Source organism: Schistocerca americana, chromosome 3 (assembly GCF_021461395.2).
Source record: "Schistocerca americana isolate TAMUIC-IGC-003095 chromosome 3, iqSchAmer2.1, whole genome shotgun sequence".
In the NCBI taxonomy this organism is placed as follows: Eukaryota; Metazoa; Arthropoda; class Insecta; order Orthoptera; family Acrididae; genus Schistocerca; species Schistocerca americana.
The window spans coordinates 926,125,684-926,269,862 of NC_060121.1; positions in this window are offsets into that span (position 1 = coordinate 926,125,684).

Consider the following 144,179-nt stretch of genomic DNA (forward strand, 5'->3'; position numbering starts at 1 on the left):
TCCTCTTGGGTAAAATATTCCGGAGGTAAAATAGTCCCCCATTCGGATCTCCGGGCGGGGACTATTCAGGAGGACGTCGTTATCAGGAGAAAGAAAACTGGCGTTCTACGGATCGGAGCGTGGAATGTCAGATCCCTTAATCGGGCAAGTAGGTTAGAAAATTTAAAAAGGGCAATTGATAGCTTAAAGTTAGATATAGTGGGAATTAGTGAAGTTCGGTGGCAGGAGGAACAAGACTTTTGGTCAGATGAATACAGGGTTATAAATATGAAATCAAACAGGGGTAATGCATGAGTAGGTTTAATAATGAATAAAAAAAATAGGAGTGTGGGTAAGCTACTACAAACAGCATAGTGAACGCATTATTGTGGCCAAGATAGACACTAAGCCCACGCCTACTACAGTAGTACTGAAGAAATGTATGATGAAATCAAAGAAATTATTCAGATAGTGAAGGGAGACGAAAATTTAATAGTCATGGGTGACTGGAATTCGGTAGCAGGAAAAGGGAGAGAAGGAAACTAGTAGGTGAGTAGGTGAATATGGATGGGGGCTAAGAAATGAAAGAGGAAGCCGCCTGGTAGAATTTTGCACAGAGCACAACTTAATCATAGCTAACACTTGGTTCAAGAATCATGAAAGACGGTTGTATGCATGGAAGAACCCTGGAGATACTAGAAGGTATCAGATAGATTATATTATGGTAAGACAGATTTAGGAACCAGGTTTTAAATTGTAAGACATTTCCAAGGGCAGATGTGGACTCTGACCACAATCTATTAGTTATGAACTGTAGATTCTACATCTACATCTACATCTATACTCCGCGAGCCACCTTACGGTGTGTGGCGGAGGGTACTTATTGTACCACTATCTGATCCCCCCTGAAACTGCAAAAAGGTGGGAATTTAAGGAGATGGGACCTGGATAAACTGACTAAACCAGAGGTTGTACAGAGTCTCAGGGAGAGCGTAAGGGAACAAATGGTAGGGCTGGGGGAAAGAAATACAGTACAAGAAGAATGGGTAGCTTTGAGGGATGAAGTAGTGAAGGCAGCAGAGGATCAAATACGTAAAAAGAAGAGGGCTAGTAGAAATCCTTGGGTAACAGAAGAAATATTGAATTTAATTGATGAAAGGAGAAAATATAAAAATGCAGTAAATGGAGCAGGCAAAAATGAATACAAACGTCTCAAAAATGAGATCGACAGGAAGTGCAAAATGGCTAAGCAGGGATGGCTAGAGGATAAATGTAAGGATGTAGAGGCTTATCTCACTAGGGATAAGATAGATACTGCCTACAGGAAAATTAAAGAGACCTTTGGATAAAAGAGAACCACTTGTATGAATGTCAGTAGCTCAGATGGAAACCCAGTTCTAAGCAAAGAAGGGAAAGCACAAAGGTGGAAGGAGTATTAGAGGGTCTATACAAGGGCGATGTACTTGATGACAATATTATGGAAATGTAAGAGGATGTAGATGAAGATGAAATGGGAGATATGATACTGCGTGAAGAGTTTGACAGAGCACTGAAAGACCTGAGTCGAAACAAGGCCCCGGGAATAGACAACATTCCATTAGAACTGCTGACAGCCTTGGGAGAGCCAGTCCTGACAAAACTCTACCATCTGGTGAGCGAGATGAATATAATAATTCCAATCCCAAAGAAAGCAGGTGTTGGCAGATGTGAAAATTACCGAACCATCAGTTTAATAAGTCACAGCTGCAAAATACTAACGCGAATTCTTTACAGACGAATGGAAAAACTAGTAGAAGCCGACCTCGGGGAATATCAGTTTGGATTCCGTAGAAATACTGGAACACGTGAGGCAATACTGACCCTACGACTTATCTTAGAAGCTAGATTAAGGAAAGGCAAACCTACGTTTCTAGCATTTGTAGACTTAGAGAAATCTTTTGTCAATGTTGACTGGAATACTCTTTTTCAAATTCTGAAGGTGGCAGGGGTAAAATACAGGGAACGAAAGGCTATTTACAATTTGTATAGAAACCAAATGGCAGTTATAAGAGTTGAGGGGCATGAAAGGGAAGCCGTGGTTGCGAAGGGAGGAGACAGGGTTGTAGCCTTTCCCCGATGTTATTCAATCTGTATATTGAGCAAGCAGTGAAGGAAACGAAAGAAAAATTCGGAGTAAGCATTAAAATCCATGGAGAAGAAATAAAAACTTTGAGGTTCGCCGATGACATTGTAATTCTGTCAGAAACAGCAAAGGACTTGGAAGATCAGTTGAACGGAATATATTGTGTCTTGAAGGGAGGATACAAGATGAACATCAACAAAAGCAAAACGAGGATAATGGAATGTAGTCGAATTAAGTCGGGTGATGTTGAGGGTATTAGATTAGGAAATGAGACACTTAAAATAGTGAAGGAGTTTTGCTATTTGGGGAGCAAAATAACTCATGATGGTAAAAGTAGAGAGGATATAAAATGTAGACTGGCAATGGGAAGGAAAGCGTTTCTGAAGAAGAGAAATTTTTTAACATCGAGTATAGATTTAAGTGTCAGGAAGTCCTCTCTGAAAGTATTTGTATGGACTGTAGCCATGTATGGAAGTGAAACATGGACGATAAATAGTTTAGACAAGAAGAGAATAGAAGCTTTCGAAATGTGGTGCTACAGAAGAATGCTGAAGATTAGATGGGTAGATCACATAACTAATGAGTAGGTGTTGAACAGAATTGGGGAGAAGAGGAATTTGTGGAACAACTTGACTAGAAGAAGGGAGCGATTGGTAGGACATGTTCTGAGGCATCAAGGGATCACCAATTTAGTATTGGAGGGCAGCGTGGAGGGTAAAAATCGTAGAGGGAGACCAAGAGATGAGTGCACCAAGCAGATTCAGAAGGATGTAGGTTGCAGTAGGTACTGGGAGATGAAGAAGCTTGCACAGGATAGAGTAGCATGGAGAGCTGCATCAAACCAGTCTCAGGACCGAAGACCGCAACAACAACAACAACAACATTGCGAGGATATTTCCGATAGCGTTAACACAGCAAAAAGTCATTCCTGCAGATGAATAATGGTGAGAATGCATGAAGAATATTGGGTGCTCGTAAGTTACCGAAACATTTCAGGTGGAGCTGTAGAACACGCCCACGGGACGTGCCTTTGCAGCTTTAGGGCTTTGAGAAAGGTGGAATCACTGGCATGTGAGACATGGGATCATAGTAGTGAGAGATCGCACAGACAGTTGGCTGCAGTGAAATGACAGCAGAAGGAGTGGCGCCGAGATGCACTCAGGACGATAGTGTGGTAGCAAGTGTAGGCACAGGCACTTTCAGAAGAACAGCACCATGGGAGGTAGATCGTGGGATTGTTTGACTGGGTCTGGCAAACAGAGGGACGAAAAGAGCGGTAAGTTAGAACTAAAATGTCACCACGAACCGTCGGGAAAGTATTACTAGAAGCTGGGCGGAGAGCTCGAGCTGGCACGCATAGTTTACCTCTGACTGTCGCGTCCGGCACAGGTTAACTGCACCAAATTGGACTCAGTGTGGTCCGCGTGACGCAAACAGGACGTTAATGACAATATGAATTTGGTCTGATTTTTTCTTTTGTCAGTCTTTATACGGGAGAAGAGAGAGTAAATCTCTTTGGTAGGAAGAGATTGGGTTGTGGAGTTGGTAGGAATGATTTGCTGAAATAGCAAGTTATTACTCGTTCTTTAATCAGTGTATTGTTCTAACAAACGCATTTGTTTCGTCGGGTGTCGGACCGAACCCCCTTATCAGAATGTCATTCTCTCAATAATTACTAGAAAGGATCTCACGTCAGTGCGAAACAAGAGCTTGCACGGGCACTCGGTCTGCTAACTACTGGCTACTTTATCTAACTGATCAGTTATCAGCGCTTTGAACTAATTCACTAGTGCTCAAGAGCCACTTGGCCTACGGTACAAGAGACAAGTACCAAGTAATGACTTGTCCCTGCTACTGACTGAAGTTTTCTTAACTCTTTGAGACGGAAACAGGCAGTCTCAGCTCAGCACTATTCAAATGAATAGTGTCAAATGCTACTCAGCTTGACCCTGTCTCGAAAACTGACATATGGCCGGGAGAGCGGTGTTCCGACCACATGCCCCTCCATATCCGCATCCAGTGACGCCTGTGGGCTGAGGATGACACGGCGGCCGGTCGGTACCGTTGGGCCTTCACGGCTATTTCGGGAGGAGTTTTTTCTTTTTACTTAGCTTGAACTTACTGCGTGTCACCAGTGTCTGTGACGGTCTTCTCATGGTTGATTGGTCACCTGCTTCATCAAGTGCTGCTGCGGAGCGTCACAGCCCTCTGGGTACTCGGCACTGAAACTCTACTGGCTCCCTAATCTGCTACTGGCTGACTTTTATTTCGTTCTTAATTGATTCTGGGTGCACACGGTCCTCTTCAGCAGCTATCTGGGATATTCCCTTGTAACCTTCCCTCGGCATGTGATCGTCTTAATGTTTAATTATCGTTGTAAGTTCCAATAGAGAATCTTCCACCACGCACGTCGGACGTTTCCTCTTATTTCATTGACCTCGAACCTCGGCGCCTTTGGTGAGGTGCCAATTGCACTGCTTAATGGTATATTAGCCAAGCCTCTTAGAAACAAGTAGTGTCGAGTTGTTTCGAGAAGCGTTATCTGCCGATATTCTGTTTGTCTTTCATCTGTCACGTACGTGGGTCAGCTTAATTCTTCTCGTTTTGGTCTGACGTATAATTAACATAACTAACATTTCCTAAGGCCGCGACACTCTGTAATTCATAAACAACACGGATTTGCATGATGTAGAACCAGAGTCCACTGGAACACTGTGGTATTCAGCGATGGGAGTGGCTTCTGTTTGTGGCGATCAGATCGACTCCAACGCGTCCATTAGCGACTTCGTGAAAGGTCACAAAAAGTGTCACGAGTTATTGAATATGACAGAGGACTGTGCTGGTGCTGATTGAAAGAAGGCTCAGTGTGTGCCAGTTTGTCTAACGGTGGTAAACACCGAATTCATATCCTCCATGACAAAGGCACCGAACTATATATTTAGCAGGATAACACGAGACTTTCAAAACGTCTCTGTTAGATTCGTTTCATGTTATTTAACTTGTGTTTCGTGCTTTTTACACTCAGTCATTCGTGTTCTTGAAATATTCACGAATCTCAGTAATTTTGCTTTGTTTTTGAATATTCAAGGCATTTGCGGGTGTTCCACGCCACCGTGTTTTAGCTTCACGTGGAAGACGATGCAGATAAATTTGTCAGAAAATGTTTTATAGTATTCGTATTCATAATAATTCAGTCACAGCGACAGGGATGAACCTCTGAGCCTTTAACTTATTGTGATGCCCAAGATTCTTTTATCTCTATTCTTGTGTGTGTTTGTATCGTGTACGTTTGTGTGAACTCTTTCCATGTGCGCCTAAGATTTTCTATTAATGCATCATTGCAGTATATAGCAGCACTCAAAATAATAATAGTGTGAGTTAAATAATTAAACAACAGGCAACGACAGAGCATAGTTTAAAATTAGTTTGTGAAATTTTAATATTACGTTTTCTTTAAATAAACTATGTTAAACTGTGACGAATCTTTCTCAAATAAACCTCTCCCTTTTGTATGATTATTTTTAGTACACACAACCTGGCGTTTCTGAAGCGCAAAAGCAGGCAGGCCGTACATTTCTAGATTTTTGTCTGATTATCTTATTTTCCTGTTGAGGCTTAGGCTCCTTCTTGCTCTGAATTATTTGATTTATCAGATGGTTCAAATGGCTCTGAGCACTATGGGACTTAACATCTGAGGTCATCAGTCCCCTAGACTTTCAACTACTTAAACCTAACTAACCTAAGGACATCACACACATCCATGCCTGCGGCAGGATTCGTACCTGCGATCGTACCAGCAGCGCGGTTCCGGACTGAGGTTCCTACACTACTGCCCATTACAATTGCTACACCACGAAGATGACGTGCTACAGACGCGAAATTTAACCGACAGGAAGAAGATGCTGTGATATGCAAATGATTAGCTTTTCAGAGCATTCATACAAGGTTGGAGCCGGTGGCGACACCTACAACGTGCTGACATGAGGAAAGTTTCCAACCGATTTCTCATACACAAACAGCAGTTGACCGGCGTGGCCTGGTGAAACGTTGTGATGCCTCGTGTAAGGAGGAGAAATTCGTACCATCATGTTTCCGACTTTGATAAAGGTCGGATTGTAGCCTATCGCGATTGCGGTTTATCGCATCGCGACATTGCTGCTCGTGTTGGTCGAGATCCAATCACTGTCAGCAGAATATGGAATCGGTGGGTTCAGGAGGGTAATACGGAACGGCATGGTGGATTCCAACGGCCTCGTATCACTAGCAGTCGAGATGACAGGCATCTTCTCCCCATGGCTGTAACGGATCGTGCAGCCACGTCTCGATCCCTGAGTCAACAGGTGGGGACGTTTGCAACAACCATCGGCACGAACAGTTCGACGACGACGTTTGCAGCAGCATGGACTATCAGCTCGGAGACCATGGCTGCGGTTACCCTTGACCCTGCATCACAGACAGGAGTGCCTGCGATGGTGTACTCAACGAAAACCTGGGTGCACGAATGGCAAAACGCCATTTTTTCGGATGAATCCAGGTTCTGTTAGAGCATCATGATGGTCGCATCTGTGTTTGGCGACATCGCGGCGAACGCACATTGGAAACGTGTATTCGTCATCGGCTCATCGCCATAGTGGCGTATCACCCGGCGTGATGGTATGGGGTGCCACTGGTTACACGTCTCGGTCACCTCTTGTTCGCACTGACGGCACTTTCAACAGTGGACGTTATATTTCAGATGTGTTACGACCCGTGGCTTTACCCTTCATTCGATCCCTTCGAAACCCTACATTTCAGCGGGATAATGCACGACCGCATGTTGCAGGTCCTGTACGGGCCTTTCTGGATACAGAAAATGTTCGACTGCTGCCCTGGCCAGCACATTCTTCAGATCTCTCTCCAATTGAAAACGTCTGGTCAATGGTGGCCGAGAACTGGCTCGTCACAATACGCCAGTCACTATTCTTGATGAACTGTGGTATCGTGTTGAAGCTGCATGGGCAGCTGCACGTGTACACGCCATCCAAGCTCTGTTTGACTCAATGCCCAGGCGTATCAAGGCCGTTATTACGGCCGGAGGTGGTTGTTATGGGTAGTGATTTCTCAGGACCTATGCACCCACATTGCGTGAAAATGTAATCACATGTCAGTTCAAGTGTAATATATTTGTCCAATGAATGCCCGTTTATCATCTGCATTTCTTCTTGGTGGTGCAGGTTTAATGGCCAGTAGTGTAGAACCGCTCGACCACAGCGGCCGGCATTTGATTTATCATGTGTACTTAAACTGTTCCCATATGCTCCTTCCAACTATTCACTTGGACCTGTGCATTAATATTAACGCATTAGTAGCGCTTACCAATTCAGTGATTAATTCGGTTCTTTTATCTTATATTAAAATTTTTCAATTTTAATTAAATGGGTGGCGATCCAGCAAAATTGTGTTTTACACGGACTTACAGTAGATCGCAGGGTTCCACATTAGCTAAAATCTTGCAGATTTTGTTTGCAAATCACTTTCCAGCTAACCATTCGCCCATTAATAAACATTTACTTATACGGGTACAGATACGTTGACTAATATTTCAGGAGTTTGGTGAAACACCTGTACCATTAACAGTTAGTATAACTGATTAACCGCTCACGATTGGCTTTCAGCTAAGTCTAAGCAGCATCATTATTGTTATTTAAGGTATTGGGGCGATTCTGGGTTTTTTGACGTTGGATTTTTGTGTTTGAGGTGCTCTTGGGACGTCGTGCGACGGCGAAAGACGCCTGTTTGGAGAGTTTCAATCATCGTAAGTAGTCGCTCAGAGTGTGCAGCATCGTGGGTCGCGTCATGGAGCTCCTCCCTGGCGAAGTCCCACTTTTTTTGTCAGCACAGATCTAAGAATGTAGAGCGAAAAAAGATAATCTGACGACGTAAATCTGTCAGACGAGGTGTGGTTGTGAAACAACTAAGTTGTGATCTGAATTATAACTTGAGTTTGAGTTGTAGTCTGGCCAATAAACCAGACTGCGTCTAGAGTACATTGTCTGCTCTTCTTTACAGTTAAGTAGGTATACAGGAAGAACAGCTGGCAGAAGTGGAGGTACCGTGAGGCATAAGGTAAAAGCGTACTTCAAGACGGCGGAAATCCTCACAACTTCCTACTCCAACTGACACCACAAACACCTTGGGAAATGTACATCTGCCTGAACAGCCTGCGCGATCCCTAAATTTGTCAGTCATAAACCACGTCTAGCATACGATGGGCAGACTTATACTTTCATATAAACCTCCAGGCAGTAATCGTCTTGAATCAACATAGCATGTGTTTCAGGCATGGCAAGAAATTCCTGTTTTATTGAGTGCCACAACGAATAACAGAGTGCATTACTTTCTGTCGGAATTATGTCCTATAGTAATATAGATAGTAGTCATCAGACTGCAATGGAAAGAGCGTTTAATCGTTTAATATCCGTTATGTGATAAACATCCCCGCCGGCCGCTGTGGTCGAGCGGTTCTAGACGCTCCAGTCCAGAACCACGCGGCTGCTACGGTCGCAGGTTCGAATGCTGCCTCGTGCATGGATGTGTGTGATGTCCTTAGGTTAGTTAGGTTTAAGTAGTTCTAAGTTCTAGGGGACTGATGACCTCAGATGTTAAGTCCCATAGTGCTCAGAGCCATTTGAACCATAAACATCTCCACAAAGACCGAGTGGGGTGGCGCAGTGGTTAGACACTGGACTCGCATTCGGGAGGACGACGGTTCAGTCCCGCGTCCGGCCATCCTGATTTAGGTTTTCCGTGATTTCCCTAAATGTTATTTAACAATGAATGTCCCTGAAAGAAATCTTTGAAAGTATAGTGAAATATTTATAGATAGTATCATACATGGTTCAGCAGGACTTAAGCGGGACAATTATAGACAAAATTTCGCAGCTTCTTATTGCTGCTTCTCTTTTTTCTTTTTTTAAAAAAAGGAACCAATCGTACACATTATAAATATTCCTCGCATTTGTTGTAGATTCCAAGCTAGGTTAGAATACACACTTGGTAACATAACTTCCAGCAGTTGTTAATAAACACTTTAAAGTAGTTAAACAAAAATACCATAAAAATACTTTTGCTCTTACTGATATTACCACATGGATCGATATTTGGTTAACATGGGTTGTCATAACTTAATTTTATTTTTTTGTGCAATGTCAGTACTGAAGCAAAGAAACATCATTGCACTGTTCACACTTTCGCACTGTGCAAAGGTAAGACCGCTGCAGTCTTCTAGTCGGCATTTTGACCTGTTTTTCTGAACGTGGCAGTGAAGTCTGGTAAGCACGAAATCGGCTAAACTGGGGATTGGCCGACCAAGTCGCGAAGTGGCCAATGTCGCTTTAAATTGGCCGGCCAGTGTCCGATCATCTCATAATATGGAGATTCGACCAGCCAGTTCGCGAGGTGGTTGGGACCGCTCGGTCAAACTTAGAAGAAAGAAGCAAAGCAGGTTAAATTGAACAATCTCAAACAGTATAAGTCAGGAAATGGTCAATAAAGCTGTAAATTGATCGGTCAGTGTCCGATCTTTTCTTGAGTTCGGGATCTGGCCGGCTCGCTCTCCCAATTTGAATCCCATACAGCACGTCTAGGGTGCACTAATGACACGCGCTGTATGACGTCAGCATCCACCAACACTCTGTCCGACGGTTATGAACACGAATACTAGGGCTTACGCAGGGTTTGTGTATTTCAGGCAAGGTCTTTTTATGTCTTAGAAAAGTGTTAAGTAGAGTTTCTCTATAGAAACATGGCCGGCCGTTGTGGCCGAGCGGTTGTAGGCGCTTCCGTCCGGAACCGCGCTGCTGCTACGGTCGCAGGTTCGAATCCTGCCTTGGGCATGGATGTGTGTGATGTCCTTAGGTTAGTTAGGTTTAAGTTGTTCTCAGTCTACGGAAGTGATGACCTCAGATGTCAAGTCCCATAGAGCTTAGAGACATTTGAACCATCTATAAAAACATGTTTTTATTAAAGTATTTTTAATCAATGTTTGAAAGAAATAAAAAGATTTTCAGTTTACGGGTATGTCCTAGTGTTTCTTAGTAGAGTATTTGATACATACTACAACAGATGAAGCAGACAAATTCCGTTGGAGTGAGTGAGAAATTAGGGAAGGTGGTATCGCCGCCCAATTTGTATTTACTTATTTAAAGAAATTATTTAAAAAATCGCGATCTTAGAGAGTCATTTAGCAGGTGTCAAATCAGTCTATTTAATTAAATTCGTTATAATGAACCTTATAGTAATGTAACTAACATTTTCTTGTCCGCTTTCACAGAAAAAAATGTAACACCTAAAAGACAAGCTTTAAGTTTGTGTAGTAAATATATTTTCTATCCCCCCATGAACCATGGACCTTGCCGTGGGTGGGGAGGCTTGCGTGCCTCAGTGATACAGATAGCCGTACCGTAGGCGCAACCACAACGGAGGGGTATCTGTTGAGAGGCCAGAAAAACGTCTGGTTCCTGAAGAGGAGCAGCAGCCTTTTCAGTAGTTGCAAGGGCAACAGTCTGGATGATTGACTGATCTGGCCTTGTAACACCAACCAAAACGGCTTTGCTGTGCTGGTACTGCGAACGGCTGAAAGCAAGGGGAAACTACGGCCGTAATTTTTCCCGAGGGCATGCAGCTTTACTGTATGATTAAATGATGATGGCGTCCTCTTGGGTAAATTATTCCGGAGGTAAAATAGTCCCCCATTCGGATCTCCGGGCGGGGACTATTCAGGAGGATGCCGTTATCAGGAGAAAGAAAACTGGCGTTCTACGGATCGGAGCGTGGAATGTCAGATCACTTAATCGGGCAGGTAGGATAGAAAATTTAAAAAGGGAAATGGATAGGTTAGATATAGTGGGAATTAGTGAAGTTGGATGGCAGAAGGAACAAGACTTCTGGTCAGGTGACTACAGGGTTATAAACACAAAATCAAATAGGGGTAATGCAGGAGTAGGTTTAATAATGAATAGGAAAATAGGAGTGCGGGTAAGCTACTACCAACAGCATAGTGAACGCATTATTGTGGCCAAGATAGATACGAAGCCCACACCTACTACAGCAGTACAAGTTTATATGCCAACTAGCTCTGCAGATGACGAAGAAATTGAAGAAATGTATGATGAGATAAAAGAAAGTAATCGGATAGTGAAGGGTGACGAAAATTAAATAGTCATGGGTGACTGGAATTCGGTAGTAGGAAAAGGGAGAGAAGGAAACGTAGTAGGTGAATATGGATTGAGGCTAAGAAATGAAAGAGGAAGCCGCCTGTTAGAATTTTGCAGAGAACACAACTTAATCATAGCTAACACTTGGTTCAAGAATCATGAAGGAAGGTTGTATACATGGAAGAACCTTCGAGGTACTAAAAGGTATCAGATAGATTATGACCTGTAGATTAAAACTGAAGAAACTGCAAAAAGGTGGGAATTTAAGGAGATGGGACCTGGATAAACTCAAAGAACCAGAGGTAGTACAGAGTTTCAGGGAGAGCATAAGGGAACAGTTGACAGGAATGTGGGAAAGAAATACAGTAGAAGAAGAATGGGTAGCTTTGAGGGATGAAGTAGTGAAGGCAGCAGAGGATCAAGTGGGTAAAAAGACGAGGGCTAGTAGAAATCCTTGGTTAACAGAAGAAATATTGAATTTAATTGATGAAAGGAGAAAATATGAAAATGCAGTAAATGAACCAGGCAAAAAGGAATACAAACGTCTCAAAATTGAGACCGACAGGAAGTGCAAAATGGCTAAGCAGGGATGGCTAGAGGACAAATGTAAGGATGTAGAGGCTTATCTCACTAGGCGTAAGATAGATACTGCCTACAGGAAAATTAAAGAGACCTTTGGAGATAAGAGGACCACACGTATGAACATCAAGAGCTCAGATGGAAACCCAGTTCTAAGCAAAGAAGGGAAAGCACAAAGGTGGAAGGAGTATATAGAGGGTCTATACAAGGGCGATGTACTTGAGGACAATATTATGGAAATGGAAGAGGATGTAGATGAAGATGAAATGGGAGATACAATACTGCTTGAAGAGTTTGAAAGAGCACTGAAAGACCTGAGTCGAACAAGGCTCCCTCAGTAGACAACATTCCATTGGAACTACTCACGGCCTTGGGAGAGCAAGTCCTGACAAATCTCTACCATCTGGTGAGCAAGATGTATGAGACAGGAGAAATACCCTCAGACTTCAAGAAGAATATAATAATGCCAATCCCAAAGAAAGCAGGTGTTGAAAGATGTGAAAATTACCGAACTATCAGTTTAATAAGCCACAGCTGCAAAATACTAACACAAATTCTTAACAGACGAATGGAAAAACTAGTATAAGCCGACCTCGGGGAAGATCAGTTTGGATTCCGTAGAAATACTGGAACACGTGAGGCAATACTGACCTTACGACTGATCTTAGAGCCGGCCGCGGTGGCCGAGCGGTTCTAGGCCCTTCAGTTCCGAACCGCGCGACTGCTACGGTCGCAGGTTCGAATCCTGCCTCGGGCATGGATGTGTGTGATGTCCTTAGGTTAGTTAGGTTTAAGTAGTTCTAAGTTCTAGGGTACTGATGACCTCAGATGTTAAGTCCCATAGTGCTCAGAGCCATTTGAACCATTTGAACTGATCTTAGAAGAAAGATTAAGGAAAGGCAAACCTACGTTTCTAGCATTTGTAGACTTAGAGAAAGCTTTTGACAATGTTGACTGGAATACTCTCTTTCAAATTTTAAAGGTGGCAGGGGTAAAATACAGGGAACGAAAGGCTATTTACAATTTGTACAGAAACCAGATGGCAGTTATAAGACTCGAGGGACATGAAAGGGAAGCAGTGGTTGGGAAGCTGGTAAGACAGGGCTGTAGCCTCTCCCCGATGTTCTGAGGTCAACATTGAGCAAGCAGTAAAGGAAACAAAAGAAAAATTCGGAGCAGGTATTAAAATCCATGGAGAAGAAATAAAAACTTTGAGGTTTGCCGATGACATTGTAATTCTGTCAGAGACAGCAAAGGACTTGGAAGAGCAGCTGAACAGAATGGACAGTGTCTTGAAAGGAGGATATAAGATGAACATCAACAAAAGCAAAACGAGGATTATGGAATGTAGTCGAATTAAGTCAGGTGATGCTGGGGGAATTAGATTAGGAAATGAGACACTTAAAGTAGTAAAGGAGTTTTGCAATTTGGGGAGCAAAATAACTGATGTTGGTCGAAGTAGAGAGGATATAAAATGTAGACTGGCAATGGCAAGGAAAGCGTTTCTGAGGAAGAGAAATTTGTTAACATCGAGTATAGATTTAAGTGTCAGGAAGTCGTTTCTGAAAGTATTTGTATGGAGTGTAGCCATGTATGGAAGTGAAACATGGACGATAACTAGTTTGGACAGGAAGAGAATAGCAGCTTTCGAAATGTGGTGCTACAAAAGAATGCTGAAGATTAGATGGGTAGATCACATAACTAATGAGGAGGAGTTGAATAGGATTGGGGAGAAGAGAAGTTTGTGGCACAACTTGACTAGAAGAAGGAATCGGTTGGTAGGACATGTTCTGAGGCATCAAGGGATCACCAATTTAGTATTGGAGGGCAGCGTGGAGGGTAAAAATCGTAGACGGAGACCAAGAGATGAATACACTAAGCAAATTCAGAAGGATGTTGTTGTGACTTGGCAAGACAGCCAAGCCACTAGGAGAGGAAGCCGAAAGGCACGCGTTTAAGCTCACGCAGGCTGGTGTGAGGTCTGGAACAGGTAAAGTAATTGAGACTAGCAAATAAAGTACGAAGCTGCTGGAATACTTAACTTTAATCCATAATTGGTGAACATCGGTCTGACGGTACATGCATCACAAGATAAATAGCAAATGATAATGGCGCCTTGCTAGGTCGTAGCAAATGACGTAGCTGAAGGCTATGCTAACTATCGTCTCGGCAAATGAGAGCGTAATTTGTCAGTGAACCATCGCTAGCAAAGTCGGCTGTACAACTGGGGCGAGTGCTAGGAAGTCTCTCTAGACCTGCCGTGTGGCGGCGCTCGGTCTGCAATCACTGACAGTGGCGACAGGCGAGTCCGACGTATACTAACGGACCGCGGCCGATTTAAAGGCTACCACCCAGCAAGTGTGGTGTCTGGCGGTGACACCACAGATGTAGGTTGCAGTAGGTACTGGGAGATGAAGAAGCATGCACAGGATAGCGTAGCATGGAGAGCTGCATCAAACCAGTCTCAGGACTGAAGACCACAACAACAACAACATATAAAATAGCCAGGGCAGACCTCAAGTGACGGGGGAGGGGGGGGAGGGCGGGCGATACATCACATTTCGCGAAACTTCAGAAACGGGTGAAGTGGGAGCAAATAAAAAAAAGAACGCACAAACAAAAAAGCAGTTAAGGTAATTAACCGACGTTCGCATACCACATCTGAAAGATCCATAGGTCCACAAATACCACAAACAAAAATACCAGAAAAGGTCATAGTACTCACAATTAATCCAATTTGTCAGGAAGAAAATCAAGGCGCAGAGGCAGCATCTTCTCCGAAAAGCAGCAGCTACCACGTGCACGGCACAGTCGACGCTGAAAGAGAGAGAAGTGCTGCCTGCCGCACATTCCTGCCTCATCACAGTACGCAGTGCGATTTATTCAGGGCTTTCCCAACATGTGTGCAATCACATCGCGTTTTGGCCAGAAATCTCCGACCAATTCGCCAAATGGTTGACCAAAGTCGGATACACGCCGATCCTCTCGACCAAAGTGCAAAGTCCGAAATTGCCGGTCAGTTCATTGTCTGGCCATACACACACACACACACACACACACACACACACACACACACACACACACACACACACACACACACCGATGCCCGAGGGAGGACTCGAACCTGCGACGGGGGTAGCCGCGCGAACCGTGACAAGGCCCCCTAGACTGCGCGGCTGCTACACCGCCCGGCTAACAAGTAATTGATGACGTTTGGTGTATGTGCTGCTATGAGACGAAGACATTGCCACAGAAGGAGAAATCGTCGGGAAGATAAGAATAATGGTTCAAATGGCTCTGAGAACTATGGGACTTAACATCTGAGGTCATCATTCCCCTAGAACTTAGAACTACTTAAACCTAACTAACCTAAGGACATCACACACATCCATGCCCGAGGCAGGATTCGAACCGGCGACCGTAGCGGTCGCACGGTTCCAGACTGTAGCGCCTAGAACCGCTCGGCCACTCCGGCCGGCATAAGAATAATAATAATAAACTCTAAAACTCCTGTATTATGGACACACAATTATTTTATCTCCGTTCCGATGTCGTTGAGAGAGAGAGTGCGCCTAGGTGCCTTAATGGTGTCGAGGTAATTAACCGTTAAAAATAAAAACTCAATTTTCAGGCCGTTCGAATTCTAACAGTGGTGTCGCTGTAAGAGACGTAACTCTTCGGGTGCAAGTGCTGTTCGGGAAATCACAATTTGTATGGACAGATAGAGTGACGTATGGCAGCTGGCGAGCCGCAAGTCCGCCGCGCGGGACTTGAATCGGACCGCCGCAGATGTGGCGTTTACGTGCGGCGTGCGTGGGCAGGCTTTTTGCACGTGCCGCGCCGCGCGGAAGCACTTTGTAGTTCCCGCAGGGGCGGCCGGCTGCGGACAGCCCGCCGCTATGCTCGCGATGTCGTATGACCTCATTGTGGTCTGCGCTGCCACGCCGCTGTCCTTTTCGCGCTCTCGGTCTCTCGCTGCGGCACCTTTCTTGTTCTGCCGGTCCATTCTCCATTTCTGGAAGGTGCTTGAAACAGCTGCGTGGCCTGTCCGCTGATCGCTCTGCGCTGGTCGCCGGAGTTGGCAGTGAACTATGTCCTACAGCAGCGCGTGTGACTGAGAACTGATGTTTACATTCACAATAGGCTTAAGCTTGAAGATGAACTGATCGTTTCACAGATGACGAGAATCGAGTTGGGAAATAACTAGACAAAAAGATGGGATGAACTATTAGGAAAGATCCTGAGGCATCGAGGAATTTTTAATTTGTTAACGTAAATAAGTGTGACGGATAAAAATTGTATATGGAGTGCAAGGTTTGAGTACAGAGGGTAGATTCACGTGCATTTAGAGTGCAAAAAGGAAGCTTGAAGCTAACTGCAGTCGAAGATACGACCATTAGTGACGGAGACACTCTAATATTGGGGAAAGATAGCAAATGAAACCGGCCATGTTTTTTTTTTTTTTTTCATGCAAATCAATCCTTTATTTACCTTAAGCGTGTTCGGGAAATCACGGGAGCCGTAAATCAGATAACGGTCCTCGCGAATGCCAGTTCTGTGTTTTGACTACTGCATCAACTAGCTAGGTTGTAGGATGCTGCAGTCATGCAGAGGCGAGCAGCGGTACACAAGACAGATTTCCGCGGGGAGCTCAGTCAAACCAGTCTTCGGACTAAGGATGACGGCAGTACAACGAGTTTTTGAAGCCAAAATCAGTCATCAGACAATGTTATTGTCTAACGTGCAAATCTCGAAGAAAATGAAACGATCAGACAGTAGCAATATAAGTAACAAATCCTCCAAAGGAGTGGAAAACATCTTTTGGAAATGTTAGTGATTTCGATGGAAGAACAAAGCACGAACTTTCTCCAACCACTCTCTCTCTCTCTCTCTCTCTCTCTCTCTCTCTCTCTCTCTCTCTCTTGGCATTCAAAACTTTTAAAGCTAAAAAAGAGAAAAGTTCTTAAGCGTTAAAAAATATAGATTGAAAATAAAGCAGCAACCAGACTTTCTTTAAGAAGGTGAAAGTTGTATTTTTCAAAGTATTAGAAGTAAGCCGTTCATTTCGGAGAAAGAGCGTTGTAAAATCTTAGTAATGGCTGTTACACATATTACTCCTCTTTGACTATTAACTAAATAATAAAAAGATAAACCTCACTGACAACCCGTTCTGGAAATCGAGTAAACAGGCAATTTACAGGGAAAAATGAACACATTACGATGGCTTCACAAAAAGACATGAGCAATGGAACTGCAAAATCAAAAAAGAAATACTGCAATTGAAGACAGTGAGCGACACATCTACTGTTTGTCGCCACTGCTTTTATATAAAAGAGTTCATGGACAGGAAATAGAAATGAAAGGTTGTAAGTAGGCTGTTTATGTTTTCTTATTGGCAACGTTACGTAGCAGTCTGTGGCTGCTTTGCATTGTTGTAATACTCGCCATTGTAGTATTAGGCAGCTGGATGTGAACAGCGCGTAGCGTTGCGCAGTTGGAGGTGAGCCGCCAGCAGTGGTGGATGTGGGGAGAGAGATGGCGGAGTTTTGTAATTTGTCATGAACCGCTATATATATTATGACTATTAAGGTAAATACATTTTTTGTTCTCTATTAAAATCTTTCCTTTGCTAACTATGCCTATCAGTAGTTAGTGCCTTCCGTAGTTTGAATCTTTTATTTAGCTGGCAGTAGTGGTGCTCGCTGTATTGCGGTAGTTCGAGTAACCAAGATTTTTGTGAGGTAAGTGATTTGTGAAACGTATAGGTTAATGTTAGTCAGGGCCATTCTTTTATAGGGATTTTTGAAAGTCAGATTGCGTTGCGCTAGAAATATTGTATGCCAGTTTAAGCACAGTCGTGTATAAATTGTTCAAAGGGGACGTTTCAAGGTGGACGGAGACATACGAGTGAAGCTAAGAAAAGAACTGTTAATACATAATTTTAAGGAGTGTTGGAGAATAGAATCAAGCACAAATACTTTTAAGAAGCTTTGTTTTATTACTTCACTACTGGCCATTAAAATTGCTACACCAAGAAAAAATGCAGATGATAAACGGGTATTCATTGGACAAATACATTATACTAGAACTGACATGTGATTACATTTTCACGCAATTTGGGTGCATAGATTCTGAGAAATCAGTACCCAGACCACCTCTGGCCGTAATAACGGCCTTGATACGACTGGGCATGGAGTCAAATAGAGCTTGGGTGGCATGTACAGGTACAGCTGCCCATGCAGCTACAACACGATACCACAGTTCATCAAGAGTAGTGACTGGCGTATTGTGACGAGCCAGTTGCTCGGCTACCATTGACCAGACTTTTCAATTGGTGAGAGATCTGGAGAATGTGCTGTCCAGGGCAGCAGTCCAACATCTTCCGTATCCTGAAAGGCCCGTACAGGACCTGCAACATGCGGTCGAGCATTATCCTGCTGAAATGTGGGGTTTCGCTGGGATCGAATGAAGGGTAGAGCCACGGGTCGTAACACATCTGAAATGTAACGTCCACTGTTCAAAGTGCCGTCAATGCGAACAAGAGGTGACCGAGACGTGTAACCAATGGCACCCCATACCTTCACGCCGGGTGATTCGCCAGTAAGGCGATGACAGATACGCGCTTCCAATGTGCGTTCACAGCGATGTGGCCAAACACAGATGCGACCTTCATGATGCTGTAAACAGAACCTGGATTCATCCGAATAAATGACGTTTTGCCATTCGTGCACTCAGGTTCGTCGTTGAGTACACCATCGCAGGCGCTCCTGTCTGTGATGCAGGGTCAAGGGTAACCGCAGCCACGGTCTCCGAGCTGATTGTCCATGCTGCTGCAAACGTCGTCGAACTGTTCGTGCAGATGGTGGTTGTCTTCCAAACGTCTGCATCTGTTGACTCAGGGATCGAGACGTCGCTGCACAAGCCGTTACAGCCATGCTCATAAGATGCCTGTCATCTCGACTGCTAGTGATACGAGGCCGTTGGGATCCAGCGCGGCGTTTCGTATTACCCTCCTGAACTCACCGATTCCATATTCTGCTAAAAGTCATTGGATGTCGACCAACGTGAGCAGCAGTGTCGCGATACGATAAACCGCAATCGCGATAGGCTACAATCCAACCTTTATCAAAGTCGGAAACGTGATGATCCGGATTTCTCCTCCTTACACGAGATATCACAAAAACGTTTCACCAGGCAAAGCCGATCAAGTGCTGTTTGTGTATGAGAAATCGGTTGGAAACTTTCCTCATGCAGCACGTTGTAGGTATCGCCACCGGCGCCAACCTTGTGTGAATGTTCTGAAAAGCTAATCATTTGCATATCACAGCATCTTGTTTCGGAGTATCATTCAGATCTTCAGATGACTACTCTTGTTTGTTTCACTGTAGTATCGCATTCGTCAGCTGCATGTCCGCTTCTTCTGTTAATTGGTTCTAGTCAACGGCGTTTCGTTTATTTTGTTCCTTATGCTTTTCTGCGAGGATACACAAAATGTTTAAATGTAAACAGGACACATGTATCTCGCAATCTTGTAAGGCACAAAACATTTCACAATATTGTTCATGTCAGTTGTGTCTTCACACATGTGCTTTCCTGTAAAGCTTTTGTCTATATTCATTGTAAAACTGTAATTGCTGACATGTTGGAAGGAGACAATCGCAGGGTAGACCTCGATACAAGCGGGTCGTTAAGGGAGCAATTACGATAAAAAGAAGACTTTACGTGGCAAGCAGGAAGTGCGTCCAATCAACCGTAGATTGAGAGAAATATCGGCGTGGACGTATGCAGCTACATTCTATTTGCATGTAGGAATAAGTAATGACACGAAGTACTTCATGGCAGCTTGTGGCGTATTTACATATACGTGTATACTCTGCAAGCGTTCTTACGGAGTGCGATGGAGGGTACATCCGGTACCACTATCATTTTACTTCCTCCGCTGTACCATTCGCGGATGAAGCGCGATTTGAACAGTGTAGCGGCTCTAATTCCTCTGATTATCCAGCCGTGATCACCTTTCGATATGTAGTGTAATCGTACTGTAATGGGTCTTTCCGATTACTTACACGGAACACGTTCCTCAAAGACCGGTCCGCAATTAGCTGCTAGGCAGCTTCGCTGTGTGACTAGCTTCCGTGACATTAAGTGCAGCTCGAAGAAGAAGATCAAGAGTAGGCAGCAGTGACAGTACGCTGTATTACGCACAAACTTATCCATTTGCTGCGCTCAACCCTTCCTGTAAATGGGTGAGAGTATACATTCCACTCGCAGGAGTGCTCTCATAGTTACGTAGTGTATGTCGCTGAGCGGTATGCGTGTACACGTCCGAGAGGGGATGCTGGGCTCCGGGGTCGGAGTAATAGCTGTTGTATTCACCGGGGCAGCTCTGCACCTTAACTAACCGCACTTCTGCCACTGCGCTCTACGTAGCAACGACGCGTTCAGAAACCGGCTGCTGTTGGCTCTGGTACGTGGTAGATGCCAAGCTCTTGCGAACATTCCTCTGCTGCTGGTTTGGATATTTCGAGGTGTAACTCGGAAGTAGGAGCCGATAGCCTAGGGAAGATAAAACTCTTGGGGCTCAGTTCGCGTTTGCAGTCAGAACGCACAGATCCCATGTTCGAGAGTGCACGTACTTCCTCATATTTGTAACTGCACATATATTCTCCAAGCCTCTGTGCAATGCATAGTGGAGAGTACTTACTGATTTTGTTATTCAAATCGCATATGAACGAAGGAAAAAAGATTGTGTATGTATTTACACTTGGCATAATCTTCCTCATCTGACGCTATATATATAATATATATGACGGTGGCAGTAAAGTTATCACGCAATATTCCTCGAAACATTATTCCCTAAACTATTCAACAGAATTTCGCCTTTGCTCCAGAGATTTCCATTTAAGTTCCACAATCATCTCTGTTTCACTTTTGTGTGGGCCACACCGATGTGTTAACACACTAAGAACGCGTCTGTGAATTCTTTCGATGCCTACGCTCATGAATTCTTATCAAGGACTCCAAACACTGTATCAGTACTGTAGAACTTGTCGCACTAGTAAATGCGTTTCCGTTGCAGATATACCGCACCTTTTGACAATTTTTCCAAATAAATCCAAGTCTTCCATTCATTTCCTCTTGTACTGATATTACTTGATAACCATATATAATACAGCATGTCACCACTAAAACACCTTATCTTGCAATCGGATACTATTGGTTTATCGTAGGTATTATCTAGCTTGTATCCACATTTAAGTAGAGCTGCCATTTATAGCACCAAGTGGAAATTGAGTCCAATAATTTTCTTCGCTTTCTTACGATCGTCTAGCGGCGATACATCGCACTAGACAACAACTTCGTTAAGGAACAATCTGATACTGTTACTGATCCTGTCTGCTACATTGTTTCTATATAACAACAAAATTAACAATTCTATTACACTTACTTTAGGCACACCCGATGTTGCTTTCCTCTCTATTGAATATTCGCCTATCACTGTAACATACTGGGTCAAAAATTTAACAAAAAATCACAACACTGTGTGGGTATGAAGCAAGCTGCATTTCACACGAATGGCTTTTCTTATATCGGTGCTGATTCTTCGAGACTAGTTTCGTTTCCTCCACAAACGTATGTTGGAGCTGTAGGATCCTACAAAAGAGAGACGTTAGCGGCATTTGTTTGTAATTCTGGACTTCACTTCTTTTCCCATCTTTGTGAACAGAATTGATCCGCTCTGTGTACACTCCGAGATTTGTTCATCTTATAATTGGCACTAATGGTGAACTGCAGATGTAATTTGTATTTGCATCTATCTGTTTTCAGTGTCCCCTTTACTCCTGCCGTTTCATGTAAACTTGATCCCTACATAACTGAATTCTTTGACTTTGTATAGCGCTGTGTCTTACCCACTTGTGTTTTCTAGCACGTTATTATTCTCCTTCTTGCTGTTTGAAGGTTATCATTTGTCCAGATTGTGACCGTAGTAGGTTGCCGAATACCACACAGTATACTGTATGATCTAACTTTTACTTTCGACTTGAAAAGTTATGTCACTTTTAAACCTGTTGTGAAATTACTGTCCACTTCATTCGCTGATTATTGCAATACTCCATTACTGTTTTTCACATCATTATGACCTTTATTTTACTCAGCGCGCACACACACACACACACTATATATATATATATATATATATATATATATATATATATATATATATATATATAATGTGTGTGTGCGCGCGCGCTGAGTATATATATATATATATATATATATATATATATATATATATATATATATGCGCATGATCCAACAGTATTATGACCTGGTTAACCTGATTAATAGCGTTTCGGTCCATTTTTCGAATGCAACTTTGCAGTGATTTCACGTAGAACGGATTCGAGAAGTTGTCGGCAGGTCTTCGCAGTTACACGATACCAGATGTATCCAGATGTATAGGTACGGACACACAATTCTCATAAATTACGAGCCTGTCTTTCGTGGGCTCGTGGCTGGCGCCCGGTTGCGTGCCTGGTGAATTTGTTAACCAGGACAACAACCTGTGTTGACTGTCATACTCCTCGAACAATTATAGCAAAATAGTGTTTACAGAGTCCACAGCCGTCCCAGTGCCTTCGATTTCTACCTCAGGTTCCATGGTAGCGATGGTGAATGTCCACTGTAATACAATACTGGCCCCACCGCCCTGACAGAGTTACCTCACCTTATAACTTGCGCGCAATGAAAAAGTGGCGCTCAGTCTCATGGTGGTTCATCAACCGCTTTCCATAGATGCTCACGACAGTAGCATGCGGTCAGCTGACAAGTTTCGTCGTTTATGATACAGCGTTTTGGCTCATCAGTTATGGCCTAAAACTGGACATATTTCTCATATGTAGGAATATTGCGTTATGCGCATATGGCTTAGAAAACACTTCGTTCCTGCGATATAACTCATTTATTACGTCCTTTCAAATAATATTAATCACGAGAAAACACACAGGAACACAATGAGATAGGCTGCTACGTGAAACTCTGTCTTACATGAAATATTTAAAATTCTTTGAATTAGCACTGATTCATGCATGAATCCGACGTCGCATTGAATCTCGAATGCTCTGATATGTGTCTGTAGCATGGTTTGGTTTCGCAGCCTCCCACAGAACGGGCACAAAGAGGCACTGCATATTGTCTTCTTCGCTCAAGAGCTTTCATATTATGCCACAAACAAAAACCTAGTGGTATAAGAGCGTAGGCTTTGGTGGTCGAAGTCAGTATCAGTAAAGCCTTCACACGCTGATACCTGTATTGCGTATCATGCAGCACACACCTAGAAGAATTTTACTGAAAGAAGTTGAGAGGGATCAGATCCAGAGAGCATCAAGCCCACAGAATTCGTCCACCTCTTTCTATCCATCTGTGGCACTGAATTTAAAAATCTGCAACATAACAAGCTGAAACAAAGGGGACCTTTTGAACATTTCGTGTAATGAAGTATTTCACATGTGTTTCACTTGATTAACCCGCGAAATGCCAGGGGGGAGGGGGGGTTGGTATTTTATGCACAAATTTTTAAAATATTGTAATCTAGTTATCTATTTTATATTTTAAAGTTTTGAAAAGATATTTATTGCTATTAATGATTTTCTGATACCACATTCAGTAATTGTTTTGAATTTTTCAAAGTGGCTCTGAGCACTATGGAACTTAACATCTGAGGTCATCAGTTCCCTGGACTTAGAACCACTTAAACCTAACGAACCTAAGGACATCACACACATTCATGCCCGAGGCAAGATTTAAACCTGCGACCGTAGCAGAAGCGCGGTTCCGGACTGAAGCGCATAGAACCGCTCGGCCACAACGGCCGGCTTGAATTATTCAATAAGACTTAATCAAAAGATTTAAATTTAACAAACATCATATTCTTTAAAAAGTATGTTGCCAATAACGCTCAGTGACAATTAAGGAATTCTGTATTTTTGCAATTTTTTGCAGTGGTCATAAAGTATTCTTTCTCCCTGTGTACACATTGCGAAAAATGGTATTGCTACATTGTCCTAAAACACATTTTCAGTTTCTGGACCCTACTTATACGTGTTTAAAGTGGTTATCGCTAATAAAGTTTAGCGGCAGTTAACGAAATTTGTTTCTTTTCTAGTTTCTTCGTGGTGGACATGAAGTATCTCTCCCCTTGTTCGTAGTGCGCTTTGTCGTACTGCTAGGGTTAATGTACTACGAGGAGAGTTATATAAAATCACTTATTACGTGGAAATAAAGCGTTTGCGGATTCATGTCTATATGCATATTTTCTTGTGTGTGTAATGTGAGCAATATGTTGTGAAAGGTTGCCCCAACATATTTATTACATCTTCTACATATAAACACTCTCAGTTTTTAGTGAAATGGAAGTCTGAGATAAAGTATTTCTACCAATGAAAAATTAAAAAAAAAACAACAAAACCTCGAGTTAGTTGCGACATGACCACAATGACGTTATTCACTTGCATTTCGTAGTGTTAGCGCGTCCTTTCGTAACATCTCAGTAACAAACCGACATGAACACCACTGCATATGCTACATATCAAAAGTAAACATAAATTATCTCAAAACAGCCGGCCGCTGTGGCCGAGCGGTTCTAGTCGCTTCATTCCGGAACCGCGCTTCTGCTACGGTCGCAGGTTCGAATCCTGCCTCGGTCGTGGATGTGTGTGATGTCCTTAGTTTAGTTAGGTTTACGTAGTTCTAAGTCTAGGGTACTGATGACCTCAGATGTTAGGTCCCATAGTGCTTAGAGCCATTTGAACTATTTTACCTCAAAATAATAAACGAAAATCTTTAAGCACGTCGTACTCTATTAATAAAACCGGTTAGAAGTTGGTAGAAATATATGCCTGTTTTTTAAACTCTTGTTGTGTGTAATGTTGGCGTATCTACAGACATTTTATTTTGTACTTTCGGACGAAATTCTAGTTACAGAAACAGTTCTTTTATGATCACTAACAGAATGTTCAGATCTCGTCGAAAGCAAGCATGTGATGAAGATTAAAATTGATTATCGGACTAAGAAATCATTTCGCACTTGGGTAGTGGTTAACAGCAGTGTAACAAGAATCCGATCATTTATGCCTCTTGATTTCGGCAGCAACCACCAAGCTTGGTGGCTTACCACGAACTTGCATTCGGGAGGAGTAAGGTTCAAATCGTGTCGACTACTGTTTTCCTGAGTCGCCTATAAAAGGCCACAGCAGCTGTCCACCCAATTAGTTATCAATAACGAGTTCTTTGGTAATCTCAAATGATACTTTTTCGACAGGACTTAAAACACTTTCTACTATGGACGCTGTGCGCTATCCATATCATTATATGACAACAACTTGTAGAATTAGACAGTGGGTGTGATTAACTGTCAAGTAGGTCGGAGTTCACGACCCATCCTAGAGTATTGTCCAAGTGTGTGGGACCCTTACTAAATAGGACTAGCACAGGACATTGAAAGTATACAGAGAAGGGCGGCACGAGTGGTCACAGGTTTTTTCGACCCGCGAAAGTGTGCCGCTGAGATGTTTAAATAACTGCACTGTCAGACTGTTGAAGATAGTTTCCATCTATCCTGAAAAAGTCTACTAACGAAGTTTCGATAACCGGCTTTAAATAATTTCCTTATAGTAGAGAAAGAGAGATTAGTGTGTAACGTCCCGTCGACAACGAGGTCATTAGAGACGGAGCGCAAGCTCGGGTGAGGGAAGGATGGGGAAGGAAATCGGCCGTGCCCTTTCAAAGGAACCATCCCGGCATTTGCCTGAAGCGATTTAGGGAAATCACGGAAAACCTAAATCAGGATGGCCGGAGACGGGATTGAACCGTCGTCCTCCCGAATGCGAGTCCAGTCTGCTAACCCCTGAGCCACCTCGCTCGGTCCTCATAGTAATGACTACAAAAAATAGTTCAAATGGCTCTGAGCACTATGGGACTTAACTTCTGAGGTCATCAGTCCCCTAGAACTTAGAACTACTTAAACCTAACTAACCTAAGGACTTCACACACATCCATGCCCGAGGCAGGATTTGAACCTGCGACCGTAGCGGTCGCGCGGTTCCAGACTGTAGCGCCTAGAACCGCTCGGCCACTTCGGCTGATGACTACAACCGCCTACATAGTGCACCCACTGGGATCATGAGTACAAGATTAGATTAATTACAGCACGCATAAAGGTATTTAAACAATGATTTTTCCCGTGCTCAATTCGTGAATGGAATGGAAAAAAGTCTTCATAACTGGTACAGTGGGACGTACTCTCTGCCACGCACTTTACAGTGGCTTGCAGAGTATACACGTTGATGTTGATGTTTGCGACTAACGTATTCCGTCCGGTTATCTCTGGTAGGCCTACTATCTTTGGAAGTGGCGAGCAAATTGGGCGCGGGTCGGAGGAAGCGGAGGGGGCGAAAGTTTAAGAGAGACTGCGGGAAACCCGACTAGTGCGCTAAGTCTGCGTGTGACAGATTCTGTCTTAGCACGCAACGAGAAAACGCACTAGCCGGTCATTTGATGGAAGAAGTGAACGGACCTTCACTCTTTATGCTCCAGTACATTTTACGTGCGATATGTAGAACATTTTCTCTGTTAAATAGTACATATGTGTTTTGAACTGAAAAATAGATTATATTCAGTTGTACGAAAACGTTTATCAAATCTTTGGAAGTTGCTAGTTAAATATGGGAGTACCGAAAGTCAACATTTATTTTTTTCCACATCTTTTTTTTATTAATTTTTAAGTTGCTTCGCTCTCAATGAAAATAAACATCTTGTTAACATATTAGCTCTACATCTTTGCCTCTGCAGCTTTTCTCGAAGTTCGAGCCTTTATTATGAAAAACCTACAAAATCTTTAAGATTCAAAGTATTGCTCATCGCTGGCCTTCATTTCCTACCACCTTTCGGGCAGCATGCGAATCGTGCAGCGGGAATATATGGGTGTCTTTTGAGGAGATCCATGAATCGATCCAGTTTTGCACTTGTTCATATGACCGAAAGCGCTGGTCAGCCACGCCGGGTGCCATTGATCGATAAAGACGGTAGTCAGAGGGAACAATGTCTGGAGAATATGGCGGGTTAAGTAGGACATCCCATTCCAACGTTTCCAAGTAGGTTTTGACTGGTAATGCGACATTTGGTCGAGCACTGTAATGCTGCAAAAACACCTTTTCACGTCCATCGCTGTATTGTGGTTGTTTGTCTTTCAGTGCTCGGCTCAGACGCATCAATTGCTTTCGGTAGCGATATCCTGTGATGGCTCCTGTCCGTTCCAGCAGTTTCGAAAACCTTCTCTATTTCAGCGCCATGGCGGTCTTCGACATCAAGATCACCGTTCTTGAAGCGTTGAATTCATTCTATCGACGTTCTTTCACTAATAGTTACCTCGCCATAGGTCTTACCCTGCATTTTATGAGCCTCATTCGCCGATTTTTTTCACGTTAAAGAAGAGAATTGAAACTTTCAGCGAATGACGACAACTGGGCGTGTAAGTCGTCATAGTCAATCAAGAATAACTTTATGATGCACTCGCAAATCAAGTAATATTTTGATGGCATTGTGTTTCCAAACTTCTAAGCTTATTGTACGACACTTCCGACCTACCACCTGTGCTACTACCATCTATTGCAAAACGGTGGAGGCAAAGATGTAGACCAAATAGTTTCTTAGAACCAATAAAGTTTGTATTTCATTATTGTTAACTTATTCTTTTTTATATCATGAACCATGGACCTTGGCGTTGGTGGGGAGGCTTGAGTGCCTCAACGATACACATAGCCGTACCGTAGGTGCAACCACAACGGAGGGGTATCTGTTGAGAGGCCAGACAAACGTGTGGTTCCTGAAGAGGGGCAGCAGCCTCTTCAGTAGTTGCAGGGGCAACAGTCTGGATGATTAACTGATCTGGCCCTGTAACACTAACCAATACGGCCTTGCTGTGCTGGTACTACGAACGGCTGAAAGCAAGGGGAAACTACAGCCGTAATTTTTCCGGAGGGCATGCAGCTTTACTGTATGGTTAAATGATGATGGCGTCCTCTTGGGTAAAATATTCCGGAGGTAAAATAGTCCCCCATTCGGATCACCGGGCAGGGACTACTCAGGGTGTAACACTCCGGTTTAATCCATTTACTTATCCCGCTCGATCGAGATCTGATAGCAGCCCAAAACAGGTATTAATTAATGTGACCGTGTACCTAATGGGGCTGGCAATCGGATTGGACTGCTGCGGAGTTGTTACATTCCATTTTGTCCTTTTCGAATGTTGTAATTATGAAATGACTGGTGCCAAGAAGAACAACACAGCTTCATTAATCAACGACCTATATTCATCACCAAAACACAAAAGTACGGAGACAGCCACTGCCTTCGCCGTACAGAATTAATAACGACTAACCTCAGCACAGGCCCTTTCGTTAATCATTATCGTCACACGCAATTTCACTCATTGTAATCCAACACTATAATCCAACACTGCAATCCAAATAATGCCGGCGCGGTAGACGCGTAATTACAAATATCGGCATAAAAATATCACTGAATCACACTAGTAATTATACTTTTTCACTTTCCCGTATATTTCTAACACAAAGGGGTTAAACCACGGCGATGGCCACTCCCTTTGTCGGTACGGTCTTGCATTCCAGCAACAGACCTCCACCCGGCTCGGCCCGCAGCGCGTACCACACTCCTACTGTCTCAACACTCGCTCTCGCTCTCGCCACCCGACACACACTATTGATTGTTTGTCCTGTCGACCTGTGCTGTCGCAAAACTTATAGTAAGGGCCTACGGATCCCTTACATCCCCGCCCTCGAAAACTTCTTTGAAGCCACAGGCGTAAAAGAATCGGTTAGGGAATTAGACATCACTACATATGAACAAAACACACAGTGCAAATAAGTAATGAAATTACAATCACCAAGCAAATCCTTGACTCCGGTAGTGGGCTGCCTCTACAATAATATTCTACAAAAAGTTATTACATCTCAAAAATATGGCATTGTCCAAATAACACACAACATCAATCCTACTTACTTAACATAGCATGGTAAATATTTTTTATAAACTTATCTTACCAAAAATTTCCAAAGCTTTTCACTTTCAAAGGTTTGTACGAGTCATTAACTACATATCTGTTATAACTTGCTATAGCAAAGACAAGAAAAGAAACTAGTTGAATGCCAGCTACCCCTTTGGTATGCCGTCCTTTCAGCGGGGTTCGTGCCGTCCATACTACTATCATTCTAATTTATAACTCACTTGCCCAACACTTATAAAAGTTAAGGAAGGAATTCACAACTTATTTAAATCTTTAACACAAGCAAATTGAAATTGAGACAAAATATGACATTTATACATTGAATGCCAGCTACCCCTTTGGTATGCCGTCCTTTCAGCGGGGTTCGTGCCGTCCATACTACTATCACTCTAATTTATAACTCACTTAGCCAACACACATAAAAGTTAAGGAAGAAATTCACACTTATTCATTACAGATTCCATAAATTTAAATGCTACATTGTACCGCTAAGCATGTCTTACATAATTATTTGCAACACTACAACTAATGTGGTCACCCAATGAAAAATTTTAAACTACTGATCATTTCATTTTGCCAAACATTACTGCCATATGTGAATTGTTATCAAGAAAGCTTAGATGAGAGGTACAATATCTCCTGTTATATTCACACTAATTCAAATCCACTATATGGATATTTGTCATTCATTACTCGGTGCCAGAATTCTGCTTCTAAAGCTTGACCTACGTATAACCATAATTGACTCTGATAGCTAATTGGATACATGAATTACTAATTATTCATTAGCTACACTTTGTTTTATCAGCATACTTCAGATAAACATGTATACCTACAAATAACTTGCAAACAGATGTTGCTCATGTGCTAAATGACATACTTCAATATTTCAAACATCTCATACTCCATATTCTTCATTACACATAACTTAACATCAACTTCGACTATAAATAAATATATATCTTCAACCTACATCAATTCTCCATATAATTCAATACTTCAAATATCTCATACTCAATACACATCATTGCGACATAACTCTCTCAACTTAACAGCAACTTCAACTGCATATATATCTTCAACCTACATCAACTCTCCATATTCGCTGCAATAACCACATAAAAATACTACTTCAGGCTCCTTAGCCTCTCCATTCATCATATTTCACATCATTTATTCGAACAACTATCTCCTTGTGTACTTGTTTCTTTATATGTTCATCTACTTACAAGCTGATACATTACTTCAATTTTCTTACAACAGTTTGACCTTTTCATGCCTCATAAAACAACTCTATAAGATTACCCAAATTCTTGTTTAACCAATTAGCTTACCACAACATCATGTAAACATTCGCTTTCTGATATGGTTCTCATTTTATTCCTTCTGGCATTATTAATTTTGGTTATTTACTCACACTAAACTGAGCTTTTATAAGTTATTGATTCTCTGACACCTCACACTCTACATCAGCAGCAACTACTACAAATTTACTACATGGTTCCTGACTGAATTACTTGGATGACCACTACCAATCCTAACTACTACACTAACTTTCTTAACCTAAGGATAGAGAAAGATGGTAGAGGAGTGACACTTGAAATTAGAAATAAAGTCTCACCCAGCTGGGAGTGTACCAGTCGCCACTTGGTATACCAGCAAAAGAGTTGCTAGCTCCCTACACCTAACTTTCTTCAATTCGTACCTCTTCCTCATCTGGGTTACCCCTGTTCTCGTGTGAGTAGTACCTTTTTATGTTTTCGACATGTTCCTTACCATGCACTCTCTTTGTCCGTGCATACTCCAACTCCACAGTGTTAGGATGACCAATTTTTATAATCCTGTACGGTCCCTTATTAATGTGGTTAACTTTATGTATTTCAGAGTTTATTTTCTTTGATTTTGCATGAACCTTAGTCCCTTCCTTCTTCTTGACTCCCCAAGTGAAGGCTTCACCTTCCATTCTATCTATTGCAAATTGAATCTTGCTTGAGTCTTTAAGATGTGTTGGGAAAACTCCTCCTAACCACTTCATAAATATCATTGGATGCAATCCTCCTTTCAGTCCAAATTTCTGCCTCGTATTATTTTGGACGTACCGATTATCACTGCTCATCAAGGTAACGACTTTACCTTCCCCAACGGTTAAAATGGCATTGCTAATTCGTTTATCAATTTCTTCTGTCTTGCTCCCCAATTGCTGCACTCCCTGTTGTAATTGCTTGACCTCCATTGCAACCCTCTTGTTATCCTCTTCCCGTTGCACGGCTATAGCATTTCTCTGATTGACAGCCAGTTGGTTTTGCCTATCTCCTATCCCCTTAACTGCATCATTACATTGTTTCTGCATTTGCGTCACCTCGGCGATTCGATGATTGCAATTTGTTTCCACTTCGTTGATTCTTTCTCCCAATTCGGCTTTCGTTTCTTTAATATCGTCTTCCATCTTTTTTGTTAGCTTCCCTTCTATCTTCTCCACGTCTCCCTGGATTTGTTCTATACTCTCCTGTAGCTTCCTCTCTCTCTCGTCGATGTTCATCTTCAGTTGTTCGGGTAACTCCTGCATTTCCTTCTTCAGATTACATTCCATCTTCGTGTATGATGTTTTGCTATCTTGTGAACCTTTCTTTAATGATTCTTGGAATATTTCTCTCCTTTCTCTATCTTCTTGGAAAACTTCCTTTATTGTTTTTCGTAAACTTTCTGTAAACTCTTCCTTAATGATTCGTAACTCTCATTTATCAAGTCTACCAACATCGACCACTTATCTGCATCCTCTGAAACTGACTTATTTTTCATCGTTTGTTCCAGTGTTTCGGGATAACTAGTTGAGTGTGCTAACGGGCTACCTAATGACAATCCATAATCACTGATTCCTGAATCTTCTCTGTCTTCCTGTCCTATCCCTTTCCTTTCAACTACTGCCTCACAAACCTGCTTATCTTCAGTAGACATGTTTGTTTATTTTTAATGCACAGGTAAGTAATATAGAATAACCTCTAGTGACCCAAAACACTCCTAATTACCATGAAACTAATCAAACAGTACCTGAAGTATTTTTCAATTAATCCCTAAATTGATACAATATGCAAGAGCATCGAACATAACAACTCTCAAAACCTAATCACTTCAAATATCAATTTTCACATACACAGCTTATGTAAAATGTTTTAAATAAGATAAATCATACCATTCATAAAATCTATACATATAAAATCCCCCAAAAACAATAAGCATATCTGTATAATTATCATTTAGACAGTGCAGTATGCATAAATAAGTATGCTCAATTTCAGAGTATTTTTCGCAAACTTTTCGGAAATTACTGCAATTGGGCACTTTTCCTAACACGCAATTCAGTTTACAAACGTTTATTTACCGCGAAAACTGCACATTGCAATTTAATGTTATGTCAACCAGTCGTCTCCACTCACCAACCGACGTTACCACGAGTTGCAATGATTTGACGTTTGAAGTGGGCGTGGCGCTGTACTACCGCCGGAATCGCGTGAAGTCGCGCTGCTCGCTGTGGCTGGGCATCGTAGTTCTCCGTCGGCCGCTCCGTGGCGCTGCAGGCGGGCGTAGTTTGTAGTTCGGCTGCTAGATGTCGGGACGACGCTCGGTGTAGTGCGTCTGTGCTTGAACTACTCTTTGCACAGGTAGTTGGGATGACGTGTGAAATCACCTCGCAGATTGAAGCTCTTTGGTACAACTGCTACACGTGTCCGCGTGACGTCACTCAATAATTGCGTCGCCACAATACATTGTCGTCCGCATACCAGTTTATGGGTCCGCATGAAGCTGTCTGATTTTCACTATTCAAAAGGCAATTTCAGTCAAAATATTACCACTAAACACATCTTTAAAAGCTTTCGTGATGAATTCTTAGTTCGTTTTGCTATAGTAATGTTCACACGTGCTTTTCTTTAGTGTTCACTTTTCACAGTTTTTCGTGCGGATTTACGCGTTTGCACATTACAACACAGTTTATCGACACTGTTACCCTCATCTAATATGGCAAGGAAAAACAGTTTATTCACAATCGTAAGATATTATTACTTCGTATTGTTCAAAAATGCACTGATTCTTGTCGCGATTTGAAAGTTTATGCTCTGTCCCGATTCAACATTGGAAAATATTTTCTTCGCGTTAAATAAGATAAAATTACCTATTGTTCCTTGCGATTCGTCCGAAAATTGCACTTGTCCTTTCACGGTAAGCCAAGGGTGTAACACTCTTGTTTGATCTTACTGACTTATCCCGCTCGATCGAGATCTGATAGCAGCCCAAAACAGGTATTAATTAATGTGACCGTGTACCTAATGGGGCTGGCAATCGGATTGGACTGCTACGGAGTTGTTACATTCCATTTTGTCCTTTTCGAATGTTGTAATAATGAAATGACTGGTGCCAAGAAGAACAACAACACAGCTTCATTAATCAACGACCTATATTCATCACCAAAACACAAAAGTATGGAGACAGCCACTGCCTTCGTCGTACAGAATTAATAACGACTAATCTCAGCACAGGCCCTTTCGTTAATCATTATCGTCACACGCAATTTCACTCATTGTAATCCAACATTATAATCCAACACTGCAATCCAAATAATGCCGGCGTGGTAGACGCGTAATTACAAATATCGGCATAAAAATATCACTGAATCACACTAGTAATTATACTTTTCACTTTCCCGTATATTTCTAACACAAAGGGGTTAAACCACGGCGATGGCCACTCCCTTTGTCGGTACGGTCTTGCATTCCAGCAACAGACCTCCACCCGGCTCGGCCCGCAGCGCGTACCACACTCCTACTGTCTCAACACTCGCTCTCGCTCTCGCAACCCGACACACACTATCGATTGTTTGTCCTGTCGACCTGTGCTGTCGCAAACTTATAGGAAGGGCCTACGGACCCCTTACAAGGAGGACGTCGTTATCAGGGGAAAGAAAACTGGCGTTCTACGGATCGGAGCGTGGAATGTCAGATCCCTTAATAGGGCAGGTAGGTTAGAAAATTTAAAAAGGGAAATGGATAGGTTAAAGTTAGATATAGTGGGAATTAGTGTCGTTCGGTGGCAGGAGGAACAAGACTTTTGGTCAGGCGAATACAGGATCATAAATACAAAATCAAATAGGGGTAATGCAGGAGTAGCTTTAATAATGAATAGGAAAATAGGAGTGCGGGTAAGCTACTACATACAGCATAGTGAACGCATTATTGTGGCCAAGATAGACACGAAGCCCACGCCTACTACAGTAGTACAAGTTTATATGCCAACTAGCTCTGCAGATGACGAAGAAATTGAAGAAATGTATGATGAAATCAAATAAATTATTCAGATAGTAAAGGGAGACGAAAATTTAATAGTGATGGGTGACTGGAATTCGGTAGTAGGAAAAGGGAGAGAGGGAAACGTAGTAGGTGAATGTGGATTGGGGCTAAGAAATGAAAGAGGAAGCCGCTTGGTAGAATTTTGCAGAGAGCACAGCTTAATCATCGCTAACACTTGGCTCAAGAATCATGAAAGACGGTTGTATACATGGAAGAAGCCTGGAGATACTGACGGGTTTCTGATAGATTACATAATTCTAAGACACAGATTTAGGAACCAGGTATTAAATTGTAAGACATTTCCGGGGGCAGATGTGGACTCTGACCACAATCTATTTGTTATGAACTGTAGATTAAAACTGAAGAAACTGCAAAAAGGTGGGAATTTAAAGAAAAGCGACCTGGATAAACAGAAAGAACCAGAGGTTGTACAGTGTTTCAGGGAGAGCATAACGGAACAATTGACAGGAATGGGGGAAGGAAATACAGTAGAAGAAGAATGGGTAGCTTTGAGGGATGAAGTAGTGAAGGCAGCAGAGGATCAAGTAGATATAAAGACAAGGGCTAGTAGAACTCCTTGGGTAACACAAGAAATATTGAATTTAATTGATGAAAGGAGAAAATATAAAAATGCAGCAAAAGAAGCAGGCAAAAAGGAATACAAACGTCACAAAAATGAGATCGACAGGAAGTGCAAAATGGCTAAGCAGGGATGGCTAGCGGACAAATGTAAGGATGTAGAGGCCTATCTCATGAGGGGTAAGATAGATACTGCCTACAGGAAAATTAAAGAGACCTTTGGAGAAAAGAGAACCACTTGTATGAATATCAAGAGCTCAGATGGAAACCCAGTTCTAAGCAAAGAAGGGAAAGCTGAAAGGTGGAAGGAGTATATAGAGGGTCGATACAAGGGTGATGTTCTTAAGAACAATATTATAGAAATTGAAGACATTGTAGACTAAGATGAAATGGGAGATATGATACTGTGTGAAGAGTTCGACAGAGCACTGAAAGACCTAAGTCAAAACAAGGCCCCGGGAGTAATCAACATTCCATTAGAACTACTGACAGCCTTGGGAGAGCCAGTCCTGACAAAACTCTACCATCTGGTGAGCAAGATGTATGAGACAGGCGAAATACCCTCAGACTTCAAGAAGAATATAGTAATTCCAATCCCAAAGAAAGCAGGTGCTGACAGATGTGAAAATTACCGAACAGTCAGTTTAATAAGTCACGGATGCAAATACTAACGCGAATTCTTTACAGACGAATGGAAAAACTGGTAGAAGCCAACCTCGGGGAAGATCAGTTTGGATTTCATAGAAATATTGGAACACGTGAGGCAGTACTGACCTTACGACCTATCTTAGAAAATAGATTAAGGAAAGACCATCCTACGTTTCTTACATTTGTAGACTTAGAGAAAACGTTTGATAATGTTGAGTGGAATACTCTCTTTCAAATTCTGAAGGTGGCAGAGGTAAAATACAGGGAGCGAAAGGCTATTTACAATTTGTACAGAAACCAAATGGCAGTTATAAGAGTTGAGGGACATGAAAGGGAAGGAAGTGAGACAGGGTTGTAGCCTATCCCCGATGTTATTCAATCTTTATATTGAGCAAGCAGTGAAAGAAACAAAAGAAAAATTCGGAGTAGGTATTAAAATCCATGGAGAAGAAATAAAAACTCTGAGGTTTGCCGATGGCATTGTAATTCTGTCAGAGACAGCAAAGGACTTGGAAGAGCAATTGAACGGAATGGATAGTGTCTTGAAAGGAGGATATAAGATGAACATCAACAAAAGCAAAACTAGGATAACGGAATGTAGTCGAATTAAGTCGGGTGATGCTGAGGGAATTAGATTAGGAAATGAGACACTTAAAGCAGTAAAGGAGTTTTGCTATTTGGGGAGCAAAATAACTGATGATGGTCGAAGTATAGAGGATATAAAATGTAGACTGGCAATGGCAAGGAAAGCGTTTCTGAAGAAGAGAAATTTGTTAACATCAAATATAGACTTAAGTGCCAGGAAATCATTTCTGAAAGTATTTGTATGGAGTATGGCCATGTATGGAAGTGAAACATGGACGATAACTAGTTTGGACAGGAAGAGAATAGCAGCTTTCGAAATGTGGTGCTACAAAAGAATGCTGAAGATTAGATGGGTAGATCACATAAGTAATGAGGAGGTATTGAGTAGGATTGGGGAGAGGAGAAGTTTGTGGCACAACTTGACTAGATGAAGGGATCGGTTGGTAGGACATGTTCTGAGGCATCAAGGGATCACCAAATTAGTATTGGAGGGCAGCGTGGAGGGTAAAAATTGTAGAGGGGGACCAAGAGATCCGTACACTAAGCAGATTCAAAAGGATGTAGGTTGCAGTAGGTACTGGGAGATGAAGAAGCTTGCACAGGATAGAGTAGCATGGAGAGCTGCATCAAACCAGTCTCAGGACTGAAGACCACAACAACAACAACAACAACAACAACAACATATCTATCATTGCACTATTTTTCCCACTCACAATCTTCTCGAAATATCGTCCCAATATAAAGCGAAATGCGGTTGCTTGTTACTTGGCAAATGGTTCAAATGGCTCTGAGCACTGTGCGACTTAACTTCTGAGGTCATCAGTCGTCTAGAACTTAGAACTAATTAAACCTAACTAACCTAAGGACATCACACACATCCACGCCCGACGCAGGATTCGAACCTGCGACCGTAGCGGTTGTTCTGCTCGAGACTGTAGCGCCTAGAACTGGACGGCCACTCCGGCCGGCTGCGTGTTACTTAACAGCAAGAATTTATTATAGAGAAGTAGGTGACAAACCCGACATTGCCCGGGTATTCATTTTGCCGATTTTGTATTAGAAACGAAAACAAAAAATGAACTGTGTTTGTTAGGAAGTATTGAAAAAAATTCATTTCCATGTACTCGTGAAAACATTTTTTAAATTATGAAACAGTCGTAGAAAGAAATACGCTTAATTTACAAATTATAAGTACAGTATCCAAATTAAGAAACATGATCCCGGTTAGACGTACGCAGGGAGCAGCTGCTTCGCGCTTCTAGAGTGCGATTTTGTAAACGTCTCTATGGCGTCGCCCTTCATAGCTCTAAGTAGACGACTGTCTTTTTCGCCTGCAGCCGTTTATGCTTAGCAGCTGAAAGCTTTTCTAAAACGCTGCCATGTGTCAGGGATTTCCTTAAGCTGACGCGACTATAGGAGTGTCCTAGTAGTAAAGAATAAATGCACTAAAACTTCATGGACGGTGCGGCATTTTTTCTGGGTACCTTAGTGTTTATGACGCCATGGCTCTTGAAATGTGTGTCGTGAAATGATATATGTTAGTGTAGGTACGTTCAGCGGCATATATGGATACTGTCAGCGAAATACATTGCGAACAGCGTTAGTAGCAGAAAAAACAAATTTAACCACCCTGCATGACGCTGCCGGTTTTCACGCTTCTTAGTGTTTATGACGTTGTATCTCCTGATCTATGAGTAATAAAACGATGTAATTTTGCAGGTACTTTCACAGGAATATGTGGATATTGTCTACAAAATGTGTTGCGAAGAGATTTGGTAGAAAAGAAGTAATAAATTTTAACGTTATGCACAATGCGGCAGTTTTTCACTCATCTCATTGTTTATGGTGTCATATTTCCTAAACTGTGCATGGTACCATGATACACTTTTGTAAGTGCATTTAGCGGCATATGTGTATACTGCGTGAGGAATTTATTGCGAAGACATTTAGAATGAGAAACACTAGGAACTGTAGCACGAGGAAAGACGGGTACCTAGGAGCTCACATAGTACTGCCACTTGATCTTGGTGTGATGCATATAGCCTGTTTTAGCTATGACATCAATAAAGACTGTACACGCTGCATCCATTATAGCGCTTTGCTGACAACGAATGCCAAATGATCAGGCTAACAATACAAGAGTGCAGTGAACTGCATTATCTACAGTGACCACTGCCTTCGTACTTAATAGTGAATACCGCATTATTTTGCTACTAAGCTCATATGCCTCTATTGAATAATGACCCAATTTATTTCAACCACTTCGTTTATTTTCTGCTACATTTCCTAATTTCGCATTGTATGGAAAAAGGTAACCCGCGGTTTACAATTAACGGGTTTTTACGTCTCCCTAGTATAGCTAACCGTGTCAGCATGTAGCCATAGAACTACTAATTCAAATAACGTAATTCCAATCCATAGTAGGGTACAGCAGCTAGTACTAGCCTAAACCGAGATAATACCAGTAGCTTCCGTGAAATATAAAGAAAACAAGGAAAATTGTTCTAACTATGGTTTGATTAATCACTGCGTAGTTTTACTAGGTGTGATCTTATTGAAAACTGTGCGCCCTTTCTTCTTTCTATCTGAAAAGCAGCTAACCCGGCTACTTGTAGAGGGAACTATAGTTACAATAGAGGCCATCTTGAAGGACCACGTTCATAGATTTTCAGTTAAGTTACTAAATTAACCTTGTTTTAATTCATTTGGGGTACATCATGCTATGAGATGGAATCGTTTTCAGTTACAGCAGTTACGTAGTTTAATTTATGTCGATGGTAGTGCAGTTTTCTTTGCATCGTACGGCTGGAATGGTTGGGTGGGGGGGGGGGGGGGGGGGAGATGGGAGCCGAACTGTTCTTCATGAGACGCCCGAGAGACGACATCCATGCCCGAGGTAGGATTCGATCCTGCGACCGTAGCGGTCGCGTGGTTCCAGACTAAAGCGTCTAGAACCGCTCGGCCACACGGCCGGCCCGTACACCAGGTTTGGTTGAAATCGGTCAGGTGGTTTAGGAGGAGATGTAAAACATACATATACACATACAAATACACACACTCAAATAAATATATATCTCTGTAAAATATATGCATGGATTTCTGATATGGAAGTAGAGACCTCATACTCGTGCAAACAAAAGATAGGAAAAGAGTTTAAACATTGTTCTTCTTGTCAGTATTTTTAATCCATCTGAAGCACGCACAAACGTGGAAGCTCCTGAAGAGATATGTGTGCAAAATTTATGAAGAACTTGCGACGGAAACAGAAGCCAGTAAACTCGATCCACCCGCCAAACACCCGTTCCCGAACGAGTCCGCTCCGTGATCGGCAAGGAGGACTCGGGCTCCAGAGTGAGGCGACGTGACAGGTGGGAGGAGCGCGGAAGCAGGTGGGCGGTGTGACGTCACGGGGCTGATGGATTGCCCGGCGGGCGGTGGGCGGCGGCCAGCGGCCGGCTACTGCGCTACGCAGCCCACGGTGGACGTCTGCTGCCGCCGGCGGTGCGCCGTCAGACCTTTCTGCGCTGTGTGCTTTTCTTTCAACACGACATTATTACTTCCACGTCGGCCCTTGTTCGTGTCATCCTCACCAAACATTCTTGCCTTATCAAAGATGTGTAAACATTCTTCTTCCGTGTGTTACTAACATCACTGGTTTTGTCCAAACCTCTCTTAGTCACTCTCTTCTTCTTTTCTCTTATGATTATCATTCTCCTCTTCTTCTTCGCTAATAGGCACGTCCCATTCCTCTCATGCGGCCACAGCATTTCAGTCTACACTTCTCTACGTTCCTTCAAGTAAACCTCTTTCTGTCCCACGCAAGTATGTAAGAAGGAACGTTGCATTGTACTTCCGAACAACGCAGGCACTACAATATCGTATTTATCCGCAGACACCGAATAAGCGACTTTCAATTAAAATGTTTCCAGTGTATGGGAACAATCGTAATGGGTGTACCAGTGCAGGTTGCAGATACATGATTGACGGCGTATAGAAGTTTGCGTCTGACCGTGAAGCGTGCGCTGATAGCCTAATTGTAAGGCGACTGCTCGCGATAAGAGGAAAACGCGCTTTCGAACACCAGTCTGGGACAAATTTTTATTCTCGACATTCCACTATACAGCCGATGGTTGCCCACAATCACAACTGCGAATGCATCTCGTGAATACCAGTAGTGATGGTCTAAGGAACCATATCTTTTCGTAGCAGGATCCCTTTGGTTGTCGTGCGCCCTTACAGTACAGCGGTACGTCGACGATATTCTACGCCTCCTTTTATTGCCCTTCGTGACAAGCCATTCTGGGCTTACATTTCAGCAAGGTAACGCCCGTCCGCACGCAGGAGTATCTACTGTTTATCTTCGTGCTTGCCAAACTCTACCTTCCGTTTGAGAATGCATGGAGCATTATGGATGGATCCTCCAACTGGCTCAGAATTTGACGATCTAACGCGCCAACTGGGCTGAATTTGGCACGATATTCCTCAGGGGTCCATACTAGTTATAAATAACATGAAATTCATTTTACAATCAGAAGAAGCGATGAAAGCGACAAAGAAAAAATTAGACGGGACAGTTACTCAGGGTATAACATTCTACAGGGGACAGAAATGAACAATGGCTCAGAGACACCGACTTGGACAAGGACTTATTGAATCCATGCCACGCAGATTAGCTGCTATATTTCGTTCCAAAGGTGGACTATTGAGATGGTCATGCTGCTTTGCTCACCAATGTATATCGACCCTATTATGTGCCTATCCCCCCTACGCTTTTGAAACGTGTACAATGGTGAAAAGTGTCAAAAGCAAGATGTAGGAATTACTGGAAGTGACACGGATACACCGAAGAAGAAATGAAGAAATTAGGTAGGTTGTAAAGGAAATACCTTAACAGCAGCGGATAGATTCAGCAGGGTTGAAGCAAAGATAGTGGCATGTCCCAGAGTTAAAAGAAAGCATCATGGATTGCGCCTCCTGCGCAAAAGCCCAAGACGGAAACCAAGAACAGAAGGGTGAAAGGAGTGGATGGGAGTGAAGTTACGGAGAGAACTGCAACAAGTTGGAGGCAGAGCGGTGATGGCAGGAGAAAGGAAAAAAGATCCGGCCAATGATTGGAATTAGTATCTGACGATAAACACGTCACAACGAACTTCACCACTTAGCTGGCACGAAGTAGGCGTTCGTGACAGGTGACCCGCTGCGCAGGGCTGTAGAGTGGCTTGCCGGTGAACAGGCGTTAGAGCTGCCAAGACCTTGAGGACACCATACTGCTGTAATACGAGGGCTATTCGGAAACTAAGGAACGATAGGCCGCGATATGGAAACCACAATGAAAATCAGAACTGTTTTATTTGCAACAGTTAGCTACAACTTCCAGCTACTTATCTCCATAGTCGTCGATCCTACTTAGACGTTTGTCGTTGCGTTGTGCCAACTTTCCAATACCTCGTTATAGAAGGCAGCCGCCAGTGCTTTCCGCCAATTCTCTACGCTGGCCTACAGCTCGTTGTCTGTACCAAAATTTTGTCTTCATAGCCAGCGGTTCATGTGAGCAGAGATGAAACTCAGAGGGAGACAATTACGGGCTGTATTGTGGGTAATCAAACATTTCCAATTGGAAACGATGTAGGAGCATCTTCATTGCCCCTGCAGCATGCAACTGAGAGTTGTCTTGAAGAAGAAAGGACACGACAGTTGTGTAATGTTGGCTACATAGTTTCAGGCAAAATTTCTCACCAGGCCCTCGTAGTTGGCGGTAGACACCATTGTTCTAGGTATCTTTATGTGCTCCCTGTGTGCTCAGAACTAAAAAGAACGACGTAACGCGATCGCCGGCCTACTACAGACACTGCCCAACATAACTGTGAAAAACTTCATCGGATTTTCACTGTGGTTTCCATATCGCCACCGATTGTTCCTTACTTTCCGAATAACCCTTGTACAGCCTGCTCAAAAAAGTTTTGCTCCACCGTTATAAGTCGCATAGTTTGCGCTTTTTGTCGGAAATATCTTTCTCAATACTTTCTACCACAAAAAATCATTACGTACAGTTGTGTAACGGAGGGAAAAATAAATCTACATGCTCGATGTGGTTCGTAATGTCGCGAGTCGTGAACGTCATAACGCGGCTTGTGCAGGCTGTTCAGTTTGTGAACACACCTCGACGAATCTTTACAATCTTCGTCTCTGCACGTATTGTCACTTAACTGCAAAAAGGATTCTTAGAGCCGTATGTTAGCCACCTAATTACCATACGTCACAGTGACGTCATTCGAAAATTCAATCGCTTTCATGAATATCTGCCTCCTGGCAACCCCACGCGGATCAACAGCATCTGATGGCAGCTACCTATCAATTATGATCCGCAAGGACCCGAAGGAGAATGTAACAGAATCTGTGCGCTGGCTTTTCGGAGGCAACTAAGAGGGCTGTGTCGTCGCAGGCACTACGCAATCGTCTGCACACAATCATTTTGGTCTCCAGGCACCTTTCCCCACAGCTCTGCGGTATGCAAAGAGGGAGGGCAAGGGAGCACCGAGAATGCGACCGGGATCAGGGGCCTAGGGTTCTCGTCACTCACTGCTGCGGGATTTTTCTTAAGGCTGACAATCGTCAAAAAAAAGTGTGGCGGTGACCAGCTACCAACACATATCTCAGACATACAATCCCACGGATCCGCCAGGGACATGTAAGTTACGTTTTGGACCGGTGTCATCGCTACCGAGAGAAATGTGAGAACAGTGCTTTATCGAGACAGGATTCTAGAATTTATTGTCTGGCCGTGCACGTGACACAGTTTTCATCACATTTTTATTTTGACTTCTGAAATCGACTTTCTTGAAACTTCTTCTACAGCGTATAAGTAGAAAGGAGAGGCAGTTAGTAGAATGCCAAGTCTGGGAAGCAACATACTGTGAACTGTGGCGAGGTTGAGTTTGCTACAGTGGTTCTCTTGTTTCGATATCTAGCGCTAAAATCAGGCTGTGATTACCACAGGAAGTCAAGCGAGGCTGGTTTTAAAAGGCCGAGGACGGTGGCGCTGAGGGCAGGGTGAGACCGAAGAGCGAGTACAGTTGTCTCTGGTTAGTTCGAGGCGAACGAGGCGGCGACCACCTCCAACTATTCAAAACTCGAACCATCGAAATTTATCCGGGAAAAATAAATAAAACTATGTCAGAAAAAATAAACTATGTGGATATCGCTCATTTGTTTTATCAGGCCCTGATGTCTTTTTACTTAAAGACATTCTTCATAGTATTCCTTTCAAGAAAACTGTTCCAATTTCCGTCATTTTCTTCTCCAGTCGCCAACACTGACTTCGCCGACGCCGTATTCGAGAGCAAGTTTTTTTTGCTGTTTCTCCTTACTAAGGTTGTTTCGATGCTTCTAACTTAAAATCCAAACTCATAAATTTCCTTCGTTTGTTACAGAAATCATTTTTAAGTGTACGAACAAAAACTGTCTAAAGAGAAAACGAAACGACACTGTACGGTACAGACAACGACAAACCTAAAACACCACTTTTAATAAGAGGTCTGCTTGTGTAAACGATTAAAAACAAGGAGATGAGTATGCTTGAGGCCATTTTCAAGGACACAATTGAGAGAAGTGAGTGGTTCGACAGGTGTTGTGCCATGAGCGGGTCGGGGAAACAGACCAAGGATCGTTATACTGTAAAGTAGTATTTCTTTTTATTGTTTGCGAGGCTCGGATTTATGGGAATCTTGTAACTCCAAGACTTGGAATATCGAGACACTTCTGCACTTCCGCCGCCGTGCAACTATCGGTACGCCGTGGGCGGTGCGCTGTCTCCTGTGTGGACTGGTGGTCGCATGTGCTGGTGTTGGCTTCTGCCAGGCTGAATGAAATACGCAGCGTCCCTGCATCTGCACTCGGCGCGTATTAACTTAGCTTCGCTCCAACTGTGGATCGAGCTTTCGGCGAATGCAATTGCTGTTTGTTTCCTATTGAAGGCACCTCTTCAAATATAGCTTGTGGAACAAATTGTTGCAGATAGTGTGTGGAACGCAGTCAGCTTTGCATCAGCCTCTAAGTGTTGCTAGTGTGTATGGGAATGGAATTACATCACAAGCGATGATGGACGCAGTGAAAGTTTATTATTAGTAAGCACCACCCTGCTCAAAATAAACGAGTTAAAGTAAAACTGTGTGAAATTCGCCATCCTGCTTACCAGTAATAGATTCAGTCTCCACGTAGTTACGCAACGGAAATCTCTTCCTTAAAATTAAACAGTGCGGCGCGCCAGATGATTTAGGTGCAGTTTATCGAGTTCTAAATTTGCTAGTTGATTTTACTAACTAACCCGTTGCGGGCTTTGGGATTAAATGATGTGGTGTGATGGTGCGTGGCTCTCAGCTACGTGCCCTCTGACTCAAAATTGAAATATAAAAAGGTTTTGGGTGGTTTCGCTGTCTAGGGGCTGGGATACGTAGTTGCCGCATTACAGGCCAAATACTGCTGAGTCTACAGTATAGAATATGAATATACACATGAATCGAATGGTAGAAGGCTACTTTCACTCGGCAATTGCGAATTTTGAATTTATACATGAAAGCTTGCAATTAAATTCTGCAGGTACTATTCTAACGACTTTAAATGTTGAGTACGATAGCAGAAGTATTTTTAAGAATGCCGTTTACTACTGTAAAATACTTATTGGTGTCGATGGTCCAGCAATTACATAAAATATAAGGTGAATAACAGGGAAACAATAGATTCCTACTTCACATAATTAGTTATGAACAACAACATAGCACAACTTCTAAACGCATACTACATCTTCACTGAAGAAGCCACGGAAGTCTCACAAGTGCACAAGTCGGCACTAGGAAACATTTCTAACTCCCGCGACCACACGCAAACTGCTCCACTCTCCAAGTCTTTCCCGCGACCGTGCGTCCGTCGTGCCGTACTGTCCAGGACTCTCTGTGTCCTATGCGACTGTCCCTCGGGCCGCACGGTTCAGAACTGCCCCTGCATTCACTTCGGTAGTCGCCTCCCTTAGTAACGAGCGCTGTGATTGGCGATAGCGCTCCCGTCATGTCTCCAAGCCAATCCACGCTCATAAACATATTGAAACACATACGGAATACTGGATTTACATTTAAATAACTTGAAATTAAATAAATATTCCTACAGCTGGACCATAAACACGCTCTAACACACATCATTAAATACATAAACAAATTAAACATATATCAAAGGAAGAGAACGAAAGGTAAGCCAGTAGCCTAATGTGTCTGTGCTTTCTAAAACACAGTAAATATTTAAACAATTTCTTCACGAATAGTATATATCAGATATAAACAAAGAAATAGATGAATGAATATATATTTACAAGCATGCTGCTACCGTTTTTTCGTGGAGTACTTATGGCCTGACGTGATTAATACTAATCGGCCACTTTGACCTCCAATAACTCATGTACTGTTAAAGTTACATACCTGTAATTTATACCAATTTAGGTTTACACTAACAGCCTTCTAAAGACATGTCGATCGACAAAATCGGATGAACCGTTTAGATTTTGGAAATTCGTTGCTGGGTGTTACTTGTATAATTTATCATCAGATACTAAACGTTAAACCAATAAATATATTGAAGATCTGATTACACCATCAGAATCGTGGTGCAAATAATGGTAATGTACATGTTTCTTTTTGAAGTGTTATGATTCCTCTGTCTACTATTAATTTCTATACGAACTGTGAAATGTCTGGCATTAAGGTTTCACAAAGCCTGCCATCTTCGGCACTCTCGGCATACAAGTCTCTTTCACCAACACAGCGTCACCAAGGAATTCCCAGCCACGTGGTGGGCCTGGACTCCGGCTAACGTTCGGCAGCACACGGCTGCCGACGAACCGTGGCCCGCCGAAAAGCCCCAGCGTGGCGGCGCCAACTCCGAACTTTAGAATATTTTCGGGGCCCCACAGCTCGCCTGTTACCTCACACCGTCTAGCTCCTCTTGTTAAGTAATAAACATTCGTGATAAAGTCTTCGCCTGAAATCTGCTAATTATACCACGCCCATGAGGTTTCAAGCTTAAAAATATCTTATTCACGTTATCTGATTGTTGTGTTGTAGGAGCTACTACTATGTGCTGAAGCTGTATTACTACAATTGGTGTAAGGCCAAACTGGAAGCTGCAGAGGTGGCATGTATAAGTGAAACAAGCCGAGCGCCTACTCTAGTGTAAATGCTGCCGCGCAAATAGGATTACTTTTGGAAATAAGTCGTCTGGTTTCCCCTTATTGTTAAAGAGATCGGTCAACTTGCCACTTCATTGTTCATTTTTTTTTTAAATGATTTAAATTTGTAGATAAATTTGAGATATCTTTTATTTTTTCATTTACCGTGAAGTTTAACCTGTAGGTTTCTTAAAATTTATAAAACCTTGGAAAGTTAAAAGTTTTAACATTTTATTTATTGTGAAGTTTACTTATTTGGTGTTGTCAATATAGAAACTAAAACAGCACATTTTGTACTTGTTTTGTATGTGACATAGCACTGGAGACCTAATAACCGTAATTAATTAGTGCTCAAACTATAAATTATTACTTTCTCTGAAAAAACATGGGGTAGTATAATTAACAATGGTTTATTAACAATGTAACTTTTTCCTTCCTTTAAGCCGGCTAGTATGGCCGAGCGGTTCTAGGCGCTTCAGTCTGGAAGCGCTCGACCGCTACGGTCGCAGGTTCGAATCCTGCTTCGGGCATGGATGTGTGTGATGTCCTTAGGTTAGTTAGGTTTAAGTAGTTCTAAGTTCTAGGGGACTGATGACCTCGGATATTAAGTCCCATAGTGCTCAGAGCCATTTGAACCTTCCTTTAGTTAAACTCATATTCAATCTATCACGGTTCGTAATGAAACTAACTGGACCTATTGCTTAAAGTACAAGAGATTACACCAACTGTAATTTTGAAATTAATGGTCTTTGGGTTTTAGTAAAATAAATAAGATCTTTTAAAACAATGGTTAAACATTTCGTGTCTCAGCAGCTCTCCAACACCATAAGCTTGGATCTGCTTGTTTGGCCCAAAATAATTAATATTTGTCTGTTTATAACTTTGTTACATCTTACATTTTTGACGTTGCGGTATCAGACACGCAAAAGGAAGATATACTGAAGGAAATTTCGCGAAACTGACTACAATCTTAGTCTAACCCTTTCCCTGAACAAGAGATTCAAATGCTGAAGTTCGGATTCTAGATGGTCGTTGTCAGAAACCACGTTCACTTTATGTACCATATTGCTCAAAATAGCTTATCCTGCGCACATGACGGTGAAAAGAAGAGGCTACAGAGGTTCTTAACACTGAAGACTACCACCAGAAAGTGTTACATTTATTGTAGGATTTCAGGTACTGCAATCTGTCGCGATCCGACACATGCCTTCGTCAGAAAGACAGGGAAACATTTAATGGTTCTTGTGTGTAAGTCAGCGTGATGAAGAAATTGATACCACACGTGAAATGATACATGATACCTCTTATCCCCAGTGTCAATGACCAGTTATTTGAGCGGAGGGAACGGAAGAGCGACAGCTTTAAATGCTGCACTGGCCCATCGCGCCACTTGACGTCTCTCACGGAACCCGCAGAGCGAACAAATTACACTTTCCACTCACATTAATGTGGCCACCGCCATTGCTCGAAGGCAATGTGCAGTATCCACTCTCACACAGGGTGGCAGCACTTGCGGTGTAGGTTACATATAGAGTGTCTCAGGGGTGCGGGAAACAGTGCAGTCGTTCTCGTAATGCAAAAATGGAGCGACTTATCTGACGTGCTAAGGGCATGATCATTGGCTCTCAGGTCAAGGTTGGAAGCATTTCCAAAACGGCTGAGTCTGTAAACTGGCGAGGTTCCGCCATGATTAAAGTATACCTGCGCGTCTCGCAGCGATCCGCGCTGCAGAAAGTGGGTTATTCAAGCTTTTGACAGGTGGTCACGTTAATGTGGCTGGACAGCGTTCGTAACTTCAGTGCGGTCAAGTGACACTACAGGAGTTGCAGCGACCGTCTTTAGTGGGGAGCAAGTTACGCTACTATTTCATGCCAGTTTAATAATTCGTGACTACGAGTTTAAATACATGCAAACTCTCGATAAGACTTGGCAAAGTTAAGGTCTTTGGTGGGTTCCTTAAACGACAGATTGATTTTAGCACCGTGGTAGATCTTCTAGTAACGCAAACGCTTTCAGATGTTCTGCGAGCAATAAAACTAGCAAAAGCATAAACGTACCTTTCAGACTGCTTCCCGGAAGAATACATTGCTGGTGCCAATCATTCATCATTGTATACTGTATGTAGTTCATTACGTATAACTGTTCGCTTTTGAAACATACACGTGTAGGCAACGGATAAAAAAATTATTCATTCTTCTGTCTATAGGCAAATCCTACTCTTTTTTAAGTTTTATAAAGTGATCTGATGATCTCTTTCTTTATCGTAGGTCTTTTCACAAAACTGTTAAGTTTCTTGCCTGTAGAAAAAAGAGATCAATTTTGCCCAACAGTGTGTTGTGGAGGTAGCACTTGAACTTAGGGAAGCTGGGACGTGACGACAGAACACTGCCAGCAGCCCATGGTTATCAAGAATGCGGGAGACTGTAGGGTAAAAGGACGCAAGTCTGGGGGAGATGTGGGAGACGCGAAGGCGTCATAGGTGTGTAAGGATGTGTGGCAACTTTATGAGTTTGTGCAGCATACAGAAGCTAGGCAGCATTTGGTACAGAAAGCGAGTGGGGGTGCTTGTTATTCCAGGATTTCGCGGGATCAACAAAGCTTTGGAGGAGTGGAAGTCCTTGCTTCACTGCCGTAGGTAGGAATGGGGTGGATGAATATTTTACAAACTAAGACAAAAAATGACGCACCACGAAGAAATCATCCGAATGGAACGGAAATCGGTAGATTCGATGTTCATGTACAAACAAATAATTACAATTTCAGTAATGACATAGTTGTTGTTTGTCCTCCTGAGTCATACCTTGCTAAATTCTGTCCAACTGGCGCGGTAGATCGTCAAAATCCCGAGATGGTTGCAGGATCCTACCCATAATGTTCGAAACGTTCTCAACTGCGGAGATATCCTAGACGTTGAGACGTTGCTGGTCAAAGTAGGGTTTGGCAAGCACGAAGTAGTGTAGTAGTATTAATACAAGTAGTTGCTTTAGTAGTATTAATACAAGTAGTTGCTTTTTTAGTACACAGAGAATTCGGAGACCGCTATTGTTAGTTTTATAAATAGTTCTACTGGTGTAACTGAACTTTGGTAACGTAGACACATAGTTTTTTTCAGTAACTGTAAAATTTTACCACGAGTGAGAAGTGAGGGCTCTGTCATAGGTTTGTGAGTAGTGGGTTACGGTGTGGGATTTATTCAAAGTATTTTCATTGGGGGGAATGCAGTGGGGAAGCCAGTGGGCATCATAGTGAGATCCTCTCCTGGGAATGCAGAATATGTGGTAGAAATCAGTTGATAGAGGAGCAGGAGTGAAAGATCTGTGCCCTTCAGGTGCAGTCAGAACGCGCAAAGGAGGAACTAGATAGGTCGAGGAGGGTGAAGGGTGGTGGGGAATGGCAACTGGCAGATGGCAAGGAGGCAGCTAGGATGCGTAGGTATTCAGACAGTTTTACTTTGCGTATATGAAATAAATTTGACCAACTGTCAAAGTTGAATGGAGAGGAGCCTTGTGTAACTGTAGATGTAGATGTAGGGAACATGAAGTAGTCCTCAGCAATTAGGAGGCCTAGGTTAGCTGCAAAGCCTAACAAAAAGAAGAAGATTCTACTGCTAGGTAGTTCGCACGGTAGAGGTGTGGGCCAGCAGTTACAGGAAGTGTTAGGGAGTGGGTACCAGGTCACCAGCATTGTGAAGCCTGGGTTGGCTCAAATGGTTCAAATGGCTCTGAGCACTATGGGACTTAACATCTGAGGTCATCAGTCCCCTAGAACTTAGAACTACTTAAACCTAAGTAACCTAAGGACATCACACACATCCATGCCCGAGGCAGGATTCGAACCTGCGACCATAGCGATCGCACAATTCCAGACTGAAGCGCCTAGAACCGCTCGGCCACACCGGCCGGCAGTGCAGGGTTGGCTCAGGTGACTGACAGCGTAGGGGAGTTATGTAAGAACTTTGCGAAGGAGGATCAGATTGTGATAGTGGGTGGAGGAGGGAACAGTCTTGATAGGGATGGGGAATATGACATAACTCGTGATCTGGTAAAGATAGCTACTCAAACTGGTGGCACTAATGTGCATTTCGTGCAACTGTTTCAGCGTCATGATCGGCCTCACCTTAATACGGCTGTTAGGCGCATTAACATGGGGCTGGGATGGGCGCTGATGGCACAGGGCATGGGTCATATCTCAGTGGCGCCAGTTGGGTCTGTCAGTAGATTCGGTTTCACTAGGCGTGGCCTACACCTCAATAGGTATGGGAAGGTGAGGCTAGCTAAGCTTATAGGTGACAGTGTAGTGGGTGGTGGTGGTGGTGGTATCACTCATGGAAAAATTCCTGTAGTAGCTGGTGTTAGATCTGCACCTATTTTAGATTGAAGTCAGCTGATAGGTATACCTGCTTAAAGGATGTCCCTCTGACTAAGGGCTCACCTTCTGAGGATGTAATGTTTCCAAGTAGAGAAGGAATCAGCATATTTCATCAAAATATAGAGGTATTAGAGATAAATTTAGTGAACTACTTGTAGATGTTGACTCTGAAACTATTGGTATAACAGAGCACCACTTAAATAATCTGATAACTCAGAGGCTTCCTTTTGCAGGATACAGATTAGCTGGCTGTTTTTCAAGGAGTTTCTTGCGGGAGGGGGAGTGGCTCTGCACATAAAAAACGGTATTCCATTTGAGTCCGTAGACGTATCACGGCACAGCACTGAAAAGATATTTGAATGTTGTGCAGGGCCAGTTGAATTTAGTGAAACTAAGTTTGTAATTGTTGTTGTTTATAGGTCCCCTAACTCGGACTTCAGAGCATTTCTGCTCAAGCTTGAGACGGTTCTTGATTCACTTTGTAGGAAGTACCAGAAATTAGTTATATGTGGTGACTTCAATATTAATTTTGTATATGATAGTGCAAGAAAAAGGATGTTGGTAGATCTCCTAAATTCGTATGATCTGATGCAAACTGTGTTTTTTCCAACTAGGGTGCAGGGGAACAGTAGCACAGCCATAGCCAATATTTGTATTCATTCTTCACTACTAGATGGGCAGTCTGTTAGTAAAAGCGTGAATGGCCTTGCAGACCTTGATGCACAAATTTTAACACTAAAAAGCTTTTGTACTCAAACAAATGTCATATTTAACTGTAAACTATGTAGGAAAGTTAATCCAACAGCAATAAAGAGTTTTTTAAACCTTGTCGAGGAACAAGAGTGGCAGGATGTTTATAGTGCCGGTAACATAGATGACAAATAGAATGCTTTCCTTAACACATTTCTCGTCCTCTTTGAGAGCTGCTTTCCATTAGAACGATTTAAACAGAGTACTAGCAGTAATAGGCAGCCCAGTTGGCTGATTAGTGGGATAAGGATATCTTATAAAACAAAGCGGGAATTATATCAAAATGTTAGAAGCAGTCACAATCAAGCTACAGTAGCCCATTATAAACAGTACTGAAAGGTGCTTAAAATGTTATTAGGAAGGCAAAGAGTATGTGATACGCAAATAGAATAGCTAATTTACAGGATAAAACTAAAGCCATATGGTCAGTTGTGAAGGAAGTGTCTGGTCAGCAGCAGAAGGTCGACGATATAAAGTCAGTTCACAATAAAAATATTTCTGTAACTGATAAATCAGATACATGTACAGTATTTAACAATCATTTTCTGAGCATTGCTGGTGAATTAAATAAAAATTTAGTTTCTACAGAGAATCATAACTTTCTTGGCAAATGCCTTTTCGAGATTGACGCCTGAAATACTCCTCTGTGATACAGACAAGAGGGAGATTGAGACAATAACCAAATCACTGAAGACTAAGGACTCTCATGGTTATGATGGAGTGTCTAGTAGAATATTAAAATACTGTGCTGCACATGTTAGCCCTCTATTTAGCCATATTTGTAATTTTTCCTTTAGAAATGGTCAGTTTCATGAGCGATTAAAGTACTCAGTCGTTAAGCTGCTTTATAAAAAGCGAGAAAGATATAATTCAGACAATTTTAGACCTATTTCTGTACCATCAGTGTTTGCAAAAGTTATTGAAAAGGCTGTGTATGTAAGGATAATTCATCATTTTTATATACACGATTTGCTATAAAATGGACATTTCGGCTTTATAAGTCGTTTAAGAACTGAAAATATATTCTCTTTTCTCTGTGAGGTAGTGGATGGCTTAAACAAAAGGTTACGAACGCGTGGCATATTTTTTTATTTAACTAAGTCATTTGATTGTGTTGATCACAAAATATTGCTCCAGAAGTTGGACCATTACAGAATACGGGGAGTAGCTCACAATTGGTTCACCTTTTCTTTAGCAACAGGCAGCAAAACGTCATTATTCATAATGTTGATAACGGCTGTGATGTGGGATCTGAGTGGGGTACTGTCAAGTGGGGGGTGCCCCAGGGATCAGTGATGGGGACACTCCTGTTCTTTATTTATATAAATGATATGCCCTCTAGTATTATGGGTAACTCTAAAATATTTCTGTTTGCTGATGACACTAGCTTGGTAGTAAAGGATGTTGTGTGCAACATAGGCTCGGTTTCAAATAGTGCAGTACATGACCTCAGTTCATGGCTTGAAGAAAATAAATTAACGCAAAATCACAGTAAGACTCAATTTTTACAGTTTCTAACACACAATTCAACAAAACCTGATGTTTTAATTTCACAAAACGAGCATATGATTAGTGAAACTGAAGAGTTCAAATTTCTAGGTGTTCAGATAGATAGTAAGCTGTTGTGGAAAGCCCACGTTCAGGATCTTGTTCAAAGACTAAATACTGCCATTTTTACTATTCGAACGGTATCTGAAGTGAGTGATCGTCTGGCACGAAAATTAGTCTAGTTTGCTTATTTTCATTCGCTTGAGTTGTACAATATTATATTTTGGGGTAACTCTTCCCATTCTAGAAGGATATTTTTGGCTCAGAAACGGGCAATTAGGGCAATAAGTGGTGTAAGTTCACGAACCTCTTGTCGACCCCTGTTCACGAGTCTGGGTATTTTGACATTGGCCTCTCAATATATATATTCCTCACTGACATTTCTTGTTAACAATATTAACTTATTCTCAAGAGTAAGCAGCTTTCAGTCAGTTAATACTTGACAGAAATCACACCTGCATTTGGATCGGACTTCCTTAACTCTTCTGCAGAAAGTTGAGCAGTATACTGCTGCATCCATTTTCAACAAGCTACCATCGAATTCAAATATCTTAGCAGTAATCCGGGCGGTTACAAATCAAAACTGAAGAGTTTCCTTATGGGTCACTGCTACTATTCTGTCGAGGAACTCCTTGAAAAATTAAGCTGATTCTTATTGTATTATTGATTGAGTTTACTTACTCTTATGGACTGACTTTTTTCGGGTTCATAAACATTAATATTTATCTGTTATTACTATTTATGTTGTAATTCCATGTACTGACACGCTCCATGACCTTGGAGATTTGCTCCTCAATTTGGTCCTACGGAACTTGACGTGTAAATAAACAAAATAAATAAAGAAGACAAGGAGTTGAACCTCTGGTGAGCGGGCATTATATTGCTGAAGTGTGAGCCCAGAATTGCTTACCGTATAGGGCAACAAAATGGGGCGTAGAATATCGTCGACGTACCGCTGTGCTGTAAGAGTGCCGTGGGCGACAACGGAACTGGTCCTGCTATGAAAATAAATGGCACCTCAGGCCATCACCCTGGTTTTCGGGCCATATGGTGGGCGACAGTCAGGATGTTGGTAATTCACCACTGTCCAGGGCGTCCCGAGACACGTCTTAGCTGATCTTTTCGTCTCATTTCGAAGAGGGGCTCATCACTGAAGTCTACTCCAGTCAGTGAGATTCCATGCTGAAGATGTGTCTGGTGACGTCCTGGACAGCGGTGGACTACCAACCTGGCAGTCGCCCTCCTTATGGTTGACAATTAGCGAAATGGCTCTGAGCACTATGGGACTCAACATCGATGGTCATCAGTCCCCTAGAACTTAGAACTACTTAAACCTAACTAACCTAAGGACATCACACAACACCCAGCCATCACGAGGCAGAGAAAATCCCTGACCCCGCCGTGAATCGAACCCGGGACAATTAGCAGTGAGTGTGTGTTCCATTCCTTTGCATATCAGGAGGCCTTTGGTTGTTATCCGCGGCCCCTTACGGCCCAGCGATAGATGAAATTGTACGCCCCGTTTTGTTTCCTTTCACAGCAACCTATCCTGGGCTTACATTTCAGCAAGACAATTCCCGTCGGCATATTGCGTGAGTTTCTACTGCTTGTCTTTTTGTTTGCCAAACCCTACCATGGCAAGCAAGGTCGCCGGGAGTTTTGTGGACAGGGCTCTCCAACCACCTTGAAATTTTAATCTTCGTTGATCCATTATGGACCACGGGACAACGGCTGGCATGTATTTCTTGATGTGTCGCCTGGCCACCAAGAGCTGTTGCATAACGATTTGATTCACGGATCCACTTATATGGTTCCTTCCGTGTATAGCGATTTTACAACTATGACGTGTGGGGCCTGAAGATGGCATCAATGTAATGGCGAAACTGGTAGCACATAAGAAGTTCATAAAATAAATTTGTACAGTACATATGGCTGTTGGTAAATAATTGCATCAAGAAACCTTGAAATTTTGACGTTCTAAAGCGCCATTTCGACAAATTTTGGCACGATATCTCTCAATAGGACATCCTACAACTCTGTCACTGAATTCCTTCGTGGTATGTCATTTTTTTTAATAGAGGATAGGGATGACAATTAGGAGTGATTAGAAGGGATTTAATATCCGTGTTGGGCCGGTTACTACACTTCTGTCCATTAAAATTGCTACGCCAAGAAGAAATGCAGATGATAAACGGGTATTCCATGGACAAATATATTATACTAGAACAGACACGTGATTACATTTTCACGCAATTTGGGTGCATAGATCCTGAGAAATCAGTACCCAGACAAACCACCTCTGGCCGTAATAACGGCCTTGATACGCCTGGGCATTGAGTCAAACAGAGCTTGGATGGCGTGTATACGTACAGCTGCCCATGCACCTTCAACACGATACCACAGTTCATGAAGAGTAGTGACTGGCGTATTGTGACAAGCCAGTTGCTCGGCCACAATTGACCAGACCTTTTGAATTGGTGAGAGATCTGGAGAATGTGCTGTCCAGGGCAGCAGTCGAACATTTTCCGTATCCAGAAAGGTCCGTACAGGACCTGCAACATGCGGTCGTGCATTATCCTGCTGAAATGTAGGGTTTCGCAGGGATCGAATGAAGGGTAGAGCCACGGGTCATAACACATCTGAAATGTAACGTCCACTGTTCAAAGTACGTTCATTGCGAACAAGAGGTGACCGACACCTGTAACCAATGGGACCCCATACCATCACGCCGGGTGATAACGCCAGTATGACGATGACGAATACACGCTTCCAATGTGCGTTCACCGCGATGTCGCCAAACACAGATGCGACCATCATGATGCTGTAAATAGAACCTGGATTCATCTGAAAAAATGACGTTTTGCCATTCGTGCACCCACGTTCGTCGTTGAGTACACCATCGCAGGCGCTCCTGTCTGTGATGCAGCGTCAAGGGTAACCGCAGCCATGGTCTCCGAGCTGATAGTCCATGCTGCTGCAAACGTCGTCGAACTGTTCGTGCAGATGGTTGTTGTCTTGTAAACGTCCCCATAAGTTGACTCAGGGATCGAGACGTGACTGCACGCTCCGTTACAGCCATGCCGATAAGATGCCTGTCATCTCGACTGATAGTGATACGAGGCCGTTGGGATCCAGCACGGCGTTCCGTATTACCCTCCTGAACCCACCGATTCCATATTCTGCTAACAGTCACTGGATCTCGACCAACGCGAGCAGCAATGTCGCGATACGATAAACTGCAATCGCGATGGGCTACAATCCGACCTTTATCAAAGTCGCAAACGTGATGGTACGCGTTTCTCCTGCTTACACGAGGCATCACAACAACGTTTCACCAGGCAACGCCGGTCAACTGCTGTTTGTGTATGAGAAATCGGTTGGAAACTTTCCTCATGTCATCACGTAGTAGGTATCGCTCCGGCGACAACCTTGTGTGAATGCTCTGAAAAGCTGATCATTTGCATATCACAACATCTTCTTCCTGTCGGTTAAATTTCGCGTCTGTAGCATGTCATCTTCGTGGTGTAGCAATTTTAATGGCCATTAGTGTAGTTTTAGTCTATAAGGGGTTTCTTTTTGGATGTTTAGCAGATAAGGGTTAAAGTTAATTTTCGATCCAGCGTTGCTTGAAGAGAACGCTTCAGTTAGCTGGATTGGACGATTGTGGATTGTCATGTACAGGTCTGTGGGGCGGAATGTTTTTTTCCTTTAATTACCATCCGGGTTTCTGTAGGATTAAAGGAACTATACGATTGGCTACATTAGGAGGTAAAGTTGTCGAGATGCAGTCGGAGTGATTGTTGGGATGACTGGAGAGTAGTATGAAATCTTTGACGGTGAGAAACGCCGCATTATATAGAAATTAAGACTGTCAAGAGTGGACAACTGCGAAACTACAAACAATCAGCGCTCTTTTTGATTGGACGTCTTGTTGGTGGAACACTGTCCGAGTTTCGATTTTTGAGGCCATTCTTTCTGGGTGTTGCAATAGATTAGTGTAGTATTGCAGTGCCCATCGAAGCAGACAGCAGGCGGAGGATGAATGAAAGTGTGCGTGCGGGCGGATCGCCGTAATTGCGCTCGCAATTTGTTCGCCATTACGGGCGAGCGAGCACAGTCTTCTGGCGTAATTGCAGGCCGCGATCCCACGCCGGCCGCGAAGAGCTGGGATTTACGGCGCTGCGAGACACACGTTCTCACCTGCTGCACGCAGTCCAAGTCGGTCCGCGAGTTGTGCAGAGTGGCTGAGGAGGGTGCCGCGCCGAACAAGCGTGTCATTGCGCGCCGAGGGGCGGGTTAAGCGAGAGAGTGCATTACAGGCCAGGCACTTCGCACCTCGTCTCAGCCTTAACTTCACCACGCATCAAGACGTCGTATTACTGCTCTAACATACCGATGGTGAAATGTTTACGTCTCTTGTCGTAGCTGTGCTGCGTTCGAGTCGACCCAGGTTCAGCAGCCGTTTGTGCAAGCTGCCTGCCGCGTGCGTGGACTCCACACACACGCGACCAAACAAGCGATTCTGTATTCCGACAGAATCAAACACAATTGTACAAATGTTAAATTGATACTTATTCGCACTGCAAAGTGCTAATGCAGTTGAAGTTTCATTACCCACAAAATGAAATTTTATTCAGTTTGTATAATTAATAAGGACGCAGCTATCTTCCCAGAAAAAGGAAAAGAATATGTTTCTCGTAATGGCACCTGTATTACATAAGAAAAATCGTCACAGTGCGACTACAGTTCAGTGAACTAGTATCCTCAGACGAGATTTACTTTTCATGGAAAGGGTCACCTCATCACAACCTTGTGGGAGGAAATGTTGGAGTGAGAAAAAGTTATCTTAAAAACACTAATTTATTTCAATCAGTATTGTTCAAGTTGAAGTTGGATTAATTGACAATTTCTTTATTCAAAATTTGTAAATAGCAGCAGGCGTACAGTATTAATATTTTTCTGAATCACCAGTGCGATAATATCCAGGTTTATAAACATTGTATCTGTGCCGAAAGCACCTGAATGTTCTCTGAAAGACCTAAATTGAGATGGATATCACCTTCCAAAGTCCGGACAACTCACAAAAAGGGACATATACTGGATTACATCGACTTTTGATCCCAGTATGATAGAGAACTAACGATGAAAAGCATTCACAAGTTGCGAATCAGATTGTGAGTTATGAAGCGAGAAGCAGCAAAAACACTAAATGCAACACTTATTCCAAAACAGCTAAAGCAGCGACAAGCGGAAGCCGGGCACTATGGGACTTAACATCTGAGGTTATCAGTCCCTAGAGCTTAGAACTACTTAAACCTAACTAACCTAAGGACATCACACGCATCCATGCCTGAGGCAGGATTCGAACCTGCGACCGTAGAAGTCGCGCGGCTCTGGACTGAAGCGCCCAAAACCGCTCGGCCACCGCGGCTGGCTTAATGCCAGAAGAAGTGGAATACAGAAGTAATAAGTAATGAACGGATACGCATGAAGTCTCTGAGGCTATAGATACTGCGATAATGAATAGCTAAGAGGGCTGTTCAGTTGAAGAGGACTGGACATCTCAAAAATGAGCAGTCACTGAAGTTGGAAAGAAAAACATAGGTACAAGGAAGGTAACTACGAATAAACCATGCATAACAGAGGAACTAGTTCAGTTGATCGATGAAAGAAGAAAGTAAAAAAAGTTCAGTAAAATTCAAGAATATAGACATAGACGTCACTTAGGAATGAAATAAATAGAAACAGCATGGAACCTAAGGCGAAATGGTTGCATGAAAAATGTGAAGAAATCGAAAAAGAAATGATTGCCGGAAGGGCTGACTCAGAATATAGAAAAAGGAAAACAATTTTGTTGATATTAAAAGCAAGGGCTGTAACATTAAGAGTGCAGTGAGTATTCCATTGTTAAATGCAGAAGAGAGAGCAGATAGGTACAAAGAGTACCTTTAAAGCCTCTTTAAGCAGGTTGACTTGTCTGATGACGTAATAGAAGAAGAGCTTCGGGATTAAAATTCAGAGTGAAAGGATATCAAAGATCAGATTTGATGATGGCATTGCTATCCTCAGTGAAAGTGAACAAGATTTGTTGAAAGGAATGAACTGTCTAATGAGTACAGAATATGGAATGAGAGTGAATTGAACAAAGGCGAAAGAAATGAGAAGCAGCAGGAATGAGAACAACGAGAAACTTAACATCAGGACTGGTGGTTACGAAAGAGAAGTTAAAGAATTCTGCCAATTAGACAGCAGAGCAACCCATGAAGGGTGGAGCAAGGAGGACGTAAAAAGAAGACCAGTAATGGAGAAAAGCGCATTTCTGCCCAAGAGAAGTCTATTGGTATCAAATATAGGCCTTAATTTGAGGAAGAAATTTCTGAGAAATACGTTAGGAGCATAGCATTGTATGGTAGTGGATAATGGGCTATGAGAAGACGGAACAGAGAGGAATGGAAGCATCTGAGATGCGATGCTACAGAGGAATGTTGAAAGTAGGTTGAACTGATAACGTAAGGAATGAGAAGTTTTCCGCAGAATCGTCGAGGAGAAGAAGACAAGAAGAAGGGACAGGATGATAGAACATCTGTTAACACATCAGGGAATAACTTCCGTTGCACTAGAGGGTAAAAACCATAGAGGAAGACAGAGGTTGCAATACATCCAGCAAACAATTGAGAACAATTGCTGCTCTGAGATGAAGAGGCTGGAACAGGAGAGGAGGTCGTGGCGGGCCGCATCAAACCGGTCAGAAGACTGAAAAACAAGTGTAGTGAATCTGCACACTTGCTGTTCCCAGTGCGCACTCGGTATAGTGCCATCGATTGTTGTCGGTTTATTTCAGTTCCCGAAATCTTGAGGCTGTAGCTCTGGAAGCATTGCTGTAGCGAATCGTTTTTTTTTTTTTTTTTTTTATTCCAATTATGCATCTATTGATCTCTTGATTTGTAATCGTTGTTTTGAAATTGTCCAGTCGGACATACCGTTGTCTTGTGACAGCCAGAACGAGAGCACCAGCAGCAGCGTGTACTGTTTGTATAAAGCGTTTATTTTGCATTTTGTTTACGACCTTCCACTAAGGAAGGGATTCTATTTGTGTTTATCTGCTCTGCATAGTAACTAACAGTTCTTGATAAAACTTTACGTAGTTTTCGTGTTAGATTTCTTAGTGTTTTCTTGATCGTTTAGAACAGAAAGCGCCCTAAAACCGTCTTTTGTTTGTTTCGCGGCCGTTAGCCACTAGTCACTTGAATCAGCAGTTGTCTTGTGACAGCCAGAGCGAGAGCACCAGCAGCAGCGAGTACTGTTTGTATAAAGCGTTTTTGTACTTATTTGCTGCGCTTAGCTTTTAAATAGTTTTTCTGGGAAAACCTAGCGTAGTTTTCGCGTCTCGTATTTCAGTGAGTGTTTCTTGATTATCAGAGTAGCTCATCAGAAGATTATCTTGGGAATTTGTCACCGTATAGAGTAGGGTAAACATAGTCACGTGTAGGGACTGTGGTTGTTGTGAGCGGACGCAAGGAGAATTGGCCACTCTTCGGGGGCAGGTGGAGGCTTTGTCTGTTAGGCTCATCGAGCTCGAGGCGCAGGCGTCGGCTCGTAGTGGCGTTGGGGCAACTGTGGTGAGACCTATGCCTACTTCGGTGGCCTTGGAATCACATGGAACCCCTGATGTCGCTGCGTCTTCCGGCAGTGAGCATCTTACCGGTCAGCCATCACTCCAGGGTGAATGGCGGACAGTGGTGGGCTCGCGCGTGCCTGGCCGAAAGGCGAAGGTGGGATCTGGCCGCGTGGCAGCTGCCTTACCCCTTTCCAACAGGTACGGGGTGCTTCCTAGTGGTGATGACATCGTTTCCGAGCCACCACAGGATGCCTCGCCTGTTGGGCCAGTGGCCGATTCTCCGGCAAGGTCCCGACAGTCACAGAGGGCGGGCCTATTAGTTATAGGGAGCTCCAACGTTAGGCGGGTTATGGAGCCCCTTAGGAAAATAGCGGGTAGGTCGGGGAAGAATGCCAGTGTGCACTCGGTGTGCTTGCCGGGGGGTCTCGTCCGTAATGTGGAGGAGGCCCTTCCGGCAGCTATTGAACGCACTGGGTGTGACCGGCTGCAGATAGTAGCACATGTCGGAACGAATGACGCCTGCCGCTTGGGTTCTGAGGCCATCCTTGGTTCCTTCCGGCGGCTGGCTGATTTGGTGAAGACAACCAGCATCGCACGCGGAGTGCAAGCTGAGCTTAGTATCTGCAGCATAGTGCTCAGAGTCGATCGCGGTCCTCTGGTTTGGAGCCGTGTGGAGGGTCTAAACCAGAGGCTCAGACGACTCTGCGACTATAATGGTTGCAAATTCATCGACCTCCGTTATTGGGTGGAGAACTGTAGGGCCCCCCTAGACAGGTCAGGCGTGCACTACACACCGGAAGCAGCTACTAGGGTAGCAGAGTACGTGTGGCGTGCACACGGGGGTTTTTTAGGTTAGAGGGACCCCCCCTTGGGCGAAACGATAAAATACCTGACGGCTTACCAGAGAGGACATTATCATCGTTGATAAAGAACGTCCGTCCTCAGAGACCAAAAACAGGAAAAGTTAACGTAATATTGGTAAACTGCAGGAGTATCCAGGGCAAGGTTCCTGAATTAGTATCTCTTATTGAAGGAAATAGTGCGCATATAGTATTAGGAACGGAAAGTTGGTTAAAACCGGAAGTGAACAGTAACGAAATCCTAGACACAGAATGGAATATATACCGCAAGGATAGGATAAACGCCAATGGTGGAGGAGTATTTATAGCAGTAAAGAATTCAATAATATCCAGTGAAGTTATTAGCGAATGCGAATGTGAAATAATCTGGGTTAAGTTAAGTATCAAAGGTGGGTCAGATATGATAGTCGGATGCTTCTATAGACCACCTGCATCAGCAACCGTAGTAGTTGAGCGCCTCAGAGAGAACCTGCAGAACGTCGTGAAGAAGTTTCGTGATCATACTATTGTAATAGGGGGAGACTTCAATCTACCAGGTATAGAATGGGATAGTCACACAATCAGAACTGGAGCCAGGGACAGAGACTCTTGTGACATTATCCTGACTGCCTTGTCCGAGAATTACTTCGAGCAGATAGTTAGAGAACCAACTCGTGAAGCTAACGTTTTAGACCTCATAGCAACAAATAGACCGGAACTTTTCGACTCCGTGAATGTAGAAGAGGGTATCAGTGATCATAAGTCAGTGGTTGCATCAATGACTACAAGTGTAATAAGAAATGCCAAGAAAGGAAGGAAAATATATTTGCTTAACAAGAGTGATAGGGCACAAATCGCAGAATATCTGAGTGACCACCATCAAACGTTCATTTCTGAGGAAGAGGATGTAGAACAAAAATGGAAAAAAATTCAGAAACATCGTCCAGTACGCCTTAGATAAGTTCGTACCGACTAAGCTCCAAAGCGAGGGGAAAGATCCACCGTGGTATAACAATCATGTACGAAAGGTACTACGGAAACAAAGAAAGCTTCATCATAGGTTTAAGAGTAGTCGAATCATAGCTGATAAGGAAAAGCTGAACGAAGCGAAAAAGAGCGTAAAGAGAGCAATGAGAGAAGCATTCAACGAATTCGAACATAAAACATTGGCAAACAATCTAAACAAGAACCCTAAAAAGTTTTGGTCATATGTAAAATCGGTAAGTGGATCTAAATCCCCTATTCAGTCACTCGTTGACCACGATGGCACCGAAACAGAGGACGACCGAAGAAAGGCAGAAATACTGAATTCAGTGTTCCGAAACTGTTTCACTGCGGAAAATCGTAACACGGTCCCTGACTTCAGCCGTCGCACGGACGCCAAAATGGAAAATATTGAAATAAACGATATCGGAATTGAAAAACAACTGCTATCACTTAGTAGCGGAAAAGCATCCGGACCAGACGAGATACCCTTAAGATTCTACAGTGATTATGCTAAAGAACTTGCCCCCTTTCTATCAGCAATTTATCGTAGATCGCTGGAAGAACGTAAAGTACCTAGCGACTGGAAGAAAGCGCAGGTCGTTCCCATTTTCAAGAAGGGTCATAAATCAGATGCGAATAATTATAGGCCTATTTCGCTTACGTCAATCTGTTGTAGAATAATGGAACATGTTTTGTGTTCTCGTATTATGACGTTCTTAGATAATACAAATCTCCTTCATCATAACCAACATGGATTCCGCAAACAGAGATCATGTGAAACTCAGCTCGCCCTATTTGCCCAAGAAATTCACAGTGCCGTAGACACTGGCGAGCAGATTGATGCCGTATTCCTGGACTTCAGGAAGGCATTTGATACGGTTCCGCACTTACGTTTAGTGAAAAAAATACGAGCTTACGGAATATCGGACCAGGTTTGTGATTGGATTCAGGATTTCCTAGAAGAAAGAACACAACATGTCATTCTTAACGGTTCAAAATCTGCAGATGTAGAGGTAATTTCGGGAGTACCTCAGGGAAGCGTGATAGGACCTTTATTGTTTACAATATACATAAATGACTTAGTTGACAACATCGGTAGCTCCTTGAGGCTATTTGCAGATGACACGGTTGTCTACAAGAAAGTAGCAACATCAGAAGACTCGTACGTACTCCAGGAGGACCTGCAGAGGATTAATGCATGGTGCGACAGCTGGCAGCTTTCCCTAAACGTAGATAAATGTAATATAATGCGCATACATAGGGGCAGAAATCCATTCCAGTACGATTATGCCATAGGTGGTAAATCATTGGAAGCGGTAACGACCGTAAAATACTTAGGAGTTACTATCCGGAGCGATCTGAAGTGGAATGATCACATAAAACAAATAGTGGGAAAAGCAGGCGCCAGGTTGAGATTCATAGGAAGAATTCTAAGAAAATGTGACTCATCGACGAAAGAAGTAGCTTACAAAACGCTTGTTCGTCCGATTCTTGAGTATTGCTCATCAGTATGGGACCCTTACCAGGTTGGATTAATAGAAGAGATAGACATGATCCAGCGAAAAGCAGCGCGATTCGTCATGGGGACATTTAGTCAGCGCGAGAGCGTTACGGAGATGCTGAACAAGCTCCAGTGGCGGACACTTCAAGAAAGGCGTTACGCAATACGGAGAGGTTTATTATCGAAATTACGAGAGAGCACATTCCGGGAAGAGATGGGCAACATATTACTACCGCCCACATATATCTCGCGTAATGATCACAACGAAAAGATCCGAGAAATTAGAGCAAATACGGAGACTTACAAGCAGTCGTTCTTCCCACGCACAATTCGTGAATGGAACAGGGAAGGGGGGATCAGATAGTGGTACAATAAGTACCCTCCGCCACACACCGTAAGGTGGCTCGCGGAGTATAGATGTAGATGTAGATGTCGATATTTTAGACATATGTGGCTTAGATGTGGAAGTTTTTCGTGCACTGCTAATTTTCGACAATAGTGTATCCACCTCTGGAGGTAACAAGTTACGCAACAACGGAAGCCAGTATGTAGCTAGGAAGTTGATGGTCTTATTGTAATGTTCAATTGTGTATTGTCATGGATCCTTTGGGAATGCTCCTGGCAACATTTCCTAACCAAGGGATGTAAAGAACTAGTGAGGATGTGGTATGAAAAGGAATGTGGGCTGAGTATTTTTACCTGGTTATTGGCAAAAATAAGAATCACCTGTTATGACTGAGACCACACAAATAGGCTCTCGAAATGGCAGATATTGAGATAGCCGATCGCGGAACTCACAGACTATTGTCTATCTTCCAGTGATAAATAAATGGTTCTCATTGTTGTTATTCTGATTGATTATGACATTTAAATAACATTTACGGCCAATATCTTCACAAAAATGGTTTTTATCTAATTAAAACCTAAAAGTTATTAAATATCAAGATCCGATCACGTGATCGAAATCGCTCTGTTATTGGCTGATTGTCCGGTGGCGTCACAGAGTAGGAGTAAGACGAAGACTTGTGTGTAGATGTGTGTTATAGGAGCATTAGCAAACAATTCAGCCAGCTAGTGATGGAAAACGCAATTAGAACTTTTAATTAACAATAAAAAGGAATTTTGTGAACCCTGATAGCGGGAATATTGCAAAAGTCGACACATTTATGCTACACCTATTTAGAGCGGCTATACGTGCAACGACGGATATTCTTTCTCTGCTCCCTGCAACTCATTAAATTCGCTCAAAACTAAGGAATTGTAGAACATTACAACTAGATTGTCGACTATCAGTCATGAACTACGACTCAAAGCACAATAAAATTATTCTCGGCACAACTTAGTACTGATTTCCTCTATGGAAGAAAGTTAGCAGATCTACTGGACAGAACAGGCGTTCGGTGGAGCAACGGATAGCGCATCCGACTGCGGTCACGTGTTCGAATCATGGAAGAGTCATAAATTTTTTAAATTTTTACACGAAATACGAAGATAGCATTAGCAAGAATGTATGTACACTCAAGAGCCAAAGAAACTGGTACACCTGCATAATAACGTGTAGGGCCCCCGCGAGCACGCGGAAGTGCCGCAGCACGGCGTGGACTCGACTAATGTCTGAAGTAGTGCTGGAGGGAACTGACACCATCAATCCTGCAGGGCTTTTCATAAATCAGCGAGAGTACGAGGTGATGGAGATCTCTTCTGAACAGCACGTTGCAAGGCATCCAGAATATGCTCAATAATATTCATGTCTGAGGAGTTCGGTGGTTAGTGGAAGTGTTTAAACTCAGAAGAGTGTTCATGGGGCCACTCTTTAGCAATTCTGGACGTGTTGGGTGTCGCATTGTCCTGCTGGAATTGCCCAAGTCCATCGGAATGGAAAATTGACATGAATGGATGCAGGTGGTCAGACAGGATGCTTAAGAACGTGTCACCTGTCAAAGTCGTATCTAGATGTATCAGATGGTCCCAATCTCTCCACGCCACACGGCATTACATAGCGTCCACGAGCTTGAACAGTCCCCTGTTGACGCGCAAGGTCCATGGATTCATGAGGTTGTCTCCGCTCGATACAGTTTGAAGAGAGACTCGTCCGGCCAGGCAACATGTTTCCAGTCATCGACAGTGCATTGTCGGTGCTGACAGTCGCAGGCGAGACGTAAAGCTTTGTGTCGTGCAGACATCATGGGTACACGAGTGGGCTTTCGGATTCGAAAGCCCATATCGACAATGTTTCGTTGAATGGTTAGAATGCTGACACTTGTTAACGGCCCAGTATTGTAATCTGCAGCAATTTGTGGAAGGGTTGAACTTCTGTCACGCTGAACGATTCTCTTCAGTCGTCGTTGGTCCCGTTCTTGCAGGATCCTTTTCCGGCGGCAGAGATGTCGGAGATTTGATGTTTTACCGTATTCCTGAAGTTCACGGTACACTCGTGAAATGGTCGTATGGAAGAATCCCCACTTCATCGCTAGGTCTGAGATAGTGTCCCATTGCTCGTACGCTGACTATAACACCACGTTCAATCTCACTTAAATCTTGATAACCTGCCATTGTAGCAACAGTAGCTGCGCCAGACACTTGTCTTATATAGACGATGTCAACAGCAGCGCCGTATTCTGCCTGCTACATATATCTGTATTTGAATATGTATGCTTATACCAGTTTCTTTGGCACTTCAGTGTGTGTGGCTTCACTTTAGAATAAGTCTGAGAAATGTACAACAGAGGATAAATGCATTTACTTCGCGAAGAAGTAATTCACTTTTTTTGGAAATCATTTCTAGTAGTGAAGATATACACCCACAGTACAACCAGATGTTGCACGATGAGGTTATATAGAGATATAAAACGTGTAGAACATACAGGTGAGACAAACGTAAGAGCTGTGATGTTTGTGAGTGTAAACTAACGCTGGCGTCTGAAACAAACATACATCATCTTTATGGAAGATGATGAAAGTGCAGAAGTTTAAACAATAAGGATCCTAGCTGGACAATAAGGACCCTAGATGGACAGTACCAAGATAAAAACATCGTTCGTAATACAGTGAAAAGTGTATGGTCACATTAACTAGTAAATATCTTTTTCAGCGTGACGTTTGTGAACAGCGGTTGCAAATGTAAGCGCATGTAAACAGTAAGTAAAACACAATAATATTCTGTAGTTTTCTAATTATTATTTGGTTTTCATATGAGAGAACTGTTTAGTCGTTTTACAAATAAGTTGAAATGTTCGTTGTTGTTAGATTTTAACCAGCGCTCTATGTACATCATCTTTAAAATTCGACGGTCTACCACTGTAATACCTGAGGTACCGAATAACGTGGTGTAGCTGGGTAAAATGACAATTTTCACTAGGAGTTTAACTTAGTTGAATGATGCTCTCCTTCGATGTAACGATAGGAAATCGTATCTCGGACGTAAGTTACTCTTAACTTCATAGTGCAACACATTTTTGGCTCTGAGCACTATGGGACTTAACATCTATGGACATCAGTCCCCTAGAACTTAGAACTACTTAAACCTTACTAACCTAAGGACATCACACAACACCCAGTCAGCACGAGGCAGAGAAAATCCCTGATCCCGCCGGAAATCGAACCCGGGAACCCGGGCAAGCGAAGTGAGAACGCTACCGCACGACCACGAGCTACGGACGCAACACATTTTTAATTAAGTCAGCGAACTCGAGCGTCGACTTGGTGGCAACTTGCCGGTACAGTGCAGTCACGTTTTGCGTATCTTCTTATTCTCTGGATCACTCTGAAAAACTAATCAAGAGATTTTGTAGATGTATTTCCTACAGTGTGGTACTACACTGCTGGCCATTTATATTTCTACACTACGAAGATGACGTGCTACAGACGCGAAATTTAACCGACAGGAAGAAGATGCTGTGATATGCAAATGATTAGCTTTTCAAGCCATTCACAGAAGGTTGGCGCCGGTGGCAACACCTACAACGTGCTGACATGAGGAAAGTTTCCAACCGATTTCTCATACACAAACAGCAGTTGACCGGCGTTGCCTGGTGAAACGTTGTTGTGATGCCTCGTGTAAGGAGGAGAAATGCTTACCATCACGTTTCCAACTTTGATAAAGGTCGGATTGTAGCCTATCGCTATTGTGGTTTATAGTATCGCGACATTGCTGCTCGCGTTGGTGAAGATGTAATGACTGTTAGCAGAATATGGAATCGGTGGGTTCAGGAGGGTAATACGGAACACCGTGCTGGATCCCAACGGCCTAGTATCACTAGCAGTCGAGATGACAGGCATCTTATCCGCATGTGTGTAACGGATCGTGTAGCAACGTCTCTATCCCTGATTCAACAGATGGGGACGTTTGCAAGACAACAACCACCTGCACGAACAGTTCGACGACGTTTGCAGCGGCATGGACTATCAGCTCGGAGACCATGGCTGCGGTTACCCTTGACGCTGCATCACAGACAGGAGCGCCTGCGATGGTGTACTCACCGAAGTAGCTGGGTGCACGTCAATTTTTGGGATGAATCCAGGTTTTGTTTACAGCTTCATGATGGTCGCATCCGTGTTTGGCGACATCGCGGTGAACGCACTTTGGAAGCGTGTATTCGTCATCGCCATACTGGCGTATCACCCGACGTGATGATAAGGGGTGCCATTGGTTACACGCCTCGGTCACCTCTAGTTCGCATTGACGGCACTTTGAACAGTGGACGTTACATTTCAGATGTGTTACGACCCGTGGCTCTACCCTTCATTCAATCCCTGCGAAACGCTAAATTTCAGCAGGATAATGCACAACCGCATGTTGCAGATCCTGTACGGCCCTTTCTGAATACAGAAAATGTTCGACTGCTGCCCTGGACAGCACATTCTCCAGATCTCTCACAAATTGAAAACGTCTGGTCAATGGTGGCCGAGCAACTGACTCGTTACAATACGCCAGTCAGCTCTCTTGATGAACTGTGGTATCGTGTTGAAGCTGCATGGGCAGCTGTACCTGTACACGCCATCCAAGCTCTGTTTGACTCAATGCCCAGACGTACCAAGGCCGTTATTACGGCTAGAGGTGGTTGTTCTGGGTACTGATTTCTCAGGATCTATCCACCCAAATTGCGTGAAAATGTAATCAAATGTCTGTTCTAGTATAATATATTTGTCCAATGAATGCCCGTTTATTATCTGCATTTCTTCTTGGTGTAGCAATTTTGATGGCCAGTAGTGTACTAACCATATGTAGCCCATTTTTCGAAACCTAAATTCCGAAACAAGGTATCACTGTGAATTAGCATTATGACAGTAGGAGGAGCGAACTAGCCAGTGACGTCACTGGCATCACATGACTCGAATGGAGCGTTTTGGGGGGCTTTGAAATTATTCGAATAGCATTTCCGTTTTTATAAAAGAATACTGAAATTCAAGTGGGGAAAAATGGATGTTGGGTGTATAAAATGACATAAGTCATCATTTAAGACAATTTCCTCATCACTATCAAATAGTCTGTTGCAGCCCTTATGATTTACATACTCACCGATGATGTGAATGTGTACGGAGTTAAATTGAAATGAGGCCATGTTTTCTCAGTGCTTCATATTTTTTGTCAGCCTGTGTGTGAGTGACGTAGTTCACATTATGTACAACGCGTGGTGTAGTTTAGGCGCGGTACGCTGTATTGTGAAGGCAAGGCACTGTGTGCATGGAGTTTGCTTGTTTAGAGAGAGACGATAGCTGCAGCAGGTGTGTGTGTGTGTGTGTGTGTGTGTGTGTGTGTGCGTGTGTGTGTGTGTGTGTTTGCGTAGCGAAAGCTGTGCCTGCCGGGAGCTGCTGAACCCTGCTGCCTGATAAGCGACGGCGGCGAGCGCCTAGGGCGACCGCGGCGAATTAATAGCGCCACCATAGCGCGGCTCGAGGCGGCTCCGGGCGACTCCAGCCGCTATCTCGCGCGGCGTTTTCTGCTCCAGCGGCGCGGGTCACGCTCGGCCGGCGCGCAGCAGACGACGGGCCGGCCGCGATGCGCGCGCTCTGATACTCGCCGCCGAGCAGCCGCGGCCAGCTCTCTTCTCCGAATCGTGGCCGCTCTCCGCGAGCAGGTGTTCTCCACACACTATGCGAGCTACTTGTTCGTAAGCTCACGGGGCAAAAGGGCACACTAATCACTTTGGAGGCTGGAGCGGTATAGGTGGTCTACAGGTGGCACCAGGTGCCTATGTGACATTTAACCGCAGCTGTACGTCGGGGCTGTGTAGTAGTGTTTATGCACTATTCGATCAAAGGCAGTAACGCGGGACTGACCGCTAGCTACCACGGAAGTCGAGGCCGCCAGTACAAATGGCTCAAATGGCTCTGGGCTCTATGGGACTTAACCTCTGAGGTCATCAGTCCCATAGAACTTAGAACTACTTAAACCTAACTAACCTAAGGACATCACACACATCCGTGCCCGAGGCAGGATTCGAACCTGCGACCGTAGCGGTCGCGCGGTTCCTGACTGAAGCGCGTAGAACCGCTCGGCCACAGCGGCCGGCGCCTCCAGTACAAAAGGACATGCGGAGTACTGTGTTGTCTGTCAGTACTGAACTAGTAACAGCAGAATGGTTCGCACAGGAGCGTTCAGTGACTAATCATTGGATATTTCCGGCGTAACAAATCCATCAGCTGCATCTCAACCCTTCAAAAGCGATAGGTAATTAAATAAAACATATTATTTATTCTATGGGTACTGTTTTATGCGTTTCTTCAGTAGGGATGAACCAGCCTTAAATGTTGTGTTTTGTGATGTCTTAGTCGGTAGTTATAACCATACTGAATGTCCGCCCCCGGTAGCTGAATGTCGCCGGCACGGTAGCTCAGTGTGTTCAGTCAGAGGATTAGCTACCCTCTGTAATAAAGAGCTGAGTGAATGGATAAACGAAGAACCTATACGGGCGTAATCGGACGTCCGCCCCGAACAAATTCAACCATCAATATAGAGCAAAATGAGGTCAGCGCGACAGAATGTCAATCCTAAAAGCCCGGCTTCGATTCCCGGCTGGGTCGGAGATTTTCTCCGCTCAGGGACTGGGTTTTGTGTTGTCCTAACAATCATCATTTCATCCCCATCGAGACGCAAGTCGCCGAAGTGCCGTCAAATCGAAAGACTTGCACCCGGCGAACGGTTTACCCGACGGGAGGCCCAAGTCACCCGACATTTATGGCATCATATTGAATACAAATGACATTTACGTCAATATATACACTAGAGCGTCTATACAGGGGAGATGTACTTGAGGGCAATATTATGGAAATTCAAGAGGTTGTAGAAGAAGATGAAATCGGAGATATGACACTGCGTGAAGAATTTGACAGAGCAATGAAAGACCTAAGTCGTAACAAGGCCCCGGGGGTAGACAACATTCCATTGGAGCTACTGACAGCCTTGGGAGAGACAGCCATCACAAAACTCTTCCATCTGCTGAACAAGATGGATGAGACAGGCGAAATGGGCTCAGACTTGAAGAAGAATATAATAATTCCAATCCCAAAGAAAGCAGGTGTTGACAAGTGCGAAAATTACCGAACTATCAGTTTAACTAGTCACGGCTGCAAAATACTAACGCGAATACTTTACAGAGGGATGGAAAAATTGGTAGAAGCCGATCTTGGGGGAGAACACTTTGGATTCCGTTGAAATGGTGGAACACGCGAGGCAATACAGACCCTACGACTTATCTTAGAACATAGATTAAGGAAAGGCAAACCTACGTTTCTAGCATTTGTAGACTTAAGAGAAAGCTTTTGACGATGCTGACTGGAATACTCTCTTTCAAATTGTGAAGGCTGCAGGGGTAAAATTCGGGGAGCCAAAGGCTATTTACAATTTGTACAGAAACCGGATGGAAGTTATAAAGAGTCGAGGGGCATGAAAGGGAAGCAGCGGTTAGGAAGGGAGTGAGACAGGGTTGTAGCTATCCCCAATGTTGTTCAATCTGTATATTGAGCAAGCAGTAAAGGATTAGCAATTACAATTCATGGAGAAGAAATAAAAACTTTGTGGTTTGCCGATGACATTGTAATTCTGTCAGAGACAGCAAAGGAGCTTGAAGAGGAGCTGAACGGAATGGACAGTGTCTTGAAAGGAGGATATCAGATGAATATCAACAAAAGCAAAACGATGATGTGGAATGCAGTTGAATTAAATCTGGCAATGCTGAAGGAATTAGATTAGGAAATGAGACACTTAATTTAGTAATTGAGTCTCGCTATTTGGGAAGTCAAATAACTGGTGATGTTGAAGTTCAAATGGCTCTGAGCACTATGGGACTTAACATCTGAGGTCATCAGTCCCCTAGAACTTAGAACTACTTAAACCTAACTAACCTAAGGACATCACACACATCAATGCCCGATGCAGGATTCGAACCTGCGACCGTAGCGGTCACGCGGTTCCAGACTGAAGCGCCTAGAACCGCACGGCCACACTGGCAGGCAATGTTCGAAGTAGAGAGGATATAAAATGTGGAATGGCAATGGCAAGAAAAGCGTTTCTGAAGAAGACAAATTTGTTAACACTGAGTAAAGACGTAAGTGTCAGAAAGTCCTTTTTGAAAGTGTTTGTATGGAATATAGCCATGTATGTAAGCTAAAAGTGAACGATAAACAGTTTAGACAAGAAGAGTGTGGAAGCTTTTGAGATGTCGTATCACAGAAGAATGCTGAAGATTAGATAGATAGATCACGAAACTAATGAGGAGGTACTGAACAGAATTGGGGAGAAGAGGAATTTGTGGCACAATTTGACTAGAAGAAGGGATCGGTTGGTAGGACATATTCTGAGACAGCAAGGGATCAGCAATTTAGTATTGGAGGGAAGCGTGGAGGGTAGAAATCGTAGAGGGAGACCAAGAGATGAATACACTAAGCAGATCCAGAAGGATGTAGGCTGCACTAAATACTGGGAGATGGAGAAGCTTGCACAGGATAAAGTAGCATGGAGAGCTGCATCAAACCTGTCTCTGAACTGAAGACCACAACAACAGCAACATTCATTATCCCTCGGAATCGTAGACGGAAACGAACATTAAAGACAGTGTCGGAACCAGCGTGACGAAAAATGATTGTCAAATCCTAATCTTAATCCAGCTATTGAATCTTACAATAAATCAGTTATGATTTATTGCTGGAGTGCGTGTTCTTGTTGCCGTCCGGACTGGCCGTGCGGTTCTAGGCGCTACATTCTGGAACCGCGTGACCGCTATGGTCGCAGGTTCGAATCCTGCCTCGGGCATGGATGTGTGTGATGTCCTTAGGTTAGTTAGGTTTAAGTATTTCTATGTTCTAGGGGACTGATGCCCACAGCAGTTAAGTCCCACAGTGATCAGAGCCATTTGAACCATTTTTTTTTCTTGTTCTTGAGTACTGGCTACTCCCATATGATTCTGGACAAGTAAAATTCAGATCGTAGTAAATACCGACAAAGATAACACTCTTAAGCAATACTGCGATGTTCCTTAATAGTGGCACGATTATGAACAAATGTCGTAGATGCATAATGATTTGTTCCCACTTTCAACAAGAACTTTAATCTGTCCCATTTGATGGCCACAATAATACAGAAACAATATTATTGCGAATTAATGGAAGACAAGACAGTCAGAAATAAGTATTGTAACACAGTTGATTACCTGGATAACAAATGGTATGTCTGTTAAAACAAGTAATTGAAGAATATAACTCTGATTCGACTTTAATTCGTCCGCAGCTCGTGGTCGTGCGGTAGCGTTCTCGCTTCCCGCGCCCGGGTTCCCGGGTTCGATTCCCGGCGGGGTCAGGGATTCTCTCTGCCTCGTGATGACTGGGTGCTATATGATGTCCTTAGATTAGTTAGGTTTAAGTAGTTCTAAGTTCTAGGGGACTGATGACCATAGATGTTGAGTCCCATAGTGCTCAGAGCCACTTTAATTCGATTGACAGTAAACTATTCTAAGAAGGGACAGGAAGGAATGAAACTTAAAGCCCTACTGGAAAATGATCATACAGAATAACAGAGATGAGAAATTACTACGTGATGATTCGATTCACGATATTTGGACGATCGTACCGTGGATGCGATTCCGCAACTAAGTTTACATTCAGGCATTTCTTAACTTCAGAACTTGTTTAGAGTAAAACGCAACTAAGACAATAACAACGCCGTGTACTAGGATGACAGATACACAACTGATTATTCTTAAAACCGCGGTAATTCCGTTCTTATAAACCATAAATGACAGACCGAATGCCACATTTACGTTCTGGTGTACAACCTTTGAAATTCACAAAATATTGCTAAAAGTACGAGGGCCATTCAGAAAGTAGGGAACGTTTCCGTCTGACGCCTCGCGTGCTCGGCAGCTCAGTCGGTATCCATCCGTGACAGCGGGAACGTCTCTGCGCGTCTGGTTGTTTCGGTATTCGAATTTGAAATGTGCGCTGCAATCGAAAATCCCGCCAGTTGTGTGGTGCGGTCTGTGATACGTTTCTTTGGCAAAAAACCTAAAACGTATAGAAATTTATCGTGAACTGTGCGAAGTGTACGAAAAAAAAAACGTAATGAGTGAATGTTCCGTCCGAACCAACGTTCATTATGAAGAAAAGGGTGGACGCCCGAGCACTGTGTCTGACGGTTAAGTTGATGAAACGGTTCGTGACAACCGTACTTCACAATAACAGAGCTTTCGCTTTCTTTTCCACAAGTTTCACGGAATTTGTTGTTTGAAACTGTCACTCAAAAGATAGGCTACCACAAATTTTGTGCACGATGGGTGCCCAAAATGCTTACAGAGCACCATACAGAACAGTGAATGGGGGCAACGTTGACATTTCTGGAGGCCTACCACAAACATGGTGGTTCATTACTGGATCGAATCGTAACCGGTGACGAGACTTGGGTGAAACACGTCAATTGCGAGACAAAATTACAATCCCCTCCCCTCCCCCCCTCCCCCCCAAAACAAAGGAAATGTTTGCAAACCTTGTCAGCAAGGAAGTTGATAGCGATAGTGTTTTGGGATAGGCAAGGTGTGCTTCTTATTGTTTTTCTCGAACGTGGAGCAACCATAAATTCTGCCTGGTACTGTCAAACTTCACACAGCCTTAGAAGAGCAGTTCAAAACAAACGCCAAGGAAAGCTGACGTCCAAAATTTTGTTTTTGCACGACAATGCCCGACCTCACACGGCAAACCGCACTACAGAACTCCTTAATTCATTCAAATGGGAAATTTTCCCTCATCCGCCCTACAGCCCTGATCTTGCACCAAGCGACTTCCACTTCTTTTGCAAGACGTAGAACTGGCTTGCAACGCAGCGCTTTGATGACGACGCGGAACTCCAGGCGGGCATGACTCACTGGCTGAAGTCTCAGGCGGCAGAATTTTACGACGAGAGTCTTTCAAAGGTTGTACTCTGCTATGATAAGTGCCTCAGTGTGTTTGGTGACTATGTGGAAAAGTAGTATGTCAAAAAAATGGCTCTGAGCACTATGGGACTTAACATCTGAGGTCATCAGTCTCCTAGAACTTAGAACTACTTAAACCTAACTAACCTAAGGACATCACACACATCCATGCCCGAGGCAGGATTCGAACCTGCGACCGTAGCAGTCGCGCGGTTCCGGACTGAAGCGCCTAGAACCGCACGGCCACTGCGGTCGGCAGTAGTATGTCAGTCGCTCTTTCAGATGTACATAATAAAATGTATTTCTTGTACTACTTAGGTGGTTTTTTAATGCAAAAAGCTTCCCTTCTTTCTGAATAGCTCTCGTGTATAAACTGATTGTCAGTGAGCGACGTTCAAAACGGACGTCGCAATTTCTCAGGCTGCCCAATTTGACTGTTGGTGATGTGACTGAAGTGAGAATGCCAAGGAACAACCGTAGCAAAATCAAGACCATACAGTCCTCTTGTACTGACAGGCAGGGAACGTCAAAAATTTCAGAGGTGGTTGCAGAAAATTGCATGAAATTAGCGGAAGGAATCACTCGTGAGTTGCAAAGTGCCACGAGCAGTCCGGTTAGCACAGCCACTCTACGTATGGAGTGCCGCTGTCCAGCGGTTCCTCATAAGCTGAACACTTCTGCAGTCAATGCTACGCGTCGGCTGAGGTGGTGTATGACAGCGACGCCACTGCAGAGTGGATGACTGGAAACGAATGGTTTGGATGATCAGTGACGCTGGACCCTGTGGCAATAGGGTGCAAGGGTTTGTGTCTGTCGAATGCCATTACGCATAGCGCCAGCAGTGAAGTGCGAAGAAGGTAGTGTTACGTTACGGGTTTTTTTCTTGGTTAGTGTGTGGTCCCCTAATAGCAAAAACTAAATGTAGAAGGATATGAACTTATTTTGCAGTACTGTGTGCAGCATGCAGTAGAGAAACAGTTGGGAGACGATGATTGTATCATCATAAAAATCTGCCCTGTCATAAAGCAGCATCTATGAAGCATGGGTTTGTGAACAATAACATTCCGAAAATGGTCTGGCCTGGTCCGAATCACGAACTGAGCACTTTTTCGGTGAGTCAGAACGTCCACTTCACTCCGGACCCCAACGCCCGATTTTACTAGCTTCTCTGGTTTCGTCTCTTGAGGAAGAATGGGAATCCATTCCTCCACAAACATTTGGACACGTCATTGAAAGCGCCCGTTGCAGAGATTAAGCCGTCATAAAGGGGAAGAGTGGAAACACCCCTTATTGTGTGCACTTATAGACGTCCGGATACTTTTACTCGGATAATGTGTACTGAAGAGGCAAAGCAACTGGTACATCTGCCTAACATCGTGTAGGGACCCCGCGAGCACGCGGAAGTGCCGCAACATGGCTTGGCATGGATGATGATATTTGATTTGTGGAGCTCTCATTCAGCGCGGTTATCAGCGCCCGTACAAATTCACAAACTTTGTTCAGTCCAATCTCGCCACTTTAATGAATGATGATTAAATGATGAGAACAACACAAACACCCAGTCATCTCGAGATAGGTGAAAATCCCTGACCCCGCCGCGAATCGAACCCGGGACCCCGTGCTCGGCAAGCGAGAGCACGACCGCGAGACCACGAGCTGCGGACGCTTGGCATGGACTCGACTAATGTCTGAAATAGTGCTGGAGAGAATTGACACCATGAATACTGCAGGGCTGCCCATAAATCCGTAAGAATACGAGGTGATGGAGATCTCTTCTGAACAGCACCGTGCAAGGCATCCCAGATATGCTCAATAATGTTCATGTCTGAGTAGTTTGGTGGCCAGCGTAACTGTTTAAACTCGGAAGAGTGTTCCTTGAGCCACTCTGTTGAAATCCTGGACGTGTGGGGTGTCGCATTGTCCTGCTGGGATTGCCCAAGTCCGTCGGAATTCACAATGGACGTGAATGGATGTAGGTGATCAGACGGGACGCTTTCGTACGTGTCACTTGTGAGAGTCGTATCTCGACGTATCAGGGGTCCCATATCATTCCAACTGCACACGCCCCACGTAATTACGTAGCCTCCACTAGCTTGAACAGTCCTCTGCTGACCTGCAAGGTCCATGGATTCATTAGGTTGTCTCCGAACCCGTACACCTCCATCCGTTCGATACAATTTAAAACGAGACTCGTCACACCAGGCAACATCTTTCCAGTCATTATCACTCTAGTGTCGGTGTTGACGGGCAAAGACATGGCGTAAAGCTTTGTGTCGTGCAGTCATCAAGGGTACACGAGTAGGCCTTCGTCTCGGAAACCCCATATTGGCGATGATAATTTTGTTGAATGGTTCGCACGCTGACACTTGTTGATGGCCCAGCATTGAAATCTGCAGCAATTTGCGGAACGGTTGGACTTTTGTCACGTTCAGCGATTCTCTTCAGTCGTCATTGGTCCAGTTTTTTCAGGATCTTTTTCTGGCTGCAGCGATGTCGGAGATTTGATGTTCTACTGGATTCCACTCATGAAATGGTCGTCCGGGAAAATACCCACTTCAACGCTAGCTCGGAGATGCTGCGTCCCATTGCTAGTGCGCCGACTATAACACCATGTTCAAACTCATTTAAATCTTGATAAGCTGCGCCATAAAGTTGTTTTATATAGGTGTTGCCGACCACATCGATATATTCTGCCTGTATACATATCTCTGTTTTTGAATACGGGTGCCTATACGTGTTTCTTTGGAGATTCAGTGTATTATTTTCTCGAGCTTACATCTCCTGTTATTATTACGGCGGTGAAATCGGTGAAATTCTTAATTATGCTAAGGGATACAGGCAGTCTGTCTCCCTGCTTGTCATTATTGAGTGTAATAGAAACGGGGCGCGGAGAGACGGTTGCAGCATATCACCACAGTTGTTCAACAAAAACCATTGAATTATGTGCAAGAAGAACAGATGCCAATAGAGAGATTCATGTAGCCGATCTGGCTGGGTAAGGAAGACGTGGGAGGAATGATAGGCACTCGTAATAATGCGGCTTAACAATATAAAAACCGATGACGAATTAGTGGAATTAGTAGAAGAAGTGAGAGGATTGTCTTACCCAGCAAGTAGGGTTATCCGGGAGTGCCGAAGAAGGAAACTGTGAGAAGTAGATTGACACATGCTATGAAAGCTTTCTTCAATAAAAGAGTTCTACTGACATTAAATATTGGTACGGAAGTGAGGAAGAAGTTCCTGATCGGTGCATCTGGAGCACAGCGTTCTATGGAAGTGTGACGGAAATCCGAAGAAGTAGAAAGCGGAAACATATGGAATGGCAGCCACCGTAGAATGTTAATGAATGTAGACAGAAAAAGTAAGAAATGAAGAGCTACTGAAGAGGAAGGAGAAGGGAGAAGAGTTTCATCGCTGAACACAATGCGACGCCATTCACGAGCAGGCCATGCTTCCCGGTAATGGGACCACTACAAACGCAGCCATTTGTACTGTGATGGCCGGCCGTTGTGGCCGAGCGTTTCTAGGCGCTTCAATCTGGCACCGCTACGGTCGCGGGTTCGAATCCTGCCTCGAGCATGGATGTGTGTGATGTCTTTAGGTTAGTTAGGTTTAAGTAGTTCTAAGCTCTAGGGGACTGATGACCCCATATGATAAGTCCCATAGTGCTCAGAGCCATTTGAACCATTTTTTTGTACTGTGATGTTAATGGTAGAGAGCGCATGCGGCGGTGATTCCCTAATCTGGCTGCTGCTTGCCTCCAACCGATGCTGCAGGATGACAGAGAATGCTTCAGGGAGACCATTACTTGATCTCGGATGAACGGCGTGGAAGTGGAAGGGTTACGACGGCTTGGCGCACAATGTGGCGATCTTCCCTTGTGGTGGTCAGACTTGGTCCATCGCAACGTTAACATGTATGCATGGCCTTACGTACCCATGCATATCGACATCGGCACAGTGTCACATCTTTGTGCATCACGTATATTGATACTGCGGGATTGGAGCAGCCAGCCAAATGGAGGCCCACAATGAGGCTCCTTCAAATTCTGTTAGGTGCTGATAGTGTTGTCTCACACCAGTACGCGTTATCTCCGTGTCTTTCACAGTGATTACTCGACGTTTGACGCTCTTCATGGGCCTTGTATAGTGTGTTTGTTGTAACTTGAGACAATTAAACATCTCGAAAACGGCTTATCATACGAAAAAAATTTATAGACGAAAGGTTAATATTAATAAAGGAGACGTCTATCTGTGCTATAACTGGCCACCTCCTAACCACCTCCCTTCGCGGGAGGGGTCAGCTTTGTATTTTCAAATGGGAGACGCGCATTTTTATTACATGTTCGGACTCAGTGCCAAAAAATAGGTACGGTTTAATCAGACTATCGCTTTCCATTCGTGGTAGATGGCCCTATAGTCGACAAATATCGAGTGTGTTTTTTTTTTCTTCTATTAAGGACCGACGCTTTTGATCCTACGTTTCATTTAGGATGGAAATGTGAATATTTGTATTCTAACGGTTGATATTGGTTCCGGCGTAACATCAAGAGCGCCGGCACGTCGGCCTGGAACGTTACAGCAGAGAGGGCTGTGAGGTGACGTCAGCCGATAGTACGCAGACTAGGACGACATCAAGACAGGAGCGGCGTCTACACACGAAGAGAACATAAGCGCCGCGCCGCGCCGCCCAGCTGCGGCCGGAGTGAAAGAGCAGCCGTCATACAACTGCAACAGCTGTGATTATGAACTGTGTTGTTCTGCTTGCAGTGAAATGGTATATACCGAAGGACACTGATTATTTGCATGCCGCCATTTGCTTGCAACACACCTTTGTGAATACGCGAAGTTAAGTATTGCCAATTTAACTTACTGTAATAAGCTACATTAATATGATCCATAAAATTTCGGCCGTGCAGCCGCGTAAATTCGACTTCTTCTAATATTTCGTCTGAATAGCGTCCAGCCATCTTCAGAGTGAGCCGAGGCTTCTTCTTCTAATATTTCGGCTAAATACCGTACAGCCATCTTCAGAGTGAGCTGAGTCTTCTTCTTCTAATATTTCGGCTGAATACCTTCCAGCCATCTTCAGAGTGAGCCGAGGCTCAGATTACAAGAAGAAGTCGAATTTATGCGCCTGCACGCCCAAAAATTTATGGATCAGTCTTTGCGCTGCGAAAATATGAAGATGCACATTCATTAATATGATCTGCTTGAACTGTTGTCCAACGATCCGGGAAAACAGCTTCCTAGGCACGCTATATTACACGAGTGGGTAGGATATTACAGTATTTATGTTCGAAATTTACTTTAATGTTGCAAATTAGATTGTATGGTACAATATCATTAGCAGTGATCCAGAAACAACGACGTGGATATGGTAGTTTTCTGTTCCCATCGATATGCCTGGTATCGGTGAGTCCCAGTGTCTCTCACCAGTGGGGTGACTTCGGTGAGTATCAGTGGCAGACACGCCTGTCACTACCACTTCACGGACACTTTACCGCTTTACAATGGTTGCGGCTCGTATTCTACCGGTAGCGTAGGTCCTGCGCAAGAGTTACGGCAGCTGGATGGAAACACGCAGCGAAATTAGTCATCCTGATGGCGTGGTTCGAGGGCGGCCACGGAAACCAAACATTCACAACAATCAACACCGTGGAGAGCAGAAAAGTACGTTACCATAAAAGTACCTCATTTGGCAGAAATGTCAGTATCTAGCCGTATTATTTGTGGTGTACAATCACATTTGCAACACTGAAGTAACTTTCGACCATCAGCATCGACCCATAGAATACAAAGGCTTACATTTACATCGTAAATGAAATGTAGAATCTAATGCGTCGCTTGTTAGTTGCAAGAACAGGCACACTTTACGCGCGGGAACTACCACGAATGAAAAACAATGATTTGAGTAAATCGTATTTTTTTACGCAGAAACCGAGTATGTAGTAAAAATGGGGGTTTGCCATTTCAAAATACAAAGTTGACCCCTCCCATGCAGGAGGGGTGGTTTGGAGATGGACAGCTGTAGCAAAGTCACATGTCCCTTTTACTAATATTAAATTTTCGTCAAGAACTTTTTTTTTTTTTCGTACGATGGGTCGTTTTCGAGATATTTGGTTGTCTGACATTAAGGCAAAGACACTCTATGCGCTAGCAGGCCTGGTAACAACACTATAAAAGAACACCACTAATCCACTATAGTTGGCGTTCGACCTGTCACAGAGAACTGCAACTGTAATCATTTACATACCAAAGGTGTGTGCGTGCACGAAGTTACATTGGCATGCGACCACAACTTCTCGGTGCTTCACCTTTTTTGTCAGCCAGTGTATGTAACTTCCGCTGTAGACTGTACGATGTATTGCGGAATACAGTCGTAGACGTAGATGCAAATGTAAATGCAAATGGGACGGTGTAGCTGAGATCGCTAACGCGGTAACAAAAAAATGGTTCAAATGGCTCTGAGCACTATGGAGTCATCAGTCGACTAGAACTTGGAACTACTTAAACCTAACTAAACTAAGGACATAACACACATCCATGCCCGAGGCAGGATTCGAACCTGCGACCGCAGCAGTCCCGTGGTTCCGGACTGCAGCGCCTAGAACCGCGCGGCCACCGAGGCCGGCGCACGCGGTAACACTTGATCATGCAGCAGGTTTCTCGAACACCGTATATGGAGCAAATTTTCACCGCCAGTATTTACGCAGCAAGGGAAGGAGCGGTGCTGATGTACAGTCTTTGATCACCAGCCAGTGAGCCAACGTCCTCATTTAATGCAGCAAGTTTCCGCAGTGTTTAATAGATCAAGAGCGCGCCTGACATTTTCGACGGTGATCTGTCTGTTGGTTGGAGGTGTGAAGGTGGATTGACCCCACTTACCTGTTAGTCAGGGGCATAACGTCGCAGGCAGGGCAGGAGTGTGGGAGGATATGGAGCAGTTTGTGTGTGTGTGTGTGTGTGTGTGTGTGTGTGTGTGCGTGTGCGTGTGCGTGTGCGTGTGTGCGTGTGTGCGTGGGTGCGTGGGTGGATGCGTGTGCAGAACGGCAGGACGGCTGTTGTGTAATTGTGCTGCCGTTCCCCAACTTCTGCCCCTCGCGTGTTGCTCTGAACTCTTATCCACCGGTCACGCGTACCGCGCTCTAGTGTGCTGAGTATTAGTGGACATAGGTAACTGGCTTGTAGACCCTTCAGGCGTTCCTGGGAACAGTCGTGGACCCTTCATCACTTGGCACGAGATGCTGCCGCCTTGATGGTTTTCCCGGCGTTAATGCCGCGACAGAACATGGAGGCTATTTTCTAAACTCCGTAATAGTACGTCTGTGGTCCACGAGTCACTGATGGCTATGAGTATCAAGCCAGAGGGCACGTTTTGTACCGCGTATTACTGTTTTCTTCCTGTTCTGTTCGCTGAATGAACGTGGGAAAATGTTTTGTTTGTATCCCACTGTGCGAGTTCTTGAGAAACACATTCTTGGAAGTTGTCCGCTATCTTTTGACCCTCCCTCTCCCTTCTCCTGTACAAGGGACGATCAAAAACTTGAACTTTCAAGGCCTTTTTTAAGGAGCCGATGGCGTGGAAATCACTTTGGGAGAGATCTGGCCTACAGGCTGGTTGCTCCAGTGACTCCTTCTTGAGTAGGCGTAACTTTTGTGTTAGTGAATTTTGCGATATAGGAACGCGTGTTATCGTGAAGCAGCAGCACCATTCCACAGCGGCGATTTTCGACAGACGTACTGCCCCATACACATTCTACATTCTCTGGTGGTTGTCCACCGGTGTTTGGCTTACGATAGCCAAAAAAGAAATAACAGCACGTTGATCTCGTTTGGACGCATTTGGTAGTGACGTTCGTAGTTCATTTTTCCGCATTTGCCGCACTGATTCCTGCCTGCATGTCGGTGCTTATACAGGGGAGCTCTGAAACTGCTGTTGCAAACTCCTACGACTGGTAGAGGTGGCTGAGTAGACAAGATTTTGAATGGGAACTACGTCCGGACACGTACCGTCTCCGCGCTACAGACGTTTGAAAACATGAAACTTCCTGACAGATTAAAACTGTATGCAGGACCGAGACTCGAACTCGGGACCTATGCCTTTAGCGGGCAAGTGCTCTACCAACTGAGCTACCCAAGCACGACTCACGCCCCGTCCTCACAGCTTTACTTCTGCCAGTACCACGTCTCCTACCTTCCAAACTTTACAGAAGCTCTCCTGCGAACTAGCACTCCTGAAAGAAAGGATATTGCGGAGACATGGCTTAGCCACAGCCTGGGGGATGTTTCTAGAATGAGATTTTCACTCTGCAGCGGAGTGTGCGCTGATATGAAACTTCCTGGCAGATTAAAACTGTGTGCCGGACCGAGACTCGAGCTCGAGTTCGGGTCTTGCTCCGGCACACAGTTTTAATCTGCCAGGAAGTTTTATATCAGCGTACACTCCGCTATAGAGTGAAAATTTCATTCGATTGTAAACATGTTTGGCAGGTAGATATAATAGGGTAGTCATGGTTGGGGGTGCTTAAATCTCATTGGCAGATGTCATTTGAAGTCTGTCCCACCTCACTGACGTGGTTCGAGCCTCATTCATGTGTCTGCGAATGTCAGGGCAACGTCGCTGAGTGCGTGTTTGCAGAATACACCTATATGATTCTCCTGATCGGACACAGATGGACATGCGAAGGCGGTCCAGCCGCTTTGCCTACGCGATCACCGGGTTTGACTCCATTAGACTTTTTCCTATCGTATCGAATGAAGAGTTTGGCTTGTGAGAATCCTGTAGATACAGGAGTTGTGGTCGCCGCAGGGTAGACCGCAGAGACACCACAGCGTGTGTACCACATCGTTCGCATTTACAGTATGTGCACCGAACTTGGTGGTCGTCACAGCGAGCCTTACTTGTAGTGGATCAGAATGTTAACACTCCTTTGAAAAGGACAAAAACGATTTAACTACTAACAACAGTGTTTGTGAAAATTGATTAAGTCTCTTTTTTGTTTCTTTAGTTATTAATGACTGGAATTGTAAAACAAGCAATTTACTGGGTCACGCCTAATACACTGAAGAGTCAAAGAAAATAGTACACCTGCCTAATATCGAGTAGGGGCTCGGTGTACACACACGTGGCCTGGACTCGAGGAATGTCTGGAGTAGTGCTGCAGGGAATTGACACCATGGATCCTGCAGGGCTGTCCATAAATCCATAAGAGTACGAGGGGATGGAGATCTCTTCTGAACAGCACCTTACAAGGCATCCCAGATATGCTCGATAATATTCTTGACTGGTGCGTTTGGTGGCTAGCGAAATTGCTTAACCTCGCAAGAGTGTTCCTGGAGACACTCTGTAGCAATTCTGGACGTGTGGGGAAGTCACATTGTCCTACTGGAATTGCCCAAGCACGTCGGAATGCACATTGGGCATGAACGGATGCTGGTGACCAGGCAGGATGCATACGTACGTGTAACCTGTCACAGACGCATCTAGGCGTATCAGGGATCCCATACCACACCAACTGCACACGCCCCACAACATTACAGAGCCTCGACCAGCCCGAACAGTCCCCTGCTGTCATGCAGGGTCCATGGATTCACGAGGTTGTCTCCATATTGTACACGTCCATCCGGTCGGTACAGTTTGAAACGAGACGGGCCCAGGCGAGACGGAAAGCTTTGTGTCGTGCAATCAAATGGTTCAAATGGCTCTCAGCACTATGGGACTCAACTTCTGAGGTCATTAGTCCCTTAGAACTTAGAACTACTTAAACCTAACTAACCTAAGGACATCACACACATCCATGCCCGAGGCAGGATTCGAACCTGCGACCGTAGTGGTCTCGCGGTTCCAGACTGCAGCGCCTAGAACCGCACGGCCACTGCGGCCGGCTGTCGTGCAATCATCAAGGGTACACGACTGGGCCTTCGTCTCCGAAAGCCCATATCGATGATGTTTCATTGAATGATTAGCACGCTGACACTTGTTGATGGCCAACCATTGAAATCTGCAGCAATTTGAGGACGTGCACCACTTCTGTCACGTTGAACGATTCTCTTCAGCCGTCGTCGGTCCCGTTCTTGCAGGATGTTTTCCGGCCGCATCGATGTCTGAGATTTGATATTTTACTGGATACCTGATATTCACGGTACACTCGTGAAACCCCGTACTGTAAAATCCCCATTTCGTCGTTACCTCGAAGATGCTGTGTCCAATCGCTCGTGCGCCGACTATAACAGTACGTTAAAACACTTGGTAACCGGCCATTGTAGCAGCAGTAACTACTGCGCCTGACATTGTCTTATATAGGCATTGCCGACCGCAACGCAGTATTCTGCCTGGTTACATATCTCTGTATTTGAATACGTATGCCTACACCAGTTTCTTTGGCGCTTCAGTGTAAATTACACTCCTGGAAATGGAAAAAAGAACACATTGACACCGGTGTGTCAGACCCACCATACTTGCTCCGGACACTGCGAGAGGGCTGTACAAGCAATGATCACACGCACGGCACAGCGGACACACCAGGAACCGTGGTGTTGGCCGTCGAATGGCGCTAGCTGCGCAGCATTTGTGTACCGCCGCCGTCAGTGTCAGCCAGTTTGCCGTGGCATACGGAGCTCCATCGCAGTCTTTAACACTGGTAGCATGCCGCGACAGCGTGGATGTGAACCGTATGTGCAGTTGACGGACTTTGAGCGAGGGCGTATAGTGGGCATGCGGGAGGCCGGGTGGACGTACCGCCGAATTGCTCAACACGTGGGGCGTGAGGTCTCCACAGTACATCGATGTTGTCGCCAGTGGTCGGCGGAAGGTGCACGTACCCGTCGACCTGGGACCGGACCGCAGCGACGCACGGATGCACGCCAAGACCGTAGGATCCTACGCAGTGCCGTAGGGGACCGCACCGCCACTTCCCAGCAAATTAGGGACACTGTTGCTCCTGGGGTATCGGCGAGGACCATTCGCAACCGTCTCCATGAAGCTGGGCTACGGTCCCGCACACCGTTAAGCCGTCTTCCGCTCACGCCCCAACATCGTGCAGCCCGCCTCCAGTGGTGTCGCGACAGGCGTGAATGGAGGGACGAATGGAGACGTGTCGTCTTCAGCGATGAGAGTCGCTTCTGCCTTGGTGCCAATGATGGTCGTATGCGTGTTTGGCGCCTTGCAGGTGAGCGCCACAATCAGGACTGCATACGACCGAGGCACACAGGGCCAACACCCGGCATCATGGTGTGGGGAGCGATCTCCTACACTGGCCGTACACCACTGGTGATCGTCGAGGGGACACTGAATAGTGCACGGTACATCCAAACCGTCATCGAACCCATCGTTCTACCATTCCTTGACCGGCAAGGGAACTTGCTGTTCCAACAGGACAATGCACGTCCGCATGTATCCCGTGCCACCCAACGTGCTCTAGAAGGTGTAAGTCAACTACCCTGGCCAGCAAGATCTCCGGATCTGTCCCCCATTGAGCATGTTTGGGACTGGATGAAGCGTCGTCTCACGCGGTCTGCACGTCCAGCACGAACGCTGGTCCAACTGAGGCGCCAGGTGGAAATGGCATGGCAAGCCGTTCCACAGGACTACATCCAGCATCTCTACGATCGTCTCCATGGGAGAATAGCAGCCTGCATTGCTGCGAAAGGTGGATATACACTGTACTAGTGCCGACATTGTGCATGCTCTGTTGCCTGTGTCTATGTGCCTGTGGTTCTGTCAGTGTGATCATGTGATGTATCTGACCCCAGGAATGTGTCAATAAAGTTTCCCCTTCCTGGGACAATGAATTCACGTTGTTCTTATTTCAATTTCCAGGAGTGCATTTGTAAGAGGTGTCGCGTTACCAACATGTTTTCAGATGGTTGTAGCATGGAAATGGTACTTTCCCAGACGTGGGTTCCAATTCAAAATGTTAACTACCCAGTCCCCTCTACATGTCCTGGAAGTCTGTAACGGGAGTTTCAGAGCACTCTGTATTCATGCACACATCGGAGTCGAGCTACGTTGCGTATACGCTGCAACAGCACCCTCAAATGGAAACTTCTTATCGACCGCTATATAAGCTCGTAATTCCGATATGATATGGTCCGAACACGATTTCTCCGTATTCCAGGGTAGGCCGCAGAGAGTTCTGTAAACAGATTATTTCGTAGTCACATCTCATATTTTCAGTGCCCTGCAATCAAATGGCAGACTGCTTTTTCCTTTACCTATAACTATGTTTATGTGCTTGTTCAAATTCAGATCAAGGCGCATTGGAACTCTCAGATATTTCAATGACGTGACTGATTCCAGTTGTGATACAGTTTTGCTGTAAGCAACGGATACCATAGTTTTACGTTTAGTCAAATGTACAGCTCCACGATTCTCTTTATTAAGAGCTGGTTACCAAGCTGATCATTTTCCTGCTTGGGAATGACAGCAAGATTCATTGAACATCGGTCACAACGCAGCAGGAAATTATAGCTTATTAACTGCATAAAAAGTAAAATTTCAATCTTAAGTATTTTTTAATACCAGGCTTTTTTTCTACAATCGTGAAGCCATTCACTTGTACATACTAAGGTGCAATCATTTACTGTATATATGGTACCCAGTTGTACAGGGCTATTACAAATGATTGAAGCGATTTCATAAATTCACTGTAGCTCCATTCGTTAACATATGGTCACGACACACTACAGATACGTAGAAAAACTCATAAAGTTTTGTTCGGCTGAAGCCGCACTTCAGGTTTCTGCCGCCAGAGCGCTCGAGAGCAAAGTGAGACAAAATGGCCACAGGAGCTGAGAAAGCGTATGTCGTGCTTGAAATGCACTCACATCAGTCAGTCATAACAGTGCAACGACACTTCAGGACGAAGTTCAACAAAGATCCACCAACTGCTAACTCCATTCGGCGATGGTATGCGCAGTTTAAAGCTTCTGGATGCCTTTGTAACGGGAAACCAACGGGTCGGCCTGCAGTGAGCGAAGAAACGGTTGAACGCGTGCGGGCAAGTTTCACGCGTAGCCCGCGGAAATCGACGAATAAAGCAAGCAGCAAGCAGGGAGCTAAACGTACCACAGCCGACGGTTTGGAAAATCTTACGGAAAAGGCTAAAGCAGAAGCCTTACCGTTTACAATTACTACAAGCCCTGACACCCGATGACAAACGCTTTGAATTTTCGGCGCGGTTGCAACAGCTTATGGAAGAGGATGCGTTCAGTGCCAAACTTGTTTTCAGTGATGAAGCAACATTTTTTCTTAATGGTGAAGTGAACAGACACAATGTGTGAACCTGGGCGGTAGAGAATTCTCACGCATTCGTGCAGCAAATTCGCAATTCACCAAAAGTTAACGTGTTTTGTGCAATCTCATGGTTTAAAGTTTACGGCCCCTTTTTCTTCTGCGAAAAAAACGTTACAGGACACGTGTATCTACACATGCTGGAAAATTGGCTCATGCCACAACTGGAGACCGACAGCGCCGACTTCATCTTTCAACAGGATGGTGCTCCACCGCACTTCCATCATGATGTTCGGCATTTCTTAAACAGGAGATTGGAAAACCGATGGATCGGTCGTGGTGGAGATCATGATCAGCAATTCATGTCATGGCCTCCACGCTCTCCCGTATTAACCCCGAGCGATTTCTTTCTGTGGGGTTATGTGAAAGATTCAGTGTTTAAACCTCCTCTACCAAGAAACGTGCCAGAACTGCGAGCTCGCATCAACGATGCTTTCGAACTCATTGATGGGGACACGCTGCGTCGAGTGTGGGAGGAACTTGATTATCAGCTTGATGTCTGCCGAATCACTAAGGGGGCACATATCGAACATTTGTGAATGCCTAAAAAAACTTCTTGAGTTTTTGTATGTGTGTGCAAAGCATTGTGAAAATATCTCAAATAATAAAGTTACTGTAGAGCTGTGAAATCGCTTCAATCATTTGTAATAACCCTGTATGTATATTTCCCTGATTTGCCGGCCGAGGTGGCCGAGCGGTTCTAGGCGCTACAGTCTGGAACCGCGCGACCGCTATGTCACAGGTTTGAATCCTGCTTCGGTCATGGATGTATGTGATGTCCTTAGGTTAGTTAGGTTTAAGTAGTTCTAAGTTCTAGGCGACTGAGGCCCTCAGAAGTTAAGTCCCATAGTGCTCAGAGCCATTTGAACCGTTTTCCCTGATTTGTTTTCTGTTTAAGTTATACGTAGTTTGAATAGCAGGAGTCGCCTATGATATCCACCGGCTTTCCTGATCACCAGAACAGCCGTTTTATCCGGCACGAAGCAGGTTAAAGCAATCGCGGAGATTCGTTCAACGTTCAAGTAGAACCTTGTGTGTACTTGCCAACCCCAATAATCCCTACTGAAGCGGGACGTGACATGAAGGACGATTTGTAGCCATTCACCTTGCCAACGCCTACACTGGCTAGACCGTCGAAACCGAAGCCTCTTTGCTTTAGCCTGAGTGGTACACAGGCGACTTTTGTAGTTTTTTTCAGTCATTGGTCTTCTGACTGGTTTGATGCGTCCTCAGTTATTTGCTGGATGTATTCCTATCCCTGTCTTCATCTACAGTTTTTACCTCTTTGCGCAATAGTGGAAGAGAAACCTAATTTCGTGCCAATATTAACCAGTTCCAAACTTACTCGTTGACTACTATTGTAACTCGCCCCCATGTCCCGATCTGTTAAACAATAAGACTAAACAGGCAATCGGTTGTAAAATACAGGCGAAACTGGATGGGGAAATGTGCATCTACTGTCAAAAATTACACTTTCCCCTGAGGTAAAAAAAAGTTTGTGATAGTTTTGAGAAACTGTTGTGCAAACGAGTCCGAAGCTGAAACAGTAGACGCGCTCACTGTCTGCGAAAAGCAGGAAGAATGAGAGTAATTATTAAAGGAAAAAAAAAAATACGGTCGCCAGACCACTATGCATAATTCCATTGTATAATTTGTTACCCCAGTAGCTCTTTTGTAACTTACAAGGGAACCTCCCCATCGCACCCCCCTCAGATTTAGTTATAAGTTGGCACAGTGGATAGGCCTTGAAAAACTGAACACAGATCAATTGAGAAAACAGGAAGAAGTTGTGTGGAACTGTGAAAAAATAAGCAAAATATACAAACTGAGTAGTTCATGGGAAGATAGGCAACATCAAGGACACTGGGACCACAGGAGCGTCGTGGTCTCGTGGTGACGTGAGTAGCTGTGAAACGAAAGGTCCTTGGTTCAAATCTTCCATCGACTGAAAAGTTTAATTTTTTATTTTCAGTTTATGTGACAAACTCTTATGTTTTCATCACTTTTTTTGGGAGTGATTATCACATACACAAGAAAACCTAAATCGGGCAAGGTAGAAGAATCTTTTTACCCATTCACCAAGTGTACAAGTTAGGTGGGTCGACAACATATTCCTGTCATGTGACGCACATGCCGTCACCAGTGTCGTATAGAATATATCAGATGTGTTTTCCTGTGGAGGAATCGGTTGCCGTATGACCTTGCGATCAAATGTTTTTGGTTCACATTGGAGAGGCACCTCCTTTCGTCTACTAATCGCACGGTTTTGCGATGCGGTCGCAAAACGCAGACACTAAACTTATTACAGTGAACAGAGACATCAATGAACGAACGGACAGATAATAACTATGCAAAAATAAAGAATGTAAAATTTTCACTCGAGGGAAGACTTGAACCAAGGACCTCTCGTTCCGCAGCTGCTCACGCTACCACGGGACCACGGCGCTCCTGAACTCACATCGTCCATGATGTTGCCTATGTCGCCCATGGACTACTCAGTTTGTATATTTTGCTTATTTTTTCACAGTTACACACAACTTCTTCCTGTTTTCTCAATTGATCTGTGTTCAGTTTATCAAGGCCTATCCACTGTGCCAACTTAATAACTAAATCTGAGGGGGGTGCGATGGGGAGGTTCCCTTGTTAGAAATACAATTGCGGTTACGATTACGTAAATACTTCACATGTACAAGGCGAAAATTCCTCTGTCGCACTCAAAAATCAGTTATTTGATACTAAAGAAAATTAAGTCATTTATATTTTTTGAAAATGGTAAGTAGTGCAATTTGTACTGTAAGTACTGAGAGTGAAATTACTCGGGCGGAGAAATATAAACGCATGTAGCTGCTAGTACCATAATTTGTACTGCAGTTACGAAGACTCAAATAACAACTACAGTAAAATGTAAACGCTTTCAGAAGCCAGTACTATCATTTGTACTGCAATTGCTGAGAGACAAATAAAACGTACACGACAGTGCAGACTCACGTAGCGGCCACTGCTGTAATTTGTACAGCAATTAATGAAACTCAGATGACACGTGTACGAGAATGCAAATGTGTCGCTATGCACTAACTCTTATCTGTACATCAAGTCTCTGTATGTTCATACTTATAATAGATGGTTACCAGGACTTCGAATGTTCAGTGCGAAACGAAAATTAAAACACCTGTAGCCGTCTTTTTACGTTTAATATATTTACACAACCAGTTTCGGTGTTCCATTACATCATCTTCAGGCCCCTTGATCAAGGTATATTCGGAGGAATCCAGTATCGTGTGCAGCTATAACAGAACCCAGTGTTACATAACAGTTGTCTGTGGATCTCTGGATTACACGGCACAGTGTCTTCGTTCATCAACTGGCGTCAGTTGAAGAATGAAGAGAATAGTGTCTTGTAAACGAGAGACCTACGGACAACTGTTATTTAATATTGGTCCCTGTTACGTCTGTGCTCTAGACTGGATTCCACCCAATTTACTTTGGTCAAGGGTTTAACTGAACACCGAAACTGGTTGCGTAAAAAAAAAAAATTAAACGCAAAAAGACAGCTTCAGCGGTTTCAGTGATTTCTTATGTGTACTGGTTTGCATTGGGTCATCTGACCAAAACTTGAACGCCCAAAAAAAAAAAAAAAAAAAAACGTTTAGCATCGTATGTATATCTGCGCACATGGAGCTCGCACCGTACAGGTGACCGCTACAAAAAGTTCTTGTGTCACTTCTGCGAAAGGGTTGGTAATTTTATCGAAGAGTCACAAAATGAGGGACTGTGAAGTTGTCAGGGTGCGATCATTCGCTAATACTGTCGTCCCCCCTCTCCATGAGATAGACAGAGATCGGTTGAAGAATAGCGGTTTTAGGGCACAGAGAAAAAGTGCCTCGGCAAGCGCAGTGGGGAAAAAACCCTCTGCGGCATTATGGATGGGTGGTAGGGATAGTGGCGGATTTTTGCAGCCCACAGTGACAGTTTGTACGTGCGTGTGACGAAATGTTATCAGCGGATATGTTACCGTTGTTGCCGGCCACCGGCGATGTCTGCCGGGCCAACACCAGCGCCAGCGTACCTGGAGCATGTGGAAGTCGTCATCACAGAGTCGGTCGCCCGGTGTAGAAAGTCGGGTACTTTTATTTGCGTTTTTGTGTGTTCGGCTTCCGCGTCGCTGCCGTTTCGTACGCTGTATGAGTGCATATGGCAGTGCCGGCGATATTTTCTGTGATACAAGCGTTCGCCGAAATTGTGTTGATTTAAGCTTATCATAGGTGGTTAATGGTCCCTTAAGAAAAGCTCTTCCTGACTGTGAGGGAGTGTGGGCTCACATTCAAGGGGAGAAGGGAATGAAAGAATGTGGCGTATGAAACGAAATAACTAACTCTTCTACGTAATAAAAGAAAAAAATAAAGAGAATAAAGACAATCTGTCCCAATAAGTACATCTTTACCATATCTGAGATCAAAATCTGCGTATTGTTTAGTGCATCTGGGTACTGCGCAAGAGACCTAGGTTCGAATCCCGGCCTTCGTACAAATTTTCGTTCGTCAGTTCAGTCCGCATATACATTATAGACGTCTGATAACTGAAAAGGTCTCTGGAACCGTATGGTTTGATTTGATTGAAAGCACCTATGCCTGGGTTTTAGGAAGGATTCCCCGTTTCATTCGATACTGAGGTATTATACCAATACAGTCGGAAAGCTTCTTCAATGCTGTTAGTGTTTAGGGGGACTACCAAGGGGGACTGAGACAGGAATGAGGATTTGGATTTAGGAGGGAGGTGCGCTAAGGTATTCCGTGCAATTGTTCAAAGCCACTGTGCCAGGGAGGCGTAGTAGTTAGTGCGTCTACCTAGCAAGCAGGAGACCCGCGTTCGAATCCTGGGCTTGGTACAAATTTTCATCCGTCACTTCAGTCTGCATATAGAAATTCGATATTGTGTTGCTCCGCCACATCCACTGTAATAACGCTTGGTTGCTCTTTGGCATGCTGTCCACAAGATAGTCGAAATGTTTCTGCTGAAGACTGTCCCACTCTTGGACTTCGGTCCGGATGCTATCCCCTGTGTGAGGAGAGTTCCTGCGACTACATACTGCGTTTCGAAATGTTCCCGAGTAAGCTGAGATGTCGATCAGCCGATACCTCAGTCGATTACATTCAGTGATTCCTGTCACCTGAAGAAAGATGTTCAAGAGGTGATGACGGCGCGCTCCGGCATAATCGAACAGGTAGATGAACCCATCATCGAACTACTGACTGTTGGCGAACAGTAGGTTCGCAGATCCCCTCTAGATACTGAACAGCTCTCAAATTACGCCGATATATGTGATCCCGGCCTGAAACATGAGTGCCCTACCTCCCCGCTGTTCTGAGAACTGCATATCTGGGTTCCTCCACAGCCAAAAGGCGTCAGAAAAAAAAAGACACGCATATCGATGAATGAACAGAAACTGATGCCACTGATCCAGGTTCCATTCCATGTGTTCCCTCGTCCACACTCTTTGCGTACCACAGTGTCGGGACTCGTGCCGTTGTTTGTAATGGACACCAAGGGATCAAACTGATTGTGTGGGGACAATAGTGCAACCTCTGGGTCGACGCAGCCCTCCATGTTACCTCGAGAAAGGCAGCAAGCAATTCTCTTGCGTTCTCCTCGGCATACCTACCAGGTATACCGTAATTTGTAGGCGGCGGCGTCAGCTTGTGTTGTTTAACGCGAGTGACTACGACGAGACTGATATTATTATGTTGTGTTGAATGTTAGAGTGACGTCGCTATGGTGTACTTCTGCGGGAAACTTCCCGTGATAACTCTATTTGCTATGAAGTACGAATGCATACACTGTCTAAGCTTGAAATGACCCACGACCCTTCTACAGATATCGATACACGGAACACTGGACACAAACCGCACTCTCCCGTTTACGATTGGAGATATTAAGCACTCCAGTGAACTGCACTTGAATGAAATGATTCTACGGCATTATAGACTGGGAGACATCACCTGAGACTGTCTAGGTGCAGCACTTTATGGACATACAGAGTGTTCGAAATTCCTGTTACAGACTTGTAGGGGGAGTGAGTACATATTACTTTCAATAGGAACCCATGTCCGGAAATGTACCATTCCCCTGGTACAGTCGTTTGAAAACATGTTCGATACGTAGGTATGCAACAGGGAAGTCATGGTTAGGGGTGCTAATGTCGGATTGGCTGATGTCATTTGACATCTGTCCTACCTCTCTGACCTGGTTCGAGCCTCATTTACGCGTCTGAGTGTTAGACCAATTTGGTTGAATACATGTTTGCAGAATACACCGACATGATCATTCTGAATGTCGAAGCTCAAGACAGTGGAAGAGCTACTCGTCGCCGTTATCAAGATCGTTCTCCGCGACGTCCGAGTCCATCGCTAAGCCTTTTTGCCACAGTTGCGTAACGGCTTCGAGAAAGGATACTTTCAATGTCAGCAGGAGTGGCTTGTGCCTCAAAGAGACGCCCCACACTTGAATTGCAAGAGGCCGTACTGGATCACGGTGGAGAGTACCCATCACCGAACGCAAGCAGTTTCTTTACCTATTAATCAGTGGAACTGTAAAACAAATCATTTACTGGGTCATGTCTAATGAATTACATGTAAAAATGGTCGATTTAGCGGCATGTTTTCAAAAGTTGTAGCACAAGAACGGTACTTTTCCGGACGTGATTTCCAATTCCAATTACAGGATGATTAAAAACTCCCTTGACATTTTGGGGAAACAGTGTTTATTAACAAACTAGAAGTTTAATGTCCATTGCACACCACATGGGGGATACACATCAATACATTTCAATGTGGTGACCCTGCAAATGTAAGCACAGCTCCCATCTCTCTTGTGTGGAACTAAAGATGGTCGCCAATATGTATTGTGTTATTGCTCCTGCTGCATCGGTTATTCGCTGTATCAGCTGGTCTAGGCTATTAATCTATACCTGGTACATTTTTGGCTTTATAAAACACCGAACAATAAAGTCCAAGGGCATCAGGGCAGGACAGCAGGCAGCCCATAGTCTAGGTGACACGTAGCCAACCCGTCCACCAGAAAATATTTCCTCCAAGTAACCCCGATCGATGATTCCAAAGATGTGCCATCTTGTTGGAAAACAGAAGAGTCTTTTATCCCTTGCTGTTCCAGCTGTGGCTCCTGATACTACTGAAGCTTGTCTAGGTAAACTGACCCTGTAATTGTCTTTTCGGCAAACATGTGAGGTCCGTATAACTTCGTTTTGGTCACTCCCATCCACACGTTACCTTTAGGTGTGTCACGTTTCCAATCCTGGACTGCATTTGGCTGTTCATCCGCCAAAATGCGGAAGTTGTGCCTTTTCACCTTGCGACTGGCGTGAAACGTGGTTTCATCACCGAAGAGAACGTTTTCCTTTTGATTTTCGTCCTGGACTGCTTGTAGAAGGTCTGCACACATGACAACCAGAGCACCGATGTCTTCAGCGTCAAGGTGGTGCATAGTCTGGATGTGGCATGCACATTTATTCAACCTGAATCTCAGTGTTCCCCTCACAGTCGTTTGCCGGACATTTAACTCCTACTGATCTGTCGTGTTCATGCGATTTGACTGCGTTTGATAGCTTTCAGTATGGTATCTATGGTCTCCTGTGATGGGTATGGCCTCCCAGAACAAGCAAAACTTCCTGTTCTTTTGAAATTATTCACTAAATCCCTGATAGGTTGCCTGTATGAACTTGGCTATCTAAACTTCCTCAGGAAAACCTGTTGGACCTCTTGGTAGGTCATCGCTCTCCGTTGAGCCAAAACAACGGCTATTCTTCCTGAAAGTGTGAGTATAAATAAGAGACATTAGTTAGCGATTTCAAGGAAATGTCAAAGAACTTTCGAATCACCCTGTATTATCTACTCTCTCTCCTCAACAAGTCCTAGACGTTTGTAACGAGAATTTTCGAACACCCTGTATAATGCTGACTTTGGGAATCCAAAAAGGAAAAAAATGGAGGCATTTGAACTGTCGTCCTACAAGCGGATGTAACTTATCACTTGGACAGACGAAGAACGGACTGAAGAACTACTAGAATTAACAGAGAAGAAAAGATACCTACACAAAACATTTGCCAAGAGAATGTACAAGTTCCTGAGGCATGGGATAGACGGCCGGCCGCTGTGGCAAAGAGTTCTAGGCGCTTCAGTCTGGAACCGCGCAACTGCTACAGTCTCTGGTTCGAATCCTGCCTCGGGCATGTGTGTGGGTGATGTCCTTAGGTTAGTTAGGTTTAAGTAGTTCTAAGTTCTAGGGGACTGATGACCTCAGACGTTAAGTCCCATAGTGCTCAGAGCCATTTGAGCCATGGGATAGACATTCGAGAATAGTTAAAGTGGTCCTGGAGGAATAGTGGAATTTAAAAATGTAGGTTCAGAACGAAGTTTGGCAATATAAAACTGATTATCGTAGACACTGGATGCAGAAGGTATACAGTGATAGGTCAGAACATTATGATTATTTCCCACCGCGACGCTGAATGCTGCCTGGTGGCGTTGCGGGCAAGTGACGCGGTAACAAAAATAAGTAAGCGGAGCAAACACGGACAGGGGATCGCCCTAGCGAAGATATGGACTGTAGATTGGGAAATCCATTGAGATAAGCGGCTTAGACAAAGATCAGAATATTATTATTACGCAGAACCTATGAACGGAAGTCTCGAAAACAACGAAGCCTGTCGAATGTCCACGTGCTACTGTCGTGAGAATCTACAGAAAGAGGCAGAAGGACATTGAAACTACCACTAGGGGCTACGTGGTTGGAGATCCACGACTCTTCACAGAACGTGGAGTTCGGAGGCTTGTCTGTTCTGTAAAGTGAGATTGATGGCGATCTGTGGCATCTCTGCCGAAAGAGCATAATGCTGGTGCATGCACAGTTGTTTCGGAGCACACCGTTCATTATACTTTGTTGACCACGGAGCTCCGCAGCAGACCACCCCTACGTGTTCACATGTTGACCAAACAACATCGTCAATTACGATTGCAGTGGGCACGGGACAGTCGGGATTAAACCGTCGATCAGTGGAAACGTATTGGCTCTCTGGGTGAATCAAATTTTGCTACACTAGGTCGATGGTCGTCTCCACAAACGCCGTCATCGAGGTGAATGGCGGCTCGAAACGTTCAGTGCGCCACGGATCCAGATTGGTGGGAGCAGTATCATGTTATGGGAGACATTCTAATGCGCTTGCATGGGACCTGTGGTCGTAATTGAAGACACTATGGCAGGTGCGAACCACCTGCATCCCTTCACGCTTGATGTGTTCCCCTACGGTGAGTTCATCTTTCAGCAGTATAATTGTTCGTTGATCGGAGCCAGAACCGTGCTACAGTGGTTTGAGAAGCATTGTAGTGAACTCACATTGATGTCTCGGCGACCAGATTCTCCTGATGTAAATCCTATGGAACCAATCTCGGTCGTGTTGGGCGCCATCACCGCGTCCGCAAACCAGCAGACCGTTATTTACGCGAATTACATACCTCCACAAGCATATGAAGAAACCTTCGAATCCCTGATACGCAGAATCAGTGAAGTATTTCGTTGCAAAGACAGACAAACAAGTTATTGAGCACGTGGTTCAAATGGCTCTGAGCACTATAGGACTCAACTGCTGAGGTCATTAGTCCCCTAGAACTTAGAACTAGTTAAACCTAACTAACCTAAGGACATCACAAACATCCATGCCCGAGGCAGGATTCGAACCTGCGACCGTAGCGGTCTTGCGGTTCCAGACTGCAGCGCCTTTAACCACACGGCCACTTCGGCCGGCTATTAAGCACGTGGTCATAATGTTTTGGCTCATCAGTGTACAGAGGTAATAAAATGAGCACATGGCGTGAAGAGTAGCAGAATACTATTGGTACTGTGAAATGATTGATCGATCTAAAACAATAACATTGCATTTGTACTACAGTCAAGGTGAGTCAGTAAAATATAGTCAGCTGTATATGTACTTCGATGAACTAAGGGTTTCGGAGCTAAAGGAACCTCATCAATGACATCGAGATGCACGTGACGAAGCGTCATCGTCAAACGTAGTAAGGTAGATAGAATAAAAAGTATCTCGGTGTAAACGCAAATGACTCAGCAAAGCTGTTGGCAGGTTGTCTGCGAGATTAATTTGCTCCCGCCGTTCCCAGATGAATCGAAGGTGTGCGCATGCGCGAAGCCAGTGCCGGCGGACACCTGCTGGCGGCGCTCGTTGTGCGCAGGCGCGGATTTCAATTACCCTCAGGCGCTCGCGCAGGTGCTAGCTAACGACCCGGGCTGCGCTTATCACCTCGGGGCACAGCTTCTTGTCCGGTGAGGAGATTCAGGTAGCAGGAAACCACTCGCAACTGTAATAAGCTCTCTCCTGGTGTTCCTGATTTTATTGTCTACGAACTGCCGTATTCTCTGCACAAGAAAGGATCTCGTAGCAGATTAAATATGGTAAATGTAAATGTCGTATGGCGTTGATGGCTGTGATTCCCTCCATGGGTTCAGTCACCTGTCTTAGAATACTTGGTTTAGCTGCTTCAACTGGATACATTTCCCTTGGAAAGTGAATGTTTGAATGTTGTGTTATAAGCCTCTTGTAGATAATATGTAAAATGTGTATAAAGTGGTAGGCACCCAATACTGCTTCTTTATTAAATTTGGGTTTTCCGGTGCTTCTCGAAGTTCTTCGAACAGAGGATTTTTTAAAAATCTGATAATGTCAGTGTGGTACGTGTGTTTTGGTTATTGGGTATTAAAACTGATGGACTTCTGTATCTTATACGCAATGCATTCTAACACCTCTCATCCGTGATCCTATAAAGTTCTTGTATTTCTTTTTGATATCATTCCCTAAAAATATCAGTTACCATTAATGTTTTACCTAAAAGTATTATTTTAACCGATATACAAGAATGGGAGAGTAACTTAATGATGTGCATTACGTGTTCCAGATAGAAATTGCATCTATGGAATAGCTCATTATGTTTGCTGGAAGATAGTGGACAGTGGGAAGTGATAAACGATAAACCGGACCTGAACGAAGAAAAGTGGGAAGCAATAGCTGATAGTTTCTCGGAGCTCTCTATTTTCCAAATTTCACTGAAGCACTGGAGTGAGAGTTATTTGTCCAAAACATAGTGACTCAGTGACGTATAATTACGAGCACAGCCTTACTTTGCCGTTTGCAGCTATAACTCGTGCTTAACTGACGTTACTACTGGAGGACAAGTAGAAGGGTGTGCGATATCTGTCATCATGGACTTTCTAGAAGAGACAATAAATAGAAAATTTAATCTATCTAACGCACGCCCACCGCCTGCTCTGTTAAACCAAATGTGTCTTTTTATTTATTGCGGATGAAGCATTCGAGATGTTCAATAATACAACGTGTCATTTTGCTGGAACAGTTTTATCTTTAGAGAAAAAGAGTGAAAGTTATCTATCTAGATCAAGGTTACCGGTACTTATTCAAAGGATTTAAAATGTCGGTCATAAAGGGGTGCATCTTCCACAGATCTGTCAGTATCTTCTTAAGTTTACAGAAGACAGAGTAAAAAGCTGCTCTGTGCTTTCAACGCTCGAGATGCTATTATTAAAAATACGCTACCGTGCGAAGGTTCACAAGATGAGAATCAGGCCTGGTCGCAAACTGAAGACAGAGTAGTGAAGTGTTGGCAGAAGAGCCAACACCGTGTTGCTAGAGGAGGCCGAAATGCACGCTTTTAAGCTCACGCAGATTGGCGTGAGGTCTGGAACAAGGTAAAGTAATTATTCTATAAAGAAAAGAACGTAGTTCTTGGAATACTTAACTTTAATCCACATTTGGTGTACATCGCTCTTGACGGTACATGTTATAACCTCAATATAAACTGGTAATGGCGCCTTGCTAGGTCGTAACAAATGACGTAGCTGAAGGCTATGCTAACTATCGTCTCGGCAAATGAGAACGCATTTGTCAGTGAACCTTTCCTAGCAAAGTCGGCTGCACAACTGGGGCGAGTGCCAGGACGTCTCTCTAGACGTGCCGTGTGGTGGCGCTCGGTCTGCAATCACTGACAGTGGCGACACGCGGGTCCGGCGTATACTAATGGACCGCGGCCGATTTAAAGGCTACCACGTAGCAAGTGTGGTGTCTGGCGGTGACACCACAAGTAGCATAACAAGTATTCATAAAATTTAGCGAACTATTTCGTCAGTAGAAACGCAAAACTAAAATTTCAGTATTGTGCAGTTAAAATTGTGTAGTTTGAGTTAACTTGATTCGTACGTTTCTTAATGTTGACACTTGCCATGTAAATACTTTCAGTATAATGTATTGGACTTTTGAACGGTAAATACCTAACTACATTTGCCTCCACAGAGGAGGTCGCAGGCGCATACGTGTGCAGCGGCGCTTCAATCGGAAGTAGCCAGTTCGGATCCTGCTTGTGGAAGCAATTTTCACTATCAGTATTTGCCTGGCAAGGGAAGCTGAGGTGACTTCCGTCGGATGGGGAGGCGAAACTAGCTGGTCACTCTGGTGGATTTTGAAGAGGAGTAGAGGTTGTGTACGACTAACAGATCTCAGTCTGTCACTTCCTTCAACGTTACGTCATATAAACATGACAACAGAAAACAAACATCCATTACAGTCATTGACACCCAACAGATAAACGTAAGACACAGCTCTCACATACTACGAGGAAAGAGAACATTGTGTGTAGTGAAATAAAAAGGAAAACACTTCCCATTTAGGGATGGCTGATTCTACACATCGAGTCTCCCCCTGAATATGACGCTTTGTTTCTTTACACATCTGCAGATTAACTTTTTTTGCAAGTCGTTGATGATTTTCTGCTGCTGAAGTGTCAAGGTGCCAAACCTTCTGCTACATGTTCTACATGTTGCATTCCAAGACCAGTTATTCTAAAGAAACTGTTTGAATGATTAGCTGTCTTACAGTACTGCTTAGTCTGCTATAAAACTCAACTGCTAAAAACCTCTTCAATATCTGTTATACAGGGTGTACTGGACAGATTTGTAGAAAAGAACAGAGTACTGAACAACATTACATAAGTGTTTGCTTCATTTGCATACTAATAATTATGGCTGTTAGTAGTATTATGTTTTGAAGGTGGCTAGTACCTCCAACTACATTTTGCAAGAACAAACCTTCAATGCTTATTTTCTCCTGGGCAGCAGGTCAGGTGTTGAAGTGTGGACACGGGAAGCAAAACGGTTACTCCATACTGACAAGTGTAGTCCACTTAGTGATGCAGTTATGACCATGCAGTGGTCTATTATTTGTGAGTCTGCTTTCGTCGTTCGTCTAAGCCTCGTGCCTCAGTAGTGTGTTTACATGCTGCGGCGTGCACTGCAGCTGTAGCGGATATAAGCTAAGTACTGACAAAACTTATTTGTGCTCTGTAATACTGATATTAAATTTAATAGATTTCAGCGGTGTTGCGTGCCGTTTGTGGCGAAATAACGACTTAATAAACTTTTGTAATCGTTCGCTCGCTGTGTTTTATAGTTCTCAGTGTGTAGAAGTCGTTAGTAAATTTCGTGCTTTAGTTTTCAACTAACGTTTATTATTCTTTCTAGTGAAATATTTCAGTAAAATTTTCATTTAGTGTTTTAACTTCGCTTAGTGTTACAGTGGTCGTTCTAAATTTTTGGTTTTAGCTAATAATTTTGTGAAGTTTTGCTGGTATTGGTATCGGCTGTGTTGTAGTAGTATTAATACAAGTAGCTGCTTTCTTAGTAGGCAGAGAATTTCGAGACCATTATTGTTAGTTCTTAAATAGTTCTACTGGTGTAACTAACTTTGGTAACGTAGACGTATAGTTTTTTTTTGAGTAACTGTAAAATTTTTACCATGAGTGAAAAGTGTGGGCTCTGTCGTAGGCTTGTGAGTAGTGCATTACAGTGTGGGATTTGGTCAAAGTATTTTCATTGGGGGGAATGCAGTGGGGAAACCAGTGGTCATTTTAGGGAGATCCTCTCCTGGGAATGTAGAATCTGTAGTAGCAACAAGTTAATAGAGGAGCAGGAGCGCAAGATCTGTGCCCTGCAGGTGCAGTTACAATGCGCAAAGGAGGAACTAGATAGGTTGAGGAGGGTGAAGGGTGGTGGGGAGTGGGAACTGGCAGTTGGCAAGAAGGTAACTAGGAAGAGGAGGTATTCAGATAGTTTTACTTTGCATACATGCAATAGATACGACCAACTGTCAGAGTTGAGTGGAGAGGAGCCTCGTGTACCCGTAGATGTAGGTAACATGCAGCAGTCCTCAGCAATTAGGAGGCCTAGGCTAGTTGCAAAGTCTAGCAGAAAGAAGGTTCTGCTGCTAGGTAGTTCCCACGGTAGAGGTGTGGGCCAGCAGTTGCAGGAAGTGTTGGGGAGTGAGTACCAGGTCACCAGCATTGTGAAGCCTAGTGCAGGGTTGGCTCAGGTGACAAAGCATAGGGGAGTTATGTAAGAATTTTACGAAAGAGGATCAGGTAGTGGTAGTGGGTGGAGCAGGGAACAGTCTCGATAGGGACGGGGAATATGATATCAGTGGTGACTTGGTTAAGATAGCTACTCAAACTTGTGGCACTAATGTGCATTTCGTGCAACTGTTTCAGCGTCATGGTCGGCCTCACCTTAATGCGGCTGTTAGGCGCGTTAATGTGGGGCTGGGGAGGGCACTGATGGCGGAGGGCATGGATCACATCTCAGTGGTGCCAGTTGGGTCTATCAGTAGATGGGGTTTCACTAGGCATGGCCTGCACCTCAATAGGTATGGCAAGGAGAGGCTGGCTAAGCTTATAGGTGACAGTGTAGTGGGTGGTGGAGGTGGTAGTGGTATCACTCATGGAAAAATTCCTGTAGTATTAGAGCTGCACCTTTTTTTAGACCGAAGTCAGCTGGCAGGTATACCTGCTTAAAGGAAGTGCCTCTAACTAAGGGCTCACCTCCAGGGGATGTAATGTTTCCAAGTAGAGAAGGAATTAGCATATTTCATCAAAATATAAGAGGTATTAGAGATAAAGTTAGTGAACTGCTAATAGATATTAACTCTGAAATTATTGGTATATCAGAGCACCACTTAAATAATTTGATAATTCAGAGGCTTCCTTTACCAGGCTACAGATTAGCTGGCTGTTTCTCAAGGAGTTCCTTGCGGGGGGGGGGGGGGGGGGGAGGAGTGGCTCTCTACGTAAAAAACACACTGCACTGAACAGATATTTGAAAGTTGTGCAGCATTAGTTGAATTTAGTGAAACTAAACTTCTAATTGCTGTTGTTTACAGGTCCCCTAACTCCGACTTCAGAGCATTTTTGCTTAAGATAGAGAGGGTTCTTGATTCACTTTGTAGGAAGTACCAGAAATTAGTTATATGTGGTGACTTCAATATTAATTTTGTACATGATTGTGCAAGGAAAATGATGTTGGTAGATCTCCTAAATTCATATGATCTGATGCAAACTGTGTTTTTTCCAACTAGGTTGCAGCGGAATAGTAGCACAGTCATAGACAATATTTTTATTCATTCTTCATTGCTAGATGGGCGTTCTGTTAGTAAAAGGGTCAATGGCCTTTCAGACCATGATGCACAAATTTTAACATTGAAAGGTTTTTGTACTCAAACCAACGTCGTATTTAATTACAAACTACGTATGAAAGTTAATCCAACAGCAATAGAGAGTTTTTCAAAACTTGTCAAGGAACAAGAGTGGCAAGATGTTTATAGTACCGATAATATAGATGATAAATACAATGCTCTCCATAATACATTTCTCATGCTCTTTGAGAGTTGCTTTCCATTAGAACTTTCTAAACGGGGTAGTAGCAGTAATGGACAGCCCGGTTGGCTGACTAGTGGGATAAGGATATCATGTAGAACAAAGCGGGAATTATATCAAAATGTTAGAAGTAGTCACAATCAAGCTACGGTGGCCCATTATAAACAGTATTGTAAGGTGCTTAAAAATGTTATTAGCAAGGCAAAAAGTATGTAGTATGCAAATAGAATAGCTAATTCACAGGATAAAATTAAAGCTATATGGTCAGTTGTGAAGGAAGTGTCTGGTCAGCAGCAGAAGGTCGACGATATAATGTCAGTTCACAATAAAAATATTTCTGTAACTGATAAATCAGATACATGTACAGTATATAACAATCATTTTCTGAGCATTGCTGGTGAATTAAGTAAAAATTTAGTTTCTACAGGAAACCATATAAATTTCTTAGCAAATGCGTTTCCGAAATTGACGTCTGAAATACTCCTCTGTGATACAGACAAGAGGGAGATTGAGTCAATAATTAAATCACTGAAGACTAAGGACTCTCATGGTTATGATGGAGTGTCTAGTAGAATATTAAAGTACTGTTCTGCACATGTTAGCCCCGTATTTAGCCATATTTGTAATTTTTCCTTCAGGAATGGTCAGTTTCCTAAGCGATAAAAGTACTCAGTAGTAAAGCCGCTTTATAAAAAGGGAGAAAGGGATAATGTAAATAATTTTAGACCTATTTATATGCCATCAGTGTTTGCAAAAGTTATCGAAAAGGCTGTATACGTAAGGTTAATTGATCATTTTATATCACACGATTTGCTATGAAATGTACAGTTCGGCTTTAGAAGTCGTTTGACAACTGAAAATGCTATATTCTCTTTTCTCTGTGAGGTACTGGATGGGCTAAACAAAAAGTTTCGAACGCTTGGCGTATTTTTTGATTTAACAAAGGCATTTGACTGTGTTGATCTCACAATATTGCTCCAGAAGTTGGATCATTACGGAATAAGGGGAGTAGCCCACAATTGGTTCACCTCTTACTTTAGCAACAGGCAGCAAAAGGTCATTATTCACAATGTTGATAACGGCTGTGATGTGGGATCTGAGTGGGGTACTGTCAAGTGGGGGGTGCCGCAGGGATCAGTGTTGGGGCCGCTCCTGTTCCTTATTTATATAAATGATGTGCCCTCTAGTATTATGGGTAACTCTAAAATATTTCTGTTTGCTGATGACATTAGCTTGGTAGTAAAGGATGTTGTGTGCAGTACTGGCTCGGTTTCAAGTAGTGCAGAACACGACCTCAGTTCATGACTTGTAGAAAATAAACTAACATTAAATCACAGTAAGACCCAGTTTTTACAGTTTTTAACACACAATTCAACAAAACCCGACGTTTTAATCTCTCAGAACTGGCATATGATTAGTGAAACTGAGCAGTTCAAATTCCTAAGTGTTGAGATAGATAGTAAACTGTCGTGGAAAGCCCACGTTCAGAATCTTGTTCAAAGACTTAATACTGGCATTTTCACTATTCGAACGGTATCGAAAGTGAGTGATACTTCGACACGTAAATTAGTCTACTTTGCATATTTTCATTCACTTATGTCGTATGGTATTATGTTTTGGGGTAACTCTTCCCATTCTAGAAGGATATTTTTGGCTCAGAAACAGGCGGTTCGGGCAATAAGTGGTGTGAGTTCACGAACCTCTTGTAGACCTCTGTTCACGAGTCTGGGTATTTTGACATTGGCCTCTCAATATGTATATTCCTTATTGTCGTTTCTTGTTACCAATATTAGTTTATTTCCAACAATAAGCAGCTTTCACTCGGTTAATACTCGGCAGAAATCAAAGCTCCATTTGGATCGGACTTCCTTAACTCTTGTGCAAAAAGGTATGCAGTATACTGCTGCATCCATTTTCAATAAGCTTCCACTCGAATTCAAAAATCTTAGCAGTAATCCACGCGCTTTCAAATCGAAACTGAAGAGTTTCCTCATGGGTCACTCCTTCTACTCTGTCGAGGAGTTCCTTGAAAAATTAAGCTCATTCTCATTGTAATGCTGATAGCGTTTGCTTAAACTTATGGACTGATTTTCTTTCAGGTTCATTAACATTTATTTTTATCTGTTATTACTTTTATGTTGTAAGTTCATGTACTGACACGTTCCATGACCTTGGAGATTTTCTCCTCTATTTGGTCCTACGGAACTTGACATGTAAATAAATAAAAACATCAGGTAGTAAACTATGTGACGTGTCTGTGAGAAGACAGAGAGAAAAAACAATCAACACACTAATGTGTGTGCATATTAAGGTACCACACACAAAAATACCAGCACTTGTACTCGTTACACACTGTCTGTACCATTAGACACACGTAGAAGACATTTAGTGATGAACCCTGATCATCAGACAGGGACAACACAGCTGTTATTCTGAAACTGAAGGGCGAAATGCAGCGACTGCAGGTGGTGAGCCTGCTCCTCCCTCCTCCCCCCTCCCCCGTCCCCTCTCCCCCCTGCCTCTCCCACTCACAAAGCCTCTAACCTGGCTCGAGCCAAAGGTTTGTGCCTCTCATGTGAAAAGGTGCCTAAGCTTCAGCGCAAAGGGAATCTCTTCAGTTGCATACGCCGTGATGAACGGTCTCCCATTCAGTAGACAGATCATCATCGACTGTTGCTGCATATGTGAGGGACTCCTAAATATGACTGTGGAAAAGCAGTTCTGGATGTCTGATTTCACCTTCCACAGTCGGTTCTTGGCTCCATGTAAATGTTCTACCGTTCTTGAGTCGTGTAAGCTGTCTGGTTGCCATGTGCTTTTTAGAAGGTTCGGTTATGTGGATAAAGTATTTTTGTGTGAAATCAAGGAAAAGCAGAAGTGCTAGAATGACCAGGAAATTATTAATTTTCTTTATTTAAGCGACGAGAAGTGCATCCTATTAAGCAGGCCGATTTGTAAACTGCTGTACCCATTCTCGCTTTCAGTTGCAAAGGCCCTCGTACACGATCAATGATTGGTTACAAAATATTCGGTAATTCAGTGCACATGATTAGAAATGTGTCTTTACTCATTAGGAAGTTGTTTACCCAATCCACATCTCCAAAACTTTGGAGAGTAATAATGTCCGACCAGTTATCGATTAGTACCTTTTTCCACAACGCTTATGATATAAGTTGATGTAATAAAACAGTTCAGTGGACATTAATCAGCGAAAATAACTTTTTGTATCAGCTTTTATGGAAGATTTTGAAACATTTTTCCTGGAACGATGTGTCTCTCCTGCTGCTTTTCTTCCTAGACTGTGCAAACAGGGGGACCTCTGGGCACTTTCTCCTATACTGCGACCGTTATTCATAGAAAATACGACTGACACACACACGACAATGTAACACAATCACTCGGAGACCAGATTTGGGGGATCTGCGTCAACGACAGCGCGGACGGAATATCTAGAGCGTTACACAAAGAGCACTTGCAACGGCAAGGAGCACAGGCGACGAATTACTCCACAGAGGATACCAGCTGGCAGTACAGGGTGTATCAAAAAGAATCGTCTGATTTTAAAAAATCGTAACTACTATGTTATGTGAGATTTGTGCGTGAACAATGTACTGTTCTCGAGTTTTACATGGTTGCCGCTAGGAAGCAGCAGTGCGCGTCCACCCCAGTTCTACCAAAAATGGTGTCGGGAAAACAGAAAGCATTTTGTGTTCTACATTTTGCGCAGTGCGGGTCAGTTAAAGCTGTTCAGCGTGACTTTCGTACTAGGTACGGTGTGGATCCTCCTACAGCGCAGAGCATTAGGCGATGGCACGAACAATTCCGAGAGACAGGTTGTTTGTGTAAAGGCAAATCGTCAAATCGTCGGGCCGTCCCCGAGTGTCTGACACAGACGTCGAACGCATCCACCCAGTTCCACAAGGAGTCCACAGAAATCCGTTCCCAGTGTAGCTCGACATGCCCCCGATGTCCGTCTGGCGTCTGATGGGTCGATATTTACAAATAAACCCATACAAAATTCAGCTACTAGAAGCTCTTCGTGAAGATGACAGACAACAACGTGTGGAGTTCTGTAACTTCGTTCTTGACAAGATGAGGAGTGACAGTTTTTTTTCCATGCTTAGTGTTCAGTGACGAGACAACATTCCATTTAAATGGAAAGGTGAACCGCTAAACTGTGAGAATGTGGGGTATGGGAACAACCATATGAAGCTGTACAACATGAGATGGATTCTCCAAAATTTAATGTGTTTTATGCAGTTTCACGGGGAAAGGTGTAACGTCCATTTATCTTCGTCGAGAACACTGTTACAGGAAGCACATATCTCGATGTGCTTGAGAACTTTATTTTCCCACAGTTGGAGACTGATTCGAACCACTTCATTTACCAGCAGGATGGAGCACCACCACACCGGCATCTGGAACGATGGACCGGTGGCACGGGACCAAAAGTTTCAGCCTTACATTACTAGCCTCCTTGCATGTGATTATTTCTTGTGGGATTTATAAAAGATTCTGTTTATGTGACTCCGTTGCTAACAATAATGAAGGAACTGAGACGTCACATTACAGCAGCTGTGGAAACAGTAACTCAAGGCATGCTCGCTGCAGTGTGGGAACAATGTGAATACTGCATTCACATGTGCCGTGCATCTCAAGGGGGGCATATTGAACACCTAAGATAAGGTATTAAAAAGAACTTCTTGAGTTTCCCATTCATAAAAAAAAACAAAATTCATTGTATATGTTTATTAGTTTCAGAAATAGAGACGCGCCAAATCGGAAGATCCTTTTTGATACACACTGTAGGTCACACGACAGCGGCACAGGTGAAGACAGACCAATGTAGAACAAGGATTAAATGTAAAGTGCTAACAAAGGCTAAGTGATACACTAGAATTGCTAAATACTAACGCATGTGAATCCTGTATCTTGGGAATAGAATAATACTGCTCACTACATTATAAAGGACACACACACACACACACACACACACACACACACACACACACACACACAGAAGTCTAACAAACGTAGAACAATACCGTTAAAAGCAGGACTGGTGACTGTCAAGGAGTGCGCATTAGAAGTAATTGCTGGCATGTAAGACAAAATTATAAACAGAAGACGGCACAAGTTGCCCCGTAAAATACAAGTAAGAAGTGGAACCTAACCTTTATGTGGGGCCTTTGAGAGGCTCAACATACTGCTAAGGCCCCCGCCGTCGTGTCGGAAAGAACAGTAGCTCGGTGGCTCTCTGCTCTTTCTGAGTTTCCTCGACGTATTCAGCAGTGGCAGACTACCAATCTTATCGCTCACCTATGTCTTTTTTGAAATATACAGATTCTTAATGTTGAGCGTTTCCGTTTCCAAATTGGTATTAAGTTTTCGGGTATATCACCATCTTTAACCCTAAGTGGAACAAATACCAATTTGTCTCCTTAACGAGTCTAGGACTAATAATATATGAAAATCTAAATTGGACTGAGCAATGGGGAAGAAGGTTCAGCATCTCTCTATACCCCATAAAAAATAAAAAGCTCTCCCCTCATGACCTGAAAATGAAACATGTACAAACACTTCCACTTCCCGTTATTGATTATAGCGATGGTATCATACAAGGCGCCTGTAACTGGTTATGACTGCCTGCGTTCCTTGCATCTGTGATGTTAGATTTTTTGATCATATTTCATCATCATATACCACAGCTATCCTGGCTGCGTGCAGACAAATGCAGTCATTTCCGTACCCTCTGTCTTCTCTACTGTCCTATCAACGTACGCTGCCCTCCATGTCTGTCCTTGACCTTAACGCTCTTGTCTGAACAGCACAGCAGGAACACCCGTTCGCATCAGAGAAAAATCCTATCAGTCCGACTCCATTGTTCAGCAACTTTCCCGCAGTTCTCCTCCATAGCAGGAACCCGACTCTAGAATAATCTTCTGCATTATATTATAGAACTGAATAGCATCTACGGCTTCAGAAGGCAATTTATGACATATCTACTAAAGCGACAATAATGGTTACCATTGTCTTTGTATGCACTAGTTACCCTTGTACATCAAGCTTTCGAATGAGATCTTCCTCATTTCCCAGTATTCTAAGCTGGTGCACTCTCCTTAAATTTCCTTTCCCCCGAACTCACTTTATCAGAAAACATCTACTTTGTACACCTATAAATTATTTTTGTATCCGCCATTACCATTTTTTTATTATTGTTTCTTTCTTTTCTCAGACGTTATGTCTGGTCTAAAATGGAAAGTGGCGCGGACCTTGATCAAGCGTGACTTCCTTTTAACTGTATGGTATATGTTATATTGCATTTAGGAAATTTCGGGTAATTGAACATGTATCAATAATTACGGATTTCTGTAGTAGTATGTATAAGTTTGGATGTAGCTGTATTGCATTGATGTACTGGTGGATATTGTGTGGTATGACTCCTGTAGTTGATAGTATAATTGGTATAATGTCAACTTTATCCTGATGCCACATGTCCTTGACTACCTCAGCCAGTTGGATGTATTTTTCAATTTTTTCTCCTGTTTTCTTTTGTATATTTGTTGTATTGGGTATGGATATTTCGATTAGTTGTGTTAATTTCTTCTTTTTATTGGTAAGTATGATGTCAGGTTTGTTATGTGGTGTTGTTTTATCAGTTATAATGGTTCTGTTCCAGTATAATTTGTATTCATCATTCTCCAGTACATTTTGTGGTGCATACTTGTATGTGGGAACGTGTTCTATAAGTTTATGTTGTAAGGCAAGCTGTTGATCTATTATTTTTGCTACATTGTCATGTCTTCTGGGGTATTCTGTATTTGCTAGTATTGTACACCCGCTTGTGATGTGATCTACTGTTTCTATTTGTTGTTTGCAAAGTCTGCATTTATCTGTTGTGGTATTGGGATCTTTAATAATATGCTTGCTGTAATATCTGGTGTTTATTGTTTCATCCTGTATTGCAATCATGAATCCTTCCGTCTCACTGTATATATTGCCTTTTCTTAGCCATGAGTAGGATGCGTCTTGATCGATGTGTGGCTGTGTTAGATGATACGGGTGCTTGCCATGTAGTGTTTTCTTTTTCCAATTTACTTTCTTCATATCTGTTGATGTTATGTGATCTAAAGGGTTGTAGAAGTGGTTATGAAATTGCAGTGGTGTAGCCGATGTATTTATATGAATGTTTGGTTTGTGTATTTTGCTAGTTTCTGCTCGTTCTAGAAAGAATTTTCTTAAATTGTCTACCTGTCCATAATGTAGGTTTTAAATGTCGATAAATCCCCTTCCTCCTTCCTTTCTGCTTAATGTGAATCTTTCAGTTGCTGAATCTATGTGATGTATTCTATATTTGTGGCATTGTGATCGTGTAAGTGTATTGAATGCTTCTAGGTCTGTGTTACTCCGTTTCACTACTCCAAATGAGTAGGTCAATATTGGTATAGCATAAGTATTTATGGCTTTTGTCTTTTTTCTTGCAGTCAATTCTGTTTTCAGTATTTTTTTTAGTCTTTGTCTATATTTTTCTTTTAGTTCTTCTTTAATGTTTGTATTATCTATTCCTATTTCTTGTCTGTATCCTAGATATTTATAGGCATCTGTTTTTTCCATCGCTTCTATGCAGTCGCTGTGGTTATCCAATATGTAATCTTCCCGTTTAGTGTGTTTTCCCTTGACTATGCTATTTTTCTTACATTTGTCTGTTCCAAAAGCCATATTTATATCATTGCTGAATACTTCTGTTATCTTTAGTAATTGGTTGAGTTGTTGATTTGTGGCTGCCAGTAGTTTTAGATCATCCATGTGTAGCAAATGTGTGATTTTGTGTGGGTATGTTCCAATAATATTGTATCCATAATTTGTATTATTTAGCATGTTGGATAGTGGGTTCAGAGCAAGGCAGAACCAGAAAGGACTTAATGAGTCTCCTTGGTATATTCCACGCTTAATCTGTATTGGCTGTGATGTGATATTATTTGAATTTGTTTGGGTATTAAGTGTGGTTTTCCAATTTTTCATTACTATGTTTAGGAACTGTATCAGTTTAGGATCTACTTTGCATATTTCCAATATTTGTAGTAACCATGAGTGGGGTACACTATCAAAAGCTTTTTGGTAATCAATGTATGCGTAGTGTAGCGACCTTTGTTTAGTTTTAGCTTGATATGTCACCTTTGCATCTATTATCAGTTGCTCTTTACATCCTCGTGCTCCTTTGCAACAGCCTTTTTGTTCTTCATTTATAATTTTGTTCAGTGTTGTATGTGTCATTAATTTCTGTGTAATGACTGAAGTTAATATTTTTTATATTGTTGATAGGCATGTTATGGGGCGATATTTAGCTGGGTTTGCTGTGTCTGCTTGATCTTTAGGTTTCAGATAAGTTATTCCATGTGTAAGTGTATCAGGGAATGTGTATGGGTCTGCAATGTAACTGTTAAATAATTTAGTTAGATGTGAATGTGTTGAGGTGAACTTCTTTAGCCAGAAATTTGCTATTTTATCTTTTCCAGGGGCTTTCCAATTGTGAGTAGAATTAATTGCTTGGGTGACTTCATGTTGCAAAATTATCACTTCAGGCATTTGTGGTATCATCTTGTATGTATCTGTTTCTGCTTGTATCCACCGTGCATGCCTGTTATGTTGTACCGGGTTTGACCATATGTTGCTCCAGAAGTGTTCCATGTCTGTTATGTTTGGTGGATTGTCTATTTTAATGTGTGTGTTATCTATTGTCTGGTAAAATTTCTTTTGGTTTGTGTTGAATGTTTGGTTTTGTTTCCTTCTATTTTCACTTTTTTTCTATCTTCTAAGTCGTTTGGCCAGTGCTTGTAATTTCTGCTTCTTTTCATCTAATTGCTCTATCGCTTCTTGTTGTGAGATTTTACCTAACCTTTTTCTTTTTTTTTCTGACATGTCATTTCTTATAAATTGTGTTAGCTGTCCAAGTCTTTTCTCAGTTTTTCTATTCTGATCTGTAGCCTGTGTTGCCTTGCTGATTTGGTGGGTTTCTTCTGTGTGTTGGTTGGTTCTGATCTCTGCCTAGTGTGTATATTAAGTGTAGTGTGTGCTCCTATATAAACCAGTAGTTGTAACTCTTCCATAGTTGTGTTTTCGTTTATTTTGTTGTGTATGATTGTGTTGATAGTTTTTATTGTTGTTTCGACTTGTGGATTATTTCGCGGCCTATGCAAGAATGGTCTAATGTCTGTATTTGTGTCTCTGTATTTTAATTCTGGGTATCTGATAATAAATGTTGTGTATACTTGTGATCTGTATCCAGTTGTGTTGGTTCCTAGGTTTGTTGCTTGGTAATAACAGAACATGAGGTGTCGATTAACTTCATCCTACCATCTCATCCTCTGTCTTTGTTTTCCTTCTAGGGTGGTTGCAGGAAGCATATCCTGCAAAACACCTCTATTTGAATTTAAATCATTTTCCAGTTGGCTAGCAGTGTCGTTACCATTGTGGGCGGGCATAGGGTTCAAACGTCGTCCCCGACCATGACGGCGCTTGTCCGAGGCTTCTTTAGTTCTGTCCTGAACCAACTAATCACACTAAAAGGGGGTTCAAATGGTTCAAATGGCTCTGAGCACTATGGGACTTAACAGCTGTGATCATCAGTCCCCTAGAACTTAGAACTACTTAAACCTAACTAACCTAAGGACATCACGCACATCCATGCCCGAGGCAGGATTCGAACCTGCAACCGTAGCAGTCGCGCGGTTCCGGACCGCGCGCCTAGAACCGCGAGACCACCGCGGCCGGCACTAAAAGGGGGGTTAGCCCAATTAGTGGTTTGTTCTTATCGTCGCCTTTTACAACTGGCAGAACATACCAGAGGCCTATTCTTTTCCCGGGAATCCAAGGGGGTTTATTATTGTTATTATTATTATTATTATTATTATTATTGCTATTAGTAAAAGCAGCAGTAGTTCAAGTATTGCCAATATTAACTTTATTAGTTGAAGGTCACTATTACTTACATTGTCACTATTAAAATTGTTACTTCTTAAGTAACTATGATGGAAAAAATGTATGTGTGAAACCTTGGTCCGATGTAAGAGATATAAGATTTAAGAGATCCAATGTAATCAGATCACATTAAATAAAAAAACATATTAAGCTGTAACCTTGCTAAAACACCAAGAAACCAAATTAGTTTCATTTCAAGTGCATATAGAATTTATTGCTGTGGAAACATGACCAGTGTTAGTCACTAGGTGGCAGCTCAGTTTTAAATAGCAACAAACAACAACAACAATAATGATAATAATAATAATAATTATTATTATTATTATCATCATAATCATCATGATCATTAGTAGAGGCGGATAGTCTGCATTTGTCGACTAATACTCGTAAAAAAGAAGAAAAAAAGGAGCTGGAATGTATTAAATTCGTTTTTAAATGCTTTTCTGTGGGACCTTTGTCTCTGTCACTCAATAGATAACCTTTTTCATTAACGCCGAGCATCTTGTGTTCATCATTGCAATCTGCAGTTTACAAATAGTGTCTTTTTATAGTTTCGTATTTACACCAGGTTTTACATTGTAAGACATTTCCAGGGGCAGATGTGGACTCTGACCACAATTTATTGGTTATGAACTGTAGATTAAAACTTAAGAAACTGCAAAAAGATGGTAATTCAAGGAGATGGGTCCTGGATAAACTGACTAAACCAGAGGTTGTACAGAGTTTCAGGGAGAGCATAAGGGAACAATTGACAGGAATGGGGGAAAGAAATACAGTAGAAGAAGAATGGGTAGCTCTGAGGGATGAAGTAGTGTAGGCAGCAGAGGATCAAGTAGGTAATAAGACGGAGGCTAGTAGAAATCCTTGGGTAACAGAAGAAATATTGAATTTAATTGATGAAAGGAGAAAATATAAAAATGCAGTAAATGAAGCAGGCAAAAGGGAATACAAACGTCTCAAAAATGAGATCGACAGGAATTGCAAAATGGCTAAGCAGCGATGGCTGGAGGACAAATGTAAGGATGTAGAGGCTTATCTCACTAGGGGTAAGATAGATACTGCCTACAGGAAAATTAAAGAGACCTTTGGAGAAAAGAGAGCCATTTGTATGAATATCAAGAGCTCAGATGGAAACCCAGTTCTAAGCAAAGAAGGGAAAGCAGAATGGCGGAAGGAGTATATAGAGAGTCTATACAAGGGCGATGCATTGGAACTACTGACGGCCTTGGGAGAGCCAGTCCTGACAAAACTCTACCATCTGGTGAGCAAGATGTATGAGAGAGGCGAAATACCCTCAGACTTCAAAAAGAATATAATAATTCCAATCCAAAAGAAAGCAGGTGTTGACAGATGTGAAAATTACCGAACTATCAGTTTAATAAGTCACAGCTGCAAAATACTAACGCGAATTCTTTGCAGACGAATGGAAAAACTGGTAGAAGCCGACCTCGGCGAAGATCAGTTTGGATTCCGCAGAAATGTTGGAACACGTGAGGCAATACTGACCCTACGACTTATCTTAGAAAATAGATTGAGGAAAGGCAAACCTACATTTCTAGCATTTGTAGACTTAGAGAAAGCTTTTGACAATGTTGACTGGAATACTCTCTTTCAAATTCTAAAGGTGGCAAGGGTAAAATACAGGGAGCGAAAGGCTATTTTCAATTTGTACAGAAACCAGATGGCAGTTATATGAGTCGAAGGACATGAAAGGGAAGCAGTGGTTGGGAAGGGACTGAGACAGGGTTGTAGCCTATCCCCGATGTTATTCAATCTGTATATTGAGCAAGCAGTAAAGGAAACAAAAGAAAAATTCGGAGTGGGTATTAAAGTCCGTGGAGAAGAAATAAAAGGTAGAGGTTCGCTGATGACATTGTAATTCTGTCAGAGACAGCAACGGACTTGGAAGAGCAGTTGAATGGAATGGACAGTGTCTTGAAAGGAGGATATAAGATGAACATCAACAAAAACAAAACGAGAAGAATGGAATAATGTAGTCGAATTAAGTCGGGTGATGCTGAGGGAATTAGATTAGGAAATGAGACACTTGAAGTAGTAAATAGCAGTATTTGGGGAGCAAAATAACTGATGATGGTCGAAGTAGAGAGGATATGAAATGTAGACTGGGAATTGTAAGGAAAGCGTTTCTAAAGAAGAGAAATTTGTTAACATCGAGTACAGATTTAAGTGTCAGGAAGTCGTTTCTGAAAGTATTTGTATGGAGTGTAGCCATGTATGGAAGTGAAACATGAACGATAAATAGTTTGGACAAGAAGAGAATAGAAGCTTTCGAAATGTGGTGCTACAGAAGAATGCTGAAGATTAGATGGGTAGATCACATAACTAATGAGGAGGTATTGAATAGAATTGGGGAGAAGAGGAGTTTGTGGCACAACTTGACAAGAAGAAGGAACCGGTTGGTAGGACATGTTCTGAGGTATCAAAAGATCACAAATTTAGCATTGGAGGGCATCGTGGAGGGTAAAAATCGTAGAGGGAGACCAAGAGATGAATACACTAAGCAGATTCAGAAGGATGTAGGTTGCAGTAAGTACTGGGAGATGAAGAAGCTTGCACAGGATAGAGTAGCATGGAGAGCTGCATCAAACCAGTCTCAGGACTGAAGACAACAACAAAAACAACAACAACAACAATTTGCAGTCTCGATGTGACTATAAAAATATCATTTCCCGCAAGTCTAGTTATGAATTAGATCATACGAAACAGCAAGAAAGTTAAAAAATGGTTCAAATGGATCTAAGCACTATGAGACTTAACAATTGAGGCCATAAGTCCCCTAGACTTAGAATTACGTAAACCTAACTAACCTAAGGACATCACACACATCCATGTCCGAGGCAGGATTCGAACCTGCGACCGTAGCAGCAGTGCGGTTCCGGACTGAAGCGCCTAGAACCGTTCGGACACAGCGCCGGCAAGAAGGAAGTTGAATATAGCTGTAGATTAGGTTTGTCCTCAAAATTTAATTTTAAATTTCCGCTTAATATTAACTCCGTGGGTTCTGAAGTTAAAAAATTTAAGCGTTGAGTTGTTTCATGAATATGTGAAAATCACCATCTGCACCCCGCTATAATGTGATAACTAATGCTAACTACCCATGTTTTTTTGCTTCTACGGCACACACTTGAAAGTACTGATCCCTGAAAATTCTGAGTCTATCACTGCTCTTATTTTTCTGTCTTTCTTAATATGAAAGCTTCTGCTTTGTCTTCATTTTTCAGGGTGGTTCTTGTTCTCTGAATAACTCCGTGAAATCTAACGTCAAGTCCTTACTCCATTTAGTAGTAGCAAAACCAGAAAACACTACACGCACGCGATTAATAAACAGGTCGAAGCCAGCCAGGCACACTGTCAAACCGGGCGATTCCTCTCCAATGATTTGTCAAATTACTTGGAAATTACGAGCGATCAGCGATACGTCGCTGTCTGTTGCAACACTTGTGCGATCCGTCGCTAGTGTGTGTGTGTGTGTGTGTGTGTGTGTGTGTGTGTGTGTGTGTGTGTGTGTGTGTGTGTGTGTGCGTGCGTGCGTGCGTGTATACTTACTTTGGTCTCACGAAAGCCGCAAGCGTGTTGGTCAGCCGGCAGCTGTGACGTCATTTTATCGAATCGTGGGTCGAATGTGCGTCAGTTAACGGATTCTGTACGGAGTATGCGGTTCGAAGCTACTGTTCTTAACGGTTCCGTGTTCCTCTGTTTCATCACATCAGGACCAGTCGCTGTTTCGTTAACGGAGACGGATTGCAGCGCAAGGTAAGGCTTCCTACCAACTAACTAATAAATCTATCGTGGAGCTCGCCTTAGATGAGTCTTCCGGTAGCTGAATTATTCGTACTTTCGAGACGGTCGAGTGAACCTTTTTTGCAGGATGAACCTTTGAGTTCTTAGGACGACTGGCAACAGTAAGACTATCTGACGATTCGATCGAACGGGTGGCCGATTTTACAGAAGACTCATAGCTGTGCGCGAGTTAGGTTCCGTTAACATCATCTGCTACAACATAGCTCTAGTGCATTGCCAATACGTTGTTTCACTGTCTCATGCCAGGATTAAAGAACATGTGTCTTGCACTCGCAGTATTTAACCACCAGCAAATGATTATATTCATAGTTATTATGGAGGTTGTCAGTGCACGCATCATAACTACGAGTATATGACGTTGCGAGAGCATACAGTATCCTCAGTGACTACGCAGTGTAATTTTTGTGAGAATCCTAACGGTTTGACATGAAGCATCTCTCGTTAATTGACTCTCACACTTATCTTACAGTGCAAACTCGTTCTTTATTACGCGCACTTTCGTTGTACAAAATGTAATCGAGCACTGTCAAACAGAAAAGAATCAATTTATACATAGTTCCTTACACAGTATTATGACAGAGCCCGTTATTACGTTTCTGGGTAGTCATTAACGTAATGTTAAAACAGATCTTTCTGCAGTCATCTCTAGTGCATATACGTCAGTACTATGCATTGCACATACTTCACAGATAACGCATATAATTTGGCACATTAATTTGTGGTTATCGTACGTTAAAATTATTACATTATTAATAAATTCTTTAGAATTTGGGGAATAATTCAGTTAAATAGTCTTTAAAGGAACGGACGAGGTGTGTGACGGGGATAGAAAATTGTCGAAGAAATTATAATCGTTAGTAACTGTGTTTTATTTACTGCTGTGGGATTTACTTATAACTTGTTATTTGTAGTGTTTTAATTTACATGAGATAAAATTTAGACAATTTGAAAATTTTCGGCTAGCACTTAGTAAGCACAACATTTGCTTCGCCTGTACGTAACAAGGATGAGGAACCAAAGTGAGTGGTCAGTTTTCATTCTCGTTGTGTTTCGTGCACGAAGCAGTAGAAGCACAGTTTGAATATCAGTACAACAAATTGTTCTACGTATGACAGGTAACGCGAGTGCGGTTCGATGATACCAGATACAGTCTGAAGCCTACCGTGTGCGTGTGCGGTCGCGCGCATGCGTGTGCGTGTGCGTGTGCGATCGCGCGCATGCGTGTGTGCTTCGCGTTTGAATGGGGTACGCAGGCAGACGAATCACTGCCAGATCGGGGAACGTAGTGCAATGAAAACTGTCAGCTGAACGGTTGTCCGACACAAGCTTACTACCGAAGAATGCCGAACTGTACCGAAGGACCCCGAACTTAAGCAAGGGTTGTAGCAGATCTTGTTCAAACGAAGTGCGGAGACAGAATGACCGCTACGTGATTATATTTTCTTGCTAGGACTAGAAATACACTTCATTTATAAAAGAAAGATGTGTGTCTTTTATCTTCATATTAGCATGACATCAGAAACGCTATTTTAAACCAACAGGAAGATTTTAACGCGACGTCACTGCTGTTTCTTAATCTATTTATATTTCTTGTCTGTATCTCTCACGCGTGCGTTCAAACATGCAGTGTAGGGTTATACCGTGGACCATTCAGAGAAAACAGCACGTAACGGTGTCTTCCATTCCCGCATTTCCGAGATACAACAGTCTAAACTAGTCTGAGGAGTGTGGATACATAATAAGTTATGAAGGTTGTTTTTAATTGAGTACAAAATCCAAGAATAATAAACTTTTTTTGTAAAAATAGTTTTGTTGTGTCTCAAATAATTCAACTTTAAAATTTATATACTTTTTGCCTGCGTTCGACCAATTCCGGAAAAATTTTCTCCATTCTAACATTGAAGCTTCAAGAACGTAGTTTCAGAAAGATTCGACAGCTTCTTGAGTTGAAGAAAATCGCTGTCCATATATTTCCTTCTCTTCGACGGGGGGTGAGAGGGGGGTGGGGGGGGGAGGGGGGGGGGAGACGACGGGAGGAATAATAAATAATAGAGATTGAGACACATTAATTTCGAACGTCAAATAATCGATTGGAAAGTGGAAATGTTAAATGTTCTACGTGGTAAATGTCATTTGCCATGAGATTCAAAAAGTAATGTATCTTCTTTATACGTGACTTATTTGTACCCAAAGAACTGAATTATGTTCTGATACCGCAGAATTGTGCTGTTCGCCTGATCACTGCAAAAGTAATGAGACAAATTAGAAAATAAATAATTGATTAATAAAATTCTAGGTGCCACCCCGGGAAACTGACTCGTTCAAGTGCCAATAAAGTTTTTGCTTTAAGTGCCACTAATACTGAGACACTGTTTTATTTGTGGTAATAAAACTACAGAAATACAGCAGTAATTTTTAATTAGTAGAGCTGTAGTCGACAAGAAGCATTTTTCTTATCTTTTAAATTTTTACAAGAGAATAAAATAATTAAATTCAAGGAAAAAATCTTTCAGTCCGACTTGTGTTTCTAATAAAACTTCATTCTTTGGATTAGATGTTGCAATTTTTACCGTAAAACTCCCTATACGGTTGAGGGTGGAAAGTGGAATATCGTCGACAGGTCTTCCTGTGTTGCAACTGATAAACATGGCAGATACACTTCGGATCATATTACGCAAATCACACAATATTTCGCCGTTGAAACTGTTCGTCATCGTCCGGTATTGGTAACTGCTGTTGTCACTCCGTACAAATGTATCAAGGATTTGACTCCTGTCGCAACCTTTCGATTTAAGTTTTTGAACATTTAGTTCTAGTTTTTTAGTTTCGTTTAATTGTGCTGAATCCACTGGAAACAGGTACTTCCACTGCTAGATATACGAGGGTAAGTCAATTATTATCCGCAAACTAGTTATAAAATTTTATTGTAATCAAATAGGAAACTTACAAGAACATCATTTTTCGACATAGTCTCTTTGCGTTTCAACGCACTTGGTCCATCGTTGTACAAGCTTCCTGATGCCCTCATAAAAGAAGGATCTCAGTTGAGCTTAAGGACATCGTACATATCCAAACCCGCGCCAGGATTCGAACCTGCGGTAGCGCGGCGCGTAGCGGTTGCGCGGCTCCAGACTGAAGCGCCTGGAACCGTTCGGCCACAGCGGCCGGTGATAGTCAGAAGGGGCAAGATAGGGAGTATATGGAGGATGATCCAGTACTTCAAATTTGAGTTTCTGGAGCGTTTTAGCAGCGTGGGCATTGTCGTGCAACAACCCAACACGTTTTGACAGCAATCTTCGGCGTTTGTTTCGAATGTACGCCTTAGCCTGGCAGTAAGCATCTCACTGTAACGTACACTGTTTATTGTAGTGCCCCTTTCCCCAAAATGTTCCAGTACTGGACCTTGTGCGTCCCAAAAAACAGTAAGCATCTTTTTGCTACGAGCGGTTGGGTCTCGAACTTTTTCTTGCACGGCGAATTTTAATGTTTCCATTCCATACTCTGCCGTTTACTCTCCGGCTCTTAGTGATGGATCCATGTCTCGTCACCAGTAATGATCCTGTCTAAGAAGTCCCCTTCGTTACCACAGCGATCCAAATGTTTTCTGCAGATGTCCAAGCGCGTTTGTTTATGCAACTGCGTGAGTTGTTTTGGGACTCATCTTGCACAAACTTTATGAAAACCAAGTCTATTGTGGTTGATTTCGTAGGCAGAGCCGTGGCTAATTTGCAGACGATGAGCCACTTCGTCAATAGTTAATCGTCTGTCTAAGAGAATAATTTCACGTGAACGCTCAATGGTTTCTTCATTTGTGGCGGTAAACGGTCGTCCTTCATCGTGCGTAACACTTGTGCGACCATTTCGGAATTTTTGAATCCATTCGTAGACACTCCGTTGTGGCAAAACACTGTTCCCGTACAGTACCGGAAGTTTCGATGAATTTTGGACCTTGATAAGCCTTCCGACCACAAAAAAGGATCACTGAACGTTGCTCTTGTTTGGTGCAAATTGACAGCGGAACAGCCATGATTAACAGCACGGCAGCGATAACGAAACTAACCTAGCAGCTTGAAAATTGCAAATATGTAACAACAAATAAACAAAGCATATGTCATCAACGTAAAACGACAGTACTACCAAAATAAACAAAAATATAACTAAATTGCTGATAATAATTGACTTACCCTCGTACATGATTTATCGAGTGTCCTGCTGTCTTCGATATGCTCACGGATGCTTCTGTCATACGGTAAGCAACATCATCCTCTTCAGTATCATACTGGCACACCACACAGAAATATTTTTATTTTATTTACGACAACCAGTTTTGGTTGCAACTAAATTCATTGCTGACGAACAGACGATCACGACTAAACTATGCAAGCTCATTGTAAACAATCTCTAAAATGAGAGCGCTTTCGGCACACTTTTAGACAGTGAAAAACATTCGGTAGGAAATATAGAGAATAATATGGATGTGTTGCATAGGGCCCCAAAAGGACAATTACTGAAACTATTCGAGGAAATGGAGATTTATGTGCACATAGAACGGCAACCGGAATTACTGCTGAATGAACAGAATGAGTTTAACCTAAATGTTTATTTTGAAGTATTCAAAAACCTACTGCTTTGAGCAGCGTGGAGCGCCCCAGCAGACTGACGTGCAGTCGTATGCGCTGACTGTCGGGAGGCGAGGAGAGACAGCCTTCCTCCGCCAAGTTCAAAATGGTTCAAATGGCTCTGAGCACTATGCGACTTAACTTCTGAGGTCACTCGCCTAGAACTTAGAACTAATTAAACCTAACTAACCTAAGGACATCACACACATCCCTGCCCGAGGCAGGATTCGAACCTGCGACCGTAGCGGTCGCTCGGTTCCAGACTGTAGCGCCTAGAACCGCACGGCCACTCCGGCCGGCCCTCCGCCAAGTTCCGCCGCAGGAAGACAAGCACGTCGTACAGAGGAGCCACGGCGTGCCTCCATTGAGACCACACTCCGGATCTAATATCGACTATCGATTTTTAATTTTTAATTAATCGTCACTGCTTCATTAATTACCTTACAATTACGTTTACGGTAATTGATGTGTCAGGCTGGAAGATTTTATCTTATAGACGTTTTTAATCTTATACTTTTTATAGTGGCTTTTATACAATTGTATGTTTTACCTTGCCAGGTTAGGAGCTTCACATTACTAGTATTTGCACTTTTTATGTGGGTTTTAAGTATGGATCTACTTCCAAGTATACTAGTATGTCAGTACATGTTTTACTGTCAGGCGTTTGTTTCACCATGTGAAGTAATTTTAATTAATGACTACGCCTACCACATTTTGATCATTACATTTGCGCCGGCCGTGGTGGCCGAGCGGTTCTAGGCGCTACAGTCAGGAACTGCACTACCGCTACGTCGCAGATTCGAATTCTGCCTCGGGCATGGATGTGTGTGATGTCCTTAGGTTAGTTAGGTTTAAGTGGTTCTAAGTTATAGGGGACTGATGACCTCAGAAGTTGAGTCCCATAGTGCTCAGAGACATTTGAACCATGACATTTGCGATACTGGTTAATCATGTATCCTAGCTATAGTGCCCTGTGCTGGCTTGTATGAATACCAGACGCATTCTGATCATCACCAGCACTTACTATGTACCTACATGTTTAGGTTCACGTTGATACTACATCAGAATATTTTGTGGTATGTATGGCCGGTATACATGGCTGTTAATCAATTAAACTCATTTATCTTTCGTATGTAGCACCAGGACTCTTACACTTTTATTGTCAGCAAACTGAACTTAGGTGGTTACATACTGTTTTTGTTTGTAACATTTCTGAAGATGCCAGTAGCCAAAACCGGTAATAGTGAAGTCTAAAAATTTTTGTGATCAAAACGGACCTGTAAAATAAAGCGCCAAAAATATGATCACGGGCTCATTTTCAGACTTTGTCTTCAGTTGATAATATCCTGACTGTTTACAGCGTTATGTTTTCACATGGCGGCAGAAAGTAGAACTATTTCTTTTTTTTTTTTGGGTGGGGGCATACTTGCATTCACCTGCAGACTTGTGCTCTTTGGTAAAGTATGATCTAGATTTGCGAAAGGCTCGAATCTACAGAATACCATGCCAGTGTGGCAAAACCTACATTGGTCACATCACACGCACACTACGTCAAAGGTGGATTGAACATGGTGGCCACACTCGCCTTTCACGGCCCAGTAAGTCAGCCTTAGCTGAGCGTAGTTACCATGCGATACCCTACGGGTTAATACGCCGCGGAAATTTTGATCAGACGAGATTTTGGTGGGATTCAGTTATCAAGAAATGTTCAAATGTGTGTGAAATCTTATAGGACTTAACTGCTAAGGTCATCAGTCCCTAAGCTTACACACCACTTAACCTAAATTATCCTAAGAACAACCACACACGCCCATGCTCGAGGGAGGACTCGAACCTCCGTCAGTACCAGCCGCACAGTCCATGACTGCAGCGCCTGAGACCGCTCGGTTAATCCCGCGCGGCGATTCAGTCATCAAGGCGGAAAATCTTTCATCGTAGCTGACAATAGGATAAGGTGCGGGATCCGGTTCTTTGTTTAATATCTTCGGAAAGAAAACTTTTACGCCTAGGTACACGTCTAATACAATTCATTTTTTTTATGTTGACACCTGAATTTAGCTCCGTGGGCACGTAATCCGACAATCGAGATGAAGCAATGTTCAAAGATGGCACTAAACTTGAGAGAGAGCACTCATGCAGCGGTAAGCTGTACGCCTGTGCCTCCGCGCCGATTGTTGGTATAACGGAACGTGCACCAGCGTTCTACAATGTAAAACACGTACCGTATCTGAAGATGGCTGAATTGTTGGCAGCCGGAATATCGTGGCAAAATGTCAACTTCATGCGCCTGAAGTCCCGAAACTTCGTTAGCGCCAAAACAATGGCAACACACACATTGGTTCAGTAGTTTGTTTGCAGTGAGTTTTAAGGAAAGTGTACTGTACAAAAATGGAAACATCTGGTGCAAGTTTTCACTGCTTGATTCCTTACGATTTTCGTAAAAGTGACGATGATGACCATTGGTGGTTGAGGGCGTTAAATATCGAGGCCTTCAGCGTCCTATTTTCGTAAAGGGTTAACGCAACAGGAGCACCTCGAATCGCTTCGTTCAACGTTGCACAATTTGTTTGCCGGCATGGTAGCTCAGCGTGTTAGCTCAGAGAGCTGGCTGGTCTCTGTATATAAAAAAAAAGTCTGAGTGAAAGGATCAACAACGAGCTTCAACGGATGTCATGTGACGTCCGCTATGACCAAATACAACGAACAAAATGCAAACAAACGTGGCAGATTGCTAACCGAAGGGGCCCGGGTTCGATTCCTACCCGAGTAAGAGATTTTTCTCCGCTCGCGGTCTGGGTATTGTGTTATACATACGTTCGTACATTTCACTATTGAGGTGGCTGTAATAGCACGTCCCAAAAGCAATTAAATTAAAAAAAGCTTTGGATAATCACCTTCACGTATGCTCTCTAAAACGAGTCTTGAAATTCCTTCCTGTCTGTGAGGTAATGGGCGAGTTGTGGCGCCCTGCAAATATTCTAAGTTCCGGAGTTGGCATGGCCGCACGGGCCGCTCGGCAAACTGGAGCTCCTCAGCAAGCGCGTGGTGCCGAACATTAGCCGGAGCAAGAGGGGTAGTCCCAGCGTGTGGTCCAGGCCGGCCGTGTGGCTGGGAATTCCATGTTGACGCTGTGTCGAGGAATAAGCTTTGTGTCAATGAAGGAGATTTGTGTGCCGGGAGTGCCAAAGATGGCGGACTTTGTGAAACCATAATGACAGACATTTCACAGTTCATGTAGAAATTAATAATAGTCAGAGGAATCATGATACCTTAACAATAAACAAGTACCTTACCATTATTTGCACGACGATTCTGATGGTGTAATCAGATTTTCAGAGTCTTTAGTAGTTTAAAGCTTAGTTCAAATGGCTCTAAGCACTATGGGACTTAACATCTGAGGTCATCAGTCCCCTAGAACTTAGAACTACTTAAACCTAACTAACCTAAGGACATCACACACATCCATGCCCGAGGCAGGATTCGAACCTGCGACCGTAGCGGTCTCGCGGTTCCAGACTGAGGCGCCTAGAACCGCTCGGCCTCCGTGGCCGGCTAAAGTTTAGTATCTGACTGTAAATAATACAAGTAACACCCAGCAACGAATTTCCAACATCTAAACCGTTCATCTGATTATGTTGATCGACATGTCTTTAAAAAGCTATCAGTGTTAACCTAAATTGGTATACATTACAGGCATGTAACTTGAATAGTATATGAGTTATCGGAGGTCAAAGTGGCCAATTACTATTGATCGCATCAGGCCATAAACACTCCACAGTTACATACACACACACACACACACACACACACACACACACAAACGGTAGCAGCATGCTTATAAATATATTTATTCGTCTTTGACTTTGTTTATATCCGATATATACTATTCATGAAGAAATTGGTGAAATATTTATTGTGTTTTAGAAAGCACAGTGTCATTAGGCTGCTGGCCTACGTTTGTTTCAATTCCTTTGAGATATGTTAATTTGATTTGTTTATATATTTAATAATGTGTGTTAGAGCGTGTTTATGGTCCAGCTGTAGGAATATTTATTTAATTTCAAGTTATTTAAATGTAAATCCAGTATTTCGTATGTGTTTCAATTTGTTTGTGAGTGTGCGTTGTTTTGGAGACTTGGTGGGAGCGCTCTAGCCAATCACAGCGCTCGTTACTACGGTAGGTGACTACCGAAGTCAGTCAACCGAGCGAGGTGGCGCAGTGGTTAGCACACTGGACTCGCATTCCGGAGGACGACGGTTCAATCCGGCGTCCGGCCGTCTTGATTTAGGTTTTCCGTGATTTCCCTAAATCGCTCCAGGCAAATGCCGGGATGGATCCTTTGAAAGGGCACGGCCGACTTCCTTCCCCATCCTTCCCTAATCCAATGAGACCGATGACCTCGCAGTTTGGTCTCTTCCCCCAAACAACCCAACCCTGGTTAGCACACTGGACTCGCATTCGGGAGGACGACGGTTCAATCCCGTCTCCAGCCATCTTGATTTAGGTTTTCCGTGATTTCCCTAAATCGTTTCAGGCAAATGCCGGGATGGTTCCTTTGAAAGGGCACGGCCGATTTCCTTCCCAATCCTTCCCTAACCCGAGTTTGCGCTCCGTCTCTAATGACCTCGTTGTCGACGGGACGTTAAACACTAACCACCACCACCAATCCAACCCTACCGAAGTCAATGGAGAGACTGTAGGGAAGTGGGGGAGGAGCATCGGGTCGCGTAGGACAGGGAGTGCTGGATGGGAAGGCGCAACGGACGGTCGCAGGAAATACATGGAGAGTGTTGAGCAGTTTGCAAGTGCTCGCGGGAGATAGAAATATTTCGTAGTGCCGACTTGTCCACTTGTGAGATTTCCGTGGCTTCTGCAGTGAAGACTTAGTATGCGTTTAGAAGTGAATATCTCACGAGCTATGTTGTTGTTCATAACTAATTATGTGAAGTAGGAATATTTTGGTTCCCTGTTATTCAAGTTATATTTTATTTAATTGCTGGACCATCGACACCAATAAGTATTTTGCAGTAATAAACGGGATTCTTAAACGTACTTCTGCTATCGTACTCATCATTTAAAGTCGTTAAAAATAGTACCTGCAGAATTTATTTAATTGCAATCTTTCATCGATAAATTTCTATGTTACATTCAAAATTCGCAATTGTCGAGTGATAGGAACCTTCGACCATTCGATTCATGTGTATATTCATATGGTATACTGTAGACTCAGCAGAGCAGTATTTGACTTGTAACACAGCAACTACATATCCCAGCTCATAGACAACGAAACCAGTCAAAACCTTTTAATATTTCAGCCGAGAGTCTGAGGGTACGTAGTTGAGGGTCACCATTAATTGTTTCTGAAAGCCCGAATGTCTGATCAATATAAAACCTGTCACAGTCTTGGCAGCTGATCTTATAGACACCAGATTTCAGCTATTTGTTGCTGTTGTTGCCAACAACACCACAAAGTTTTTGCGACACTGGTTAATCATGTATGCTAGCTATAGTGCCCTCTGCTGGCCTCAGTTTGCTTGTTTGAATACCAGACTCATTCTGATCATCACCAGCACTTACTACGTACCTACATGTCTACGTTGACTTTGATACTGCATCGGGATATTTTATGGTATGGATGACCGGTATATACGGCTGTTAATCATGTGAAAACATTTCATCTTTCTTATGTAGCACCAGGACTTTTATAGATTTAGCGTCAGCGAACTGAACTTAGTTGTTTACACACTGTTTTTGTTTGTAACAGATCTGAAGGTGGCAGTAGCCGAAACCGGTAACAGTGAAGTGCAAAAATTTGTGTGATCAAGACAGACCTGTAAAATGAAGTCAGAATGCGAAATGTTTCCTGTTTTGACGTCAGTATGCTACTTGTCGCAAGGCGACACGTGTTCATTTCTTTCGTGAAGTGACTATTTGTGTAAGGCGTTAAAAAGGTTGAAGTTTCCGTACGAAACGCAATGGCTGTTGAGAAGAAAGACCGTGCACTGCTGGTTAAACAGCAGCAACAGCAACGCTGCATTGCACTGCGCTGCTGACAGGAACAGCCGCGAAGAGACCTCCTGTCAATAAATGGGCCAAGGAATAAGATGAAGAAATTTGGAGAAACAGGTGAATTACATGCTGCAGTACTAAACGTTTCTTTAGGATAATGCCTAATTTCGACGAAATATTGTCGACGTGTGGGAGGAAAGCCTGGGTCTTGAACAGCTCCTTTACCTCTTCATTTTGTGAGTGGTCAAGTTTCAAATGGTTCAAATGGCTCTGAGCACTATGGGACTTAACATCTATGGTCATCAGTCCCCTAGAACTTAGAACTACTTAAACCTAACTAACCTAAGGACATCACACAACACCCAGCCATCACGAGGCAGAGAAAATCCCTGACCCCGCCGGGAATCGAACCCGGGAACCCGGGCGTGGGAAGCGAGAACGCTACCGCACGACCACGAGATGCGGGCTTGGTCAAGTTTCTTTCTCCTAAAAGCTGTGCTGATCTGATGGGGAGAATATCCATTACGTCCGATTAGATTAGAGCCCACACAGAGGCATACCGACAATCCTTCTTTCCACGAACAATACGAGACTGGAATAGAAGGGAGAACCAATAGAGGTACTCAAGGTACCCTCCGCCACACACCGTCAGGTGGCTTGCGGAGTATGGGTGTAGATGTAGATGTGGATACCTCCGAACACAGATTTTAGGTGTTTCTGCTCCTCTGCAAGGCTGTCTTTATCAGACACGCAATGTGCCCTGTGCAGCGATGTTCTAAGGACGCTCAAGTTTCTGGTGGGTAGTGGCAGCCAGACGCTTGCAGGCAAATTCCATCAGTAGTGAGCTTGAAAAAGTTAACTGCAGACTATGAAGACAATCGATCTGCTTAGTACGTAATGTATGTCAGCTTATGCAGTGGGCTGTGAAAGTAGGGACCAAAAAATGGTTCAAATGGCTCTAGCACTATGGTACTTAACTTCTGAGATCATCAGTCCCCTAGAACTTAGAACTACTTAAACCTAACTAACCTAAGGACATCACACACATCCATGCCCGAGGCAGGATTCGAACCTGCGACCCTGGCGGTCGCGCGGTTCCAGACTGTAGCGCCTAGAACCACTCGGCCACTCCGGCCGGCAAAGCAGGGACCACACGAGACTAAAAAACTGAAAAGAAGTTACAGGAGAACAGAAAATAAGTAAGTGACGAGGAAAAACTGTAAAACGGGATTGTGTACATAGAACGGTAAAGGACTTACGAGATAAGGATAGCAATAACAAAAAAAAAAAAAAAATATAGTGTCCGAACTGAGATTGCTTCATCGTTGGTGAACAACCAATAACGGGGAAAATAAGTTTTGTGATAACAGCAGAAACTAGTTTAACTTAAGCAAGAAAGCATAAGTGTATTGAGTATTTGTTGGTCAGTGTGTAGGTAGTTTGATTGAGAAAAAAGGTGACAGTATACTTAAAGAACTCTTTTGTTAATGTGCGGGTACGGCTACAACAAATAAGCTGACGAGATCGACATTGTCTTGCATTTACATTTACAATGGTTGCTGTGTCTCCAATATACTCGTATGATATAGTTTCTTCGTTTATTTCAGTGCCAAATTTAGGATACATTAAGTAAACGGTTCTCACCTAGATGGTTCAACTCACTTGGATCTGAAACACTCTACGGGAGATATATTTCTGGAAAAGGCTTTTTTTTAAAAAAAGAAAGTTTTTTAGACGAAGCTAGCACTCTAGTGTTCTTGGAGGTCGCTATTGCAGTGAAATATTGCTCTTTTCGGGGAGTTGCTGTTAATGACAAATGGGAGGGCCACAACGCACATAAAGTGAGGAGTTTCCGACGCACGCACACGCACACAAATTCTGTTTCTTCTCGGTCGTGCACAGAAATGCTCCGTATCTACTCGGTTTAAATCAAGCCGTCAGTTATCTGAAAGAAAATAACAGAGCAGACTTGGTATTACGGTCATTATTCTGGCGAACTGAATCACTGCTATTAAACAAGATTGACGAAGGAAATTACACACCACGTCCATTTACGATGAGAGCCAATTCATTTCCGAGATCAATTTGTTATGAAAAAGATACAGCAATTACAGCTGCTCGCTGCCACGTGAATGGCGAGCGTTCCGCGCTCTGTGGGGTTAAGATTAATCACTTTCCAAAGTGTAAATTTGTTCGTGAAATACCTCCGATAAACAACGGCTTAATGAAGAAACCGATTCTCCAGAAGAGGTTTCTACGAATCAGCGCATGTGACGGCGCTCTTGTTCGCATAATTTTTATAAAATGTACAGAAGTGTCGCCTTATCAAGTCGCAGTGATGTTCTGCTTAATACCATCTCGACGTAGTAAACAGGCCTCTGCTAGCGAGATTCTTCTAAGTTACGTAGCATGGTGCCGTTGAAATTCTAGTGTTTCGACGGAGTACCTCTCCGCCATCTTCAGGCTACGATATTCCCAGGATCATGACTGGTTACACTATGACCACGACGGCGACCTCCAACCAACATCACCACCAGAATTTACTGATCCAGTCTGCTTTTTCCATTTCCTGTCTAGTAGGGGAATGGTAACAACCTCTTTAGATGATGTGTGAGCGATATATGAAACAGAGGAAAGGTCTTTTCTCCGTAGGTGACGCTCCATAGCCGTAACATACTGCATGAAAATAGTTATCAGGGACACACTGACAGCTACAAGGCGAGTCAGTTTATTCTGCTTCCCGCTTGGATCTGCAAGGTCATTATTAGCCATAATTGCCATGCTGAGTTAAAAAATTTAAGGGAAAATTTTCTTATTAATTTCTATACTTGAAATGTCTAGTGTGAACAAAATTACGGCGGGGCTAGGATATGGTTGTTTTACAGCATCGTTGGCGGTCTTCCGCAAACCAATTTCCATGCCGCTACCTGTACACGTATCTTCTCTGATCTCTGCAATTTCCAATTCCTGCGTTTGAGTCCTACCAAGGTCTATCTCTCTTCCGCCTTCCTGGAGGTCTACATGTCCACACTTCCAGGTATTCTGTTATCTTCCACTCCCATAACTACAGGGTGTTTCAAAAATGACCGGTATATTTGAAACGGCAATAAAAACTAAACGAGCAGCGATAGAAATACACCGTTTGTTGCAATATGCTTGGGACAACAGTACATTTTCAGGCGGACAAACTTTCGAAATTACAGTAGTTACACTTTTCAACAACAGATGGCGCTGCAAGTGATGTGAAAGATATAGAAGACAACGCAGTCTGTGGGTGCGCCATTCTGTACGTCGTCTTTCTGCTGTAAGCGTGTGCTGTTCAAACCGTGCAAGTGTGCTGTAGACAACATGGTTTATTCCTTAGAACAGAGGATTTTTCTGGTGTTGGAATTCCACCGCCTAGAACACAGTGTTGTTGCAACAAGACGAAGTTTTCAACGGAGGTTTAATGTAACCAACGGACCGAAAAGCGATACAATAAAGGATCTGTTTGAAAAATTTCAACGGACTGGGAACGTGACGGATGAACGTGCTGGAAAGGTAGGGCGACCGCGTACGGCAACCACAGAGGGCAACGCGCAGCTAGTGCAGCAGGTGATCCAACAGCGGCCTCGGGTTTCCGTTCGCCGTGTTGCAGCTGCGGTCCAAATGACGCCAACGTCCACGTATCGTCTCATGCGCCAGAGTTTACACCTCTATCCATACAAAATTCAAACGCGGCAACCCCTCAGCGCCGCTACCATTGCTGCACGAGAGACATTCGCTAACGATATAGTGCACAGGATTGATGACGGCGATATGCATGTGGGCAGCATTTGGTTTACTGACGAAGCTTATTTTTACCTGGACGGCTTCGTCAATAAACAGAACTGGCGCATATGGGGAACCGAAAAGCCCCATGTTGCAGTCCCATCGTCCCTGCATCCTCAAAAAGTACTGGTCTGGGCCGCCATTTCTTCCAAAGGAATCATTGGCCCATTGTTCAGATCCGAAACGATTACTGCATCACGCTATCTGGACATTCTTCGTGAATTTGTGGCGGTACAAACTGCCTTAGACGACACTGCGAACACCTCGTGGTTTATGCAAGATGGTGCCCGGCCACATCGCACGGCCAACGTCTTTAATTTCCTGAATGAATATTTCGATGATCGTGTGATTGCTTTGGGCTATCCGAAACATACAGGAGGCGGCGTGGATTGGCCTCCCTATTCGCCAGACATGAACCCCTGTGACTTCTTTCTGTGGGGACACTTGAAAGACCAGGTGTACCGCCAGAATCCAGAAACAATTGAACAGCTGAAGCAGTACATGTCATCTGCATGTGAAGCCATTCCGCCAGACACGTTGTCAAAGGTTTCGGGTAATTTCATTCAGAGACTACGCCATATTATTGCTACGCATGGTGGATATGTGGAAAATATCTTACTATAGAGTTTCCCAGACCGCAGCGCCATCTGTTGTTGAAAATTGTAACTACTGTAATTTCGAAAGTTTGTCTGCCTGAAAATGTACTGTTGTCCCAAGCATATTGCAAGAAAGGGTGTATTTCTATCGCTGCTCGTTTAGTTTTTATTGCCGTTTCAAATATACCGGTCATTTTTGAAACACCCTGTATATTTTGCGTCTGTAAGCTCCATACTACACTCCTCGTCTTCCTCCACTGAAGTTTCAGAGGTTCTCGGATACGATCACTTGGTAGTCCGCAGACGTATAGATACTCTCATTTACTACTCGTAGACCCAAAGTTTGACATTTCCTGCTCAAGTTTTTAAATGCCTAGGACAACGCCCGAGTGTTACAACAATGTTGTCTTAATCTCTTGTTAACTGTTTAATTCTCGTGACAGACGGTTGCCCATTTTGGGTCTACTTTTACTATCGTTCTACGGCTGTTTCACTGTACTGGTATAAAAAAATATATAAAGGGAAAAGCTTTTTGACGGAAAAATAGAACATAAAAACACACTCACCGCTTCTCTGGTTTATACGCAACCGCGGAACAGAGGACGCGACCGCGTGCTGTAGTTTACTGACAGGAAGAAAGTAAACAGCTTGTCTATGGAAACCTCGTGCATGCGTTGGCGATGCTGGGTCACAAAAGAATGATCGGTGGTCTTTTGTGAGAAAGTATGAATGGTAAATGAGAACAAGGAATATTGATATATTCAAATATAAAATCTTTTTTTTTAGAAAATAGCGCTTGGAATATAATAATGGCAGCTGACCTTTATTTTCATTAACAACGCCTGTAAGTTATGGTTCAAATGGCTCTGAGCACTATGGGACTTAACTTCTAAGGTCATCAGTCTCCTAGCACTTAGAACTACTTAAACCTAACTAACCTAATAACAACACACATATCCATGCCCGAGGCAGGATTCGAACCTGCGACCGTAGCGGTCGCACGGTTCCAGACTGTAGAACCTAGAACCGCTCGGCCACCCCGACCGGCCAGTAAGTTATGCTAACTTATATTTTATATTAACTCACCCGTTAATACTAAGTTATTTTATACTTATTCTGGTTATTCTTTTTCTGAAAAGACACAGTTTTCGTCAACATTAGATATAAAATTGCTATGAACATACTTTCTGGGACAAAATACTTCTTCAGATATCGGTCATTGCGTCCTATGATAGCCATCTCTATGTAGACACTGTAGGAGATTTAGATACCACTCAGTCCTACACATCCTGCAGACTTTGTTTTCAAAGAATCACAAACTCACGAGAAGACTCCTACCTGCCCTCGTTTTTAGTTGACAGCACGCATGCCCCAGTGAAGTATGCACATTGGATATGGAATGCACCGATCCCTTTAAATGTCTCGTGCCGGAAATCTGACAGATTAAGATCAGGTGAACGGGAACATCAACCTATCGGGCCTCCTCGTGCAGTTCCTAAGAGACGTGGAAAATACGGTGGTGCCCCGACGCCCATTAAACACATTTGTTGTTCTTCTGCAAGAGTAAAGTACTTTAACTGTCTGTCGCGCAGAAATTAGTAATTAACAATACACGTTTTCATTTTACTTGAAACTTTTCTGTTAAAATGAGACACATTCGTAATTGTTATGAATGTACGCGACTCGGAAGTCACGCTGTCTGAAATCACGTTGCCTCCGACATCACGGAGTGTACAAGGAGATGGGCGCTGCGGCCAAAGAGTTTTCCACGTGCGTGAGATGTAACAGATAGACACTATATCGGCAAAATCGACACACAAGGAACCTGTCCAGCTGTGTGCTTTCACAGAAATGTACGCGTAATGTTCCACGGCGTGAAACTGTAAGTTTATGGAGAAACAGCTCCGGGCTCATCTTTGACCGAAACGTAGCAATGCAGTCTTCGGCTCTCACTTGATTGACGATTGCACTTTGTAGGGCAATAAGATGGCGCGGAAGAGCAGAGCAGAATGCGAACCGAGAGCGAAACTCCTTAGGGCGGCAGTCGTGCGTGACGGCGGCGATAAGGCTGGGTGGCAGCCCAGGGCAACTCAACACTACGCTACAGTACACAGAGCAAAGCTAGTCAACTGAGAAGAGGGGGAAGGGGAGGGGGGACACCCATCTGTTCACAACGCTGTCTCTGGACAGGTAGGAGCTCTCGCTTTTGCGCGAACGTTTTAGATGGTGGAAGGCGATAGAATGCCGGGGCAATACACTAGGATGCTCAGAGCCGCTGACGCCGCTGTAACTTCTGTCCGCATCGAGTTCTGTGAAACACAAAAGCCCCTTATGACATGTAACCTCCCCCTCACTTATCGACCTTAATGACAGTGAAAAATTAAACCACGTGCACCTAATGGAAATTTGGGAAAAGCAATCGTCACCGAAGTTAATTTGTCGGTAAAGAGGGAGGAAAGGGTCATATCTAAATGAAAGGAAAACTGCAAATGAAATTGGTGAAAATTAATTTTGAGAAAAGGGTAAAATTAATAAAGAAAGTAAATGTTGCGGTCGTTACGTTAACAATTAATTGGCCTTACTTAGATATTTGAGATTTGGAGAAAATTACGGTCGCCAGTCCTATGGACAACTACTATAATAACTGAAAAATGGAAGATTAATGCACATATAATTAGCACTAAAAGCGTGGCAACTGAAGGTTGACACTTGTTGTGTGAAAACTGAATGTTTGTCAGAAGTAATAAATTTCGCTACACTCTGACTTAATTTAGCAAAAGAATTAATAAAACCGGAAAATTGAAAGTTAATTTAGTGACTGGAATTAATAGTGAGATTTGTTCTGAAGCACTGCGAAATTCAGTAAAGCCGGCCGCGGTGGTCTAGCGGTTCTAGGCGCTCAGTTCGGAACCGCGGGACTGCTACGGTCGCAGGTTCGAATCCTGCCTCGGGCATGGATGTGTGTGATGTCCTTAGGTTAGTTAGGTTTAAGTAGTTCTAAGTTCTAGAGGACTGATGACCACAGATGTTAAGTCCCATAGTGCTCAGAGCCATTTGAACCATTTGAATTCAGTAAAATAAGGTTAGTCTTGGGCTACCTCAACAATCATTTTAAAAGCTACTTGAATCTACGCAATTTAGAAATAAGAGATTTATCTTTGAACTTGAATTAAATGATTCTGGACAATTAACAATAGTAACATTTAGTACGTACCAAGCTGACCTGCAGTCACAGGCAAGCAAAAATATGCTAACAAAACTCGCACTCTTAATTTGTGCTTGTGTAATCTAAATATTGTGGCCAGCTATGAATACCTTAACTGAACTTTGAAATTAAAGCAGTGAAATGGAATGATATTACTTTAATGCTGGCGTCTGAACTTCAACGACACTCGGGTTCATTTCGGAAAAGGAAGGGACCCTGCTTGGTAATGCAATTGGGACAATGAGCAACAAAGGTTCATGCTAAGTTGCTGTAATTTTGTGATGCAACAATTTTAAAAGCTGAGGTCTGCCATACAGTTCTAAAACTTTACGTGCTTCCAGTCTTCCTTGTTGGTTGATTGAAGGTTTGAAGCCGTCGATCGAGGAGGTGGCGACAGTCATTCATTGTCGGCCGTCGCTGTTGCAGAAGCTGGATGTTGGCGCGCCTCCTTCTCTACACGGTCACCAGGCGAAACGGGCTCTTGATGTGCGCCAGCTAATGCTTCCCGTCCGCGACACCGTGTCAGAAACTATCGTAGCAAGTCGAGCGCAATTACATGCTGCCAAACCCCGAAAGCGCGGCAACTCCGGGAGCGTCACACAACACACCTGCTCCACCGCCGTACCCCAGCCAGACTCGCTCTGCCCGCGCTCCACGCGGCCGAGTTCGCACACGACCTATCGATGTAGTCGTTCGATAGCATAATTTTCCCTAGGCCAGACCCAGCGTATAAATACAAATAATATTCACAAAACAAACCAATTATACATCGACATAAATGCATATATATATATATATATATATATATATATATATATATATATATATATAAACAGTAAAACAATTACAATAAAGAGACAGAAATGTCATATCTTCAGGTGACAAAATAAGGAAAAAAATATAGTTCAATAGATGGAAATAGGAGGATATGCATTTCCGGCGTTACAGACAGACTCAATACAGAATTAGTAAAATGTGCATGAGGCGTAGTCAACATCAGATTCTTAAGTACACTGCATGACAAAGAATGTGTAGCATCCAGAAGGGGAGGAGGGAGAAACTTAGTGGTTTGAGAGGGTATTGAGGAAATAGGGTGTAACTAATTACAGATTGTGCCGCACATTGGAACAAACGATCCCGGTCCGTGGTCGTACTTGGATCACTCCAGCGACTAACAGAGGGGTTTGAGAATACCACCCTTGCTCACGGAGTTTCAACGAAGCTCACAGTCTGCAGCATTGTCCCCAGAACAGATCGTGGCCCCTTGGTTGAGAGGAAGGCCTGAACCAGATACTCCGAAGGTTCTGTGACAAGCTTGGGTGTGACTTCCCAGACTTGCGGCATAGGGCTGACCCCCTAGACGGGCCAGGTGTGCTCTACACATCACAAGCAGCTTCCCAAGTATCAGACTGTGTGTGGGATGCACACAAGACATTTTTTAGACTAGCGACACTCTGTCCAATCCAGATAAGGATAGCTGTAGGAAACCCACAAAGATAAAAGATCCAACGAAATGCCCCCCGCAGATGAGAGTATTAAAATCCTAGAGGTTTACTGCCGAAGCAATCACAACAAATGCCATAATTTGAAGCGCTCCTAAAAACACTGAAGCTCAAATAATACTAGGAACAGAAAGCTGGTTAAAACGTGGAGTTAACAGTAGTTTTTCAAGATTACAAACCTTAAGTAATATTTTGTAAACATATAACAATATTGCTGCACATTTATTCGAACTTATGATGCTACATGTAAAGAAGTTGACTAAGAGTAACTTATTCAGTGAAAGAATGGGCTGAGTTCATGAATTCAGATAACCATAAACATTGAATTTTCCTTGAAATGAGAATCAAATTACATTTAAAAAGCTGTACGACATTGGCTATACTGAAAACTTCAAGAAATAGGAAGACTATCGTAATATTCTTGTGCTTCCGGCCCAAAAATTTTTCCGGAAATGCAGATCATGGTATTTCTAACGAGTATGACTGGTAGGTCTGATAGTATGTCGTAGAACAATTTAAAATTACAAACTACATCATATTAATAAATAAATGAGGTTTGAAGATTATCACAAAATCCAACTGGTATAAGAAAACTCTTGTCCATTGTATTCGTCCGCTGGATGAGCTGCCTTCAAATCAGCAGTCTCCCATGCTTCATTATACGTTATTTTAGAAGTCTTGGGTGAGTTTTGTTCCTGACAAGTTTTCTAACTGACGCGTCCGAAGAGGATACTTCCACTTGTAGGAGCGCTTCAGGAATTCCTTCCATTGGCGATTTCAGATGTACCTTTAGCAACATTAGGTGGCGAAGACTTTGACCAAGCTGATCAGAACATCTCTACGCAGTCTGTGGGAACTTCTGTATAAGCTTTCTGGTTTATAAGCCCAGTGTTTTTATTACATTCGTAACAAGAATGTCCTGTTATTGGAAATGTTACTTTTACTTCTCTTTACTGTAACTAAACTGAGCAAAACCAAATTGCATTGTACTTCTTGTTTTGGCCGGAAGGTGAATCACAAAATATATCAAGATTTTTCACGGCCATATCAAGGTATCTGTGATAAAATGAATGAATCATTGAACGAACTTCATCACTACTGTGTTTGGCAACACATTGAGGATAAAGGGAAAATGCACCTCTGCCTTTGATAAACGGTGGATTTGAAAGTTTTCGTAGATAACTGCCGTTTTCAATATGCTGTGCTAGTAGTAATGCTGGGCAGAGGCAGGTAATAGCCAAAGTCCATACATGTAGCTCCCTTTCTTATTCTCTTTCGGATTTCATTCCAAGATTCGTTCCTCCTTTCATAAAACGTGTTGGCTTACAATTTGTGAAAATCGTCTAAAGTTTTCAAATTTTTCAGTTGTGATTCAGTACATCTTATTTCTGTTAATTCAGTGTACTTCTGTTTTTCCATTTCCAGGCATTTCCCTTTGACATTATATGCGTCTCAGTTAGTACATGTATCTTCGCGAGAATACCATAAGGAAATATTCAAGTTCATAGGAAATACGTCTCTACAGCTTACGTAAGATTGACCTTATTGTTGGGCAAGCCTCTTGGAATAAACTGAACATCGTATTTACATCTAGTTCCTCAGAGACTATACTTTAGTTTCATCTTTTAACCCATAATAACTATATATTTCCGGGAAAAAGGCCATATGCTGCTTAATGGTATCAGTTACTTTCCAGGATCTGTTCTCCTCTTTCACTCGCTTATCAGTAGGAGCATTCCAGGTAGTTCTAGGACTAGACACTAAATATTGAATCTTACGTTTTTATATGTTGTGTAGTGCCATAAATATCAGCTTCACATGCATCTTTTCCTACACATTCTACAGTGTATTGGAAGTACAGACCTGGGATCGTATAAACAAGCATTCTGGAAATCTAGAGATTCAGGTAAGTTCAGCACTTACTGCACTAAGCCTTTTGCTTCTCTGTTTCATATGGACTGAGCTCTTTCTTTCCATGTACAGTCTCTTTACAAAGCTCATTTACAGTATGACCGAGCTAGCTTTTCCCACTTACTATTGTCGTAAATGTTGGGTTTTTCCATACTTTCACACACTGGTGAAAATTCAAAAAATGAGAAAGTGAAGTTAGCTCTTCCTTTTCCTGGACCGTTCGTTATGATCTTTCGAAAGTACAGCTTTTAAACTTTGGCGTGCACCTGTTGTTTGTCATTCTCTCCGCCCCACTGCAGCCGGCTAATGCCCGAGCGCGAAGTATTAATCAGTAGAATCAGTAAGAGAATTACTTTTTGACTTCGATAACGTGCTTTATTGATTGAATCAAAGTGCGGGCTCCCTATCCTGTATCTGGTGCCAAAGATCTCTTTACTTGGAACATTTTTGTGTTGCGATTCACAAACGGATTAGTGCATCATTAAAGAAGTTGCGTAGCGCTATTTAATTGGTTCAAAATGGTTCAAATGGCTCTGGGCACTATGGGACTTAACATCTGAGGTCATCAGTCCCCTAGAACTTAGAACTACTTAAACTTATCTAAACTAAGAACATCACACACATCCATGCCCGAGGCAGTATTCGAACCTGCGACCGTAGCAGTCGCGCAGTTCCGGACTGAAGCGCCTAGAACCGCTAGACCACCGCCTATTTAATTGTTAACATCGATGTTGCCCGTTGTTTTCTTTGGATCTTAAAGCTGGCATTAATAAAGCGAAGTTCATTTGCAGGAGATGCGTCATTCTTCAGCGTGATTGGCATGATTAAATTATAAATTTAAAATCATTTACTTCTTTCATAATTATTCTTCATTTTCTTAAGATTATTCATTTTGATTTTGAGGTGTGTACAACCCTGTAAAATGTCAACACGAGAGTATTATTAATATATTGAATGTATAATGGGTGACCAAAAAGTTTCCGTTTGACGGTGTTGCTGCAGCGTATATGGAACACAGCGCGACTCTAATGCGAATATGTAAACACCGACATGTATGCAAGGGATTATGATGCTTTCGTGTCTTTCCGACGTGCGTGCGGTAAATGCGGAAACGTGAAGTATGCCGAAGTTATTACCAAATGCGTTCAAACAGGACCAACGTGCCATGACTGCCGAAGGACACACACCGATAGACATCCATTGGAGAATGAAGAATGTGTATGGGGCAGCATGTGTGCCGCAAATCTCCGCTGCGGACTGGTGCGCCAGGTTTCATGTCGGTCGCAATTCGACACAAGACGCACGTTGCCAAATCGCAAATGCCGTAAGGCAGAAGTTACGCCAGCTCAAATGAGAGAGAACCGTGCACCTGTCCTGTAGACCTGATTTTTCCCCATGAAAAAGGTCCTGACTAATCGACGATTTCTGTCGGACGAGGATGTGCAGCAGGCGGTAACGGACTTTTTCGCGCAGCAGGACACTGTGTTTTGCCAAACAAGTATCTTGAGTCTGGTGCTTCGATGGAGTGATTGCCTCAATGCTCACGGCAATTTTGTCGGATTGGCATACCGATTCTGTCTGGACTGTACGGCTTACTAACGGACACTTTTTGATCGCCTCTTAATATATGAGCATGAGGCTGACTTATTAGGTACTCTTATTACTATTTTTCGCCGTAGAATAGCATGTGTTCTTCAACAAAATTTCAAATCAAGAGGGGCAGATGTGTCCACCTCCCACCTCCGCTTCCCTCATCTTCAACCTCATGCGAATAAAAGGTCTCTGGTTGTCACTCACTGTACAGAGCTTGACACTCGAGCATTATGCGACTGCAGGGGGCGGAGCTAATGACAAACAGACGGTGAGCGCGAAGTTCAACTGCTATATCTGCAGAAAGTCATAACTGCGTACCATTGGAATTATGGCTCAGGTTTCCGCGCGGGATCTACTGCTGTAGATCATATCTTGCAACTGTTATTCTCTTCTCTATAAAATATCAGATTGTGATCTTTCCTTGTTAGAACAACTCGAAATTTAGAGTCACAAGAAACAAAGTGTGTATCTAATTTCGAATGAGCAGAGCGAATTCTCTCACAATGCCAACTGTAATATTTACTAAGACTTGCTAAGATGATTGTTGCTTATGGATGTCTAAGATGCTAGCGGGAGAGAGTGTGTGCAGTGAGACGTTATAGGCGCGTTATTTTTTTACTTCTTTAGTTCATGTGAATAAGTACCACATAAACGCATATTAACGACAATACGTACACATGGGATGTCAAACGAAATTTGTGACTCGCTCGAACATTTGTGGGCAGTGAGTACATAGCACGCTATATCGGATGGACAGTCTTCGTCAAAGTTAGGAGTACATTATCTAATACAATGTATTTCGACACATATTAATGGACATTAATATGGGGTGTGCCCAACCTCCGCCTTCATCAAGGCTGAAACTGAGCTGGGGACACTGTCAAAAAAATGGTTCAAATGGTTCTGAGCACTATGGGACTTAACTTCTGAGGTCATCAGTCCCCTAGAACTTAGGACTACTTAAACGTAAGGACATCACACACATCCATTCTCGAGGCAGGATTCGAACCTGCGACCGTAGCGGTCGCGTGGTTCCAGACTGTAGCGCCTAGAACCGCTCGGCCACCCCGGCTGGTCGTAATAAGGGGACTACAACATAACCAAGGAAAGCACCCCATACCGTAATATCACCGTAACATCCGTTCTTGAAGGCATGTAACGTTCTTCAAGCATTTACGAAACCCAAATTCTTCCGCCGGTTTACCACAGGCTGCAGCGATATTCACCATTCTAAAACACTTGTTACCAGTTATCTGCTGTCAACGGGCGTCCAAACAGTCATTGTGCTAAGTGGATTGCTCGTAGCACTTTTTAAAGATCTCGAGTGATTCCTTTGATTTCTTCCGCTGATATTCATGGCATTTTTTACGCTCACCCTCCGCAATGCTCTACGGTGTCTGTCCGTCAGCACGTGAGGTCTGGTTTAGCTATGGTCGTTCCTTCGTTTCCAATTCACAGTCACGTCACTAACAGTCACTAGGACAGCTTTATCAGGGTTGGCACATCACCGATGGATTTGTTACTAAGATGACGTCCGAAGACAAGTCCACGTTCGAAGTCTCTGAGCATTCCTAACATACTCACTCTGCTGTTACTGTTTCTTTACGGTCATCTCAGTACTCCCCGTTGCCTTTTACACTCGCCGATCCCCTTCTCGTGACGTGCTGGTCAATTCGGCATTACGGGGAGTGTCCGGATACTTTTGATCAGATAGTATAACTTAAGGCGTGCCCCAAACTAGTGTTATGGGACACTTGCTGTTCACGTCGTATGTTAGTGAAATAATGACAATATTAATACTAATCTCATAAATTCCGCAGTTGGAGCTGTTATCTATAATAAAGCAGTATCCGGAAAAAAAATGCACAGACATTACCTGATCTTGATAAGATAACAAGTGGTGCAAAGATTGACGATTTCTGATCTTCTGATAAGTTTACAAGACGATAAACGAAAGCACGATGTTCAAACAACCTAAGACGGCTGCTGACATTGTCTTCTAAATCGTTTATATAAATACGGAACAGCAGAGGGCCTATAAGACTGCCTTGGGGAACGCCAGAATTCACTTCTGTTTTACTCGATGACTTAAACTTAACTGCAAACATCTAGCAATATAAAATACCCGTGTGCAATTTGTAGTAATATGAAGAGGAATGATCGCTTAGAGCCAGCTGTAGGTAAAACAAACGGGTCAAATGGCTCTGAGCACTGTGGGACTTAACATCTGAGGTCATCAGTCGCCTAGAACTTAGAACTACTTAAACCTAACTAACCTAAGGACATCACACACATCCATGCCCGAGGCAGGATTCGAACCTGCGCGCGGTTCCAGACTGAAGCGCCTAGAACAGCTCGGCCACAACGGCCGGCTAGGTAAAACAGGTAACACATTTCGGTTCGTTGGTAGGATGCTGGGAGAATCCTGCTCTACAAAGGAATTTGTAATGGTCGGAATTTTTACAATATATCATTAATAAGTTGCACTCGAGTGCGGCTGTAGAGTATTAAATAAAAAATCCATCACAATGTATTAAATTGCACGTGAGTGCGGCAATTGAAAATTATATAAAACGATGAGGAATGGCTGCCGGAACAACGTGATAAATATTTATTTTAAAAAACAAAAATACCATTGGACTAAGGTTATTCAAATACAATTCACAAGTTACTTTTACGCAGGTTACTGGTTATCACTGTTAGCATTCAACCGCGATTCTT